General features: G+C 39.8%; 10 protein-coding genes across 20 annotated transcripts; 6 read left to right on the top strand and 4 right to left on the bottom strand.

Annotated features, from left to right (window-relative positions):
• Positions 1–392: 392 nt before the first annotated feature.
• casp2 (caspase 2, apoptosis-related cysteine peptidase) lies at positions 393–11,231 on the bottom strand. 5 transcript variants are annotated; one of them, XM_026185607.1, is made up of 13 exons: positions 11,055–11,231; positions 10,450–10,614; positions 8,533–8,703; positions 8,363–8,437; positions 7,998–8,180; positions 7,712–7,781; positions 7,186–7,277; positions 6,751–6,933; positions 6,068–6,196; positions 5,862–5,952; positions 2,609–2,809; positions 2,135–2,244; positions 393–2,030 (listed from the first exon to the last, which is right to left on the bottom strand). In XM_026185607.1, exons 2-13 carry the CDS (start codon positions 10,597–10,599, stop codon positions 1,896–1,898), a joined length of 1,590 nt encoding a protein of 529 aa, XP_026041392.1. In that variant the 5' UTR covers positions 10,600–10,614; positions 11,055–11,231; the 3' UTR covers positions 393–1,895. The 5 variants fall into 5 exon arrangements, with proteins under 5 accessions (XP_026041392.1, XP_026041393.1, XP_026041394.1 ...); XM_026185608.1 differs by having other exon boundaries at positions 2,621–2,809; XM_026185609.1 differs by lacking the exon at positions 7,998–8,180.
• Positions 11,232–12,891: 1,660 nt separating this feature from the next.
• On the top strand, positions 12,892–20,916 carry rap1gapl (RAP1 GTPase activating protein-like). The gene is made up of 19 exons (XM_026184783.1): positions 12,892–13,388; positions 13,539–13,571; positions 13,692–13,782; positions 13,956–13,991; positions 14,085–14,132; positions 14,246–14,443; positions 14,524–14,621; positions 15,081–15,159; positions 16,626–16,679; positions 16,938–17,021; positions 17,131–17,231; positions 17,316–17,445; positions 17,597–17,758; positions 18,519–18,590; positions 19,608–19,694; positions 19,809–19,964; positions 20,050–20,133; positions 20,248–20,267; positions 20,358–20,916. The coding sequence occupies exons 1-19, from the start codon at positions 13,318–13,320 to the stop codon at positions 20,446–20,448; spliced, it is 1,695 nt and encodes a 564-aa protein (XP_026040568.1). The 5' UTR covers positions 12,892–13,317; the 3' UTR covers positions 20,449–20,916.
• A 1,294-nt stretch (positions 20,917–22,210) lies between these two features.
• Positions 22,211–25,671, top strand: LOC113032574 (glutathione S-transferase kappa 1). Of its 2 annotated transcripts, none has more exons than XM_026185566.1 (8): positions 22,211–22,324; positions 22,667–22,774; positions 22,853–22,934; positions 23,044–23,172; positions 24,310–24,452; positions 24,537–24,653; positions 24,751–24,844; positions 25,201–25,671. In XM_026185566.1, the coding sequence occupies exons 2-8, from the start codon at positions 22,706–22,708 to the stop codon at positions 25,248–25,250; spliced, it is 684 nt and encodes a 227-aa protein (XP_026041351.1). In that variant the 5' UTR covers positions 22,211–22,324; positions 22,667–22,705; the 3' UTR covers positions 25,251–25,671. The 2 variants fall into 2 exon arrangements, with proteins under 2 accessions (XP_026041351.1, XP_026041350.1); XM_026185565.1 differs by having other exon boundaries at positions 22,211–22,551.
• Positions 25,672–27,741: 2,070 nt separating this feature from the next.
• On the top strand, positions 27,742–33,315 carry styk1b (serine/threonine/tyrosine kinase 1b). Its single transcript, XM_026185207.1, has 10 exons — positions 27,742–28,119; positions 28,936–28,991; positions 29,221–29,388; positions 29,953–30,288; positions 30,382–30,563; positions 30,710–30,784; positions 30,914–31,122; positions 31,312–31,352; positions 32,370–32,466; positions 32,575–33,315. Exons 2-10 carry the CDS (start codon positions 28,937–28,939, stop codon positions 32,765–32,767), a joined length of 1,356 nt encoding a protein of 451 aa, XP_026040992.1. The 5' UTR covers positions 27,742–28,119; position 28,936; the 3' UTR covers positions 32,768–33,315.
• A 47-nt stretch (positions 33,316–33,362) lies between these two features.
• phc1 (polyhomeotic homolog 1) lies at positions 33,363–40,622 on the bottom strand. The gene is made up of 14 exons (XM_026185205.1): positions 40,444–40,622; positions 39,618–39,739; positions 39,370–39,483; positions 39,206–39,271; positions 38,718–38,861; positions 38,362–38,505; positions 37,501–38,253; positions 37,269–37,401; positions 36,987–37,165; positions 36,834–36,897; positions 36,659–36,746; positions 34,805–34,976; positions 34,368–34,599; positions 33,363–34,279 (listed from the first exon to the last, which is right to left on the bottom strand). The coding sequence occupies exons 2-14, from the start codon at positions 39,732–39,734 to the stop codon at positions 34,128–34,130; spliced, it is 2,358 nt and encodes a 785-aa protein (XP_026040990.1). The 5' UTR covers positions 39,735–39,739; positions 40,444–40,622; the 3' UTR covers positions 33,363–34,127.
• A 948-nt stretch (positions 40,623–41,570) lies between these two features.
• m6pr (mannose-6-phosphate receptor (cation dependent)) lies at positions 41,571–52,161 on the bottom strand. 2 transcript variants are annotated; one of them, XM_026183845.1, is made up of 7 exons: positions 52,101–52,161; positions 45,283–45,455; positions 44,955–45,118; positions 44,671–44,780; positions 44,159–44,307; positions 43,947–44,073; positions 41,571–43,827 (listed from the first exon to the last, which is right to left on the bottom strand). In XM_026183845.1, the coding sequence occupies exons 2-7, from the start codon at positions 45,420–45,422 to the stop codon at positions 43,705–43,707; spliced, it is 813 nt and encodes a 270-aa protein (XP_026039630.1). In that variant the 5' UTR covers positions 45,423–45,455; positions 52,101–52,161; the 3' UTR covers positions 41,571–43,704. The 2 variants fall into 2 exon arrangements, with proteins under 2 accessions (XP_026039630.1, XP_026039629.1); XM_026183844.1 differs by lacking the exon at positions 52,101–52,161 and adding an exon at positions 46,879–47,248.
• Positions 52,162–52,282: 121 nt separating this feature from the next.
• Positions 52,283–70,763, top strand: arhgef5 (Rho guanine nucleotide exchange factor (GEF) 5). Of its 4 annotated transcripts, XM_026183843.1 has the most exons (16): positions 52,291–52,736; positions 53,281–53,797; positions 55,214–56,636; positions 57,418–57,463; positions 58,199–58,248; positions 58,919–59,280; positions 60,132–60,292; positions 60,624–60,776; positions 63,349–63,478; positions 63,572–63,646; positions 63,785–63,874; positions 64,035–64,177; positions 64,375–64,518; positions 64,608–64,678; positions 65,432–65,536; positions 65,634–66,327. In XM_026183843.1, the coding sequence occupies exons 2-16, from the start codon at positions 53,303–53,305 to the stop codon at positions 65,774–65,776; spliced, it is 3,591 nt and encodes a 1,196-aa protein (XP_026039628.1). In that variant the 5' UTR covers positions 52,291–52,736; positions 53,281–53,302; the 3' UTR covers positions 65,777–66,327. The 4 variants fall into 4 exon arrangements, with proteins under 4 accessions (XP_026039627.1, XP_026039625.1, XP_026039626.1 ...); XM_026183840.1 differs by having other exon boundaries at positions 52,288–52,736; positions 53,281–56,636; XM_026183841.1 differs by having other exon boundaries at positions 52,290–52,736; positions 53,281–55,979.
• Positions 70,764–72,641: 1,878 nt separating this feature from the next.
• Positions 72,642–76,886, top strand: LOC113032414 (gamma-aminobutyric acid receptor-associated protein-like 1). Its single transcript, XM_026185334.1, has 5 exons — positions 72,642–72,838; positions 73,737–73,826; positions 74,478–74,556; positions 75,384–75,502; positions 76,312–76,886. Exons 2-5 carry the CDS (start codon positions 73,737–73,739, stop codon positions 76,375–76,377), a joined length of 354 nt encoding a protein of 117 aa, XP_026041119.1. The 5' UTR covers positions 72,642–72,838; the 3' UTR covers positions 76,378–76,886.
• A 2,454-nt stretch (positions 76,887–79,340) lies between these two features.
• LOC113032464 (C-type lectin domain family 4 member A) lies at positions 79,341–84,787 on the top strand. 2 transcript variants are annotated; one of them, XM_026185400.1, is made up of 7 exons: positions 79,341–79,507; positions 79,755–79,853; positions 82,781–82,888; positions 83,172–83,300; positions 83,659–83,810; positions 83,946–84,043; positions 84,324–84,787. In XM_026185400.1, the coding sequence occupies exons 1-7, from the start codon at positions 79,417–79,419 to the stop codon at positions 84,451–84,453; spliced, it is 807 nt and encodes a 268-aa protein (XP_026041185.1). In that variant the 5' UTR covers positions 79,341–79,416; the 3' UTR covers positions 84,454–84,787. The 2 variants fall into 2 exon arrangements, with proteins under 2 accessions (XP_026041185.1, XP_026041184.1); XM_026185399.1 differs by lacking the exons at positions 79,341–79,507; positions 79,755–79,853 and adding an exon at positions 82,491–82,700.
• A 65-nt stretch (positions 84,788–84,852) lies between these two features.
• Positions 84,853–93,972, bottom strand: trpv6 (transient receptor potential cation channel, subfamily V, member 6). Its single transcript, XM_026185398.1, has 17 exons — positions 93,933–93,972; positions 93,612–93,759; positions 93,419–93,516; positions 93,209–93,331; positions 92,500–92,640; positions 92,240–92,338; positions 88,975–89,150; positions 88,734–88,880; positions 88,548–88,627; positions 88,307–88,442; positions 87,451–87,537; positions 87,280–87,356; positions 87,022–87,187; positions 86,803–86,869; positions 86,436–86,704; positions 86,235–86,341; positions 84,853–85,276 (listed from the first exon to the last, which is right to left on the bottom strand). The coding sequence occupies exons 2-17, from the start codon at positions 93,740–93,742 to the stop codon at positions 85,045–85,047; spliced, it is 2,136 nt and encodes a 711-aa protein (XP_026041183.1). The 5' UTR covers positions 93,743–93,759; positions 93,933–93,972; the 3' UTR covers positions 84,853–85,044.
• Between the last annotated feature and the right edge of the window lie 10,029 nt (positions 93,973–104,001).

The following is a 104,001-nucleotide window of genomic DNA, read 5'->3' as shown; positions in this document are numbered from 1 at the left end:
AATGATTGTGGACAGCTGGCCCGGGGGGCTCTATCTGATACACTAAGAACATTATCAGTGGGTGGCGGGCAGTGTGAGAGATGTGTACGTTGTCCCGGTCGCAGCACGACCTGAGCACAGCGGAATAGTGGGGAGCCAGTTATACTATACCTGAGAACGGAGGGGGACAGGCAGAACGCCGGGAACAACACACACAAACACAGCAACAAGGAGGATCAAATGGAGCGGAGCATGCACAGGAGCGGCAACAGTGTACATTTGAGCAGAGGGCCTTGACTTTACGGATGCAACGTGATCTAAACCTGTGCATAAAAGCTGTCGTTGCAGAAAATGCAATTACAAACACAGCTTTAAGAACAAACACAGACATTTTTTATTGTTTAAAACCCACAGCCTTTTATTATACTCAACATTTGGCAGTAATTAATATTGAAGTCTCTCCTGCCCCCTCCCCACCCTACATCACATCACCCTACAAAGCACTTCAGCAGAGTTTGGCAGCAAAACGTCTCATTCTACAGGAAAACTATCCTCTTATAACAGTCCAATCTTTTCCTCTCTTAAGTTATGTTTCTTAATTATTAAAACTAAAACCTAAGTGGAGTGAGCACGCTTCAGACCAGGGTAAACTCTGCTAAGACCGCCTCATACACAGGATCTTTAAAATCATCCCTTTACTGATAGTTAACAATCAATACTGTTTCAACCACTGTGCCCCTCACTGCAACACTGCTGTAACTAAAACATACTTTGCCTGGTCAGTTTTCTTTTCTTTCTGGGAACCATAAATTCTGGAGCAGCTTTCAGAAATACTTTGTTTGGAGGTGTGCCAGAGACTTATAATATGCTATGAAAGCAGCACCATGGTCATAAACTTATCCAACACATCATCCTCAGCTGGCACAGGCTTTTTTTAAATGGAAGACACTTTTTTATGTGTTGTGCATCGATTATAGTAAAATACAATGGCGAGACTGACTAAATATGCAGCTCCTATGCAGGAACAAACACTACAAGTAAAATGTGTAAAGGTCAGAGTTCATACTGTCTGTAAGTGACCCTACATGTAGCACCAGACTGCACTCCACCACCCTGACAGAGAAATTTACTAAATATCAGTAAATGTCAATTTAAAGTGAGAAGATAAACTTCATACTGAAGCTGCCCTGTAGGTGTTGTTCTTTTCGTAAGGCAAACTATGTGAGGAAAAAAAATCATATATTTTAATTTAATAGTTCAAAAACTCTATTGTTTAATTTTAAACATAGCTGTCTGTAACCATGGCTGCCATGACAATAAAGCTCTTCTTCAACTGAAGGAGATGTTAATATTGACGAAATCAAGATGCTGAAATGCATTTTGCTGCGCTGCCCCCTGCCTGTCACTTCGTTAATAACAAGAAATGTTCATAACATTTAACATACATTATGTACAAATATAAGAATGGGCCTTACAATCCTTATAAAAAGAATTCCATACAAAATAAAGCAACAAAAATAGATCTGTGTACAAAATACATTTTAAAAAGAGGCTTGTGAAAGCTCAAAGTAGCTGTGCAGTTTGACTGCAAAGGATTAACATCTAAACCCTCTAACTGGCATAGACACAGACACACAAATATATACATGAGCACATTGTATGCCAATAGGTTGCCCATTTCCATGTACATGTAGATTAACAGAAGCTCGCTCCTTTTTTCTTTCCAGGATTTGTGTATATGTGTGTGTGCTTGTGAATGTCTAGTGGTTTGAATGGACAAATTAAAACCACTAGACATTTGGATGTCAAGTTGTAACAGGGGGGAATGTGTGAGTGTGTGGTGTGCAATAAACAGCTGTGATGCCCTTACTCCAGGCTTCAATACAAGGAATGATCTGTGTGTGTTAATGTGCATATTAATACTGGGGCTGGTGTTTGGGGAAAAAGTAGAGGTCTTTGCACAATGAGCTGGTGAACTCTGACATTTCTTTGCAGCGGTGGTGGGCAGTACCTGGGGCGTAGCCCTCCCTCTCCTTAATACGACTGTTCACCTGGGAGAAAAAGAAAAAAAAAAGACATGTTGGTTTCAAAAATGTATTATATATCAAAATAGCAGTTTGTAATCTGCAACTGCAGTCTGAAAAAACATGTTTACCTGCACCAATATGTCCGCAAGGTGGGTGTCTCTGGCGTGGAGGCGGAGTGCTGAGTTGAGTTCCTGGATAAACCAGGATCCTCTCTTAGTGTTTCGCATGGCTGCTGTGCCTTGAGGAGGAAAAGATCAAACAGCAGAAGTGTAATACATCAAGATGAGACACAGAAAGACAGAGCGAAGGTGTTGTCTGGTAGAGCTTTACGTAATAAAGCTTTACATAATAAGAATCAATTTCAGATCCACTTTTGATTCGCTTGTGCACAAAAAAACCCTCTCAAGCAGAAATTTTAATTGCACTGCACAAAAAGCAGAAATAATGATTAGGGCCAAAGATAATTTAAAAAAGAAGAATTACAAAACCATTACTGCTGATCCCGATGGCCTCATTAGTTTTCCTCTTACACCAGTGTTTCAGTTAATGAATAAAATATCATATATAAACCCACCCCAGAATAACAAATTAGATAAACTTACAAATTCTCTGACCTTTGAGAGACGCAAAGCCACAGATCATGTCCGACCGCTGGGGAAGTTTAATCCTGGGTCTTCCTGTGTCCCCCCTCTGTCTGGAGTCTGCATCCCCCTGTCCCTCCCTGCCAGCATCCCGCTGTTCACAGCTTGGTGAGCACGTCCTCTTTGGCCCGTCTATCTGCTCCACGCCACAGTCCATCTCCTCTGGAAGACAAGTAAGTTTCAATTAGGCCCAAAAAGATCTAGCAGCAATATTATTGCAATAACTGGGTTGGATTACTGCAGTTTTTAGTCATTTGTCTCAAATATTCTTTAATAATGAATGCAACTGTCCACCAAAGGGGCAAAGCATTTTATTGACACTATAGGCCAGTGAAAACAAACCAAAGCAGAAGAGATTAAAACTGAAAGATTAAAAAATGCATGTGTGATTCAACGCTGCACTGTAACACCACCTGAGCAGACATAGATGGAGCAATGAAGCTGTGCCTGCTCAGTTAGCATGCTTCTCAAGCTGTTGCCCCAGTCTTAAAAAAGCTAAACAGCTTGAACTCAATGGGTTTCCTGCAGCTCTTTGATAAACTCAAGTATTATTCCAAATGAATTCTGGAAAAAGTCTGAAAGCGAAGCTATCACTGGCATTTAGCATGAGCCCTGGTTGAAATGTTTTTCTAAACTTCTGAACGGCAGAAAACGAAGAAATCTTGCACTGAAATTTACATAGCACTTTTCTAGTCCTCCTGACTGCCCCCAAAGCACTCTACACCACAAGCCACATTCACACAGCACTACGCCGCAGGCACTTTGAAGCCTTTAGCTATCCATCCATCCATTTCTTTAACCGTTTAAAGGACTCAGGGTCACAGGAGAGCTAAATCCTATCCCGGCTAACATTGAGTGAGGAGTGGCATACACCCTGGACAGGTCTCCAGTAGGGCTGAACGATTATGGAAAATAATCTAATTGCGATTTTTTGCCCCAATATTGCGATTGCGATGCGATATGCGATTATTTTTTAAGGTCTTTGTCTTCTGTATTATTAAACAAAGACAAGCAATACATCATATAGTATGGCCAATACTATATTACATTAATTTTAAACTGTTCTTTCCTGGAAGACAGACCTCTGTTATGATGACATGAGGTGATGCATGAATTGATGACTGACATTTTTATTTAACTTCTTCAATCACAACAGTATATTTGAACATACACAATAGTTTATTTTTAGCTTACAAACATCTGAGCATAAAGTGCTGACAAGGAACCCTGGTGTAAACATTAAAATGAAAGTCAGTACAATGTGCAGATTGCAGAAATATACATAAACAAAATCAGTGGCTTTACCACACTCAGTTTTTCGACATCTGTGAACTACTAGACAGTCATTCAATTAAAAAATAATATTAAATAAATAAAACTAATAAATAAAAAATACACACATCTTACTGATCTCTGCAGTCAGTAACATTACACATAAAGTGCAAACATAATAGCAATTGTATAAACACACACACACAAACACGCCTTTAAAGTTTAAAGGCGTGAAATTGGACGGTCTAGTTCTGATTAGCGTCACCGCTGTCTCGGTGGAGTTTAATAAACTCGGCCGTCTGCTTCTTGCTATCTAAAATATAACCAGACACTGGTGTAAATTCTCGACTGTCTCATACTTCTGTTTAATAAGTTTTCTGTTTGACGTTTAGTCAGCTGTGTGAAAACCAAGGAGGAACCCACCCGGGGGATTAATAAAGTTTTATTTTATCTAATCTAATAACTTTAATCTCAGCCAAACCGATTTACTCACGAACAAACAAAACACTGAAAAAAGCCCAACAATAACATTTTTAGGTTGTCTAAGTGACTTATATATTACGTTTAACCCGAGCAGCGAAACTCCGCGGTGATCTGAAAATGATGTGCCGGGAGTTGTGCCGCTCTCGGCCGCATCAGTAACCCTCGAGCTCCCGGCTAGCTGTCGAGCTGGTGGGTAGCAGACGCCTCTGAAAACGTCGAAGCACTTTTGCAAATATGGGATATCTTGATAAACCGAGCAGATATTTGATGTTTACACAACTACTTTCTCGCCTGAAAATATTTTAAAAGTTTATTTTGTGACCCAGAAAGATTAGTATGAGTAATTTTAAAACTTAGTAGCGGCCGCCATTGTTGGAAACTGGAGTTTGGCTGGGCCGCGCTATGAATTCTGGGATATGGTAGTAATTTGGACAGCCTTCGGCGCGTCGCTGTGACGTAATCGGTCTACAAATGCGGCCTCAGGAGGATGCAGCCCATGAATTTGGACATGTCCAGAGTATAATCGCAGCCTTTGCGGTTAGAAAATTGCACTTGATCATGTCGCGATATTATCGCAAATGCGATATATCGTTCAGCCCTAGTCTCCAGGCTATCACAGAGACATTCACACCGGCGGCCAACTGGGAATCACAAATTCCACTAACGTGCATGCCCTAGACTGGTGGAGGATCCTGGGTTACTTGGAGGGAAAACCATGCAGGCACACAGAGAACATGTATATTCCACAAAACAAGGACCCTCTTGCGGTGACCTCACAGTGTTAACCACTGTGTTGCAAACAACGCTTACTTATTTTTCTTACTTATTAAGAAAAACTGGCAGTATACCAATGTATCCATGAACACTCTAAATAAGCAATATCTGAATTTCACTGAAGCTATTTCCAGAGCTGCTAAGCACATCTAATAGCCTTTCAGCAGCACACCTGTGTTGGGCTCTGTGTGCAGCGAGGGAGTGTGGGAAGTAATTAGGTTTGCTCCTGAGGGGTCTAAGGATCTGTCATGAGCATCACTGGGTGTGCAGTCAGGCCATAACCTCCGTCACAGAGACAGAACAACTGACTTGGAGCTTGTTAAGCCACAGATTCATTTTATTTTTATTGTGCTGAATTTGTTTGAAGTTTCATCAAAATATTATAAAGAAGATGAAAACTGACACAAAACTGAGATTTTGGCACAATCCACAGCTGGAACTGTAGAGTAAATGGGCGATTCTGAAACTGCCACCCACTGTGATTCTCTCAGTGGGCATGACAATGACAGCAGACAACATCTGGCCATGTGAAGGGGAAGATTGGTACCACTATTTCATAATGCTGCACGGCTCTGAGAGATTTTACCCAGGTAGTTTCTCAGAACTGTGGACAGTGCAGTCCCCAGAACATGTTTACCGTATAATTCTTTTTTATTGCTGTGCTGCACAATCTCATTCATCTTACCTCCTCTGCAGGCCTGGATGAAAAACATCTTTGGTTTGTTTTGTAGAAGTGGACAGTGTGCATTGTCAAAGGCCTCAAACACCCAGTCCAACTGAAATTGACCAAGTTAAACACAATTAGCATTAAATGTCAGAAAAAAGCAGTTGAATCTTTGTTATTGAATGACATACCATACATCTACACAGTAAAGTGTCAGACAAACTGACCTGGAGGAGTTTGCCATCTGTACCGTACACTGCCCCTTCCACTCCGTGGGAGAGCAGACACACCACACAGCTGTCCACTGTCCGGTGCTCTGGCCGTCTGGAAAAGTTCTCAATGCAGGTCCTCATACCCTACACAAGAATACGAACAAGAACAAGCATCAGCATATGTGGTCAAAGTCAGCGTTAACACAAACGCAACAATCTTTCAGTCCAAATTTCATAGAAGCTGTATTCAAACATTTTCATTCTCACTAATGGAAACACTCAACTTAGGGTCTGACTTAAAGTGTGCAGGATGACACCCCCTCACTAGCAATGGATTCATTAGACCATGATGTGCAGTAAACAATCAGGTTCAAGGCAGGATATGTGCATCTGGACTTAAATTAATTAAACGTGAAGTGTGTTTACTTTGTGACAAACCTCCCACCTTCCTCAGACAGCAGTGAAAGTGGGCTAACCAGAACAAATCCTACATTAAAAAAACCTGTCTACACCATATCCCCAGTCTTTCTTAACTTAAACATTTCAACAAGTGACTTTCTCCAAACTGTGTCAGGTGAAGAGGTTGCTGAGGATCTAACATCTTCTTTTGTTTGGCCCAAACGTCCTTTCTTTAGGTTTATCAATAAATAAGATAAAAGTGTCACATTTCCAACATCCTGCAAAATCCATCATTTTACCTGAGCAGTGAGGTCTCTGTGCACAGCAACAATGTAATCCAGCTCTGTAAAAACCTTCCTGAGGACCTCATCATCCACCTCGCCACCTTTTCTAGGGTCAAGGTCAGGGGCAGCACAAGGGTCAAAGGTCACATTACTGATCACCAAGCCAAAACCACGAGGCGATGAACTCAACCTGTAAGACTGAATAAGAATGGAATGACCTATATAAGAAAATTCATACACAATAAGGTTTTTTGTTTTAATCTGTTTAAAACAAAAAACCTTAACAAAGTGACAAAACCCAAAGATTAAATTTGCAATTTTTATGCTTGTTATATAAACATAGCTAAATGCTGAAGACATGCATTTTTAGGCGGTCGCAGTAAATCCAAACAAAACTGAGCACCTTTGCATGGGCTCAACTGACCCGCTGATGGGAAAACAAAATCGTACCTGCTGGCAGCGGGAGAGGTAAAAGTCAGGTGTGCAGGGTAGGACCGGACTGTTGATGGGACTGTCAGCATCCAGACTAAACTCCATGGATTCTGCAGCACATACACACAAACAATCACAAACTAATACAAACTGAACTATTCTTAGTCCTCATCACTGAATGGAGTTGTCTAACAGCAGAGTATCATGTTGTCAATGAGTCATTCTTGGGGTGTGGTGCCTGCAGGTAGAGACAGTAGGTACCTGCTAGAAAAACAACATTTCTACACTTTTTTCTATGATGTGTGTTTATAACAGTTCAAATAATCAACAGAATAACAGGAGACTAAAGGCCTAAAGTGGTCAGTGGCTACAGAATGGTTTTTTTTGTGACATATATATTAAATTGTCTTAACAATGAACAACACATAAAGCCTTTTGTTGAGAAACAACTTCATGTCTCCAGGGAAACAAGACTGACAACAACATTACACACACTGAAACCCATTTTGAAATGAACGCATAGACGCTCTGCAGCACCGCTCACCATGTGTCCTTGCTCTCTTGGCTGCAATTTCCTCCTGAGTTGGAAGTGGAAGAGAAGAGTCCATAGACCTCTGAAATTTAAAATGATACACAAATTATTAAAGACAGACCGTACAAAAAAGATAATGAAGGATTTTGTTCTATACAGTGGAAGCAGCTGTTGTTTTTGTAGGAATATGACATCTGCAGTCCTAGATTAAATATTTGGGAAACTCCTGCCTGCCTTTCTACTTCAGGTGGGCCATCTGGATATATATAATGAGATGGATGCATTTTGTGATTCTCACATCTGTCTGCATATCTGCTCCTCGTTTCTTTGTCCTCAGTCTCTGTTTGTTCCTGTCCTCAGCCCTGACTGTGGGTAAGTCTCTGACTGATGACTCTGAGCCAGGCCAGCTATCTGATGCCTGGACTGGGAATGATGAGGTGCTGCTCACCTCATACATTTCCTCTCTGTCTTCTGAAGATGCCTGCCAAACGTCATGTTACTGAAGCTTACAATTCCCAAAATATTACTCTATATAATCTTAGCATTTATAATTAAAGAAAAATCTATTAAAGAGGCATGAAAGGCGTTCAATGATGCAATGATGTCTTCTACTTCAAAAATGCCAAGAGTGACATTGCCTTCGATAATCTTAGGCAAGCTCACCTCTCTCTTCTTTTTTGTTATTTCCATAACCAGCTGCCCTGCCTTCTCCTGTGGCTCCTCCTCAGGCTGAAAACTCTGTGAGCAGAAAGCAGTCTAAGAACTGCACTAAATCTGCTGTTTATACTGCTGCTGTGCGACATGTGTATGGTTGATGTCAAGTACACACTCACATCTGTGTGTGTCTCTCTGCCATCTTTCTCTGGTGATTTTATGAGCAGGTCGTAGAGGTGTTTCTGTTCAGTATCTTGAAGAGCTGAGCAGAAACTGCTGAAGGCTCTGGGTCCACGTTTTGGTAAGAGTAGAAGCAAACGCCAGCTGCGTTTCTGAGACGTTTGCTCTGCCTGGAGTAGAAGAGATCACATCGGAAACATAAAATTTACTAACAATGAATTAATTAAAAAATACATTTGGTTTTACTTTTTTTTCACCTTCTCAACATTATAACATTTGATTGTGAATTCATCCAGACACCTTAAACTTTAGATGTTTAAAGGTGGTCCTCAGACAGGACAGTCGGAAGTAAAGATTTCAACCTTGAGGGATTAAATCAAAACTTTCACAAATGCCTTTTCCACCAAATATAAGCCTGTTCTATGTTGATGCCTTTTGAGAAACAGCCGACAATTTGAAAGGTTACTATGCTGTAATTATTAGAAGTTGCAGTAAAATCATGGCAGACACAAACTATTTATTATGGCATCTCCTCTGACATTAGCCTGGCAATTTGTGGTGCTGTGCCAGTGCCAGCTTTCTGGCATTAGTTCTAGATTGGTAACCAGCATTGTGTCGGTGGAAAAGGGATATTAATGTCTCTGAAGGACGTTGCCCTGTGGTTCCCAGCTGGTTTTCTCTGGTAAACCTCTAAAATAGTAAGATCCCTAAGTCTTTGGATAGTGAGACACTAGACTCTCCAGTCTAGACTTTCAGTTTAAATGCATAAGGTTTAGCAAAAGTATTTTGTTAATAATTTAGGAAAGCAGACATTTCTTGCATTGTTACACATCTTTCACATGCTTGAAGTATTTAGAACAGGTGTGGCATGTTCCCTAATTATTTCAATTACCAAATCAAAATAATAAAAAGCATGTAGAGATTTTAAGTGCTGACTTTGCAGTTAGTCTATATATGCATCCAATGATAAATAAATATGAAGGGTTTTATTAGGCTGTAAAAACATTACATAGCTATTAAAAAAGCTTGCAGAATGACAGAATTAAAATGTGTTCAATTTTCATAATTATATTTTCCATTTCTGTGAGTCCGCTCAGGTCTGAATGAAGTAAATTTTGTCATCAGATGGGGAGCGTGAGTGGCCACGTGGACAGCCACGTGCCCGCCTGCATTTTGTGACTATGCAGAATCATCTGAGGAGAATTTACATTACAGTGAACCAACTATGTAAATACCTGAGGTGACGGACTTTAAAGAAGAATAAGAGTATACAGTTCGATTATACTTAACTAGAAAACCCAAAACTTCTCTGGGACAGATAAACCTAATTAAAGTGTACCTAAATCACAGCACAGAAGATAAAGGCCTCATTCAAAGCACAACTACTCATCACTGAATAGGCAGTGTTGATAATTTGCTGTGATAATAGATGTAGAAGGATCCATCAATCACATCATGACTGCTTTATTTCTAATCAAAAGCGTTAGCATGCTGAAAGAAAAATATTATACTATACTATAAACTATATCACTGTCGAACTTTATGGATTTGACTGTGAGAGATCTTTTTAATTGTAGAATTAATCATCTACTTTATTAACTACCTATCTAACTCATGTTTTCTCTGCCACTGGAGCCTATACTAGCTGCCAGAGTGCAGAAATGGTGGTAGTTCCTGTAAAACTGCAGGAAACATTTCTGTAGTCACCTTTTACTTAACAGCTATTTCATGGGAGGGTTAGAGGTTCTGACTCCCACATACATTTAAACCACAAGCTAAAAACTGACCATAACCTTCAGCAAAGTTGCTGACAGCCAAGTTAACTTCAATTTAAGCAAACTGAAGGTAACTCAAAGTCACATAACTGTTAAGAATCAGCTGTCTCACTGTTAATATAGTAGTTATTATCCACATACCATAATGCTCTCTGCCATGCTCTCCGTGAGGATGTCTTCTGCCTGCAGTGACTGTATGAGCAGCTCATCCACCACCAGCTGTCTGCACAGGATAGCTGAGTTTCTTCGGAGAGCCTGCCTGTCCCGCTCCATCATGCCACACTCCAACATTTTTCCCCTCAAAAACTGTATCCAGAGCAGGTAACAAGATACACGAACATTGTGAACAATACAAGCATATGGACGTTTTTGTCCAACACTGGGAACAGTCACTTTATTAGCTTGGCTCCTCAGTTACACCCTTATAACAAAATACAACACAAGCGATAACGTTACCATGAGGCACTCTTTGAGCCAGCAATAATAAACCAGTAACAACAGAAGCTGAACAATACAATGGTAAACTCAGTAAAGTATCTACCAAATAATAAGATAAAGAGGAAAAATAATGGAAGTACAATATTAGCAATGTAAGTTTACTATGCTGAGTTACAATAAAAGAGAAGTTACGCTAATCTAAATGGTGTTGGGTGATGGTGATAAACGCTAGCTAACTAGCTAGCTAACTTCGACTTTCTCTGCACTGAAGTGGGTTTAATATGACTCCCCGCATCCCCACTACTTACCTCTCTTCTGTTCCTGCAACAGACTATCAACACACCCTAAAAATGAGCAAAATGTCTCCGTAAGTCCCTTTACTAAACGCAAACTAACAACATCCCGTCTACAAGCCACAGACGAACTTCCGCGGGGTAAACAGACCATCAGACTCTTCGAGTTTGATTCTGACCAATGAGAGCGGTGTACAGTTTGAGTGGCGTTTCAGTGAACCAATCGTTTCTTCTTTTCTTCTTAATGGCATCTTAACCGTACAGTAAACTGCTGTGTGAACAACAGAAATAAGGGTATTTTGAATTTGAATCTCATTTCAGTTAATAAGTAACCAATTGATAAGAAGGCAGGCACAAAGGCCTCTCGAATAGAGAGCTATTTAAAAAGGAGGAGTGTAAAGACACTTAAAGGTCACATATTTGCAGCAGGGTTGCTGCACACTCTCTATATGCTCATTTAAAGCTGAGGAGCACGAGCCAAAGAATTTCATTATGGATAAATGTGGCTACACTGTTTATCTGTACATGACAATAAAACTTGAAACTTGGGTTTAAAATTTGAGTTTGTAAATGAGCAATGGCAGGATAAGTTGTAATGTAAGGTCCTGCCTCCAGTTACAATCTGATATTCAAAACAACCTGATGTCAGTTTTTTAGTATAAAGGGGAAAAACAAGCTCCATTGATATTTAACAAATGTTAAAATACCAAATAATAAGAACTAAGAAATAATGAATTTATCCCAGATTTGGGAAATTATTTTGTTATAACAGTTCTGTTATTACAGTTCTGTACTTTTTCAAACAAACAAACAAAAATACAAAACTTGCTTCTAGCCACAACAAGAGGAACAGGAAATTTTGAAATATGATAAGGAAATTGAGACACACGTTTGCAGTGAGGGGGAACAAAATAAGTGTGGGACACACTAATGATAAAAGGTAGAGTGGACTTTAATCATACAGGGTGACAAAATGTGGTATGAAATTATCAGTCCGTAAGAGGAGGTGATTTGCTGCCTGTCCAGGAAGTGGTCATGATTGATAACAGTTTGCTCAGTGACTTCCACCACAGCTTCAGAAGTGTCCAGTTCAGTGGAGGTGCATCTTTTTCTGTCAGTCATATCCCTTATACTTGAGTACTCTATGCTTTTCACTCAACCATGATTACTTGATAGCTAAACCTATCTGTTTAGCTGTTTAAATATATAAAATTGACATTTTAAACAGAGCATTCTTGTATACATTGCAAAGTTTGTGTGTGAAAGGAAGCCACCTGTTTTCCTTTTTAAATTATTCTTTAATGTTTGCCATTGCAGTTCCCTCAAAGAGATATTTCACTTAAATGTCATAGCTTTATTTGAGCTGGTGATTGAAATTTAGAAAGTTAGTCCATCTGCTCATGAAAAAGCAATACTCAGAATAAAGTTTACAATTTTGAATCCAAATTGTTGTACCAGAGGTTTCTTTTCTTCTTTCCCAGTTCAGTAATAATATTACAAGCTCCAACGTTGAGAACCATGAACTAAAATAATAATTAGTGCAATAAAACCATACTAAATAAATCATTTTAATGAATAAAATATGACGAATCACATAAAACTAATGGAGGAACATTTCTGGTACAATTTATTCTTACTGGGCGTATTTTACAATAAGGCATCAGAGTTACACACACATTATGACAAACACAGAGACAGACAGCAACCATTAATGCATTAGAACCAACAGGTGAGTGCTTTGCATTGCATGTATTCCTGCCTTTCTGTTTTTCTCGCTTTCTTACTTCCTTTTCCATCCCTCTCTCTCTCTGTCACTCCCTCCTTCACCCTCCCCTGCTGTCTATCTCCTCACCCTCACTGTGTGACCTGTCAATAATTGATGATTCTCACTGACTCAAAGGGTAGCAGGTCCGGGAGAAAATGTCTCACTCATTTCTTTATTTATTTACACGCCTATCTTTAAGCTCAGCCGGTCTGTGAAACTACCACAAGCGTCACTCGGGATCGATAGCGCGAAGCAGCGTGGAGCACCTGACCGTGTCCATCTTACAGTTAGCGGCGGCGGCTGCACCTGTGACCACGAGCGGGTTAATGCTGCCTGTCTGGCTGACAGCAGGACAGAGGCAGGAAAGGGAAGCTTAAATGAGTGAATGGCAGGGGGCAGAGGAGGAGGAAGAGGAGTGACAGAATGATAAAGTGAATTAATTCAACCTTAGCCAGCCCTGATTGACTCAGCACCAAACTGGCATGTACAAACATTCACAGTGACACCAAAGGCATGGAGAGAGAAAAGAGGAATGATATGTCCTACTCTAGAAAGAGAAGTTTCACTTTTGGGGCATATGGCAGGTAAGTAAAGACACTGTTAGTCTTAAATTAGGACTGGCATTGTCCTTGGAGCAGCGGCACAACCTGAACAAACGGCACTTTTTTTAGATTTAAGTCATCTTGTCTGTTTCTGCAGAAGTTTCTGAAAAGCTCTTACTTCCTTGTTTACAGTGTGGATAGATTCACATGTGGGGATGAGACGGGGTGAGGCTTTATTTTCCTCTCTACTGCAGCTTTTTCGAGTTAACATGTTAACCTTTCCTGTATAATGTAAGGAGTTACTAACTGTGCTGTCTTGCTGTGTAAACCAACCTGTTGCTGCAGACCTGAATTCGTGCAGGACAAAAGTCTGGACACCCTGGATTCTCCTACCAGTGAGCGCAAGCCTTTCCGTTCTTCCAGCAGCAACCAGAAGGTGCACTTTCTCGCTTTAATTTTAATTCACTCTAAGGGATGAATATCCATGTTCTACATTTCTAGAAGTCCGTTTAGAGAAAGACTGAAATATGAGTCATGTTCCTCTTCCTCACCCGTGCTTCTGCTTTCCTTTCTCTCAACTTGAATTTCACTTTTTTATATATATATTAGGAATCAGAGCTGTTTGAAATCATTGAGAAGCTGCAGGTGAGTTACAGTGTCCATCATTTTGTGCAGTGTGTGCATCCATCAATGCCTGAGCAGCAGATGTTTGTAATCACTAAAGCTCTTGTCCATCAGGGCAGCAGGATCGATGAGCAACGATGTGAATTCCCCCTTCCTCTCAAGGTTTCTCTACTTGATAGTAATAATAAAAAAGTGACACAGGCTCTGTACTGATGATAACAGGTGTTTCCCCAAACAAACATCAGCCCAAACATCTTCTTTTTTGTGTCTGTCAGTCTCCACTTTCTACAACTGGGAGAGAGCTGCCGCTTATCCTTCCTTCGAAACTGGGAGGCTATTGGATAGACCCCCCTCTGGACAGACTGGTAGATGTGAGTCCCACCTCTTCCCATTATGCCGTTGACCCAGAGAGCTATGACATCATGGAGAGAGACGGTGAGGCCAAAATCTATCACGAGTTCTTCCGCTCACGAGTAAGTAGACTTTAACTGTAAAATCTATAGGAATATTCTTTCTGCATTGATATTAATGTTTTAACCCTTTTGCCACGCAGTACCATCACTCTTTCACAGCAGTGGATCCAACTTTGGGCTCGCTGGTTCTCTCTGTGTGTTTGGAGGAAGAGGAGAATAGGCTCAGGGTGATTCTAAGGTGATCTTTGGCTATTTTGGCTTACTGTGAGACATTTTTTATTCTAAGCTACAATGCAGCCAAAAATGTTTAACAGAAAATTGTGCTTCTCCTTAAATGCCCCCTCAGCTCCAAAATGTCTTTCTCCTAGGGTTATTGTGTAAACTTTCAGATTCATATGCTGAAAGAGGAATGTTTATCTGACTTAAATCTGATGTGAAGGTGTCATGGGACAAGCAGAATTTCATTTTAGAAGTCAATCCTGGTTTAATATGCAACTTTTACAAGCATAACAAGGTCATTTAAAACTTCCCGTGTGCATGCTGTGCATCACAAAAGATCTTAAAGTATCTCTGAAAGGAATCTTTAAGGTTTCTTTGTTATAGTTTATATGTTTAATGTAGAGCGTGGTTGATCAATTATTACAAGAAACTGCATCACAGAAAAGGAGGCATAATGATTGTGCTTTATGTCTCACAGGATGAAGGAGTGTTCTCTGCATGGAGTCTTCTCTGTGTCTCTTTTCCCCACCCTGCCATCTGCAGTTGAATTAGCAAAGGTATCAAACTTCTTACTGTATCATACCTATATTTCTATTTGGCAAAATAGTAACCACAAATGATAAACTATTATTTCAAGTAAAAGCATTAATTGTGCACATTCTGTGTATTTAAAGTACTTAAAAGCTTACATATGTGTTTTATTATTTTTATGGATGCACTGACATCATAATAGCTAAACGATGAGCGGCTAAGGCTAACTACTTTATAGACTGTTTATTGCCTTACATTCTACACTGAAAAATAAAGTTTTTACTGGACTCTATGTTGTTCTGTGAAAAATTAAGCACACCCTTAATGCTTCCATAGGAATTAAGACAGTAAGATGCTAAAACAATCATCCGCAAGTCTGACTTCCTCCATAAAACCATAACTTCTGGCAGTTTTTAGGTGTGTGTGTTAACACAATGACACACTGTTCCAGTAATGGACATGCCAGCAAATTCACCCCAAGGTCAGATTGTGCAATGCTCGTAGAAAAAAAACCCAAGAGTTATATCTCAAACTCTGCAGCCCTCAGCTAGCACATCAACTGTTAAAGTTCATGACAGCACAATTAGATAATGACTGAACAAGTATGGTTCATTTGAAGCATTGCCAGGAGAAAGCCTCTTCTCTCTAAAATGAACATGACAGCATGACTTAGGTTTGCAAAGCTACGGCTGTGTAAATCACAAGATTTGTGGAACAATATCTTCTGGACCGATGAGACTAAAATGAAGGTATTTGATCACAGTGCACAGTCCAGTGTTTGGCAAAATCCAAACACAACATATTACCTAAAACACCTCATGCACACTGTTAAGCACAGTGGCGGTGGGGCAATAGTTTTGCTTGTTTTGCAGCTTCATGCAGTGATTAAGTTGACAATGAACCCCTCTGTATGTAAAGGAGAATCAAACAGGCGGCCATCTGTCTGGTTGGCCAGTTAAAGCTACTGCAGGGCCATGCAACAAGACAATCATTTCAAACTCAGCAGCAAACCTGCGACATAAAAAAAAGAATAAAGGTGTTTCAGTGGCCCAGTCCAAAGTCTAGATTTCAAACTATGGAATGCTGTGGTGGGAGTTAAAGAGAGCTGTGCGTAAAGGAATGTCTCCAAGCATCCAAGAACTGAAGCAATGAAGTGAGAGTCTGATAAAGTCATACAGAAACTTCAAATCTTCAAATCACATCAAGTTGCTGCTGCTAGTGTGGTTCTACGAGCTACTGAGCAGACAGCACTTTTTGCAGTACTGCAGATGGTGACTGTAGCACTTTTTAATCTTGCAGTTTTTCTAAAAGAGTAATATATATGTAAAAAAAAAATTGTTTCACTCTGAGAGGCAGCAGAAAACGGAGAAATAAACCAAAAGAAATGCTCAAGATACCCCAAAATCAAACCTCAGTACATGAATAAATGTTCTCACTTTCAAGCACCGAATACGTGACAAGCACTTATAATTATTCCTCACATTCTTTCTAGATGCTTTGTGACCGAGTGACTGCCTCAAAGTTTGACGTGGTCTGCTACCTGAAGGTAATATGCTCTGAAATGACTTGAAAAATTGACACATATTTCACATACGTCACAGGAGGAATGCCACAGGTGTCACCAAAAACAATAAGAATGGCTCAGTTAAACACAAACGGGTGTCCCAAACAGTGTGACAGTGAGCAGAAAGGTAATACAAAGAACCTGATGTGGTTTTTCTCCCTGTGCCTTTCCTACTGTGACATGTCAGCATGTTTTCTATGAAGCTCTTCGCTCTTCAACTCTCTCTTCTTCCTCTCTCAGGCTCCAGAACTTATAACCACATTTGATGAACACAGAGTTTCTCCTAATTTCAAGTTTGGTGTTTTGTGCCAAAAGGACAGGCAGGTAAGAACTGATGCTTTACTTCAAAATGCCATGCATTTTTATAAAAAATGGCTAAAATATGGCAGCATATCATAACCAATCCCTCTCAGAGAAATCCATTTCTCTGTAGCTCACTGAGGAAGACATACTGGGTAACAATGAGGAAAGTGAGGAGTTTAAAGAGTTCCTGTCTATTCTGGGAGAGACGGTTCAGCTGCAAGGATTCACGGGGTAAAGTATGCTGACAATGTGAAGAAGTGACACAAGAAATGTGGAAAATCACATGGTTTCTTCTCTCCTCGCTCTTTTTCTCAGCTTTAGAGGAGGACTGGATGTGTGTCATGGTCAGACAGGAAGTGAAGCAGTCTACACTTCCTTTCATGGGAGAGAAATCATGTTTCATGTCGCAACTAAACTGCCTTACACAGAGGGTGACCCACAGCAGGTCATTAATCACATCATCCTCAGTCTGTTTGTGCTGATGATTCACAGGAGAGTCTCTCTGAGGATATTATGTGTAGTTAAGTTTATGTGGGGAGGGACGAATCAACTTATTTTTAGACACTAACCAACATTTTTCTCATCACCCTGCACAGCTACAAAGAAAAAGGCACATCGGTAATGACATCGTAGCTTTAGTCTGCCAGGAGGGCCAAACCCCCTTTCTGTCTGATGTTATCAAGTCTCACTTCCTTCACTGTTTTATTGTCGTCCGGAGGATTCAGAGGCAAGAGGAAACAGGTGGAGCAGGATATCAAGTAAGTGGGCAAAATACATCCCCATCAATGCAAATTGAATAAATTCACCATATTTGTAAAGGAATATAGCAGCTGGGTGGCCCGGTGATGTAGTGGTTGTGTGGTAGTGCTGGTGTCTTACAGCATTAACACTGACATTTTTGCAAAGCCATTGTTGTTACTTATATGCTGCCATATAGATACAAATATCCATTCATCCATCCACCCTAACCAGAGAATTCCAGACCTCCCTCTCATCCAGAGGTACACTGAAGGGAGGTATCCAAATTAGATGCCTGGACCACCTCAGTGCGGAAGAACGGCAGCGCTGCTTTCAATCCGTCCTGAACGACTGAACGACTGGGCTATATTTGTTAGGAACTTTTGAACCTGACTGGGTCTTTCTAGGGAAATTTCTTCTTGTTGGGGAACCAGACAAAGAGCATTTTACACAACCCCGATGAAGAAAAAATCATCAGGTACCAGAATACTATGTACCTTGGGAGGAAGCTCAAAGGAGCTAGCCTGATGACCAGGCTTTATCCCACGGGGCCCACTCTGACACTCAGACACAGCCTGAACAGGCAACACGGGCTGGCTGACCACCTGCAGGAGGCACTGTAGAGTACAGGTTTAATGACTGCTGGGTGGCAGTCAGGGGCGAATGCCCTGGCAGTTTGAAAACCAGCTGATGAGACTAGCTGTTGATTCAAATATATCTGTGATAAACTGACATCATGCAACAATCTCTGCTAATCTCTGCCATTTTTGTCTTCTGCAGGTGTCTGTCACGGCAAGAGAAGATGTTCCTCCCTTTGGTCCAGTGCTTCCAGATCCCCCTGTCTTTACAGATGTAAGAAAAAACAGAGCTTCATCTGTCTCAGTATACTTTGTTTATGTGTTTATTTATTCTTTAATGCAACAGCTACAGCCAATTCATATTTTTTTAGGTATATTGTACTTTATTTGCTTTGTCAGTAATATTTATTTGATGTCCACTGCGATTTTCTCCCAGAAATGTCAGTGGACGTCAAATGTTTAATAGCTTTTGTTGCTTCATCTCTGGATGGCAGAGCTTGCTACAGAAATGAAATCTTCCTAATTTTTTTCCTACTTGCTTGGTACTGAGGGGCCCATTGCATGCTATGAAAAGATTTACATAATAATTTGAGGTCTCACAAGATATTTAGAAATAGGAGTCATGCTACGTAAGTTGAGAGTAAGTGGCCAAAAGATCTACAACAATTTCTGACGCATGAAAAAGGTAAGAAGAGTTCATCCTTGTGTCAACAATTCAGGCTGATTGAGCTGATAGGAAGGCAGCAGTAACTCAAATAACCACTAGTTCAAAACATGGAGGTCCAACCTGGCAGTGGCAAAGTGGCCCTAAAGTGTATACTTGCTGTCCAGACTAGGGCTCTAGTGGACAAACCTTCTTCAGTGGAGACATGTCAGTTCGACTCGTCACAGTGAGCACAGGTGTAAATAGTAATATGATGGCTGAAAGTGGTTTCAGAATTCTGGTATTTTGTGGTTCATTGCCACACTGTCATGGCTTATTGAGACACTAAAACAGAGCTTGTGTTACTAGTAACTCCTGCACCTTCCTTACAGGTCTAAATATGTGCTCTAAAAAGACACAGCTTAACATGTCAGTCTAACCTTTGTCTTGCCTTGCTTTGCTCCTTTGGACGTCATTGACCATTCAGACTGCTTGAATGCGAACACACCTTGATTTAATTAAAAAAAGGTTGCTTCTGCTCCACCTGCTCTCTGTGTCAGTCCTTTATTTAAGGGAGCTCAGTATTTACCAGTATAATCAGTGTGTGAAATATCTCACAAGGTTTGTCTTCCTTTGTCCTTCCTTTAGCATTCAAAGTTCAGAGAGTTTCTGCTGGCTAAACTCATTAACGCTGAGATATCCTGCTATAAGGCTGAGCAGTTCAGCAGACTGGAGGTAGATGGAGGAACACTTTTCCCTAATGCACTTCATTATTGAATATCTGTGTTTTTTATTCTTCTGACTTTGACCTCTGCCCTTTGCATTTTCCCCTCCTTCACTCATACAAAGCTCCGCACTCGTTCATCACTCCTGGAGAACTTGCAGGCTGAACTCTTCACCCGTTCCCAGTGCATGATGGGGGATCAATCACTGATTGCTGTCCCCACTTCAGAGGGCCTGCGGGGGCCATCTGAAGGAAGTGGGGGATTTATTGAAAACTTTAAGGTGAATGTTTGTATTTCTCTGAAATACTTGCATGTTTGAATTTACAATTTTAACTAAGCGTTCTTACCTCTGTCTCCTGTACCAGAGAGCCATCAGAGTGCGGAGCCATTCTTTTGAGAATCTGGGGGTCCCCAGGAAGAATGCTAGCAGCACATCGCAGAAGGCTAAGGTAAAAAAAAGAAAAAGAAAGAAAAAGCTTGCTGTGCAATGGAAACTGTTTGAATAAAGTCATAAGATTATTCATACTAAATGCACTGATGTTCTCCTCTACCTTCCTTGACAGACAGAGAAAGATGGAGATAGGTGAGACTCATAAAAATATTCTAAAAAATTAAAATGTTCAGTTGTGTATGAGCTGAGGAAGTAAAACAAATCACTTTTTGTTCTTTTTAGTGACAAATCTTCAGGACCTCTGCCTGCTCCCACTGACAGTTTGGGGGCAGCTGAACTCAAAGATCAAACAAGTCCTCAAGAGGAGATATAAAAGCAAAAATGTACTTGTAGATTTTAGACATGAATATAGACATTGCTGGCCTGTATGGTTAGACTTTAAAATCCTGGTGGATGACCTGTATGTAAATAGACTGTAAAAGTAAATAGTTCTGAATGCATAAAATATAATTATATGACTGTTATAGGAGTGATATTCTAGATTCATGAGAATCGTTAAATTTAAATGTTTTGACTTAAAACAGATGACAAGAGTTTAAATGATAAGACAATATCAGGTTTATGCCAGAGACTGAATTTGCAGGAAGGCAACACCATATAATGAATTAAATTAAAACTGAACATAAAATGTAGAAAATAAATGGTTTGTTTTAAAGACCAATAAAATGTACCGGTAATTTGAAAAATCAGTTACTATTGTCAGGTGTTGGCTGTGTGCAGGTCTGGAGGACCCACAGTGCAGACTCCGGAGACAAAACGTGAACTCAAAAACAGCTTTATTGCTCAACAGAAAAACCATACAAAACCTAAACTGGGAAAAATCCTTGGTTATTTTTGATGTCTTAAATATACAAATCAACCAACATAAAGCACAAATACAGCATCTGGATAGAACCAACCTTTTAAATATTGTAAAAAATTGATAAATTGATAAATTGACCGCTCACACCAAATCGTCACTTGAGTGTGGTGGTTGTGGATAAAAGCAACACATGCACAATAAAAACTGTTTCTAAACTGATTTTAACAAAGTGTGGCAAGAACACTGGAATAACAATGAAATGAAGCAACAAAATAAAGGGACGTGCTGTTCTGTCCTGGAGTGATGATGCAGGTAAGGAGGCAGAAGGAGGTGAACTGTTACTGCATAATATATAAGATTGTTTGATTCGAATAAGATATGCAAGAGTCCGTCAAATAAAACTGCACTAAATAGGTCATCACTTAGTGTATGCACTCAGCCAGAAAGAAGAATATGTGATGAGAAGCAAGATTGGCAGTACAGGAAGTATTCAGATCTCTTACATATGCAGAAAATACTCATTTTTATGCATAAGTTAAAAAAAAAAAGTATTTCAGCTATAGTGCACTATATGGCATAACTATTACATGCTTATGCTTTAATTCAGTGATGTCAAACTCATTTTATATTCTGGGCCACATACAGCCCACTTTGATCTTGAGTGAGCTGGACCTGTGAAATTCCCCTTGCTGTCAGTGTAAAGAAGTTTAACTATATATTCAATCCATTATAAATCAGCATATAAGTAAAAAGTGCGTTTTCAACACTAAACCTCACTTCTTCTAAATAGTAAAGAAATGCTGCTGCAGTAAATGAACTGTCATCATGACTTTTCTGGCTTAAACTGCCAGTCTGTAAAGTTCTGTAATTAGATGTTTTTTTAATTATAAAAGACAAAGTTTATTCATAGCAAAAAAAAAACAAAAAAAAAAAAACTGGACATTTTTATAGTAGATATATATTAGATAGTGGAAAACTGGCACTTTTCTGTCATTTATTAAATATCTATTACTTTATTCCTTTGTTGTCGCATGAATAGCTATGGAAGAGGTGTTTATCAGTAGGAAAAGGTGTAAAACTTGTGAAAATACAATAAAAAGTCAAAAATGTATGTCCTTCTTCAGATTTTCTAAAGCAGTACAATGGGCCGGTTTGGAGTATTTGCCAGGCCCCCGAGCCTTATGTTTCACACCCGTGCTTTGGCGCGTAAGTTTGTAATCGTCATGGTTGTCTTTAGGGTTATCAGAGAGTGAACTACTGCTCGAAGTCGGTAGGTGGCAGTAATGCACATGTAGGCTGTCTTGCCTGCTAAGCATTCAAGAAGAAGAAGCCCGTGCGGAAGGCTTTTGGCTGTTCTGTACCACCTGATTTGTAGCTTTTAGAGCAGGTAGGCGAAATTATTTCGGTCCCCCTTGTGGTCAGACACTGCTACTGAGCTTTTTCGTTATTTATCTAGCTCAGGCTAACTCCTGCTATCGTTTTTTAACTCCGTCTTTAACACCATTTAATATAGCATCGGTTGTAGCTAACTGTTAAAAACAACGAGTGGTTTCTGCTCGCGGTCTTTGCTGCGATTAGTTTTATTTCTGCTAAGCCCGAGCAGCTCTGCTTCAGGTTAGTTGAACTTTGACACAGTGAACATTGCTCAGAGGCTGCCCCCAAAAACTAAACACTCCTTGAGAATTATTCGCACGCTCCCGTTAAGGTTTTTGTTGCTCTTCATTTAAAGCTCTTGCTAACAACTCAAAGAGCGGCTGCTGACCCCAGGATGACCTCCAGAAAAGTTGTGGAGTTGTTCTACGATGTAGTTTCTCCGTATTCATGGCTTGGTTTCGAGGTTTGTGCCGTCTTGATGTGCACCACAGCATCAGATCGGTTTGTTTAGGAGATGCGCAAATATCTCATGTGTTTGCAGGTCATGTGCCGCTACAGAAACGTTTGGAACATCGACCTCAAACTGCGCCCTGCGTTTCTGGGTGGCATCATGCACGGAGCGGGTCAGTAAAGATCAGACAGGCACCTGTAAACCTGCTGCAGGACACGCTGCACGGTCAAATCCGGGTGCGCACTGACTCTGTTTGCTCTCACATTTCTCTTTCTTGACAGGCAACAAGCCTCCTGGTTTGGTTCCTAACAAGTTCGCGTACATGACAAAAGATCTCAACCGCTTGGCAGAATACTTCAGTGTCCCCTTGCAGTCGCCTGCTGACCCCTTTGAGGTCATGTTCCAGAAAGGTACAAGCAGAATCAGCTCTATAATGTCTATTGATTGGACTATTAGACCCAAGCTATTTGACCCTATTAGACCTTATTTGACCCCTAAAGACATTTTAACTGAAGCAATGACGCTTGATTTTGACAGAAGTTCCACATTTAAAGAAAAACATAAGTGTCTACTACTTTTTGTTGTTTTTTTAAGGGGGGGAAACATGCAACTAAAACAGATTATCTTCAGATATGGGAAACTGAACTCTACTATTCTTAACTCCCAAAAGTTTGGGTAAGTGATAATGTCGTAGTCATGACTTGTGACATGGTGTTAAAGCAACACAAAGCAAATTTAATTTAATACTTTAAAACACTTGGCTGTGGCAAAACAAGCTGTAAGCACAACACAATATACACTTGACACTTTATTAGGTACATCTCACCAGTACCAGATAGGACCCGCGTTTGCTTTGAGAACTGCCTTAATTCATAAGAATTCCTCAAAGATTTTGGTCCATGTTGATCACACAGCTGCTGCACATCCATGACGTGAGTCTCCAGTTACGCAACATCTTAAAGGTGCTCTATTGGATGACGTCTGATGACATTTCAAGAAACCAGACAAAACCAGCTCTGGTAACAAGAAGATATTTTCCCCCAGAGAACTACCGCTGTCATATTTTCTTTTTTTTTTTTTAGACCATTCTCTGTAAATCCCAGAAGATCAGCAGTTTGTGAAATACTCAGACCAGTCTGGGACCAAAAACCATGCCACATTTTAAGTCACTTAAATCACCTTACTTCCCTATTCAAATGCTCAGTGTGAACTTCAGCAAGTTGTCTTAATCATGTCCACGTGTCTAAATGCATTGAATTTCTGCCATGTGATTGGCTGAATCAATATTTGCAATGAATGTGTGTACCTAAGAAAGTTTACTTCCCTTTTTATAGAGAGCCAACAATTCCAAATACTGTTGTATGGTTCATAAGAAACCCTCCTTCAAAATTTTTAATGATTTTCACCAAAGATCGAATAAAGAACTGCAGATTAAGAGATTTACTGAAATATTAGGCTTGAGATGTGACATCTCATGATTTTGTCAATAGTGGTTCAGGTAACAGATGCATGTTAGTGCCCTTTTTTTTTTTTTCTTCTTCTTCTAGGCAGCTTGGCTGCAATGCGATTTGTGGCAGCAGTGCAAGAAAAAGAAAAGGATGGAGAGAAGGTGGTGAATGTGTCCCGTGAGCTGTGGAGAAGAATCTGGAGTGAAGACAAAGACATCACTGAACCTGCGTCGCTGTCTGAGGTGCAGACTCTTTAACATCCTGGCTGCATTTAAAACAAAATTAAGAAGCACAATTTAATTTTGAGACTTTTTGTGTTTTTGCAGGCAGCAGTGAAAGCTGGATTGTCTGAAAGTGAGATAAAAGAACTGTTGGCCATGTCCACCTCAACGCAGGTCAAAGAGAAGCTTAAAAGCACAACACAGGCAGCTCTTGATTATGGGGTCAGTTGTCCTTCAGCTCCTCTTGTAGATCTAGCAAAGTGAAAAACAAACAAACCATCAGCTATAACCCAAATCTCTCCTCCTAAATCCTTGTCAGGCTTTTGGTTTCCCCATGATTGTGTGTCATGTTGATGGAAAGCCAGAGATGTTCTTTGGATCTGACAGATTTGAGCTCATGGCCCACTGCATCGGTGAGAATACGATTCTACCATCTCTACAAATTTACTATCAAACTGGCTCAAGTAAATGGAATAAAATGACACCTTAACTTGTAGTCAGTGAAAGACTTTGCATACTTTTGGCTCTTTTAGTAATTCTTTATAGCTGAATATTGAATCGATATTAAGGAATCAATTGTCACTTATTTTTTGAACTTGTTGCTCTCTAACAATTAAAGTTATTCTAGTTTTGTTTTTATTGTAAATCACCTATGATTTCAAAATTACAAAAACAAACAAAAAAGTGTTTGGCACTCTGGCAGTGGCACTACTTTTCCTTCTTATTGTTGGCAGTTTCTTATTCAGTCACATTTTGTTCTCTGTTTCAGGAGAGAAATGGCTGGGACCTCAACCCAGCAAATCAGCTGCCAAGCTGTAAAATGAAACCTGTTTTCATCTAAAGACGATTTGCTCACAGTTTTGATTTGTCATTAAGTTCCATCTTTCATTTTTCTGGAATTAAAATCCCAGTTTTCCAAGTTGTGAAAGGCTCTGTCAGTGGCAGTAACAAGTTTCCAAACTGGTACTGTTGAGATATGCGTATACATATGACTTTTTTTTTAATGTTAGTCATAAAAAAACCCTAATAACAACAACAACAACGAATGTGGGTGTAGATTTGGTCACATGATGTGTGTCTACCAGGATCAACCAGTGTTCACAGACCTCAGTGCTCATATTTTGACATATCATGTAATCTACTGCTAGTATTGTGATTAATGCATCATACAATTGTGCTGCTAATTATGTGCCTAATAAAAGCCTTTGAAATACAAGAAAAGTATTTTTGGCAGCTTGTACTAAACCTTAGTATTATTCTTATTATTGTTATCATTATTATTATTATTGTTATTGTTACAGTAATATTCATGGTCCCAGCTGATACTTTTTTTTTCTCTGCCAGTGCTGACATTTGTGATTTTTTTTTTTAAAATGTCTTCTAACTGCCAGCTGGTCAGTTGGCCCATTATTTCCATTCATGACTGAAATATTGACCCGTTTTCTTCCACTTCACCAATTCAGAGTTGCAGTGGGGCCGGTACACCCTGGACCAATATATCATCCTCAGGATGATATCTAACATATATATCATCCTGAGTGTTAATATATTGTTAAGTGCTAATTTGGTTAAACCAGGAGGAGTCATAGTTTATGAGGCTGTACATCTTAGTTTAATCTCAAGTGGGCTGAAGCAGTAAAACTATGGTAATGATAACCTAAAAAACATCCCTCTAAAATGTTCATAGTTAACATATTTAAAAAAAACAATAATAATGAGTCATTATTCATTAAATGTACATTACAATTTACATTTAAGAGTGAATCATTCAAGGCACCAAAACCTTCATATGTAAAGTTTTTGTAACAGAGCAAAAGTGTTTTCTGCCTTTATGATCTCGTCTAAATATAAAAATACTTCTCATATATTTTCTTTCCTGTTTAGTAGTCCTGGCATCAAATTACAACACCATAAAAAGGCTTTTCATTTAAATTATTAACAACTAATGACTTTACAGTAATTTGAACTGGAATATCTGATGGACCGTTTCTGGCCCTTGTGCCACAGGTTTGAAACACCTTTCCTGACGGAAAGTTCAGACGTTCTTAGAAAGACGAGATGAGATTTTTGTCACCTCGCTGAGAACTACTACGTCATTATTAATTAATCCATCGATCCCTTTGTAACCCATCATTCACAGCAAGCAGGTTTTGAATTTCAACCCTTTCACAGGTAGGCAAGCAGAGGCCTTCATATCCTCCCTCAGTTGAACTGCATTCAGGTATTAATGTTGGAGAGGATGTGGCTTTTTGTTTGTTTTAGATTTGTGTGAGATTACTGACCTGTTGTGGGCGTAAATATCCTCTCTTTTCCTGGTCTGGGTAAGAACGGGATGTGGAAATGGATAAATGCATTAAATGTTTGTTATGTCACAAATGTATGATGCCACAACATAAAGTGGAAAGAAAGACGCTACAGTATACTGAAATACTGCACTTGCTGTTGTGCAAATAGCTGAAATCACTTCGACAGCACTGGCGCAGTGTCTACAGTGCCGTGCCCCTTTGATTGTATGCCTCGCCTCAAACGGCAGGGCAGCTCGGCTGTTAAACTCCTGAATAAAATCAAATGATTCATGCATAAAGTTCAGTTCAATTCATTTTTAATTATATAACACCAAATCACAACAACAGTCGCTTCAAAGTGCTTTATATCGTAAGGTAGAGACCCTATAATAACGCAGAGAAAACCCCCAACAATCAAGCGACTCCCCTACAGATGAGCACTTGGCAACAGTTGGAAGGAAAAACTCCCCTTTAACAGGAAGAAACCTCCAGCAGAAGCAGGCAGCCATCTGCTGTGATCAGTTGGGAGTTTAAGTGCTGAAGACGGGACAAAAGACACACTGAGTGGAGAGCCAGCGATTAATGTGTGGTGTGTGAGCACATAGTGTATCGTAAAGTAACACAAGTCTGTGTGTGTTCAGCATTTCTAATGTTTAGCTTGAACTACGTGTTTTCTTGACAATAACTGTAATATTGCAAACATCAAGTATTGCTGTCATATGAATAATTACTTGTAAATATACTGTAAGTAACCGTGTCTTTGTACAGTGAAGGTTACAGACTCTCCTTCTACCCCCTACATTAAAATTTTAGGTGTAAATATTTTGCACTAAACACAAAAAAAAGAATCTGTTATGTGGTTGCTGTGAATTCTTTGGACCAAGATAATCTTTTCACTAGAGATGGCAGAGCTTGTTATACCAGTTCTGAGCAAAAGACTACCAAACACGTTTAACAAAGGGCCAGCGACTGAAACAAAATTACAAGGAGCAGCAGTACCAGTTTCCTTACACAAAGACGAGGAAGGCAAGGGTCACGAGTCGCTGCTGTACTTCAGGGAAAAGCACATTACAGAATGTGGTAGAGCACATCAGCACACTCTGAGGAGGAGGGAGGTGGAAAGGAGGAAGAAGGAAGGAGTAAATAGGAGAAGGATATGGTGAAGCAGGTGAGGGTGGAGTTAAGAAAACACAGAAGGCTGAACGAAGAGTAGCAGAGAGCGCATTGATCCCCTGAGCCTGACAAATCACCTGAGAACAACAAGACAATGAAGCTCTGAACAGCCCAGCTGAGCCCGGACTCTTCAGCAGGGAAGATGTATGAAAAGTGCCTGACCGCAATAACAGGATTTCACTTTTGATTATTTCTCGTTTGGCTGTTAAGAGTAAACTGCAGGTGGTGAGGTAAGGCTTTGACCCCTATTTTTCTTCTGTCTGTTTGTAACACATGACCTGTCCTTGTGGCAGCATGTAGGAAGAGTGAGCTGATTAATGCACGCTATGTTAACTTTATGAAAGCGGCTGTAGTGTGGTTGGAGCCTTTTAGTGATTTTTATGACATAATGTATTATTTTTAGTCTGGGTGAATGAGCCGGTGCTGTTTTGCCAATCATGTTTGGCCTTTGGGCGTGTAGTGCATCACTGGAACTAATGTGATGAAAAAATGCAGGTAAACAGGTTTGGAGCTCTTGGCTGTGACGTAAAAGCGTGCTCATGAAGATGAGCTTCTATGAATTTAGACATAAATCATTAGGACTGCTTTGTTAGGCTTTCTCTGATATACATCTTTGATTAAAGTAGTCCAAAAGCCTCCGTGACAAAAATAAAGGTGCTAGACTTTAACTCTGACGGGCTGTTTATGTTTATGACTAGTTTGTAGCAGGAGGGAAATGCTCCGTATACCTCACAGATAGCAATACGACATTTGACGTTTCTGGTCTCAGTTACCTGTTTGCTCAGATGCCTCCTCGTACTGATTACCTGTAAGAGTCACATTACTATTAACAGATTCTGTTGCAGGAACAACAGGCCTGTCAGGCAATACATTCTAATTTGACTACTTCATCCATAACAAAGAAATCAATGGTTTTCCTACTGAGAAAATATCTGGACAACTTTTAAGTGTATGAAAGCACTAAAAACCTCCTCAGTATGAAGTCTGGTTGTGTGAGCTTCTTGCATCTCTTCATCGCTTTTTATTTTCTTTTAAATATGTGACAGGATGTCTTCAGTATCAGCTGCAGACTCTCAGTGCAAAACTGGAGACGCTATCTGTGGTAAGTTTTGTAGCTACTTCTGCTCACTAAACAGGTCTGACCATTTATGGGGCTTGACGAGCCTAACCCTTGTTAGAGAGACGTCTTCTGTCTTCGCCTGAAGATAGAAGATAAACTCTGCACGTCAGCTGAGCAAAAATATTAGCATAGACTGCATAACCACATCTGCCTCTTTAAGTACTTTGAATCTAAAGACGGACGTTTCCTTGTGTACATTCCCTGTTTGCAGAGATCCGAGTGTACGAACAGGAGGTGATCGTCGTGCCCGTCTTCCTGTTGGCCAGCTTTCTGATAACTCTGGTCTTCATTTTACTGCTGCGCTTCTGTCCAGAGAAGGTCGATCGTATCCGTCCAAAGTCAAAGGTCACTACCAGGAGGATACTGCATGGCATTGATGGTAAGAACACAAAAAAGAATGAAGTCGACTCTTGTTGTGATTTGGGGCTGCATAAATAAAATTGAATTGATTGAATGTTTTTTGTGATATTGGTAGTTTAAGTCAAATTTGTGGCCTGTATTTGCTTGTTCATGAAACAACATTATATAAAATTTAATCTAAATGAACAAAAATAATACAATAATAATATTTTAAGCTTTTGTGTCCTTTTAATTTTGTTCACTTCTGTGAGACGTGCAAATTTTAATTGTTTTTCTGGAACTGTTTAATTTATTTAACTCATATAAGCAAACACGAACATTTAATAAATGGTTTGTAACACACTGTAATGTTGTGTTAGGCAGATGTAACTTCAGGTGAAGGAGTTTACAAATACTGTGCATTAATAAGTACTGAAAAAATCCTTATATAAGCAACTACTACAATTTTATGTGTTCAAAACCACATGCATGTTTCTGCTTCTCAACTTTTTATAAATGTTAAATAACATGACTTGAAATAGTGTCTAGGTTATGGTCTCATTTACTCCCTGTGTTTTCATACGAGCCTCTATTCTCTCTGCAGCTCCATCAGGTATCAATGTTCTGGAGCATGAAAGCATTGCTTTGGACATGCCCAATTCCTACTCTACCTTCCAGTCCCCGCACACCTACCTCAATAAAGCATTTTCCAATTCTGTGGAGACACTCCCTCAACATCCCAGCCCACCGCCACAGGAGATTTTCAAGCCCACTTTCACTCTCCCGCCGCAGCCCAGAGAGCTGCCCCGCCAGAGGCTCCCCGAGTCCTTCAACCTGGTCACGCCTCTCTCTGGCACCTTCTCCCTGCGCACAGACTCCTCCGTGTCCATCTACAGGGCCCGTATGGAAAACAGGAATGTGGTACTGCGAGTGCTAAATGGTGAGATTTTCACCGAGGTTTGTCTGTGAGTTTTGCAGATCTCATTTGGTTTTCAGTGCAAGATTCAGCATTTTCTTTTTCTCTCGTTGGCAGACTCGGCTAATGCCACAGAAAGGCACAACTTCCTGGGCTTTGCTTCCTTCCTGGCCCAGCTCGGACCACATCCCTTCCTGCCTGAGCTCCTAGGTGTGGTGTCACTGCGAGCTCCCCTGGTTACAGTTGTGGAAGAACTGGAAAACAGAGACCTGCTCAGCTTCTTGTGGAGATGCAGAGAGGTAGGGAGATACATTTTTAATGAGCTTCAAAGATGCAGCGTGTGCTACATTGATTCTCCTTCAAGTATGATAAAATCCAAATGTAAATCTCCAAATCGAGATGTAAAAGAAGAATTATTTAGACATTTTTGTGACTGCCTTTCCAGGACAATGGGGATCCGCCATGTGAAATGACAGAGAGACGAATATTTACCATGGCAAACCAGGTGGCCAGTGCACTGGTTAGTATACAAATATACTGTATTTTCATTGGCTCTTTTTTAATGCTTGAGGGCAGTCTTTTAATATTTATAGGAACTGCACATGCTCATCTGGTTAATCTTGACTTCGCTGTCATGTTGCCCGATCAGGCGTTCCTTCACAGCAAAGATCTTCTCCATGGAAACATCCGTGCCCGTAGTGTACTGATCAGTAAGATGTTCACAGCCAAGCTTTGGGGCCTGCATGGAGTCTATACACGAAAGAACCAAGGAGCCACGCAGAGGGAGGATCCGAGCATGAAGAAATGGCAGGCACCAGAGGTGCTAGCCAAGAGGCCTGCCAGTGAGAAAAGCGACGTGTGAGTTCTTGTTAGATCTCATTTGAGCCTAATTTTATGTGTCACGTCTATAAAAGATGTCTTGGTGCTGTTTACCTTAATATCCTCTGATAGAGATGTTGCTACATGAAATGTGTAGTCTACAAGCTTGTTATTAAACTCCTGGAAGAAAGACTGTAACATCAGTTGCTTTTGTCTGTCCCTTTTTAGCTGGTCCTTTGGTATCTTATTGTATGAAATGACAACTTTGGGTAAGTTCAATTCTTACTTTTTAGAATATACTCGTAACTTTAAAAATTATTAATGAATACATCTTTCAAGAGTTGAATAATAGAACAATTTGAATTAGCTGTTAGACATGTCTCTGTACTTTTTACTCTGGGTTCCTGTGTGCAGATGGACTCAGTGTTTTAAAAACAATACATTTGTGTGACAGTAATTTTAGATTTTAAAAGGATTTTTGTGCCGGTGTTGATCCTTAATCTGTAAATTATTTAATTCGATAGAGTTACCTAAGAAAGTCATGCAAACCGTTAGAATTTACTGTATTTTAACATTGCAAAGTAACACTTGTGTACTTATTTCTATGCAGTCACATGAAACTTTGCTCAGTTCAGATTAATTTATCCACTGCTCTTCTAAAGTCTTACCACAGCATTTCAGTCAGATTGAGGTCATTTGAGCAATTCTGTTGTTTTAGCTATCAGATTGATGGCCTCATATTTGACTCTAGAATACTTTGGTATACAGAGGACTTCACAGTTAACTCAGTGTTTGATTTGACCAAACATCTCCACTTTAGTCTCTTTGCTCCAGAAGTCTTGTGGTTTCTTCAAATGCAGCTTTGCAAATCCAAGTCATGCTGCCGTGTTCTTTTCAGAGAGAAGAGGTTCTCTCCTGGCAAGCCTTCCAAACAAGTCATACTTGTGCAGTCTTTTTCTAATTGTACTGTCATTAACTCCACAAGCTTCTCTGAGCTTTGCACAGTCCGGCCTCACTGACTCCTGGCAGCTGTCTTGAATGTTTTCCATGTGAATCACGGACTTCAAATTGTTTGAAAATAGCCTTTCAATTCCTCCAAGATTGATGGACAGCACCAGTTTCTTCTTTTAGACCATTACTGGTATCTTTTCCCAGACTGCTACTTACCATCTTAATTCCTATGGAAAGAGTAAGGGTGGACTTGGTTTTTTTCACAGGATTGCATCAAAGAGTTTTCACATTTATACGCTATAATGTATCTACTAATTTCTCTTGCGTTTGTCCAGGTGAAGCTCCGTTTGCAGAGATCCCGGCTAATGAGCTTCTGCAGTTTCATCAGCGAGGAAAAAATCTTAAAAAACCATCAAACTGTTCCAACACACTGTGAGTGTCCACTGCAATACTCCAGAAACGCCAAACATGAAGCGCTACACTTCCTCTCGTTAATCACCGCAAAAGTCAGATAAATTTCTTCATCTCTTCTTCGCACAGGTACACGATCATTAAAGGTTGCTGCCAGTGGAAGGATCAAGAAAGACCCACTCTGGCAGAAGTGCGCAAGAAGCTGGCTTCAGGAGAGAAGGCGGCCTCTGACAAGGTCATCAAGGCATCTGGGACAGTTAACATTGAGCAATACCTTCAAGAAGCTGGATACGGCGAAGCCAACAGCTACACTGTTTTCTGATTGCAGTTATCCTCAGCAAAAGCACTTTTACGAAACAAAAAAATGACGTTCAGATGCAATACAATAGCTCAAAACTCTGGGTATGATCACTCTGGGAATTGAAATTGCTCCTTTTTCCTTCTTTCAACAGTTAACTTTGGGAAACATTAGGTTTTTTTCTTTTTTTCCCCCAAATTTCATTCATGTGTCTTGCCTTTCCCAATGTCTCTAATGTTCAGTTGGAGAAATAAAACCTCCGACTCGACATTTGGACCCGTAAACCTGACCGACGTACAGCTTCAACCTGAACCTGTGCTAAATACTGTCCATACATGATGGTTTGCTAATTTTGTTTGAAGATGCCAATGTATGTTCCAATATATATATTTGCCACATTTTTTCATGATTTCGTATCAGACATAAGTGTGGAAATGAAGGACCCATCAATGTAATTTTGCCATTATTTCCATTGTAAATTATGTTTACTGATCAAGTTCAGTTTATGTGAACATGAAAATCTGTTTACATGAACTCAAATGTGAATAAAATAAAGATGACCTTATTTTTCATGCGGCTTTCATTAAGTGGAGGAGATAAAAACAAAAACACACAAAGCTCCAGTAACAGGTACTTTTTATTGGTAGTACTGCATACACGCACAGAGAGCGCTTCCAGTTGTTGAAAGAGCAAACCATGAGGAAAACCTATTTTCAGGTAGTTAGGTTGATTAAAGCCACTAAAACTACAGTATCCATGAAAAAATAATTTTGTTTGTAGTATAAAATGGAAAAGATACAAAACTAAACTTTCAATAACTGTTTTAATAACCTAATTTAAAAAGCCCAGGCTTTCTGTGTCTTTTCCGTGATATGATTGGAGCCTGGATGGAACATCTATGGCAAACTATAAGCTTAACTACAAAAAGAACGGAAATATCAACGTAATGGACTGTTGCTAATCACGTCGCTAAAGTTAAAGCACCGATTGAAATACAACAAGAAGGCAAGGTTCTTTTTTTTTTTTGCACCCAAGTGGTGAACTGTCCTAGCACCGATGTCGCTATGCTGTCTGATTTGCAGTTTCTCCTTCCACGCGTAAAAACGCCTCTACTCACAGTGACAGAAAAAAAACAAAAGAAAAACACTACTGACATGTATACTGGACTTCTCACGAACCACTCACACATATGCATTCATGTCTTCTGCACATTCAGTGTCCTGAAAGTAAACTCGCCATCTTCTTGTCTCTACAAGACCGATGGAGCATCTTCATTAATCCCAAAGTTCTCAGTCTTTTTTTTTTTTTTTTTTTAAGAGTCCAAGTGTTGATTTCAGTGAGAAGTTGGCTATGAGAACACAATCCTGGAGTCCTTCTGGCAGCATTACTCACGCAGGCTGTTGATGGAGGCACAGATCTTGAGAGCGGGACCCAGCTTGATGTTCATGGTGGAGATGAGATGGTCCTCACGCAAAAGCAGCAGCGCCTGCCCGTCTATTTCCTGAGACTGAAACTGGGCAGCCAGCTCCTCACAACCTGATCGACCAAGAGACTCGGTTAATGCAGGAGACAATAAAGAGAAACAACATGTGACGAGTGAACTGTAATCAGATGGACCACCAACCTTGAAGTGAGGAGATAAACCTGTAGACTTCGTCCACGCTCCACTGGGAAGGAGTCGAAGACAGGAAGCCAGCCCCCTCTAGTGGAAGACTTCCAGGAGCTGAGCTGTCAGACTGAAGAGCGCTGTGCTCGGCTCTTGAGCAGGAGCGGGAAGAACTCGGAGACAGTGAAGGAGAATCGTCTTCTTCGCCATCGCTGGATACTTCATCTGAACGACTGGACTCTGAGTTAAACTGCACCCAAAACAGCAGACATTGAACTACAATCAGCAGCATTTTTATACTATTATTATGTTGCAGGACAAAAAAGAAAAAAGGATTTCCAAAAACAGCTGTGAATGTTAGTTTTCAAACATAATGGCCTTGATTTTTGTTTTGTTTTTAAGACTGTTAACAACAGAAAACACACGAGACATCCTTTAAAACCTACAGGTGTTACCTTGACAGGTAGATGCTTGGTTGATATTTTATTAGAGGTGATATTAGAACTGCTCCTGCGAGTGGAGCCCCTACGCCTAGCAGTGCTCTCTGTGGGTGCTGGATTTGGTGCCAGCCCTGCAGCTGTTCTCCCTCTGCTGGATTTGTAGTGCTGGCTGCAGCTTACATTATACCTGCAAATGAAAAGCAAAGTCAGCACTGAGAGAGACATTCTTGTTTGTTTGCCTCCCCTGAGTAAATTTCCAGTGTTACTATTGTCTAAAAAGGGGATCAAACTTAGTTTCACATTTAACGAAACGGGTAAAATAAAAATCACATTAAGGATCAGATGTCTTCAGCACACATATCTTGCTTAATCTTCTCAAATAAAGCCAATTAACAGCAAATCGATGAACATATTTTTTAGCCATCTTTCTGTCAAGAAAAATGTTTTCAGATAAGAGTAGGCCACCATGGCGCCAACTCACAACAGCCTGAGTATAAAAGCTACTGCCTGAATTAAAAAAGAAAAAAGCTTCCTGATGTTAAAGCAGAATATTTTTGTTCTTGCACAGCATTTTGCAAGCCCGAACATGAAACAGCTTTATCTGTGCCATAGTGGCAAATTGGAAACTGCATTCAAAGCCCATCAATTTGAGATTTAGCTGAAAAAATATTTCAAAGATGTACATCACTTTCTACTACACTAACTTTCTCAAGCTTTTGTTCTCTGGCTCTGTGGCTCTGCAGCTGTGTAGATTCAAAATTACAATGCTAATTACAGGATTTTTAAAATGGCAGAGACTGTCTCTGACAAAGGGCTACGTGAGCCCTAGATAAAGAAGTACTTCCACCTCCTTTGAATCTGTCTACTTTCATCATTTGCTTTAATCGGTCGTGCCACCCTGTTAGCTAGTGTGCTAGCTTCAAACTTCAGTGTAAGTGGGTAAATTTGCTTATTTTAGCCCTTAGACAAGACCTGCAGATGGCAGCTTCAACTAGATAGGCCAGAACATAGTAAGAAACTTGCTCTCTTTTTAAAGCATTTTTAAAGCAAATAAATGCAAAAATACCCTCCAAATAATTCAAACTCACTGTAAGCACATTGTTTCTTTGCTTTGAATTTCACTCTTCAGAGCTTGCATGTTCTAACCCAGTGCTAGACCCCCCTTTGTTTTACAAGAAACATCTTCGATACATTTTTCAAAAAATGCCCGTCTGTGCAAAATGAGTTTAAAAACATAAACAACTGTGGGATACTGTTTGTCCATGATTTGGACGGGGGGAACAAATTATGGCAGGATCAGCCTGATATTATTTGTATCCCACTGTAACTTTACTGTATGAAGAGCTAACATCTCCAAAATGTCAGGAGTAGTTAGTTATTATAAGAAGTGTTTGTGAACTTAAAATCAAGAATGTGGGATACTGTTTGTCCGTGATTTGGAGAGCCCAGCGCGTGCTCCCGACGCAGGGAAAACCAATTCTGCAGGGGAGACCTACCTTGGAACTTGTGCAGGTGAAGCCAAATTTGGCGAAGCTTCATCTCCTGCTTTGCGTTTGTGTGGGAGCCCCGTCAAAAACCTCTCCATTATGCTACCAGTGTGCAAGCAGTCTTTTTTTTCTCATATCGTGCCGCCCCCTGCAATGGCTCTGCGCCCCCCCCCCCCCCCCCCCCCGGGGGGGGCACGCCCCACACTTTGGGAACCTCTGTTCTAACCAAATACTGCAGTCAGTGGCTTAAACTGCAAAGGCTTTAGCTGTTTTCCTAATAAGATATGAATGTCCTTTGAACCTCTGAGCTTTTATGGCTAATTAAGAAGGAACAAAACAACACATAATGTGTATGTAAGCTGAAACAGAAACAAAACTGTACCTTTTGGCGCAAGTATTAGTACAGAACCTCTTTGATCCTCTGAACTGGCTGGCTGGAGCAAGGTTCCCACAGTATTCACACTTCAACACTGAGTAGGGAAAGAAAGACTTTACACTACTGACCATAAACACAGCTTAAAGCTACCATACTTAATGAATAATAAACCACCACTTACATGGAGGTCCATTTTCTGTGCAGCCAACCAGGGCAAAATCTCCGTCTTTGGGAAGCCGAGCAACCTGTCACATCAAGCTAGTAAGACACTTTTTTTTTTCTCATGGTAACCTTAACATTCATTATCTGACTGTGCATGTATTATCACACTTACAGGGAAGGGCTCAGCTCCCTCCTGAATCACAAAGCCCTCGATAACATGAGTGAGAACTTGTGGTTTGACGACAGCCTGGGGAACAGGTGCTCTGTCTTTGTCCCCGTGCCCTACTCTTGACAATGGGAGAGGCAAAGAAAGCGTGGGAGGAGATGAGAAGGCAGCTTCTGAAGGAGGAGCTAGTGAATCATGAAAAAGAAAAAATAATGAGCTTACAGTGAGAATTTTGAAGACGTTCTACAAACGTTTTATGCATGAATTGGAGAAGACAAGCTGACGTACCTGAGTCCTTTGTAGGTGCAGGAGATAAAGGAGGAGCCGAGTCTTTCATGGGTGCTGAGTCTGAAGATTCTGTCATCTCATTCAGGCCATCACAGTCATATTTCCTCTTGAGAGAGCCAAGAGGAGCTTTTGTCTAACAGCATGTGGGGGGGGGAAAAAGCCTTGTTACAATCCCTTGTACAAAGACGTCTCTCCCTACACCTAACCCAAGCAGTAAATCCTTTGATCTTACCATAGTACTGTTGCTGGAGACCGTGCCAACATTCCCACCAGATGGACTTTCCTGGGCTGTGCTATTTCGTGCCTGTGCCAGGGCCACAGCTTGCATATTTCCTGCTACGCCCTGCCTGGCTCCCACAAGCTGGACAGGGATGTGAGGAGGGTTGTGACCTGCAGCAGTGGACTGATTATTGCTAGGTGGAGCTGGGAGAATGGGCGGTGGGTGTCGAGGGGGCAGCTGCAACGGTAAACGGTGTCCCTGAACTGTCTTGGGCTGTATTGGAACAGGACCTTTGTCTACATTAGTGCTGGACTGTTGCAGGGGTTGCACCACCAGAGTTTGAGTGTTAACATTTGCCTTTGGTGCTACTGAGCCAATAGGGTAGCCCTGGGTGGAGGTAGGAACATTTGACGTGGGTACTAGGATCACCGGTGCAGCAGAGGGGGTCAGGAGGAGTTGGGAGAGAGGGAGTCCTGGAGAGGAAGTGGATGAAGAAGCTACAGAAGAAGTAGGAGTTACAGTCATGGCAGCCTGATTTCCAGTCTTTACAGTCAGTGGATTTGTGGCAGACTGTTGTGTAAAGCTGCTCTTGGCAATTTGTTGTTGCTGTTGTGGTTGCACTTGTTGCTGCTGAACTGTCTGTGGGAAACTCTGTTGCTGTTGCTGACCAAGAGGAAAGCCAGAAGCATCTTTCCTTTCTGGAAGCTCAGATTTAACAGCAACTGCTTTGGTTGTGGAAGCACAGTGTAAGGCAAGGTTCTGCACCTGAGAGATGAAGAAAGGAGCAGCGTGTGATCAAATTTAAATAGTTCTTCCTTCACAACCATTTCTTCAAGATTACATGGCTAGAGCATTTGGTAAAAGCACACAAACCTGATCATTGTCAGACTGGGTGCTAGCACCGGTAGAAGCAACTTCGTGCTGTTGCTGCTGCTGCTGGGGCTGAGTTTGAGCAACTGCTGCAACAGTAGCAGTTGCTGGGCCACCAGGCATGAAGATGAGCTGAGAACGGTTGACCTATGTGGGAAACAGCAGAGATGGTCAACCTTTATTTCTCTTAATGACTGCAAGAAAGATTTAATGATTTCCCTGCATTTTCTCTGGATTGTCAGTGTGAATTTTACACAAAGGTTTCCAACCGTTCTTACTATATCATAACAATATGTTACATAAATTAATTCAAAGTATATGCATTTAATAGATTTTGTGGATAATCAGTTTTAACCCACTCTAAGATACATCTGTCCCGGTCCTGCTGAGTTTCCACCCAGCAGCACTGACTGGTTGATAGCAGTTTTGGTTGCAGAGGTGGCTGGACCATGAGGACGAGGACTGGACATAGTCCCTCCCGCAGAGGTGGTGCTTAGATTGACCTGGAAGGCACACACATATTTATATTTTAACTCAAACTTTAAGAGAGCCAAGGCTGAGGTGTTTTGAACATGTACAGAGGATTGATAGTGGATATATTGGACAAAGAATACTGAATATAGAGCTGGTAAGTAAGACGAATAGAGGAAAATCAGAGAGAAGGTTCGTGGATGTAGTGAAGGAGGACATGCAGATTGTTGGTGTTACAAAAGAGGAAGCAAGGGATAAACTGTGATGAACATAAATGATCCGTTGTGGCAACCCCTAAAGGGTGCAGCTGAAAGAAGATTCAAATCTTTCTAATTATCTGTAAGATATAATTAAATAATAATTTACAAAAACTTACAGTGGTGGGCACTTGGGAGATGCTGTTACTTGGAGTATTGGACTGGCGACTAGCAGCAAGTGTGGCCTGTTTTAAAGAGACATGAAAAGGTTTGATTGGGACATGTCTGTTTGTTTTTATTTTAGTCTTTTTCTTGTTGTTGTGCATGTATATTCTTGTCATACCTGTTGCACAGCAGCTAAGTTGTGGAACTGAGCACTATTTGCGATCTGCTGCTGCAGCATGAGCTGCTGGAAGTACTGAGCAGCATTAGGCTGTCTTTGCAGAGCTTGCAGAGCCTAAAAAAAACACATACATACTTATTTGGCTAATACCAATTCAAAAGTTTGTTTTTCATTTTTTAATTTAAATGGTACTGTTATTGTAACATGTAAAGCATTCGTTTTGTTAACATTTGGACACAATCACTCACCTGTACAGCCTGTCTCTCATACAGAGACATGCGGGCTATCTGTGGTGCATGAGAATTGCCACTTGTCTGAGAATTTCCATTGTTGGTGCCTGTATTTTGGTCTTCACCTGCATCCATGTTTACTGCTCAAAACGAAAAGGCCAATCATCAGAAGTAGCTGTGTCAACAGTTTTAACTATAAACGATCTATATGGTGTATTTGCTATTTCTCACTGTGGGTACAGAGAAAAATAAAGAAAAAAATAATTAATAGACGACAAATGAAATGATTAGTCACTAAATATAAACAAAGGCGGATTATTAAACGTCCTTTGTTGGACTGCACCCTCAAAGTTTCCAATTGATTGTTTATGTTTTTAAAGTGCAGCAGATTATTCGCTCTTGTGGGCATATCACGAGTTTTTACTATCGTGGCAAGCAGGAGCATTGTGGTATTTTCTACAGCAGGCCTGTTGTCAAGATGATAGATGGGTAGAAAAGAAAGACCAACATGGAGGAAAAGTTGAAAATAGCAAAGGAAGCTAGCTATCCAGCGATGGCTAACTACAAAGGATTACACAGGTTTAACGATCTCTCGACACTAGTACAGTATACCATAGTTTAAAAAATGCATTCCCGTGTGCAGCAAAATTCCGAATGCATATATAGAAAAATGAAAGTAGATGAGTCGTTTGTTTGACGCAAACACCTAACTAAAAAACATAAACAGAGGCTAACTAATTAGCAATGCTATCTGTTTTCTGCAGAGAGAAAGCAAGCAGCTAGCTGACTATTACTGCTGCTACATGTCAGAGCTTAATGCCTTTCGGTGTCCGTTTGTGTCTACCTCTTCTTGGCTTTCCGTCCTTTTCACAGTTAAATTGAGTTCTCTTTCGGATATTGGTTGTAGCTGCCAACAACGACAGGGATTTCTAGGTTTTTTTGCCTCCAACAAAACCCCGCCCCTCACAAAGCAGTTCTTTTCCCCTCCTTCTTCTTCTTTTTTGGATATTCTGGAAGACTGTAAACCATTGTTAACAGACGGACGGAGCCACCTACTGTTTCAGTGTGTAAACTGCATCGAAATCTATTTGTGTACTTTGGCAAACAAACTGGGATTTATGCAATTAGTTTTTATATGTTTTTTAAAAACTTACAGCGAGCTAACCTTTGTAATGAATAGAAGTACTTTTGATAACTACAGTATTCTGCAAAAGACACTCTTCATTTCTTTATATTTTCTAGGAGTCATACACTAACCTTTTAGTGATTCAAGCATAAAAAGACGCCTAGCCTAAATCTTCACAGTGTTCCCAGAAACACTGTCAGTACAGTGAAAACATACCTCCCCATAGCCTGGACCTCAATTTTACTGAAGGAGTGCGGGATTATTTTGACAACGGAGCAAAAATTACCCAACACCTAAAGAAGAGTTTTGAATGTCTTCAAGAAGCCGGGAGGACTATTCCTGAAGGCTACTTAAAAATTACAAGAAAGCTGCTAAAAGATGTGTGCTCAAGAATAAACATTGGTCATGTCTGAGCCTCTTTCTCCATGTTAGTTAACAACAGTTTATCACTATAAGCGCTTAATTGCACCTAATTTAATACAAGGTTTATGACTATTCTAGTTTATGAATGCATTTGTTTATATAATCCATTATTTCTAATATAACCTAATTTATTCCATCAAATCCTAAAAGATGAGTGCACATAGGTTTATGGAGTTATCACAGCATAAACTAGTTTTATCATTTCTTTTTAATAGAATCAGAAAAAAAAAACAAAGATTTGTGACTTGTGTCAACTTTTAGCCAAACATAACATTAATCATATGAAACCTCAGACCAGTGAACTAAGCAAAGAAAATTCAGTGTTAACACAAAAGCGAAAAAGACCAAATATCAGTGCTCACAGTGAATACAAGTAGTAACTCAATGATAATTAATAGAAAAATAACACTCATGTCCTGTTCAAAAAAAAAAAGCCTGGTTCAGTCCTTAGCAGCACTGATGTTTAGGTTTATGTAAAAATATTATAAATCCCAAGTTTAAAAGTGTAACATTTTTACAACTAGAGTACTGAAAATGAAGTACCCTCATTGCTGCCGTATGTATCTCCTACTGCAGCCTGAACATGAGTCTATAGTAGTAAGGTGGGTACATGTAGCACTGTTTCTGCGCTTTGGGTCAATTTCACCACATCAAGAAGCAGGTCAGCGTTTAAGCACTATAATGTTCATTATTAAACTGTTTTGTGATTATTAAAATGTAAATATTCCTTTATATTTGATTATTTCATGAAAAAGCACAGAAGACAATTTCTGAATAAGTATAAATAGCAGAATTCAGATATAATTGCCTTCAAATTCTCATCACATTTAAATGACAAAAGATACATTAAGTGAATTTAATTTTGAATTTTAGTTGGATGCTTTGCTCCTCACCACAAATTTCGTTGGTATTGCGTCAGCACCACTGACCTCTGACAAAAATTAAACCGTGGAGCTCAGATTTCAGTCAAGCAGCCGACCTTCTGACTGGGATCTTAGCGCTAAGCTTCTCTGCAACATGTGAGAAAGGACGACGCCCAGCTAAAAATCAAATTCAGTTCAACTTTGGTTTGTTTGCACTGATTTCTAAATGTGTGGTAAGGCTGTAAGTACAGTCCCTGTACTTAAACATTTACATTCACATGTTACAAACCTGACTTTTTAACCTAAACAATAACTGTTTAAACTGCACACACATTTATTTGTATGCCTGTGAACATTAAGCAAGCTCAACCCAAATAAACACAGAGGGGTGTACTATGAAGCCAGATTAATGGGTTAGCGAGGTATGTTGGGCTTTCATTCACTCTCTTTTTAGCATCTTAACTACTGTCATACACGTAGCCTGGTCCTGCGCAGCCTTTCGGTTTGTAATTGAACTGAAGAGCCACATTTTCACTGATTCTCTTATTTACAGTAAGCTTTAGCTGCAATACAGATTCTCTGCTGTTGGAATGTCATTTATCCAGAATATAAAACCTGTTGAGACACTTCTAAAACAGCACTGCAGATTCTAACTGGAATATTCAATTTTTCTTTTATAAATGTCTTTATTTTTGGTCCTAATCTGCTAGAATTTCACCTACTGGAACAAAGTTTAGAACTGTTACACCAAGAATTCTGAATGAATAAAAGTAATTTATCTTACAAGTGACGACAAACTGAAGTGATGCTTTCTTTAGGCTGTGGGAGTGTGTTAAAGTTTAAGAGCTGTAATTTGTCACATTAGAAATCAACAGCAGAGGTGAAATAAATATATTATGAGGTAAACTATTTCATTTACTGATAAGTGTGCGTGTAATGATCGTGACTTCTTTTTTACTCTCGTTTCCTTTGCAGCTGCAGTGTTGCATGTTATTTATAGATCTGTATCACCTGATTAGACGGAGCTCAAATGATCGATTTTGTAAAGTCAAAGAGTTAAATGACGCATCTAAAACTGCACAGAGCATGAAGCAGAAAGCCTGAGTTAATGAAGAAAACTGATAACCACCATTGTAACCCTTATCTCTTATCGGGGCTTCTAGGCTTTTATCAAGCCAGCTAACACAACCCCACCAATTATATTGAATTTGCTTTTCAGTACACCCCTCTGCTCGTGACAAACCAACAACATCTGAGAAAAAAAATAAAGCATTCGTTTAGCAGAAAAGAACTGTACACAATGTGGCATTTAGCTGACACAAGATAGAAATATGATTCTTCAAATTCTCCCTTTTCTGCCAGATTTTCACAGAAGAGTCTTTATTGTGAAATAGCTTTCTTGAAGGAATCACTCATTTGTCTGACATCAAACAACTGTTTGAAACGTACGGTGTAAAAAGTGTGGACATGATCATCAGCCCTATGAGTAACATGCCCTCCTGTGTGACAGGGAGATGAAAGATTTTTTTGCCCTAGGCACAAGTCTGGAATAAACACAGAATTAGCAAGTACTGACGTAATTCACTCACAACCCCCCCACAAGAAAACAGACTTGTGTCTACAAGCAGCCTGATAAGCTGTAACCGATTAAACTGCATCACACGGTGAAGATTTTAGTCCCAACATACTAAGGTCACATAGGCAGCAACTGGTCATCTCTCTCCTCTGGCTCTTCCTGTAAATTGTCTGTAGCCTCTCCCCTGTAAGCTGGCGATTCCTCTCGCTTGCGCGACCGGCACACAAAGTCACATCCATCCTGTAAGCACAGCGAAGAAAAAAACAAAAACAATTGTCCTTATTTATTTATTTATTTATTTTTATTTCATCAGACTCTGACCTTTCACTGACGGTGTTCATCAATTAGATTTAGCTTACCGCTGCCAGGTTTCCAAACTCCACCCAAAAAGCATAATTGGGGAATTGCTCCACCCCTTTAGCTCCAACGATCACCCGCTGGTAGAGGAAACCTCCAACAAGGTAAACAGCCAGAAGAGAGAAACCACTGAAATGTGAGAGGTTATGATTATTGATCATCTGTAATATCACAAGCTCTCACATTCATTAAATTAACAGATGACTTTACATACATGATGAGAATAATGGAGCCAGTGCTGATAATGGAGCCAGTGCTGAGCTTGGACTCAATTACAGGACACACTGAACTGGTGTCCAACTCAAACAGATAGAAACAGTTTTCCTCCTTTTCCCTCTCCTCCAGACCCACCTCCAGCTTACTCTGGGAGAGAGAGTGAAACACAGGTGTTTACAAAGTGTCTTTGTGCAACTTTCTAAACATGCAACATGTGTATAACATGTTTTTATTTCAATAACTCTACTGTTTAATACAAATAGGCTCATTCTGTGTTCCACTGTATTAAACGTCTTCGTCACTCTACTGTAAATATCCTTGCTTGGTTTCAGGTGTCTGGAAAGCCTTGAGCTTCACGGAAACATTATTCAGAGCGTCCTCATGGATCAAATTTCATTTTCACAGACCTGATGCAACATGCCGCCACGGCTGCAGCTGACTGCTTTTTGTTTCTGTTTTTTTCCTCAAACTCAAATCTGCTCGGCTAGAAGCTTTGCACAATTCTTTTACCACTTTTACATTCCTGTCGCAAGAGATCATAATGATGGCTTTCCTTTCTTCCTTATTGCAGTGTGCATCGTATTTTTCACCATTTGTGTAGATCAGCATCACCCAGTCACCTGAAAGGACACGTTTGATAAGATTTAGATTTCTACTCCTCAGAGTTGGCCTCAGGCTATGATGCAATTATGAATTATTTATCAGTTTCCAATACAGTTAAGATTCACGCACATGCCCTTACGGTCATGTCTGAACTAATAAGAGAATGTTTTTCGGATTTTGCATAGTCTTACTTCCTCCAATGGCCTGTGTATGCGTGTATTTGCCAATCACTGTTGTCTTCTGTGCTTTCTTGTCCACTTGAATAACCCCAGCATTGGGAGCACCCCCTGCATCCCCACATAACTGGAACACATATGTGTAGCTCTCGTTCGAAGCCTTGTCCTCAGCTGTAAAGCTGTCAAAAAAGAACAAATCCCAGAGAAAATTTAAATAAACATGGCCCATATAGATTCTTCCTTTAACATAAAATTATATTATTAAACACAACAGGGATTCCAAAAACATCTCATCTCCTAACAAGCACTGAATACGCTGGTACACAAGCGACTCATTCCTTACTTCTTTCCTACGAGCGGCTCTAGTCGCTCCAGAACTTTCTGCTGTAATGGACTGTGAGATAACAGTTTGCAGTCTTTGGTGCTCTTCACACTATACACCCCACTCACAGAGAGGACCAGATGAAATGCCATGATCCACATGAGGAACGAGATTCCTCTGCAGCTACTGAACACCTGGAACAGATGTTAGATGATAAAGAAAAAACAATCAAAATGGGCAATTCTCAATTGTGATTGCTTGCTATTTGTTTCATGTTAGTAGGATTACGTTTATTGTGAGACCATACAAACTGTCTAATGCAAGACTGTTTCATACCATTTACATTACAGTAATATAAACGGTGGCATTATTGAAATACTTGCGGTCAACCATACAAAGGCAGTGGAGATGAGCATCAGGGGTAATTTGTAACTGAAGGATAGCAGCAAGATTGAACGGGAAGGCTTACATGATTATAGTGAGATGGTAAAGGAGACAGTGGGTCTAAAATAGCAGGCACACAGGAGGTAGCAGAGCTGAAGATGCTAAGATCTTCAGTCAGAGTGATCAGAAGGGACAGGATTAGAAATGAGTACATCCGAGGGACGGCGGACGTAGAGCGGTCTAGAAAGATAGTTTGAGAGACAAGGTTGTGATGTGCAGAGGAGGGATTTTAGATTCATATGGAGCTGCCAGCCAGGAGAAAAGAGGAAAATCACAGGGTAGATTCATGCATGTCGTGAAGGAGGACATGCATGTGACAGAAGATAAAGGTAGCTTAAGCTGAAAGCAGATGTGCTGTGGCGACCTCTAAAGGGAGCAACCAAATAAGAAGCAGAAACAACTGCAGTGTGGTAGCTATCCCTTTAAGAGCTGAAACAGTTATTGGGTAATGTCATAGTCATATGACAGAAAACTAGAAAAAGAAATATATTTAAAAAATTGAAAAACAAATATTTACTCATTTAATTTGAATATTCATCATGTTATATTCAGCTGAATTCTTTTGGGTTTTAAGACTGCTATCTAGAAAAAAATCTAAATATTTAGCAGCACTTTTTTTGATAATCGTCTGACACTTCAAAACACAATGAACCTCTTATGTTAGTTTAATGTGTACATTAAAATGAATCTGTGGCAGTTCTCATGCTTTTGACACCTTGTTACAGGTTGCAGGTTTTTGCATTAACACAAAGTACCTCAGTTATCAGGTACTTACATTTAATGCATTATTCCACAAACCGTTTGCGTTTTTTAACACCACAGTTCATAAAAATAGGTAAAACAAGGGAATACTCAAAGCTTCAGTGGTTAAACTTTGAATATGAAGCACCTTTCACATGCTTCCTGAACAAAGAGAGGGGAGTAAAGAGACGCCCACTTTCCTATTCATTTAAAAATTTAAAGACATAAAACATAGCACTAAACTAAAAGACAATAACGATATAGGAAATTCAGTTGTGAAAGGCGATGTTTGCAAGTCTTTCCTGAAAAGAAAGTATGCATCCAAAATGTCTGCTTCTATTTGCACGAGGCAATAAGTTTTACTGATGAGAAAACAGTCCGTTTATAATTTCTCTGACAAAGATGCTGCTTTGGCCTGGATTGCACACCTACCTTCATGATTTCCGTCACGGCGAATCAGCGGGGAAATCTTCTTTGTGAGAAATCTAACAGTTTATCATACAAGCTGACAGTTTAAACAGTTGCTCTGAGCTTCCTCACGCTAACGTCGCTTCCTGGTTGACTCAATTAGCAACTAGTCGACTCTTTAGATATGCGCATAAAACAAACTTCATCTGCGCGGAGTCTGTTTTATATTATTATTTTTAATCAACGTTTTCCGCCCTTTTAATTCTGCCCTGAAGAGATAACACGCTTTCCATTCAACTGTGCCCAAGAGGCTAACAGGCTAGAGATAGCGGTGAAGGAGTGCGGAAGTGAAACCAAACAGAGCAACACGCGCATGTGACAGTCCAAATGAAACTCAGCCAATGAAAGGCGGCTGAGGCCACGCACACCCGCGTCAGCTGACAGGGGAGCAAGCGTCACAGAAAGGTTTACTAAGTCACAGCGTCACCATTCATGGTATTTCTATGTCAGGCAAAAAAAATTAATACATACAATAATAAATAAAATAAATACGTAAGTAAATAAACAAGATAAACAAAAAAATGAATAATAAATACATAATACATATAAATACAATAAAATAAATGCATAACTAATACATAAAATAAAACTAAAATAAATAAAATAAAGTAAGCAAATGAATAAATGCGCTTGATGGTATAATGTGGAGTTTTGTGTGCGCTGCTAAACAGAATTAAACAACTATTATTCAAACAAATGTATCTAACTAAAACCTGTAAATTTAATTGATCACTGATATAAATAGCAAATATTATCTTTATAACTACATAGTGGAAATTCTTGTTTGTTCAAACAATGTCACATGTGACATTGTTTGGAGTTATTTCTATGATTTAGATCCAAAAAACATATTTTGGTAAAGAAATCATAATTAAAGAAAATTACTTAATTTTAATAATAATATGTCATAATACACAATACTGTCTTGTGCTTCATTTACCTGACAATCTAATAAGATGAATTTATGTAAATACATGTTTTTCAAATTTGCTAAATGTAGTAAAAATTACATTAAAATCAACATTGCTTTAATTTAAAATGAGCTAAAAAAATTTTTTGACTAAGTATAAAAAATAATTTCAGTTTCAGTATTTAGTCAGGTGGTGAAGGTTTTCACTGTGACTCAGACTCTACATGATTGCCAGTCAGCTGCCGACAATAAGTATTTTAATTTGTATGGTATTACTTCCCTATCATGATCATTAAAAAGACTAAAACACTGAAATGAATCAAAATTAAGAAAACATTTCCGAACAATAAAAATAATTCACCTTCTTGATTGGAAAACAAAACTACTTTCTGGGGAGTGAGCATGCATAAATGGAATTAAAACAACTTTGTCTATCTAAAAAGGGTGTTATGGGCTTGGCACATGGTATCATACCTGATGAATATTGCAATGAAGTTGGATGAAAATATCAGTTCCTCGCCTGCAAAATTTTGGTTACTATAGACATCTGCTGCTGGAAATCAGACATCCAAATATTTATAGTTCATTCTGTGTTAGTCTGAGCTACATTCCTGAGAATTCATATTCAGAGACATGAATATGTCAGATATTTACCCCAAAAGTTTTTAAGGACCTAGCTCAAGACATTTATCCCAGATGCCTTGATTCTGATGTTTTAGACATTCTTTCAGCTCTGTTTGAAAAAGAGATCAATAAAAGGATTGAACATCAAGAAAATTCATCAGAAAACTTGTATCTGGTATCTCATTGTTTTAATTACCCAGGGATTGTGACTATAGGTGCACCTCCCAAGAAAAGTAACTACATGTCAGATTAGCACAGTCTACAGATGTTGTCATTGGCCTGTTCGGCACGTTCCTCCTGTCGATTTCCCAGTAATGAACATGGCTGCATTGTAACACTGAACAAACCCAAAAACCTATGCAACAGTGTACTAGAAGTTTGAGGCCACTCTGGTAAAAAAAACAATCATAAAACCTCACACCACCTGTCAACCTCAGTGGTTGAGCGATGATGATTTGGGTTTATTTTGCAGCCATAGAACCTGAGCACCTTGCAGTCACTGAGTCGACGAGGAACTCCTTTGTATACCAAAGCATTCTTGAGCCAAGTACAAGGGCAGCTGTTCAAAAGCTTAATCTTAGCCAGAACTGCGTCATACAACAGGGCAATGATCCCAGTTCTGAAAAAGAAATGAATCAAGGTGTTGCAATGGTCCAGTCAATAGATCTGTCTGACCTTAATAGAGCTGTGCAAGAAATGCCTGCAAACCTCAATGAACCGAAGCACCATTGTAAAGTTGTGGCAAAATTTCTGTGCAACTAAATGATAGACTCATAAAGTCATACAGAAAAGAATTATTTTAAGTTATTGACACCAAAGGTGCTTCTACAAGCGACTGAATCATGGGGTGTAGTTTCTCACAAGCTGCTTTTGCATTTTGTTAAATAAGGATGGGGGAATATGTCATATGTTGCTGTTAATGTCAGGTTGTATTTAGAGAATTTGAGAACATGCTAACGAACAGGTAATTTTTAATATGTTGTGATAAGTAAAACCTTAGAGCTGAAAGAGAGTGTACTTTCACTTTCACATGTCAGAATGTTTACTTGTGGATGACTGGTAGACCAACAACACAGATTTCCATTTCAAGATGGCATAACTGAGGTTACTGAAATATAATCATTACTCAGTGTTTTGAAAGGCAGATTAACCCCCACACTACTCTAGCGTAAACTAAACAATAGCCTCTAAAATTACCATGAACTTGAAATTCATTTAGTAACAGTGGTCAAGTATGGACTTGCTCAGCTTTCGTACAATGTATATACACACACACACACACACACACACACACACACACACACACACACACACACACACACACACACACACACACACACACACACACACCTTGATCACTGTTTCACTTCCCTCAGTATTTTTAGATTGATCTCTGACTGTGTGTTTGAGAATCTATGGCCCTCAGTGTCTGTTGCATTCTGCTGGATTTCACTAAAAGGTAATAAGCTGCACTCGCTATGCTTGAGACCAGTAAGTGTGCTATAAGAGCTCTTTCATTCCTGCATGCTCTGATTAGCTCAGCTACATCAGGCTCTTTGACTTCATTTACATTGTACGTACCGTCTTTTTTATACCATTTTCAGAAATATCAGAAAGTTGACTCTGTTCATCTGGATGTAGCATTTTCAGATCAACAGAATCAACTTTCTGGGATTTCCTTGCCTGAATGATTGAGCATTTATCGAGATCCTTTTTTAAAATGTCATTTTTAGCTCATCTGGTTGAAACACTTGTTGAGATGTTCGCGAGGCGGCCCTTCACAGTTGCTACTCTTCCTGCAGTATTGGTAAGATTTTAGTTAACCTTTCACACAATATATCACCTAATGGACTTGCATCTAAATTAAGGTCAAGAGCGTATCAATTGTTTTATGAATACGTTTCCACTTTCATAAAAATCACTACTTCTCTTAGATTATTGGTCAGATTTTAGTGACATGAGATTAATGCATCTCGGATATGACTGTTTTTGAGGGTCTTTGAGTTTTCAGTGGATTTTAATCCTCATTAGCTTGTGCAATGCAGCCAATCCCCGACAAGGAATCCTATAATTTGCTTTCTGTACTTCTCACATTATAGCAACCTTTGAATAGTGATGGACCATGAGCTGGATGGACTAGTCTTTCCATTCAGGTTTTTTGCTTTAAAGAACTCTGTCTTACTATTTGGTTTGTTCATTTTCTGTTGTATCAGCCACCCTGAACTACTGATAGAAGGCAGGATGAATCCATGCCTTCATGTTGTTTACAGCATGTTGAATGTCACAGTAGAAATTGAGAGTCGTCAGACTAGGAAACATTTCTCCAAGCTTATGTTGTCCCAACGGGAATTTACCCGTTCTTAGCTGACAGGAGTGGCACTCGGTGTGGTCTTCAGCTATTTTAGTCCATCTCTTTATCATTATAAGTGGTTATTTGAGTTACTGTCGTCCCTAGCTGTCTGACCATTCTCCTCTGACACCAATATTTTCACCCAGAGAAGTGTCGCTCTGTGGATTTTTTCTCTTTCTGAGACCATTCTCTGTAAACTCTAAAGATGTTGGTGTGCGAAAATCCCAGTAGACCAGCAGCTTCTGAAATATTCAGACCAGCTTGTCTGGTCCTAACAACCATCCAACATTCAAAGTCATTTAAATCACCCATCTTCCTCATTCTGATGCTCAGTTTGAACTTCAGGTTGTCAGCATTTCTACATGCCTAAATGCAATGAAATCCTGTAGTTCACTGGTGAGACGCTGAGTAGGCATGCCTAATATAATAGGTAGTGCACAAATCTGTTTATAAGATTGGGGAAAGCTGCAATCAGCTGAGACTGAAGAAGTCACTTGGATAAGTGACAAAACGTTTCTCCCACTGAAAATGCTACGTCCAGATGAACAGAATCTACTTTTGGACATAAATCTGACAGTGATAAAATCTTCTCAAACGACAGAGTGCTGAACAAGTCATTTAAACAAGGTGTGGCCATGTATATAAAATCATCTGACAGATTTTAAAGTAAACGGATTTCCTTGTTATAAAGTAAATGGGAAAGGCAAAGTGTAAGAAACACCTTTCAGCTTTAAGTAAAATGCAGTAAAGTTGACTCATGGGGTGTAGTTACTTCTTGGAAGTTGGATCTGTTGCAGTTAGCCAGGTGTGTGTGTGTGTGTGTGTGTGTAGCAGACAGTATTTTTGTTTTTAAAAAACGTGGTGTTGTGCAAATTCGGTTAGCAAGTGCATAAAATCTGAGCGCAGCTGAAAGTGCAACAAAGTTGTGAAACAGGGCAGTGTGACAGTAATCATGTGGGTTTCTATTTAACAATGCTAATGAGAGTGAGTCACAGCATTTCAGAGCTTTCATGTCAGGCTTTCTCAGTAGTTAATAACCATAGTAAAGTTGTCATTGTTATACAAATCACTCACATATCACCCCTCCCTTAGTTTCCCCCTCTGTGATTGCTTCATCTCTCTCTCTTTTTAAATCATAAGGAACAGTTGGTGTTTCTCCCTCCCTGCTGCCTCCCTCTGTACAACCTCTCCAGGGAACGCAGGCAAGTTTTACTAGGCCTCTGTTTGCTTTGCTCCAAAGAAGTTAGTATTTTCAAACCTACTTTCTTCCTCCCCTCCCCCACTCTCCTTCAGCGCCCTTACCTGGCTGTGTGTGTCCGTGTGTGTGTGTAGCGCAGACACACCCGACTACCGCATATCAACCAATCGCTGATCCAAGAGAGGCGCTCCAAGGAGGTGTGCTTCCTGTACTTCGTGTGAGACAGGAATGGTGCAGGAGTGCGTAGAGAGTTGTGTATTGTGTGATTTGTTTTGGGTTTTTTTTTTTTTTTTTTTTCGGGGGGTCCACAGAGGCGATCTCATCGGCGGAACACGGGAGTGAAGGAGTGAAGCCGTGGACGCACTCGGTTCGAGTTTTGCTTGATTTATGAGAGGTCTCCCTGTTCAGCGACTGCGAGGACAAGACTGGGAGAAAAAGGAGGGCAAAGATAAGTGTCAATCTGTTGAGACTTGTTTGGGAATTTGAGCGAAGACGGGAGGTGGGGGAGAGGCAGCAAAGACATTTTAGGCGTAAACATTAACTTCTCACCAGAGGAAAAGCCAGAGGAGATTTAAAGCTGAATGTATGTATTCTTTAAAAAAGGAGAACTTTTTCTTGGGTCAATCTGATAATGTGAACGCAAGGAGGGAATTTTCTGTGTTGTGCAATCCCATGTTTTTGAGCTGAGCTGGGGAGGAGGAGGAGGAGGAGACCAGATCTTCACCGGATACAACATTCAGGTGAGTTGTTTATTATTATTATTATTATTATTATTATTATTTTAGATGGATTAAAAACACCACGCTGTAAATTGCTTCTGCTTTGAAGACAGATTTAGATCTGGTTAAGCTGCGAGATGTGGTTTGCATGCTACATGCCGTGCCTATGTGTCACTGGGCCTTGCTTTCTCGAAGGCTGCTTTTGGTATGCTGTTCTTTGCAGGTCTCTAATGCATTCTTAAATACTGTAAAAGGGTGTCCCTTTCTTCCACTGACTTGCTTCTTGATTTCCTGTTGTTAAAAAAAGATCTTGTCATTGATTTTTGTTTAAAGTGCAAAACTTGTTAAAAATGCAGACAGAAAACGCACAGATTATTGTCCAAGTTATAACATTTTAGAGGCTGTGGCTCTCCAGATGATTGATATGTCACTAATATTCATTCAAATTTTTATTAAGCTTTATACTTTACTTAATTTGGTCAATATCGTAGTCATTTATCTGACATATTGGTTTGAATCTTAATGCAATGCAATTTCGAGACTGACACTGACTGCTCTTTTCTAGGTTCTCCAATAACAATGGTACTATGGGGACCAAAAGGCCCAGTTGGACCCTCTTTGACACTTTAACAAAAACAAGCAGGTCTGACCACAAGCTTCAGCCAGGTGGAAAAATCCCCCTGGATTCAAGTCCCAGACCAGCAATGACTGGTTGGTTTAAGCGAGAGCTAGAACGCACGACAAAGAAAGGTGACACATTTCCCAGAATGAAAAAAGGTCTTACAAGTCCTGATAGAAGATTGTGCACTGAGATGGATGAAGAAAGAGGGGAAAGGAGGTGGAATGACAGGCCCCCCAAAAAAGCAGAGACTGATGTCTGGGGCCAAGAAAGAGAGAGGACATTCCAGGTTGAGAAGGAAAGATATGAGGGTAGACGCAGAGAAAAGGATGAGGGGAAACCCACTGGAAGAGGATACATAGAAGATGAGAAGTTACGCCAGAGGGGACGATATCAGGAGTTGTCTGATATTAGGTTTCAAGACGGCAGAAGAGAGGTGGATGAATCTTGGGATAGAAGAATGGTAAGAATGGGTTCCCCGCACAGAAGAAAGGAGAGAGAGAACTATGCAGACAGAAAGGAGAATGAGAATGCAAGAAGAAGAGAGAAAAGGAGAGACATCAGGAGTGAAGGTGATGATGATGAGAGAAGGCCGAGGAGGGAAAGAGGGAGGGACAGAGAGAGGGAGGAGCTGATACTTCAATACAGCAGAAGTGAGGGGGACTACATGGGCAAAATGGCAAATGACAGAGATCGAGAAATGCAGCGATATAGAGACAGAAACAGAGACAAAGAAAGAAGGAAAGAAACTGACAGGCAGGACAAGGAAGGTGGGAGAGACTTAAAGGAAGATAGAAGAGACAGAAGAGAGTACGAGCCTGAGAGAGACAGGAAAAAGAGGGGAAAAGAAGCTGGTACTAGAATAGTTGATGCAACAGGCAGGAGCAGTCGATCACCGAAGGAGTGGGCTCCCGGTCCGCCAGCACGAGCTCACAGCAGTGGAGAGTGGAGCAGTGATCCTGACAATGAGAAGAGACACAGAATATACAGGGACAGGTATGAAGAACGGGAATCAAGGAGAGACAGCAGTTTTGAAAAGAAAAGAGAGAGAGAAACATGGAGGGATCAAGACAGAACTGCTGATAAAAGTCAAAGGCAAATAAGAAATGAGAGACAAGAGAGCGATAAAGGAGAAAAGACTGGCAATATGCCAGAGCAGAGAAGGATGTGGTTAGAGCCACAGAGGGGCAAGAATAGCACAGACAAATTTGTAGACAGCAACAGGCACACAGAGCGGAAAGAGCTACGGGGAGAAGGAGAGATGAGTATGTACTCCCAGACGGAGAGAGGAAGAGATGGGCGACCAGTAAAAGAGGAACCAGATTGTGAAAGAAGGCAGGGGGGGAGAAGTGAGTACAGGGAAGACGCACAGAGGGAACAGGAGGGAGTCGGTGCAGATCAGGAGAGTGTGGGGGAAATCAGGAGAGGGAAGGAACATATGTCTGACAATGATGCAGGGGTTGAGGAAAGCTGGCAAAAGGATGAACAAGGAGACAACGTCGTAGACGACAGAGAGGATGAGAATGGGAGCAATAACTGGCCACCCTCTGAGAGTGAAGGAGGAAGTGAGGCAGGGTGGAAGAAAGAGAGAAATGAAATGCCATCCACAGAGGATGGCTTCGTGACCGTGTCGAGTGGAGGAGAGGACAGTGAAGAAGGGTTTAGGGACTGTCAGGAATTCCAGGAAGGTGGAACCCAGGCACCTGCTGGCTTCCAGGGGTTTGTGGGAGATCAGAAGAGGGAGGAAGGACGGACAGTGGGGGAGGTGGAAACAGCTGACGGGGAGGATCAGGGGGAGGAGAAGCAGCCAAAGTACGTCTTCTGTGTGGTTGGGCAAACTCTTCCCCGATCAAAACCCAGCAATATTTTACCATTGCAGGTTGATCAGATTGGAGGAGTGGAAAGAAGCGACACGAATTTAGAAACTCACCATGAGTTGGTTGATGACATCACTCAGCAGCCTCAGAAAGACTTGCTTCAGAGATCATGTAGAAATGATGAGCACCCAATGATAAACAACTGGGACACAGGAAGTGAGCATAAAGTTCAGAGGGAGGAGAGGCTCTCCACAGAAGAAGCAACTGAAAGCAAAATCCACTCCAGAGCGCCTTCAGCGGTTCATAATTTAAAATATAGAAAGGAAATGAGACGTAAAGTGAAACAGTCATATTCTGAAATGGGAAGAAAGGACTCAAAAACTGAGAGACTTCTCCAGGAATGGAGAGAGAAAACTAAAGAGCCAACAGACAAAAAAGAGATGCAAACTCCAATTTCTCAATCAGCGATAGATCAACTGCAGCCCATCTTGGATCAGATAAACACTACAGGAATGAGTCCAGAGGAGGTGGAAGCTATTCGGATCAGACTGAGTGGGACATGGAGCGTGTCTGAGGAGCCCAAGCGGCATTCCCAAGCCCCCCACCTTAAATGGGCTAAAAATGTGGTCCGTGAGATCCTGGGACATTCAGAGGAAGAACCAAGCACAGAGGCCCAGGAAGATCAACCAGCTGCCAACCAGACTGAGACCAGCAACGCCAAGCCACAAGAGGAAGTTGCAGAAGAAACAACGGAGGTACCTGCGATTAAGCTGAGTATGGAAGAAGATGACTTAGAGCCAGAGCTGGAAGAGCTGTTCGATGCGAGAGGTATGGGGCAGAGCCAAGCCCACATGCATGCTGACCAGTTCACGGCTATGCATGTTGTAACGCATACACACACTCATGCTGACACGGCGCTAGAATCAGAAAGGAAGGAAGATTGCAGCATGGACAAAACAACTTTAGAGCCTTCTGGTGAAGTTCAGTTAGGAAAGTCAGACATAAAGGTGACAGTCAGTGAAACTGAAGACGATGAGGTTAATTTGAAAGAAAGCGAAAAAGAAAAACTCAGAGAGAAGGAAGCAGAGATGTATTTAAGTGCGAACAACACCCTTTACAAGCCTAACAGCTGCCCTATTCTTTATCATGACTGCGAGTCTGAGCTCCTGTGCCCCTCTAGTGAGGGTGAGAGCCAGGGGGTGGACTATGGAAGGGATGAAAGTGAAGAAGAAAGACAAGGAAGGGAGCCTGAAGATAGGGTTAATGCAGTGGACGTGATAGTACCAGAACTGACTGAGGTGAATTGCGTAGAGGCAGAAGGGCAAGTAGGGAATCTGGAGAGCTCCTACAGTTCTCAGAAACTGGGTTCCAAAGTGCCGTCTCGAAGAAAGGGAGTCCATAAAACAACTCAAAGAAGAAATGTAGACGTGGAAGAAGATGAAGGTGTTGGAAGGGATCGCAGAACCAGAGTATTTTATGCAACAGGTAAAGAAAGAAGGTTGAGGATGGAAACATTGTGGCTGTCTTCTCAGTTCAGTCCTAATGTTTCCAGGAAAGCTGCATAGTTACCTCACCTCCCTCCTTTTTACTCATTTTTTTTTAAACAAAAAAAACGTCTTTCCTCTTTCAAATCAAATGGCAACGCATGAAATTTTAATCATTTAATCAATGACATTTCAAGATAGACTGACCTCAGAGGAAACTAGATTTAAACGTCTCAGGATTTACTCATGCACCAAATGCTGCTTCACGACTGTGTTGGTTTATTTATTTTTTTAAAATGAATTTTACTTAATAGTCATCTTGTCATTTCCACTTACTTGAAGCCTTTACTTTTATTTTTGCTCCTTTTTTTTTTTTTTTTTTTTTAAATAATTGTTTTAAATTTAATTTAATTTATTTTGAATCAGTCACGGGGACCTCAGATCATAGGCAGACTTCAGTGAACATTATCATTACCCCGATCTGAGCACAAAACGCTACCTTCATTGGAAACTACGTCAATGTTGAGTATACAGGTAGTGGGAGGAGATAAGAGTAGGTGGAGATGGACAAACTCCTGCCCCGGGAAAACCCAGAGCAGGAGTTAAAAAGTCACAGTTGAGCCACAAGAAAGACACAAGAAATAAGCTTTGGACACACTAATCTCTTCAGTTATTTATCAAGCTTACTAAATTAACCAGCTTATTTATTTAAATTATTGCCTATTTAAATGCAACTATGTTGCTGTACAATGTGTCAACAAATGGATACTTTTATATTGCAGATGATGAGGATGATCGGAGCAAAAGCTTGAGCGAAATGGGGCTGAGGTGAGAATAACTGTCACATATACTGTGTGTGCGTGCGTGTGTGCGTGTGTGTGTGTGTGTGTGTACAGATGCACATATATATGCTCTTTTTTTTTTTTTTTTTTTTTTTTTTTTAAACATTTGATGTACCTGATATTAAGAACAGTCTTGTCTTAACTTGTCTTAACTGTGTTGTTTGAGTTTGGGAGTGCTTAACAAATTTATTAGACAGCTTGTGTTTAAAACTAAAAAGGGTATATTGTTATTTATTAGGGCAAATAACAAATTTGAACTGGCACTCTGCAGTTCTCTGAAAATTCAGAATAGCTATCAATTAATTCATATCAATTAAGTAATCAAGCATATATAATCATTTTTCTGTTAATGAATGTAATTAAATTACTAATTTGGCATCTCAAAGAATAATAATATGCTTTACTGTGCTGTTTTTTTTTTCTGCTTTTGTGTAAAACAGTAAATTTGAACATTGGTGGAAAGCCACAATAATTCGTTTTAGTATTAAAAATATAATTTTGATTAAAAGGTTTGGATATTACAGAAGCATTAAAAAAGGATTTGGGCAAATGCTGTTAGGGCGGCTGTGGTGGTCTAATAAATTTGTTAAGTACTGTACATATTTCAGTGAAAGGTCACTCGTAATGTAAATTAATAAAAGAGAAATGCCTATAATTTACTCATTAATGCAAATAGGTCATGTCACATTTCTTATATTTAATTTCCTTCCTGTCGCTGTAGGAATCTTTTGGGCACAATCGAAAGACAGAAAAGTAATTCAAGGTTCTACAGTGAGTATCTCTGCTCTACCTGTCTTTTTTGCTTCTTTACCTTTTTAAAGTAGCCCATTATATATACTTTACATACAAGCCGAGCACATCAACTCAGTTCTTACGATGATTCATTGGAAGAAGGCAACAATATGTCGGTAACAAAGTGACAGGTTGTACTCTGCTCTAATTACAGTCGGGAAAAGTGTGATGCAACTTGAGTATTTCCCTCGAATGTGTGTGATTCATTGGCTTATAACTATAAAGGCCATAAACTTCGAGTGCTGTATACTAGTGCCTTGTCAAGTTTATAAATGATGACTTAAAAGATCTAAAATGGCAGTGGTCCTTTTGCCTAATGATATTATGAAATGGATATTGGGAGAAATGGGGCAGTAATGTGTCTTTGGCTGCACTGTATATACCGGTGTATTTGAAAGTCACAGGCGTGTTTCTGCAAGCGTTCATATTTTCTAACATGTTGAGAGGAAACACAGCTGCTTCTACAACTTTGCCTCCACACACCTACTTGTTGGAATGCAAAGACAAATGCAAACAGCTCCTTATGGGTAGTGCTGTTCCTGTCTGGCCTGTTTTCCTTTGCTCCTTTTAATTTAAAAAAAAAATGTCTACCTTATTTTTCTCTCGTGCACTCTTTATTTATTCGTCTCTCTTCCTGCCTCTCACCCAGATGCTGCACAACTCTATCAGCAATACAGTGAGGCAGCCCAGAACTCTGAGATCCTGCGTCAGGCTCGTTCTGAATTCCTCTCTGTGAGTGAGGACCAAACTTCGTCTCCTCTTCCCTCACCTCCTCCTGCCCGCAGAGCTCTTCCTCCCATTCCCCCACAACCACATCCCAAGTCCTTCTCCCACACAGGCTCTTTCCCTATCCAAAGCTTGCATCTCCCTGAATGCCCCAGGGGTGAACGTAGAGCTTCTTCCCCACGTCTGTCAATCTCACAGTCGTCCTCGCTGTGGCGAGATCTGCCGGGGGTCAGGAACAGTGCTGAGCTAGATGAGCTCACAGAGGACCAGAGGCGGCTACAAGAGGTAACTTTGACTTAATCCACATATGAAAGGGTCGGCATTTGATTGCATAAAAATCATCACAAATCATGCATTTTCCTTTAGACTTCACTGGAGCAGGAATATTATGCAAGTAACTTTCCATCAGATGATCAATAGCAGTAATATTATTAGTCATTTTTTCATAGATGGGCTGTCTTAATAGCAGCTGTTTGCATCACAGTTATCTGTGACTTTCCTTACAGACGTCCTCTTAAGCTTCTGAGCTTGATTTAATTGTAAATTTGATATTTATGTGTAAATGTTAAGGATCAGTGTAACAGTCTGTATTTGCATTTCTGGGGAAAAAACTGGCAAAACATTTTTGCGTAGTGGAAATTCAGACTCCTCCAGATACTTAAATGCCGTTTTTAACATTTCTAGACTTACTCATTGTTTCTTTTGAGTTTTTCTTAAGATTGTAGTGATTCGGCTCCTTTTGCTCAATGTTTCATACAAGTGCTCAGATTGCATTTTACGTTGTCAGCTTTTTAAAAACTGTTTATAGGAAGTCACGTGACTTACGTGAATCAGCTTTTCATTATCATTGCATCACACTTATGCCCACTCAAATTGTCTAAATTATTCCTTGTGTTATTCCACACTAACCCTCCGGGTTTTACTACGTTTTACTGGCAGATGTGCATCTCTTGCGAGAATATTCAGTTGCATAAACATGTGCATTTTTCCTTGTAAACTCCCAAAGACTTGTTGTGAAATTGTGCTCCTTGGAAATTTCCCAGCCTCTAGCAGACTGACAGCAGTGTGGTTATTAGCTGCAGTTTTTGGGCAGTTGACACATGCTTAACGTTCGCACTTTTGATTTTGGTTTCAAGGTGAGGTTTGAAGTTATTACCTCAGAAGCTTCCTACTGCCGGAGTTTGGAAATTGTCGTTGACCACTTTGTCAAGTCTAAACAGCTGGGGGCGCAGCTGACCACTCAGGACAAGAACTGGCTCTTTTCAAGGCTGGTTGATGTTCGTGCCATTAGCCACAGGTCAGAACTATAACTCTGCTATACATTTGCATTTACTTGAAATAGTTGTCTTTACATTTAGATACAGCTATGAGACTAAAGCCTGTCATTTACTGCTTTTTGTTAAATTTAAGATTAAAGCTGTCTGGATCAAATTCATTATTAAAATATGCATTTGCTCAAAAACCTCTTCTTATCAGTTACATGATTGTAGTTACTCATCATAATAAAGGTGTACTAATATATAGTAATAGTTTTGGCATGCATCGATATTCTTGTGCCCATTGTGCTTTGCAGGCACAAAGTTTGAAGTCGTTGGTTTTAAAAAAAAATGCTGCTTTGTGATTTTTAGTTTTCTGTCAAAACTGGAGGAGCGGGTGGAATCAGATGTAATGCACTTCACCGTCTGCGACATCATTTATCGGCAGTGTCCGCTCTTCAGAAAAGCCTATGTGCCCTACCTCACCAACCAGTCCTATCAGGATGCAACTTATCAGAGACTCATGTAAGCCACTGAATCATGCTGTGTTGCCTCTGTTTGGTTCTAAAATCTTGTATCTATTTATTTTATTTTATTTTTATTTATTCATTTGTGGTGTGTTGGCTCTCTCTAGTGGTATGCCTAGAGTGGTACGCCTGTCTACCCTTATTTGGATTACCGTACTGACGGTATGCCGCCGCTGCTTTCAGGAACCATTGGAATTCTTTAGATTGCGTGAACTATTCATTAGTTAAGGTAATGGAAAGGGTGGATGCTTGGTGGCAAACTCCATATCCCACAATTCATAGCACGCCTCTGCCGAGTCAAACAATGGCGGCCACTACTTTGTTTTTATATTGCTCTTATTACTGTTTCTAGGTCACCAAATAAACTTTTAAGACATTTTCAGGCGAGAATGTTGCTGTGTAAACTTCAAATATCTGCTCGTTTTATCAATACATCCCATATTAGCAACAGTGTTCAGATGTCGTTGGTGCCGCCTGACCGCTAACTCCCTAGCTAGCTAGTGCGGCTTGGCTGACAAGCGACAGCCCGGCCTGGATGCCAGCAAGGGCGGCTCACTCTCTCGTTTCACCCTTTCGTGATGAGTCTGGGTCACAGCTGGACTTATTTTTTGTTTATATGGGCCGTTGATTTATTTATTCAGTGAAATGTGGTGGATCTGCCAGATGTTAACTTCAAATATCTGCTCGTTTTATCAAGACATCCCATATTAGCAAAAGTGCTCTGACGTTCTGCAAAGAGCTAGACAGCTAGCTAGCTAGCCCGGGCTGTCTGACAACGATCCTGGCTAATTAAAGCCAGCGAGAAAACCTCACTCTCTGGATGTCGTTTTCTCTCTCTCTCACACACACACACACACACACACACAAACACCGGTCTTTCTCGTTGACTCTGTGTCATAGATGGACTTATTTTTCATTTTTATGGGCCGATGATTTATGTATTCATTTTAATAATGGTATAACAGTAGAAGGTGGTGAATTGTCCAGATGCTGGTCAATGTGAAAAAATAACTCAGTTCTTTGGTGGTGGCTAACGCGGAGCTCCAGCAGAGGCCAGCCGTTTTATGAAACAAAGGACAAGCAGAGACCCGAGGGCCACCGGTCCGAGTGTCAGGTGAACTTAACTTCAGGTGAGAAGTTTTGACCTGGAGTCTATCTGGGTCTGATATAAACCAAGTTTAGGTGTAGTTTAGTTTCGTTGTGCTGACTTTTTACAATCAGTTACAATAACTCCTACTGCGTGCTAGCTAGCATGACAGAGTTTCTATACAGCTGTGTGCGTGCTATGTTACTGATGTTGAACTTTATTTTATTCATAAGGTTAGTTAGTAGAGTTGCCAACCATCCCGTACAAACGGAATCATCCTACATTCAGAGAAAATATTACTGTTTCGTATTGAGCTGAAAAGGAACACAGTTTGGCCCATACTTCAGCTAGAATGGGGGGGAGACACAAAGCTGGATTTATTCTGTCATTACGCTGCACAGCTGCCTCTTGTGCTGTCATTCTATCCCTCTCTCGCCTGTTGTAACTTCAATCATGAAACTGATCAATGATCAGCTGATCGGCTTTTCTCTCGTGTTTGTTTATCGCCCACTTTGCGCCAGAAAGAGGAAACCAACGGATATCGTGCTAAACAACAGCAGCGCGTTTAAGCTTTATCAGCTTTTGTTAGAATTTATTTGATATTAATTTCTAGTATCAGCTGATGTTTGCTGGAGCCACAGCTGTAAAAGCTGCTGGTCATTATGTCGGTTTGGATATCCTAGTGAGAGGGGAAACATGAAGATGAAACCAGGAGATGTCCTTACTGAATCATCAGAGCTGAACAGGTGATGGAGAAACAGGTTTACCTTTTAGGTGACATGAATGAGTTGAAGGGAAGTTATGAACGGTTTCTGAGAGACAAATAACACCAGGATCCTTTTCTACAGCTGACAGCAGGTAACTGTGCAGGAGCGGATCTGGCAAAGTTTTTGCTAGGGGGGCCAGATAGGGCATTAAAAAGGAAAGGGGGGCACAAAGAAATACTTTTCTTTCTTATTCTCATTTAATATCTAGCTTTTATTAAATAATTATCTGAATCTCACAACCAAAGTTTGTATAATAATGCAAAAGATTGGCTGTAGACCATTGTCAATCAATCAGAACGCTGTGTAAAAATAACAAAAAACAGAATAGTGAATGCAAAATTGTGATGTACTTGCAGCCTCGTCCTCTTGTCTCTCTGTATGCTGCGCTGCATATAGGAGAGATCAAAATACAGTTTACTTTGATTTGCGCCTTGACTTGAATTTTAAAAATATTTGGGGAAAAAGCACTATGCTGCAAAAAATGAAAAATAAATATTTGCAAAATATCTGGATAAATATTTATTTTACGTGTTTGATGTGTGTGGCGGGGTGTGGTCTGCAGTGTCGCTGCAGGGGAGGTGGACCCACCCGAGCAGCATCTGCAATCGCGCCTCTCCGGGTTAAAGTCGGACATAAAGTCCGGCATAGGCACACTTAAAATTTCTTCTGAAATTTTCGCTGTCTAGTTATGGTTAAAATTTCTCTTTTCCTTCCAGGAATGAGAATCCAAGGTTTAAAATGATCGTGGAGAAAATAGAGAAGAATGCTGTTTGTCAGAGACTTCCTCTTCGCTCCTTCCTTGTGCTTCCCTTCCAAAGGATTACAAGACTTAAGTTGCTGGTCCAGGTGTGTATGAAAGCTCTCTGCAGCAGTTTTAGTTGACGTTTGGTCCTTTTTGCTATTTTGTCACCTGAACACATTCATGCTGTTTCTGTCCAGAATATTGTCAAGAGAACAACACGCGGCACGGCGGAGGCAACGCAGGCCATCAAAGCTCTAAAACAACTGGAGAAGGTACAGCGACACACTTTTTTTTTTTTTTAAATTCACTGAATATTTACAAATAATAGCAAAATTACAGTTACTAAAAATAAGCGGAATATCTCAAGACTACTTGTTGTGAAATCAGTGTTTTATTTGTCGCTCTTCTAGATTATTCAACAAGGTAATGACAGCATCTCTCAAATGAAAAGCATCGAGTCTCTGGTTTCTCTCAGTGCTAAGGTGGACTTTGAGTGCAAGGTGGGTAATTAACGACCTTCCAAATGTGTCCAGTATGCTTCTCAACAATCAAAACTACCAAATCTCTGGAGTTAATTTTTCCCCATTTAAATAGTTTGGCATTAACAGTTAATATCTGCTTTATCTTCCTTTTTTTCTTTGTGTATTTTTTCTATTGCAGACTCTTCCTTTGATTAGCCAGTCTCGGAGGATGGTTCGAGAAGGTCCTGTCACTCAGCTGATGGATTTCTCTCTTAAGGAGACAGAGAAAAATGCTTATTTGCACCTCTTCAATGACTACTTGCTGCTTTCACTACCAAAGGAGTAAGAACAATCACGCTGTTTTGTGAATGCACAGTAATCCATCACAAGGCATTAAGCATCTCTCTCATTATCATTTGGTTCATCCTGTTACCCTCATATCTACTGTCTTATGTCGTCACCTCTTCAGTAATCAGTATTTCCTTCCGCTGTCTCATTTCTTCTGTGATTTTTATTTTTTTTTCTCTTGCTGTTTGCAGAGGGGGAAGATTTACGGTAATTGATCACTGTCCAGTATCAGAGCTGCGTGTTGAGAACTGTCGTGTCAAACTTCACTCCCTACAGAAGAATCTGTTCCGGTTGTATATGGCACAAAAATCCCTGCTCCTCAGGACTGATGCACCGTAAGAGATTGGATAGTAGCAGTAGTGTCTGCGGTGTTTACCGCATAATAAAAATTTGTATAAGATGCATCTTATTTGTATTTTTCCAGGAGTGATAAGCTTCGTTGGATATCCGCCCTCTCCAGGCCCCATACTGAAGTAGATTTTTCTAGTGCACAAGGTAAAGTTTTCACCTTGGGTTGGATGTTGCAATTTGTTTAGTTCATGGTTAAATGTGAGTGAAACCCTTGAATTCCCTTTATAGCAGTCAATAAACCCAACAGTGTGTTAAAGATTCTTCTCCGGTTTATATCATCAATAACAATATGAATTTGTACATGACAGTAAATTAAACATCCGGCTAAAGCAAAGCATTTGATGTTTACCAAAAATAGGAACAGAAATTTTTTTTTAAATCAGATTTTTCTTTCACAGCAGTGCTGAGATTTGGAGAGTCTAGCATTCAAAACAGAGGCCTTTAGATGCAACATTGTAGACAATCTTGTATGGGCAAGTGACCTCAGTCTTAAAGGGAGAAAAGACTCTTGTCTGTTGTCTGTAATGTGACGTTCCTGCACCTAATGCATTTTTTCTGGGTGCTCTGCTTTCCTCCCATAATCCAAAAACACGATTGTTGGGTTAATTGGTGACTAACTAATGCTAATGTAACTAATGTAACTACCTATTGCCCAATGTCAGCCGATGCATAGTTGGATGGACTACTGCAAAGGAAAACATTAAATTTGGCCCAAGATTTTGATTCATACAACTGTAGCATGATGATTTGTCTAAACACACATCAGTCCATTCAGTACTGGAGACAGCATCCCACAGTCTCCTGCAAATAACCTAAATATGTAAACAGTGGGAAACTTTAAGACAATAGTGTGTTAACTTCCTTTAACTTTTATCCTTTCCATTTTTCCTCTTGCAGATTTCGAACAGATGCAATGTATCCGAGCTTTTTTTGCTCAACAGCCAGATGAGTTGTCCTTAGAAAAAGCTGATGTTATTCTGGTGCACCAGGAAAGCAGTGATAGTAAGATCATCTCATTACTTTCATTGTCATTCCCAACTAGAAATGCCTACAAGTATTTGAAGAAATCACTTATGTTGGATTCTATCCTTTTTTCCAGACTGGGTAGAAGGGACGAAGCTCTCTGATCGGCAACGTGGATGGGTGCCCAAATCCCATCTGGAAACCATAGCCAGCTCCAGAGTCAAGAGTCATAACCTGTCAGATGCTCTCAAACTGACAGCGGCCACAGCCACAGCCTGACCCGAGAGTGGACACTATAAAGGATCAAACTCAGTTATCTGATTCAGGAACTGCTGGATTAAAGATGATGGACATTCAGTGACATTTCTAGAGGACAATGCAGCAGCTCAAAATGCTATAAGATTGCATCTCAGTGTAGCAGTGGCTCTCATTTGTTTCATGTGTTGAAACAATGTATTCACTTTACTGCATGAAGCAGCAAAGTGAACTGCTGAAGACTGCCAGAAAGGGGGTGTGGGTATTATGGTTTTTATCTGCTATGCACAGTACATTACAAATATTGTGTGTACATCAGTAGATTTGTTTTAAAAAAATATTTTCTTATGGAAATGACTTTTTCCCAAGAAATATTATTCTTGGAATCTGTATTATTTTTTTTGTTGTAATATACGGTTTTTGAAAAATGGGCCCCTGCGTGCAGGAGAGAAATCATGAGATGTATCATAAGAGATCTGCCAGACAATTCCAAGACGTACAACGAGGTTCATAGGTTACATGGGACACATTTCAGTAAACGCAGACTTATGAAATAAAAACATATTTGAACATTGTGTGTGACTTGACAATGAATTGAGGCTGATTTCAAGCTGAAATTTTAAATTTTAAGCTGAACTACATCAGCAGACGGACACAATGCCAGGATTCTGATTTTTAGGTGGGCCACAGTACTTCAGGTTGGGCCTTGTAATTACATAAGTAAATGGTTTTAATACTACATTCATAAATTATTACAAGCAGGCACACCCGGGTTTACAAATTAAGGAAACAATACTCAATCTATCACTCATGTCTTTGTTGTAGACCAATAATTTTCCTGTTGACTTAAACTCTGAGATCCGTATTGCAATAATTCTGTCACATTCAAATGATTATAGCTGATAGACTGGGTGAGCTACATTGAGCAATATCACAGTGGAGAGAGAGCTCAACATACCACAGATTCATAAATGAATGTCAATAGAAACTGCACGTTCTAAATGTTGTCCTACTTTTAATAGAAAATGTAGTTGCTACATTGAGTGACTTCATCCTTACTCTAACACAAATCCAGTTAACACCTGAATTATGCTTATGTGCTTTACCAGTTACCATTCGTTGCAGCCACAAACTGAAAGAATTTTCCTACTGCAAAAAATGTGAAGGCCTGAATAAAAATGCAAGAAAAAAACATATCAGTTAGTCAGAGGTGATCTGTGATCAAAAGCACAGCTGACATTGAATAAAACACAAAGGAAGTGGTTCTCTTTTTTTCATAGTTAAAAACTTAATATTCTAACATTTTTCACCATGTTCGTGTAAAGTATAATGTAGTGTTTAGACTCAATGTAAGCCTTTGTCAGCTGATTCCAATTTATTATTCCTCTCGAACACAAAACATCAGGGGAAAAAAACAGCTTTTTTGAGGAAAGACACAAACCCAAGTGTGTTTGTGTGACACGTAGAGGTCCACAAATTTGGAGTGAGGGTTAAAGCACTACCAGCAAAGACTACGAACATGTTAATGTCTTCAAACAAACTTTAATGCAACAGTTGCTGCTTAAATATGTTTGATTTTGAAACAAGTCAACTTTGATGAAGTGGCACTGTCTCACAATTCAACTACATAGTCATAAAAATCTAAATTCAGTAAACCTTCTCATGACATATAGGTCACTATTACATTTACAACAACACTGAACAGTCAGAGTTCACATTCTCTGACTTGGTCATTTAAAGCTTGTCTCATGTCGTGTTTTGGAGGATGGTGCTGCAGTGTTCTTGTTGGTTCCCAATAATGGGAGAAAACTCAAGATAATGCTGCTGTTATTTGTGGGTTAAGACTAGTTTATGGTGCTGCACCTAAACAAAGACAATTTTGGGAATGTGGCCGACAGGGAAGCTATTGAGACACCGTTATGTCCACTAAAGATTCAGTCTTCTCTATAGAGAGGTTAAAGCCAACAGCTCAAGCATAAACAAGAGTATAGCCCAATTTCCAGTTGAACCACATATTTTTTTTAAACTGCAGACAAGTTTCAACAAAAATCTACTCTATCTAGACTTGCCTGTAAACGTTTGCCCTGCACCAGTGCAGGCATAATGGTGGAGCCTTGAATTACTTCACTTTATGTGCTTAAATTGCTGACCAGTTTTAACATGTTAACTGTTGATGATGTTTTGGAGACATAGCAAGTGGCTGCACCTCTCTTTCTCTCCACGACAGGAAATTGTAAACTAAAATTAGGACTCCAATAGGAATACTAGGAATCTGAATATTTGTCCTCCGACAACAAATATTACGCAATTGTGTGTGCTGTGCTCCCAGGAATAGACTCCTAGAGTCCCGCATTTCCATAAAAACAGCCTTTTTAAAAATATAGAAATATTTTTGTGTTATTACAAGTGACGCAGTAATAGAGGAAATTAAATCGTCTAGATGATGTTGAGTTCACCTGCAGTTTAATTATAAAACTATGAATTTGCAATGAGAAAGTACAGTGAGCAGAGACATGCAGCTGGTCTCCTCTGAGTCCTCATGTCAGCAGCATGTTGTCCATTGTCCTTGATATTGCAGACAGTTGTCTTTTTGTTACGACATGGTGTAAACTCCACAACACTTATTTGTTGGTAGATTTAAAACTTTGGTAAAGAAATTGTGCTTAGAGAAGATCGCTTATTTATTATTTGTCTCCGATCCCAGTTAAACGATGTGTCATTAATTTGTTGATTGTTTTAAGCCAACTTTTATTTTGGCATTTAAACAAACTGATCTCAGCTTATAATTTAAATCACTGTGACAAATGAAATTCATTAAGCCAACTGACCTATGGAAAAAAAAACCCAATAAATTAAATTAAAAAAAAATCTAATCTATGTCTAAACCCAACGATACAAAGCACACAGGCACACACACAAAACAACAACAACAAAAACACAGATCCTATGTCTCTTGTTTTCTCACACTGTATTTCACTTCCTCATCATCTCCTGTTTTCTCCAAAGTCCATTTTCACCTCTTCCAGTACGCTCACAGCTCAGCTTACAGAGTCCCACACCTTCAGCTTCCACTCAGGGTCTCAGGGTACAGACTACAGCATCCCTGGGTGTCTGCGACGTGAGCAAGTAGTCAGTCGGTGGGAAGATCGCGCATGCTCTCTGTGGACTATCTATGTAAGCTGGCTCTGAGATCCACTGCTTTTTCTTTTCTTTTTTATTTAAATTTTAATTTTCAAAGTTGCCAAAGGGAATACTAATTACAGTATTTAATATAAATGTAGCGATACATGTACATGTACTGTATCTGTACAGATAAAAATAAAGGGCAGGGTGCGACATTAAATTAAAGTCCACATATACAAGGAGGGCGGGAAACACAGGTAAGATATATTTTATCTCATACGTCGAATTCATTGGGGAAAATAAATGCACTATAACTTAATAATACTGTAGATGCATGTTTGCTATTAGACATTTAATATTAGCTTGAAACTCAGGGAACCTGATCAGACTTACATTCTCCTTACTGTAAATCATTACAGAAATATCTGAAATATCTCACAAACAACAGGAGGGTTAGTGTTAAAAAAACAAAATCATGCCCAAGATATGCATTCACAGGAGTATCAGGAGCACCAACGAAGCTTGCTCCCCCCTTACTAAACAAATAAATAACCAGCTAGCACTAAGTAGACATTTTTCGAGGCAGTATCTCAAAATTTCGACATATCTCTCTAGTAAATAAAGTTTTATGGCTTTTGGATAGTTAAAAAAGCAAAAAACAAAAAAGCTTCCTTATTAATGAGCGCTTTTTATCCGTGCAGTCACGTGCCAAATGGGTGTGCTACAAGTGTAGATCAGAACACATCCAATGAATTCTGGATTTTTAACCTTCAGGTAGTGTCCTTTAGTGCAGGGCTAAACTTTCCACTGCACATTTTATGGTGACGCACCCACAGAGTAAGGAAATCGGCTACTGATTAGATCTTTGTTATTTCCTGAATTACAAAGCTCAACAAAACTCGACAAATCTAACAATTGTCTGAGCTGATAAAAAATGAAGGAAAGTTGCTTATTGTGAACAGAATAATGACTGTATGTGTCAAGCTGTGATGCTCACTTATTAAAATAGGTCATAAGTGTTATACAGCTCACAGAGTGAACAGCAGGCAAACTCAATTATCAATCAAGGAATCAATGGTGTCACAGGGTTAACATCCACCTGTGATTGTTGGCACAGAGGCACAGTGGTACGCCCCTGTCATCCTGTCTCACATTATTGTCTGAAGGTGATGTTGACATGGATTTGGCACAAACTTTTCATGGAATTTGTTTTTTCCTGCAATGTCTTTAATCTCATAAATTTTATGACATAATTTGTTGCTGTTAGTGGGAAATGATGAATCTGTGTACAGAAATAACTGGAACTCAGGAAGTATGTAAACACAAAAGAGGATCCCCAGTTAAACTGGGCCCTATACTACGAAACAAGTTCAAACTATCTAAGATATCTTTCCATTCTCTGATTCACTTCACCTAAATTGGGATAAACAGCCACACATCAGCATGCTAAGTCATCCCAGGGTTTCCCCGGTCCATTCATGGACAAGGAGTGGTTTTGGCAGCATCTGGTCAATCTAAGAGGGACATGTCACGGGTCATATGACTTCACAGGAAAATGTCTTGGTGGTAGGTAGTAGGTGTCATATTTTAGGATTGTATATTAATGCTTATAGAACAATATAGAAAATTGATGTAAAATTGTTTGCTGCTAAAAGAAGAAAATTAAGAAAAAAAATTGGTAGAGGAATGTATATTTTAAAATTGTGCTGATTCTTATTTCATACACTGTTATCACGATTAACCTTTGCATATTTCATCTTTCCTGTTTTCTGTTATCTGACCTGAACATGTGCATGCTGTTTCGGACCAGAATATTGTCAAGAAAACAACACGCAGCATTGCAGAGGCAACAATTAAAACTAAAACTTCTTGAGAAGGTAAAGAAAGGGGCTCCTTCAGATTTTTCCAAAGGTGTGGCCATATGGGGGCCACTAAAAGGATTCGGGTGGCACGCTAAAAGCGGAATTACAAGTTTTATTATGCTGTTGTCAAATATAGGTTACTTGAAAAATACGACAAAAAAGAGAGAAAGAAAAGCAAATTGGGCCCCCCCCCCCCCCCCCCCCGCGGTCCCCCACTTGGAGGCACCCCTGGGTACAGCAATGCTCTCTTTTCACAAAAAATACCAAGATAAAAGTTAAATAGAAAGTAGTCTGAATATCTTCGACGTCTTGTTGATAAATCTCTTTTTCTTTCATTTTCTTCTCTTCTGAATTACTCGAGTAATGAAATCATCTGCTAAAGTATTGAGTCTCTGGTCTCGTTTAAGGGTGGACTTTGAATGCAGATTAGATGCAAGGGTGGCCCAAATCTCTGCAGAATGCCTCCCACAGAATATCAGAAGCACTGGATCTGCATCACAAGGAAATCTCTCATTACCAGTTGTTTCATCCTGTTAGACAGTTTTGTGTCGTCATCTTTTCAGTCTTATCACAGTTTTCCTTCCGTTATCTCATTTATCTTGTATTTTTGCTTTTTGCAGACAGTGGAGATTTACAGCAACTGGTTACTTGTCTGGTATGAGAGCTGCCTACAGATGATGATGTTCCAGTTGAATGACACAAAACTCCTTGCTTTTATGGGCTGATTCACCATAAGAGACTTAGACAAGAGCAGTTGTGTCTGTCACCTTATTATAAAAGCTTGCATAAAATGCAGCTTTCTTTTATTTTCCCAGGAGTGATAAGCTTCTTAAAATATATATGTCGCCCAAGGTAAAGTTTTCATGCTGGGTTAATGTTGAATTGTGTTTACTTTATGGTTAAACGTGAGTACAGCCATTCATTCCCTTCACAGCAGTCAATAAACATTTAAAACTTCTTTAGTTTGCATTATCAGTAACAATGTATAACTTATGATAGCAATTTACACAACTAGCTAAAGCCAGACATTGAGTTGCGTGAGTTTTAACAAAACAAAAATGTTAACGTTTCAACTTTAATACACTTAAAAAGGCAGAATGTGCCACACGGAAAACATAAATAGAGAAGGCGAGCAGCAGAAAATGTTAACCTCACCTCCCTAGTTATAATTATGAGAATAATTGCATGGTTTATAAACATGCCTAAACTAAACTTCTGTGGATTCGTATTGGGAAATGCAACTGTCTAGAGCTATTATAAAAAAATCCACAATCCAGCAAACAAAGTTTCCATACCTGATACACTGCATTAAGTAATCGATCTTGCAATCTTAATCTTTATGTGGTGTATTTTTTGTGCATTGTATGTTTTTGAAATTGGGCCCTGCATGCAGGAGAGTGGACTCATATAATGCAAAATCTACAGGACATATCCAAGATGTACATACAGCAGCATAAAACATAACAAAACAATGTACAACACGTATTTGAACATTGTACAACACGCTTGGAGTTCTTTCAATCAATGTTGTTTTTTGTAAACAAAAACTTCACCACCGGCGGTAATTTTGCACGTACACAGTAAGAGTTCACTTGCATTAAACTGCTGGCATGCGTCTGCAGGAGCTGTTTCTAGAACAAAATGAACAGTTCAGATAAAGAAAAAAAAATCACGCTGTGCACGTAGCCAGACTGTGTGCGATCATGGGTGTGGGGCATGGCTCAAGTGCAATCTCACATACAGCCACATATTGGTTATGTCTGCCGTCACTCAAGGAATATGAGGCGGTGACAACTGGTCACGGATCGAGAAATCCACCCAATAGATTCCGTGCTTTCCGCTGTCAATCTACTTGCTCGTCCCCGATTGGCTAAGTTTACAGTGGGCGGGGTTTAAAGTGTTTGTTGTTGTTTTCGTTGAACAGAATAAGTAGAGCGGTCGACATCTTTGACAGCGATAGCCGTCTCGTGCGTGATCGTGCGTTTTTTATTAGCATTTAAAAAGAATTCTGGTTATTTTTGGGGGGGAAATTTGAAAGCCCAGAGCATCACTGGAGTATATCTTTTTTTCTGACCTGTTTTGACTAAAACTTGTTTTAAAGGTATGTGAGCAGTCAGTCTTGATACGTTAGCTGCCGTTACTAGCATTACATAGCATCGTATCGGATTTCTCTCACTGTAATTACGATCGGCCTTTACATGCTAGACTTGGAGGCACTTGGACTTGAATGATTTTAAAGGTTTGGTTGTTTTATGGTTGCTTAACATACGGGAAGCGAGCTTAGTCCGGTGCTGTTGTGAGAAATGACGTGGCCTAACTTCATAATGACCCCAACCTACGTGAACCCACAAACGGGTGTAACCATGATCACAACGGTACATCTGTACAATCTGCACAATCTCTACACTGATAAAAATCAGTCAAGGAAATGTCATACATTATTTTTGTCCATCAGGAGCAACCTGACTGAACCTAAAATGCGTTTTAAGTCTAATTGTCATGGTCGTGCCCTGTTTTAGTAGAGTTAATGAACATGTAAACATTGTTTTGTTTCCTAAAAATAAATCTAATCAAAATAAAATAAAAAATTAGCCCATCATAACTTTGCAGAGCTGACTGTGAGGTCTGCAAAGTTTGACAAAAATAAAAATACATTTCCCGTTCCAAAAACGGCAATGGGTATTGTGCTGTTGACAGATAGATTTAAGGTACAATTTTGTGTTGTTTTTATTTTAATGGAAAACTCTAACCCTGCTTACAAAAATATGCAATGTACACAATGTCCATAATGTCCACAATTCCTAATACGACCTTTGCAAAACTCTTGACCTAAAGATGGATTGATATTAAACAATGATGCACTCTTCCAGCTGTCATAATCACTTGTTAACTGAATGCACTGGGCACTGAAGTCAGTCCACCAGTGTGCTTTCTCCTTTGTCTACTGCATAAATATAGCTATTGTGAGAAACTTCATGTTTCCCTGTGTATGGTTTCAGATGGGCAGTCAGTACCAGCGCTCAGTACCACTAGAAGTGAGGAGAGCAGAGGGAGAGAGAGTTCGGGCCAAGCATCCCGACAAGATACCGGTGAGTACAACAACAGTGACTTTTTCCCAGTAGACTTGATTAATTTTTATAAATTTATACACGGACAACAAAGTGCCTTAACAAGTTTAGCAATTTACTCTTGAAAATTATGCACAGCTAATTTAAGGTGGACTTTCTATGGTCATTTTAAGCATTTTTTTTTTAAATTCTTGGGCTCTATTAGAGTATCTTCGGTTAAAAAAAGATCTTTCTTTGTCTTCTACTGGACCTCAGTTCATCATCTCTCTAAAGCAACTGTTGTAGCCACTCTCCCTTTAAGACAACTTTCATCTGATTGGCTGGCACTTTAAAGTGGCACTTTTGCCTCTCAGGGATTATTTGGACATCTGCTGACCTCAATATTTGGAACTTTGGCCATGTTTAATGTGAGCACCCACCATTGTAACAGTATATATGTGACAGAAAGCAAATAAAAGTGTAATAGATCTACTTCATAGGTTTGTAATAAAAAAAAATGACAACAACATTATTATTCTTTAAGACTCATTTTAATTGGTGGTATGTAGACTGCTGTTTTATATATATATATATAAATGATAAATGATTTTTTTCTTGTTTATATTCAGGTACTTGTTCTCTGTGCCTTTGTTTGTTAATGATTGCTTTTTGTTTCGGGGTGTGTTTTTGCAGATCATTGTTGAGAGGTCCCCGAGGTCACGAGCTCCTGAACTGGACAAGAAGAAATACTTAGTACCCTCCGATTTAACAGGTGAAACGACATTACAGATATTTTGAAACCAAAGGAAAAATTAAAAAGTGAATGATTGAAGAGTATTTGTAAGCAGGACGTGTTATATTTTAACAGGGCCTGACAAACTATGCAATGTCAAAGCTGTTTTCAAATTACTTTAAGCCAGTGTCAACTTTGCTCTTCTGGTTTTGGTGATCAGCCAACACAGGACTAAACAGCAAATATCTGCTCTATCCACACAAGCCAACCGTATCTCCTATGATGTACTTTCCAAAGCTTTTGGACCAGACAGGATGTCCCTAATAAGTTAAAAGCTTTTGCGGGCATCTTTTTAAACATATTTAGAGATTTTCAAGTGTCAGTGGAGGAGCAGCACAGCAGGAGGCCATTCACTTTGATTAAAACAAAACTAACCACCTCCCATTACCAGTTTTAATGCATTTTTATGTAAATCAAAAGTGAATAAAAAGTACTATTTACATATATATGTAACTGTACATACTCATAATTTCAAACGAAATTCTGCTATTACTGCAACCCTCCCGCAGTACCTTCCCTGTCAACCAGGGGGCACCAGCCACACTTTGGGAATCATAGGTCTGTTTGATAATAACTCGATAAAATTACAGAGAGCTCTCCAGTTCTCCTTTATTGGTCTCTTCAATCTATTGGTAGTTCTCTTAACTTTACAGAAGTTTTGTTTTACGGTAACTGGTTGAGTCACAGACTGATCTGTGACTTGTCATGATCAGTTTTTTCCTCCTTTCTCATCTTACATGAAGTGAAACTCCTGTGTCTGCTATACACTGACCATCCACTCCTTTATCTCCTTCCCCTTTTTTTAGTCGGCCAGTTGTGCTTCCTAATCCGTCAGCGTGTGTCTTTGAGACCAGAGGAGGCGCTCTTCTTCTTTGTCAACAACTCTCTTCCCCCATCCAGCTCCCCTCTTTCTGCAGTATATGAGGTAAACATTTCAGTGCACGCACGCACAGACTCACAACAACAGTTATCCACATTTAGAGATTGCTTTCCTTTTCCAAAACAAAAAATGCAAAAAACACTACACTGTGGAATAGTCTTGAGTAGCCCCTCATTTCTTTATATTTTTCTAGGAAAATGGAAAATAGGTGCAGAAATGTATTGAAACAGGCACAAACCGGGAATGTTTTTAATAGATCCAACTAAAGAAATTAAAATTGGTTCTCTGCTAATTTGTCTGGTATGTATAGACACAACACTGGTTCATCCCTTGAGTTCGGTGCCTTTTTAATGCTTGAATAATTTGAAGGTCCATGTTAAGTGGCTTAAAAAGTAGGAAAAAGCTTTAAAAAGTTGCTGCTCTGGGCATAACATACTGAATTTGTCTTCACATTCTGAAACTCTTTTGGCAGATCTGCTTAGGCAGCAGTGTTACTTCGCTTTTTCTAATCCTATTAATACGCGCCTAACAGAAAGTAAACAGAAGTAAGGATGAGCTAAGTGATATTTTATCATCCGAAAAGTGATGCCAAAATCAGAATATATAGAAAAGAGAAGTGAACATCTTGATACAGTTGAGGGTTTGATTAGCTCTAAAGGTAACGTGTAAATGAAGACACATTTTTTTCCCATTCTTTTTACACTTCGTCAGAGAAGGAAGTTAGATAAATTGCTGACTTGTTTTATTTCACATCCAAAATAAACTTCTGTTTTTCATTGTTGTTGTGTGGCTCCAAGTTCACAAACTTTTCATGCTCATTTGTGGATTATTCCCTGCTATTTTAATGTGTTCAGGAGCACCATGAAGAGGACCTGTTTCTCTACATGACCTACAGTAATGAGAGCGTGTACGGTGCATGAGGACGAACGAAAGACTCAAGCAAGCAAGAGAGCAAATGAGAAGAGTGATATGGGCTGAAGAAAGAATTGGGGCTGTTTCGAAATGCTTCACATCCACCTTTTATTCTCTATAATAGTAGCTTTGATAAGTAACTACCGTGCATGGTGGAAGGAAAGCTTTGTATAAAACAATGTGGTGCTGGCATGGTTTTAACTTTCAACAGTATTTTAAGGGGAGAAGGATGGGTAAGTCATGTTGATTTCCTTACTCAGTAAACAAAAACACAGGAAGGTTTGAAAGCACGAATTCTTTGTAAGAAGTGGAACTTATTGCAATTATGTTGAGAGAGCTCTTTTTTTCCTCACTTACCTGTATTTAATGCAAATAGTACTTTTGTTTTTGTAAATTATCATAAACTTTTGTGGAAAAAAAAAAGAAGCCATCCATTGTGTGCGTTCTTTTCTTATTTGTTTGCCACTGAACGGCTAACGTGAAGTACCCCTGAGCAAGGTACCGTCCCTACACATTGCTCCCCAGGCGCCTGATTGGTGGCTGCCCACTGCTTCACTAAGTGAATGGGTTAAATGCAGAGAGAGTAATCCCCACGGGGATCAATAAAGTGAATATTATTAGTATTTATAATAATAATAATATGTGTGTGTGTGTGTGTGTGTGTATATATATATATATATATGTATATAACAGCAGTCTACATACCACCAGACGCTAATGTTAGATCAGCGCTTGTCTACCTGCATCCTGCATGAGTCAATCTCCGAACAGCAACGGGCGTGTCCAGAGGAGTACACATTGTTGCGGGGACATCAACAAAGCATGCTTAAGAACTGTGCTGCCTAAATTTGTTCAACATGTGAAATGCCCTACGAGAGGGAACAAAACTTTGGACCATGTTTACTCAATTATTAACCAAGCCTACAGATCTGTTCCCCTCCCCCACCTGAGCATGTCTGACCACCTCTCTCTGCTCATTGTCCTGGCATACACACCACTCAGGAAAAGGACAAAGGGCACCAACCAAACTATCAACACCTTTTTTAGGAAGCTCTGGCTCAGCTGCAGGACTGTTTTGCCTTCACAGAGTGGAGTGTCTTCGAACATGTCGACCTAGAGACTCGCACTGCTGCAGTGCTAGGTTACATCAAGCACTGCATGGACACTGTCACCATGTAAAAGCGGGTACGGGTAGACCACAGCCATAAACCCTGGATGACAAGTAAGGTTCAGGCATTATTAAAGGCACGCAACTCTGCATACCAATCTGGGGACCAGGATATGTAGAGCAGAGAAAGAGCAGACCTTAAAAAAAGCATCAGAGCAGCAAAACTTGACTATTTAAATAAACTATCGGATCGCTTCTCAGATAACAACTCTAAGAAGGTATGGGAGTGCCTGAAACACACCACAAACTACAAAGGCAATAGGGCAAATACAGATAAAATAGACATCTCATTAGCAGAGGAACTTAACCACTTCTTAGCCTGCTTTGAGAGAACTGTAAACACCCCTACCATTCACACCACCCTGCCCATAGCCGCCTTTGAGCACAGCCCACACACATTTACTCCCCAAGAACACCAGGTTTACAATGTGTTCAAAGCAGTTAATCAGAGAAAAGCCGCTGGCCCTGACGGAATACCTGGGAGTGTCTTCAAAGTCTGAGCTGACCAGCTGGCTCCTGTGTTCACCAGACTATTCAGCCTCTCCCTGTTACATGCCACTGTCCCTCACTGCCTGAAATCAGCGACAATAGTACCAGTCCCCAAGTCCACCATCATCAGTGGCCTCAATGACTACAGACCCATCACACTGACACCAGTGGTTGCAAAGTGTTTTGAGAAGCTGGTCCTAAAGCACATAAAGGACTGCCGCCCACTCAGCTTTGGCCCTCGCAGGTCCACAGAGGATGCTGTTTCCACTGCCCTAAACTCTGCTTAGAATCTTGGGACTTCAGTAAGGAAGTCTCTTCATTGATTTCAGCTCGGTTTTCAATACCATCATCCCAGACATCCTTATAGCCAAGCTGGTAAACTTAGACTCCTCCCCCCGCTACATGTGCATGGATCAAAAACTTTATCACAATCTGTCATTAGATCGTCCTCCCTGTCACTCAGCACTGGCTCACCATAGGGATGTGTGCTGAGTCCTCTCCCATACACCATCTACACCAGTGACTGCACCCCCCGCAACCCCGCAACATCATCATCAAATTTGCAGATGACACCACCCTGATGAGAATCATCACCAACGTTGACAACACAGACAGAGGTCCAGGGTCTGACAGAATGGTGTGACCACAATAACCTTACCCTAAACACAGGGAAACCACCTGTCCCCTCTCCATAAAAGGTGACTACATGGAGAGGTTGTCCTCCTTCAAGTTCCTCGGTACCCACATTTCTGAGGACCTGTCCTGGACTACAAATACATCAGCCTGAATGAAGAAAGCTCAGCAGCTCCTCCATTTATTGAGGGTTCTGAGATGCAACAGGCTGCAGACTGACCTCCTAGTGTCCTTCTATCGTGCCACAATCGAGAGTGTGCTGGTGCACGCCATCCCTGTGTGGTACGTTGGTTGCACAACAGCCAATAAGGAGAGAGGGTCATCCAGACCCTCTCTCCTTATTGGTCATCAAAACTGCAGAGAAGGTGTCCACTCTCCATTCTGGACTCCATTACCAGCTCTAGATGTCTCTCCATTTAATGTAAAATATCTTTTTTGTGCAATATTTTGGCAGATGTGCAGTTTCCATCCACCCTTTTTTATTATTTGTTATATTCTAGTGTACATAGTGTTCCTATATATTTTTTTCTTCTTCTATATTGTCTTTTACTTTTAAACCTTGTGGTCTTGTTACGTAATTCCATTGTGCAAGCAACTGTACAATGACAATAAAAGGTCTAAGTCCAAGTTCAAGTCTAAGTCACTTAGTGTCTGTGCAACTGCATGACAAGTTACATAAGCTCATTGTCAGTTGACTAGGCAGGTCTGAAAAGCTCCAGCAAAATCGAAACTGTGAGAAAACAAGAAGAGGGGAGCCATGGAGATGCAAGAGATCCCCAAAGAGACGGAAAAAGCCAAAGAAGGGGATGAAGGACCGAGCGAACCGATGCTGGAGGTGAAAAAAGAAGGTAAAAAAAAGAAGCTGTTTACATTGTACCAAAGTCTAAATTAAAATTATGTATACAAGTCATGCAAATGTTATGTAAAGTAAGTAAACTGTGCAAAAGATTCAAAACTTGTTTAATAAAAAGAAAATCCTTAAAGTTTTGAGATTTTTAAAAAAGTTTACTTTAGAAAATCCAGATTATTTGAAAGCCGACCACAGTTGGTTCATTTCTCTTGCTAAAATGTGTCCATCTGTATTTTTATCTTTAGAGGAAGCAGAACAAGACCACTACGCCAAACTGCAAATTTCATCTGAGGATGTCTATTCAGAAGCTTTCTCTGCGGCTGGTTCACGAAAACAAATACTGGGTACAGTTTTACACAAAATATTTGTGTCTTCAGCTGGTTGGTTGCCCAGTTTCGGCTCGTTCTTTCTTTTTTCAGTACGTGCTTTAGGTAAAACACAGGATTTAGTATCATTATTATACAGAATAATAATAAATGTGTTTTTTGTCTTTATAATCTACCATCTGGGAGATAAATTAAAGCAGTAAATATTTTGGTTTCTCACAAAAACGATTCAGCCAAAGAGAAAAGAAAAAAAAAAGCAGAAGTGGGTTTTTTTTGGTAATCTTCAAACCGCATCACCAGTTACAGTAAAATGTGTATAATAGTAACCATTGCAGTGAAATTGCGCATGTTTAAATCTTTGTAGAATTTACTGTAGAGTCTGTATAATACTATTTTTTAATGTTTTTGTAGGATTATCAAATAAATATAGTACTGAATATTTGATATATGGTATTAAATGTTTCAGTTTGTAGTATTTAGGGCTGTGACCGTCTTTTTATTTTTAGTGATTTATTGTTGATGTTTTCTTGTTTTACACTAAAACTTACAATGTAGAGGCAGATTTCTTGTCTTTATTAAGACAATGATCTTTGACGTGATACATTATTTGTTGCTTTTCAAAACAAATGAATTTATTGACCATTTTGTCCTAAGTAAATTGTTTCGGCATAAAAAGCTCCCTCAGTTTTTCCCATGCATTTATAATGCTAATGATATGCATCAAGAAAATGTGTTTTTACTAATGTCTGGAGATATTGCAATATATATAAAAAATAATTTGTGTTAAAAAGTAGAAAAATGAAAATCACTGCGGAGTAACAATGTAAGTTTACCTGAAATATAAGGTACTCTGAAATATTGCTGTCTTATAATTAGAGGCAGTATTAATACAGCTGCCACTGCTAATAAAACTGTTACTTAACATAATCAATAATCTTACCATTAAAGAGTAATATACAGGAAAATAGAACTAGATATATTGGTGGCGTTTCATGATTTCGCAACTTATGGTGTTATTGTCATGCGCTTTCGGTTTAATTCGTCTAAATCACATGGAAATTGTGCAATTTTTAGTATCTAAAAATGCTTTTAAGCAGGCTCAGCAGAACATGGGATTCAGGATTTTCTGTTTTAATGGAGAGAAGAGAAGAAGGGTGAAAAAAATGTTTTTCATTTAGTGTGTACTTTGGGATACTTTAGAGAAAAACTTATTGTGCCCTCTTCTTGTTTAGTTTTTTAATTGTATAATCATTTATGTTATCATATAATCAATTAATTACAAAAATATTTTCTTTATTAATCATTTGTTTAGCATTAATTTTCATGTCTCTTATAGAGTAAAATGTGATATAGAATATTTTACTAATAATTACCTTCTATCTACACGTTAGTATCAAAGGTACTGGCTGTATCGTCAAGGGTCTGAACCTCCCTTACTACATTATAAATATATATTATATTACTATATTATATTAAATAAAATAAAATAATAGTTTCTCTTTACTCTTCTCTTTGTAGGTATATACTGGAAACTGTCCAGAGTACCTATAGTAATTAAATTTCACGTATGTCAACTGTAAATGCTAAGTATCACTAAAAGTAAGTATGTTTAGTTAATCAAATTACATCCTAAGTCCAGAAGAATTACTTACGTAATTGTGTAAAATTACTCTGTAAGATCTGGGCTTTGTTATGAAATGCTACTGCTATAATTTATGTTGGTTAATTAAGCTTAGTTCATGAGTTTTTCCTTCATCTGTTACATCATTTTAATCCAATTTGCGTGCAACCATTATGATAAGACCACATGTAGTTTGAGGTTGCTGTGCTGTTAATGTAACCCAGTGCGAATAAAAATTCGCCCACAGCCTGAAGGCAAAACGGTCTGACAGGAAGTCTGTCTGTTGTGTGTCTTTACAAAGAACAATTTTAACTAAACTTCCCTCTAACCACATTACTCACAACCTGTTGTAGTTTGGCCTTTGTGTTGAACTTCCATCGTTCTTTATTGTTGTAGTGAGTCAGTTTAGTCGTTAAGACAACAACAACAGCTGCATAAATAAATAAATAAGTACATAAGACGGCATGACAACATGGCACAGCAATGTGTCTAACTTTTTTATGATCACTAACCCGCAAAAAGGCAACAAAGCCAATTAAAGCTATCACAGCACGAGTCATGTTCTTTTTTGCAATTTGGTGAAATCAAATAATGGTTTTGTTTACAAGAATATGTTGTTAATTAGATTAATGGAAGATATTTTTATTACATTGCTGAGGTACAAACAAACAAGTCTTGCTCTCTTGTGCTTCATTAAGTCGTCACCCACGTCCTCTTTCTTTGCAAAACCTTGTACTATAACATGATATTTACAGACTAATGTTTTAAATCTGCATCAGTGACGTGTGCATCCTCCGTATCTCCAAAGCATTAGACATAAATACTGATCTGAAATTAGTTATCTGCTGTTTTGAAGGAGAAAGTCTGCTGTGTCTGTGTTTTTCTCAGAACTTTGTCACACACACAGACTAATGTTTAAAATGAGAGAGACAGGAAGAGAGTTTAAAGTTTGGGTCATTCAAGGACAAGCCAGGCACTGTGCTCCATGAATAACTTAGGAATCTATGAAGGTCAAGTTGCTATGGTGATGAGACAAAGGGGGCGTCCTATAACTGCACTGTTGCAGCCAGTCTTGAGTCAGCAGAGAAGACGGAGCACAACAGAGCAAACAAGCTTTCTCTCAAATACCAGGACGTTTTTCTCCATGTATATTAAATTCTGCCGCAGTTACGGTGAGGATAAGAAAGATGAGGCTGATGAAAACTTGCAACCCAAATTATCGGTTGAACTGGAGGGGAAGAAAGGTAGGAAGCTGCAGCTTTTGCAGGCTTCATGGCGGTCTTTGTTGTGCTCATTAACATTTATCTGATGTCGTCTTCCTCAGGCAAAGAACCGACTGGAGGAAATGTGCGTCTGTACCGTGGAGTGTGCTTATTCCTCACCTTAATGTGCATCGTCCTTCTGGTGGTTGTCATTATCCTCAGCCTGAAACGTGAGTAGCTGCAGCCATGGATCTGAATTCATGTCAGCGCTGTGATAACAAACCCTTCCTGGCACCACCATGTTTATAACACCAAAGCAGATTACGTAAGACTGAAGGTCCTGGCAGAGCAGGATCAAAATGGTGCACAGTTGTTTTCAGCTATGGATTTTTAAAATTCTATTTCTCATAACAGTGCATAACAAAGGAGTAAAACTATTGCTTATTGCTTTGCTGCAGCCTCAGGGCATTATTCCTTCTCTCAAATCTCCTCCCATTGTGCTCTGATTTCTAGTGCAAACTGGACCCACAGTCTGCCCGGTGGTAGAGGAAAGTGCAACAGCTAAAGAAGCAGTACCTGCGTTTGCTCCAGGATGCTCCTTCGAGAACTGCCAGGCCCAGTTCCCAGCTATTCACATTAAACGTGAGCAGGCACAAAAAGTGGGGGGGATTCTTTCTCAATCACCTTGTTTTTAGCTATAGTTCTGCTTTCATAATGATTCAAATTAGTTTTTAAACAAGTCTCGACTCAAGTTCGTGTTCTTCTTTGGCTTCTTTTTTTGTTTATAGAACAGGAAAAATTGAGACTCTTTTAGATTTCTGTGCAACTGAAAAAATACATGCATAAAGATGAAAATATGATGAAAATTAAATCACAAGCAAAACCCTTGAATATGCAAAGGAAAAAAAGAGTGTGGGAAGCTTCAGGTCTGATTAACAGCTTTTTACTTTTTCATTAACCTGTTTTTTAAATAAGCTTTTCCTGTTCTCTCTGCTTCCAGATCATGGCTGCCGGATGTGTGGTGATGGGTGGATGACCTTTGGCCGATCGTGCTTTTTCCTGTCGACTTTTAGACTGAAGTGGCACCAGAGCGAGCAGAACTGCACCTCCAGAGGGGGATCTCTGGCTGTTATTACAAGCAAAGAAGTTCAGGTGAATCTGATAACTTTTATGCCGCTCTCTTCCTTCCTTGAGTTATTAACTATATGCTTATATATTACAAGCAAGCAGTTTATGAAGTGGTAATAATTGCTAATAGTTACGCATCAATGGTGTTTTTTCTTTTAGGACTTTCTGACACAGAAAGGGAATCTCCAATACTGGATCGGCACCATTAAAAAAGGCACTGAATGGACCTGGGTTGACAGCACAAAGCTGCAAGAGAGGTCTTTATTCTATAAATGATTCTATAAATAGTTATTAAAACAGACAATTGACTAGTTTAGACATAGTTGTTTGTGGTTTAGATCAGGGTTGCCACTATTGCACTGTGCATATTGGTGTTTGTACATGTGTTAATAAGCTTATAAAATAAAACATATATTGCACAGCTGGCAAATTGAATTACAAGTGTACCTAATAAAGTGGACACTTTGTTCAAACAAAGAAAAAATCCAGATATAGATTGCAGAATAATAGTTAATGACTCTTTCTTTTGTTTTGCAGCTATTGGGCAGAAGATCCAAGAACTGGGAATTGTGGGATCCTAGACAGCACAGGCCCATCTGCCAGAAACTGGATTAGAGCTCCCTGCAACGTCGCCACTTACTTCATCTGTCAGCTGCAGCTCTTGTAAAAGAACCGCGAGCAAATCTGTTCCGCCAGCAAGCATCAAATTCAACAATAACATGCCAAGACATCTCTTTCCAGTATCCAGCAAAGAAATATAAACAAGCTTTTTAGATAACAGTTGCTAAGTCTGACACTTAGCAGTTTATTTACAGTAGATTTTCTTGCAGCTTAGTGTGGAATAATTTCTGCTCTAATATTTGATTGTAAAGCTTTGTAAGTGCCTTGCTCCTTTGTTTTGTATGATTTTATTATCTGCTGTCTGCTTTACAAATGAAGTGACAGTGAAACTGTTTTAAGAAAGTTTTATTCTCATATAAAATTACTCATTACCTACATGATAAGATGAATCTCTATGTTGTTTTTTTTAGCATATATTCCTGCTAGACATCTTTCATATTTCTATAAAAATCACAGTCTGTTCTATGGCATAATACTGCGGAAATAATTGCACTGTTTACTATGTTGAAAAATCAAGATAGTGTGGTTCTTTCACCCCAAGGTCACTGAAATTCAGCAATTCTTTACATCTACTTAATATGTATATGACTCAAAGTTGATGATAGGAAGGAACTTCTGGGTTAGATGGCATCTCTCTCTAAACATATTTAATGCTCTGTTCCTCCTCTGGCTCATCCTGTTCCATCTCCAAACCTAAAGCGCTGTGTCGAACCAGCTCCCACCATCCTCCTTTGTTTTTAAGTCTCAGCTTCAAGGTTCCCTTGAAGTCAGAATTTTCATCTCCCTCCGTTTCCTTTTCATCCTCTTTGGAGAAGACGTTTACGTAACGCCGCATCTTTTGCATCATGGAGTCATTTCTTTCCTCAACCCTGCAAAGAAGACGAATAAAGAAAAAGTCACGCATGTTTCAAAATTAATTATGTTACACTCTTCTTTTTAGTTTCCGGTTTTTTTGGGGGCCCCACCTACAAAACAAAAAGCTTATTCACTTACAGAAGGAAAACAGTTTTGCCCACTGACACTAAATGAAAGCCTTTGATGGACTTCACCCATGAGTAATGCTGTGCCTGCAGTGAGAAGCACCATTCTTATCGTATTACTAATACTATATTTTTCCCCCTACTTATACATATATAACCTACTATTACACTTAAAAGGGTGTATTATGCACATTTTCCCTGTCTACACTAGCTTTCCATAACTTGCAGTTCAAAATGATCCTTATTAGTCTTATACTGGCTTGGAGCAACTCATATTTGTCCAATTCACTTTAAACTACCTGTCTTCTGATTGGTTGGCCCTCACAAACAGGAGCTTGTGCTCAAACAAGGGCTTGCATTCAAAGTTGTATGTCAAGAGTAGAAAGAACTTATAAAACTGAGTTACAGCACTTCGAATTTCAAGCTTTTGGCTTTTGTTTCATGTTTTCTTTCATATGAGCATTCACCAGTTGAGATAAAATAAGAAAAAACACAACCAAAGGAATATTTGATGTGTTGAGAAATAGACTGAATTGATTTGTACTGAAAGGCAGCTTTTGTTAGCCAGGCTGAATGTTTTTCCTCTTTAACCTTGATGAGACGGACGCAAAAATGAAAAGAATCGACTAAGAAAAACATGCAGTGTAGCCTTAGGAGGTGTGAAAGTAATATAAAAACGACAATAAAAAAAAAAGAATTGAGCATTTTATAGCGTGACATGAGCTGTGGCTGTCGTTTCTGTACAAACTTCCTGTTTGACTTTATTTTTAAAGATAACATCCCTTTCTGCTGTGTTAGGTGATTTCTGTGGGTTTTCGTCTGTTCCTGACACAAGGTTGCATCTTACCTGAGATACCAGCACTCTTTCAGGCCATAGTTCAGCCCACAGACCCCAAGTCGAGGCCAGAGACAGCGAGGAAGCCTCCTCTCCAGCATGAGCGTCGTGGCCACCACCTGAATAACAACATTACAGCTGTAAACATGACACAGCAATGCTTAACGCACGCTGAAGAGGTGATTACACATGTGTGTGTAATAACCCTGTTACCTGAGTCCTCCAGAGCTCATCTCTCTCCTGGCCCACCCTCCATTGTGTGTCACTCATCATGGCGGTGAGCAGATTTAGCAGAAGGATGTGGGAAACCAGAGAGGAGGTGCAGTGCAACACATGGACAATCGCAGGTATAGGGATGGTGTGGTCCACAGGCAGATCGATGAGGCCAACGCTGAGCTCAAATTGGGAGAAGAGGCTGATGGGATATGAGCGATACGCAGGAAGGGAATCTACCTCCTGAGTCATGTAGACTATCCAGAGGGCTGAGAAGAAAAAAATGTTTGTAAGAGAGCAGGAAGGTCTCCTTTAAAGAATGTTTTGTAAAATTTGTGTTTATTTTTATTGCTAACAATATACTCACAGGTGGAAAAGGCAAAGAGCACAATGGAAATCAGCCACATAAACTTTGTCAGGTCTCCAAATATAATCTAGGGGGAAACGAGACACAAGCGAGCTCAGTCTGAAAATGTAAAACCTCAAAAACCAAAACAACAAATGAAAACATGTGTGAGCAGGTGTGTGAGCAGAGCAAGCTCATGTTTTTGTTACTCATGGAGCTCGTGTAGAAACCCATCCGCACCTTCTGTATCGTGATGACGTAAGGGCCAAGCATTTCGAAGCCACGGGCGAAGAACATGACATTACACCAGCCGAGGACCAAACACACTGCCATCACCTCGGCCTCCCTCTGCACCTCACAGGCTCTGAACACGCACAGCAGCACCACCAAGCAGGCATAGCTGATACTGGTCAAAAACAAGAGCGGCAGCAAGGTTAGGCAGTGTTCCCAAACATTATGCTTTGCTTGGGTTCTCAGAGGGTGTGTGTGCTTGCTTACAGGATAACATGGAAAGGGCCTCCCAGTGCCGTCTGGCCAAAGTAGCGCTTTGCTCCAACTCTCAGAATATCTGGGATCTGTTAGGAGCACAGGGGATGCATGAGGTCAGAACAGTTCACAGTAATGTACTGTTGAATATTTTTAAACAAAAAGCATATTTTAAATGTCCACCTCCAGCACAAGGATGACAAAAGCTCCAATGACGCTGATAATCTCTCCTGCGAGCCGCACATTATCCCCATGTGTTGTATAACTCTCCTGAGGTGGACAAAGAGGAAATGATGCTGTTATAAATATTAAAATCTCATTATTGTCTGACAGTGTAACTTATGTAGGTGTAAAGTTTGGCATTTACACATGCATTTAGTGGATCTTATGTATTTTAATTTTTACGTAAGTTATGGCTGAAGTAATTTGGGGCAAAAAAACCTCTGGTGGTGCTGTAGTTCAGGAAGTACTAACTGCCAAAGTAGAAGTGACACGCTATGAAAGTGTTGCCTTCCTAAAATGTGTAGCAGGCCCCAGTGCAGGTGGGGACTGGGAAAATAGGGGGTAATAATGGATTCAATTAGAGGAATCTGAATTTTTAGTGGGGACTGACCTAAACATCTACACCCAAAACGTCAACTCCATAAAACTCATGTAATAGAAGTACAAACTGAAAAAATTAAACAAAGATAAGAGGGTAGAAAACTAAATCAAAGTACTCATTATGCAGATTCGGTCGACTATTTGGATCATAATAATTAGTACTAACACGTGAGAGCTGGTTTAATGTTACTTCTAGGCAGTCAGTTTTATAAATGTTCATATTTTATTTCCAAAAGGTTAATCTGAAATATGACTCTTTAAAATAAATGTGCTGTAATAAAAATCTAATTATATTTTTGGGATAGTTCAAAAACAGTCAGCACATTGAACATAAAAATTTCACTTTAGGTGTCTCATTCAAACAGTATAGTGAGTAAAATGTTGAGATCTGTTTAAGGTTTTCTAATGTCTATGATAATTCATAGTTCTGGCCCACCTTGAGCGTCTTCTGAACCCAGACAGTTTTGTCTGCATCTGACGTTGTGTAGTTCTCTGGAGCGTTCTTTAGGGGGCGAAACATACAGCACATTGTGAAAGTCCCGATGTACAAGAGATACAGAAACAGCAGAAACCTAACAACAAAAAGGGAGGAAGAAACCCAGTGTGTTAAACAGCAATAGACATGTGTACAATTCAAGTATTTTAGTTCAGATTTAACAAAACTAACAAAATCTTACCTGAAGTAATGTTTCCCATACAGGTTCCACTTCAGACTAACCAGCTGCCTCACAGGAGTGACCTCCAGGATCTTCCTTGCCTGGAGAGCAAAAATAGAAGAGATATAAAAAATCTTAGAGTCAGAACTAACTTCCTGATAACAATTAGCATTTTCTCCTGAATGCTACCTACATATTCTTCTGTACCTCTTTCTGCTGGCTGGCCACAATGACCTCCAGCACTGACATGCTATCGGCCCACGAGTCGATCTCGGACAGGTCATACAGGTGAGAGGTCAAAGGGCCCAGACTCCACTGGACTACACGCCTTTTGTTAACTAGGTGCTGGAATATCTTTAAGAGACAGGGGGTTAGGATGAGATTAGGAACAATCTGTTCCACCTTTCATGTTTGGGTCACCATGTGAATCTTCCATGGTACTACTCACCACTGTGTTTCCCTCTTTTGCAGCCAGCTTAAAAGGTGTAAGGCCTCGGGAGTTGGGAACCATATCAAGGGGCACTTGCTGGTCCAGCTCTGCATCGCGTGCCATAATCAAGTCAATGACCTGGCAGGCAATGTTCTTGTTGGGCTGCAAGACCAAAATGTGAAGCACTGTGTTGCCTGTATGGAGAGTGTGTACGCAGGAGGCACAAGAAGACAGGAGAAAGCTATTAATTGTTAATAAGACGCTCATATTCAGATATGCACAGCTGGGTTAACCTCCTGAAGGTCCCCATAAACCAGAAATCAGTCATTACTCTGAAACATTTAGCTATGTGAGCAAAAACTGGCAACAATTAGTTTAGCATTTAAAAATGTTTTTTTAATTTTTAACCTATACTCTCGAGGTACTTCAATGATCTTCTTTTAATTACTGACTCTGGGTGCCCCGCGGCCTTAGTTTTGTTGGACCTGTCCTCTGCTTTTGAGCTGTTGGACCATAACATTCTCTTAATAAGGCTTGAACATCTGGTTGCATTACAGGTATGGTCCTTGGTTGGTTTAATTCCTACTTATCGGAGAGGTCCTTCTCTGTCACCATGGGTACCTACTCCTCTTCCATTGCCCCTGTTACCTGTGGTGTCCCTCAAGGGTCTGTGCTGGGTCCTATGCTGTTTTCTCTATATATGTCACCCCTTGGTCATATTATTGAAAAGTACAAACTCTCTTATCATTGCTACACGGATGACATTCAAATTTATTTTGAAATGACTGAGGGTGATACTTCATCAATGCTTCGCTTCTTCGATTGTATAAGTGAAGTTACCCACATAGCAAGCAGTTCTGGCCCGGATCTGGTATCAAGCCGGCACTGCTGGCTGACTTCTGGCATGTAAAAACATATGTCATCCAGATATGGGCCAGGCCTGGCATAGATGGCACTGTCTATGCGATGGCATGCCATATCTGGCTCAATTGTGGTTTGGTTTATGTGGCCCGGGCCCATAGAAAACAGGTCTGGCCCAGATCTGGCATCAAGGTGGCACATCTGACTGACCGGTGTCATGGCAGGGTGTATGTCAACCAGATGTGGGCCAGGTCTGGCAATGGTGGCACTATTTATGTTCCTATTTTCCTATTTTAGTTAGAAGACCCAAATGCCATGTTGCAATACGATACTGCTATGGTAGCCAAGATTTCAAATGCAGGTTTGACAGGTTTGTGAGTGTACACTTTATCCAAAACCAAGTGACGGTTTACTCATCTTCACCAGTGGGTGGCTGTAGCTCAGGCGGTAGAGCAGTTTACCTACTGATCGGAAGGTTAGTGGTTCCAGCCCTGGCTTATCTAGTCTGCATGTTAAGAATGTGAATGTGTATGAATGCAGTTAGGTAGCACTCAGTTAAGAGAAAGTATGTGTGATTGGGTGAATGTGGCATGTTGTATAGAGCACTTTGAGTAATCCGGGAGACTAGAAAAGCGCCATATAAGAATCAGTCCATTCACTGTCTGAACAGAGTTTTCTCATGTTATGGTAAATGGCCTGCATTTGTATAGCGCTTTTCTAGTCCATAGGACCCCAAAGCGCTTTACACTACATTCAGTCATCCACCCATTCACACACACATTCACACACTGGCGATAGCAAGCTACATTGTAGCCACAGCTGCCCTGGGGCACACTGACAGAGGCGAGGCTGCCGGACACAGACCAGTGTGTCTGCAACTGGCCTTGTGCTGGCCCATGTGTGGGCCACATCTGGCAAACCTGATCTGGGCCACCAAAGGGCCGTCGTTCTTTGCGGTATGTGGGCCATGTGTAAGCACATTGTGTGGGCCAGATCCGGGTCATACCAATTTTGCTATGTGGGTAAAGACTGGCTGCTGAGCAATTCCCTTAATGACAAGAAAACAGAAATTGTAATCTTTGACAGTCACACCCCTAGAGCCCATCTAACTGGTGTCCTCGGGCCCTTCGCTGATTATCTTTCCGATTCTGCAAGTAATTTGGGTGTTTACCAGGACGGCTCCTTTAAACTTGACAAGCATGTGTCCTCTGTTATTAAATCTTGTTTCTATCAACTTCGTTTAATTTCTAAGGCCAAGCCATATTTACCATGTGAGGATCTAGAAAAGCTTATCCATGCCTTTGTCACATCCAGGTTAGACTCCCTATACACTGGGATTCATTCTGCCCTTCTTCATAGATTGCAAGTCGTCCATAACGCCGCGGCTCGCCTTCTAACTGGTACTCGTAGGCTTGAGTCTATCACCCCAATTCTCACTGGCCTCCACTGGCTTCCAATTAAACATCACATTGATTTCAAAGTCCTACTGCTTACTTGTAAAATCATAAATAATATTGCACCTAGCTACCTTATTGATCTCCTTAGCGTGAATACTCCCAGTAGAACACTGAGATCGTCTTACTTTTGGTGCAACCTAGGTCACGGCTGCAAACCAGAGGTGACCGCACCTAACCTCTGGAATAACCTCCCTCATACTATTCACGCGTCTCACTCGATCCAGACCTTCAAGTCTCGATTGAAAACAAACCTTTTTAGCTTAGCCTTCCCGGCCTCCTAGAGCATGCCTTTTAATTGTACTTTCTTGCCCTCCCCTTTCCTCTCTTTTACTCTTTTACTTACATTGTTTTATTGTTTTTATCGTTAAGTCTTGCTTCCTTATCTGCGTACTTGTGTACTTGTATGCTTGTTTAAACAATGCCGCCCACCTGCTAGCTTATCCGCCTTTGTACTTTACTACTGTTTTATTGGATTATGTGAAGCACTTTGGCAACCTCTGGTTTTAAATGTGCTATACAAATAACGTTTTATTGTATTGTATTGTATTGTATAATGCCTCAGTAGTGTCTTTGATATGAACAGTTTCCTCAATATAATTTAGCTTTGACAAAAAAGAAGCCTGAAACTTTTACCTTTTCAGGCTGATGTCAATTTTTCTTTTTGCATTTTCAGCTGTTGGTTAGATAAGAAAATTGCTAGTTTGAGCCTGACAGTAATTCTTGAGGTTCTTTGAGTTTAAATTACAAGACCAGTGCCAGAAAGCTGCAATTAGTGGCAAACCCATCAGGGTTGATTTTGTCCTTTAGTGGTGAGAATTTTAGACAATGCTGTGATAAATCAAATTAAAAATAAGACCCTAATAACACATGGGATGCAGAATATTTTGTGGCTTAAGCAGTCACACAGTCAAATTTCCTAGCAGTGTAAAATAATACTTGATCTTCTCTCACTCAAGGGCTCATACCTTTGTAATCCTGGATCCTGGTGCTGGCGCCTGCATCGATTACCATGGAGATGATATCCATATTCCCAGCACAAGCAGCAAAAGACAGGATGTGCTCGCCTGATGAAAAGCCACGCGTTTTGTTATTTTGCACAAAATCTCTCTCTGCCTTGTTTTTATCACATATGTTGGGACCAGTTTGGGGTTTTATTGTCCTGCCACTGGCCTTGTAATTAATGGTTGAAACATTTCTTTACGTAAGTTCACTCATGCTGGCTTACCACAGTACATAAGTCCTCCTATCCTCTTCCTGAAATACAGACCAGTGACTCTAGGTGTGGACACGTCACCACCGCGACTAATCAGATGACGAACCAGGTCGATGTTCTGATTCACCACAGCAATGTGGAGAGGAGTAATCCCTGAGGCGGAGCACAGAGAGAAAGTGTACATCAGTTCACTGCCAACACACTGGTTTTCGTTTCACCAGCTTTGGTAAAACCTACACTTAATGCTTTTGCTTTATCCACCACTGTAACCCTGACAGGGTTTGCTCTCCAAAAGCAGCAGATGAGGCCTCATAATTGGAATTTGTTGCCCTTTATTGATTTATTGTTAGATGAATAAAATAATGAAGTAAAAAAAAACAAAACCTCAGCGATATGATTTGACTAATTAAAATATTTTTTAAAATATTAGGGAGCTTAGAAAGAAAGTGACTAAGACTTCTTTAAGTTTCTTTAAGTTTCTTCAGTTCGCTTACTTTCTAAGGTCCTTAGATTTTTTAAAAACCTGCTTAAATTGTTGTGTTAGGCTTTTACATGCCCTTGTATCCACTGTATCAAAAATCTCACAGATTTTGCTAATAAGCTGAATTATTTGAATTGCAGACCAAAAAGCTGCCAACTTGACATCTATATAGTTACACACAGCACTCAGTCTGCATGATGTGCATTGGTGTTTTGCAGTTATGAATTTCTGCATGTCAACCTTGGAAAAGTTCAGAGGTCATGGGCTCGTTAATGAGGTCAGGAGCTCCATCCATCAGAGCCACAGCAGCATCCAGGTTATCGTTCATAACAGCAACGTGAAGGGCCGTCTCTCCCAGGGAGCCTGAACAAGAAGATACACCTTCTAAAATCACGGAAAACACACCAAAAAGGCAGCAATGTAAGGTTTAAACTCCTTGTTCAGTCGTACCTCTCTCAAAGATATTCGTGGATGCACAACCTAGCAGTTTCTTGATGCAACCAGCACTGTTGTTTTTAGCCGCATAGAAGAGAGGAATGTCATTCACACTGAGGGACAGAAGGACAGAAACAAGAAATCAGATTTATGGTAAAACTTTAAACAAAACTGAATGTACTGGAAAGTGGCGTCAGCAGGAGTTTACCCTTTTGTGTAGAGCAGAAATGTCTCATCCAGCATTTCATTCCATCCTTTTTTGTTCTGAAGGCGAAACTTCAGCTGGCTCCACCAATGGTTGAGCTCGCTCGGAGCAGATCTGGCTAAAGACGGTGACATTGGCACCTGAGGTTTGACTAGAATTGTGAAACGAAAAGTTAGGAATGTTTTTTAAGAAACTCAAGAAAGACAAAAGTAGAGTGGGTGAAAAATAAATGCTATGGAGTCTAAATCCACAGGTGGAAAAAAAAATTGTTCATTTTGGTAGTTTTTTCTATTAATAAATTAAAGTAAATCTTTTCAGTCTTACCTCACCCTTAAGCAATGAAACTGCTGCTCCTCAATCTCTGGTGACACTGAGAGAAACACTCAAAAGTGGACACACCACCTTTAAAAATGTCCCCGAGGAGAGATGAAATCCCTGTGGCATCACCAATATATATATATATGTCCCAGCCAAGAGGGAGGAGATATGAGAGCAAATGGGTGGAGAAGGAGGATGCGTGGAAAGCTGACAGGTAAGAATAAGACAGTGACGCAGTAATGAGCAAGGAGACTTTCACTGGTCAGAAGTGCCACAGAGAAAGCTGTGCTTCAACTCCCTGTTGACAAGGAATTCCTTTGTCATGCTGATCTAAAATTATTGGCTTGATCTCCTTAAAAGCAAAGTGACAATGGTCCAGTCCCCAGTTCGCGGATATCTATGCAATCACCAGGCCTCTCAGCATTCCTCTGACTACCACCGAAACCTGCATGGCCACTATGAAAATTCAGCAAGATCATGACAGTCAACACACCACTTGTAGTGAACTGTTAAGAAAACCTGTTTGGAAATTGCAAGCATGCTGTTCTATACCTCGCTTTATGGCATTGCGTTTTAGTTTGGATCTTTTTTTTTAATGAATGAGCAAAATCCTCAGAGTGAAACTGGAATTATTTGGAAAATATGGAGATTATAAAGGATTTTCCACCATGCTGCTTCTTGGACACACAAACACTAAACATCTAGCTTCATTCACAGTGATATAACATGTTGAGCACCATTCATGTGTCAACAGGAATGATCCCAGATGCAGTAATTACTGCACTACAAAGACTATAATGATCATCTAGAGGCTGGCAGCAGCATCATGTTCAATGAGAGAATGTCACTTTTCTCTGAATGTGGAAAACAAAGCTAATGGCGCGTGTTGTTTTGTGAAACTGCAATTAGTTTCAGAGTTGACACATTCAGCTGATAAAAAGCCACAAATTTCATTTACAGAGATCTGATTTATTTACAAACTATTGAATCAGCGAACATTTAAATTTCTGGTCACCTCGGCTGTAGTGGACACATATTTTTCTGCACCATTTTTAGGTCATGACTAAAAAGCTGGTTAACCACTGGATAAACAGGGTTTAGGAAGACTATAGGAGGCCCTGATAATGGCTGCCGATGTGGCCATCATTTAGTATTGTGGAGATAATAGCTGTTTACCAGACAGAGAGCACCATCTTTAAGCAGTGTCATAAAGACCAGTAGTTTCAAAACTGCTAAGGTCTTTATAAGAAAACAATAACACTGTAAAAAAAAACATGATTTTGTGGCTTTGGTGTTCACTGTTTCTGGACATGTGTAACAACACTGAGTTAATTTGAGGTGAGACACCACAGAAAACAATTATTACAGAAATCTTATGACAGCTGACTCCTGAGTCCAGAGTGACTTAATAGTACTTGATGACCGTTATTTAAGAGCCAAACCAAAACGAAAGTTAAACTAGCCGTAAAATCCCACAAACTGTTTAGTGATAGAAATGCAATTAAAATGAAAGAAATCTTCAGGAAATATCTTTTGTAGTTTTTGTGAACTTGGTCAAATCTGTCAGGACAACAAGGATCAAGAGGAAGAAATTAACTGAGACTGATTCCTTATAGCTGTGAGTCTATAAATGTGTAAGGATTACATAATCCTGAATATCTTTAAAAAAAAAAAAGAAATATCCTAGAATGATAAAAAGAAAAATAGACCAGCGCAAAACCTTTTTTGACCCTTCCAACATATTTAACTTTGCATACCCCAAAACATTTTTATTTTTAAAAAGCATTAATCAAAGCATTAAAATAGAAAATGATACAACATAAAGAACAACATGATTAACAAAGTGAATTGTAGAGGAAGCACTTGTGAGATATTACAACAAATGTACACCTCTGCGGCCTGCAGGATAAACACACTCCGTCTCTTAGGGTCACAGGTGAGTTAGAGGCTAGTGGCAGGGTACACCCTAGACAGGTCAGCCAACAATCTCACTGATAACCTGACATGCATGTCTTTGGACACAGGGACACCCACAGAGTCACAGACAGGACGTCTCTAGAGTGACTCTACAAAAGTCCCCTGACTGGCCAGAGATTTGAACCTACAACTTTCCACACATGGGCCATTAATCAAAGTAATTTGAAAAACTCTTTGAAAAACTATAAGAATGAAATAAAATAAAAAAAAACTTCCCCCCACATGCTTCTTAATATCCAAACTTTAATTATTCCTAATAGACAGCATTAAATGATATTGCAAGTAAGATGTATTATAATATGTATTTTAAATCATGATTAAATTGGATTATGTAAAACCATCACCCTCTGCCATCTGGAAAATTCCAGGTCACATGAGTCATTCTCATATTACTCTTTAGTTCATCATCAGATTTTTCAGTGTTAAAAAATATTTTGAATCTTTCTTTGACCCCGTAATGCCAAATGTGTCATATTTTATACACACGTTTTGAGACGTCAATGCGATTTTTTTTACCCCTTAAAAACCAGATGTGTAAAGTTAACACATAAAGTGTGAGCAAAAAATATTAAAACTCATATATGTGAATTAATATTTAATTTCTTGTTTAAACAAAATTGTCACAAGCTTCAATAAACACATAAAAAGGCAGTTATTTCATGGTTCAGGCTTCAGATGGTTACGATAATAATTCAGTAGGACGAAGTAAATGTTCACTCACGACTTTGCAGAAAATATTTTAATTTCATTTGCAAGGTTATACTGCAAATGAAATCAAATATACAAAACATAATTTTTAACAACTGTTCAGCCTACATGAGTGCAATGTCGTTGTAAATGAAAAAAAAAAGGTCTGTTACAAAAATAATGCTATTTTCAAAATTTGTGAATTACTGTTTCCTTAAAGTTTTTAGAGAGGGTAATTAAAATTAACGTTTTAGATTAAAGCGGGTTGTCTGTCTTTATGTGATCAGAATTGAAATTAAAGCATATTTTTATTTAAATCTTAAACCAATTGCACCTTTTTAATATTCTTCATCTTCATCAACAGTCTGACATGCACAGTGTTTATTTGAGCCTTTGTGTTTAACTTAATATCAGTGGAAGATAGTTTATATGAGTTAAATTTAACATAGCACCAAGTAAATAAGTAAAATGTATTTATGTAGAACCATTGTAGACAAGGATCACAAAGTTATTCACAACAATAATCAAATAAAAATATAGACATTAAAACACAACAATAATATTCATAATTTAAAAGCAAGCCTATACAAGTAAGTCTTGAGCTACTTTTTAACCGTTTCATTGCAGCCCACAGAAACGAAATCTGAACTGTAGTGGTGGTGCATACCATAGTTAAGAAGCCACAACCTCAAACAGACAGTCTCTTTTAATGTTCAGTCCAAAAAGATGAACCACCAACAGGTTTTGGTCCAAAGATCTCAATGACCTGCATGTTTTATATGACTGCAGTTCACTAAGTAAGTAGGCATTCAACCATGCATAGCTCTGGAAATAATCACAAAGATACATAATGCAAAGACAGCAAAATAGGTGTCAAGTGAGATCACTAGCGAGCCTAATAAGTAGCTGCACTTTGCAGTGAGTGATTTGTAAGTGATCCAAAAAGGACTTCCTGAGGCCAACGTACAGTGAATTACAACTTTGAGGAAACAAAAGCATGAATTATCATTTCTAATTCTGACTTGGACACCGTTCGACTGAGGCGGGCAGCATTTCACAGATAAAATGCAGGATCAAACAAGGCTATTGATATGTGTATTAAAACTAAGAGCCTGATCAAATCTGACACCTACATTTTTGACATTTGATTGAAACAATGATGAAGACCCAAGACTAATAATCAGAGTGCAAACAAAGCTGTCAGTAGCACAAACAAAAACTTTTCTCTGTGTTAACTGAAAATAATTAGCAGCCATCCAGTTCTGTATGGCATCAATACAGTCTTAAAGGATGGATAATTTTACAACATTCTTTGGAGTAAAAGAAATGTACAGTTGGATATCATCTGCATAACAATGATATGAGACACATTCAAAGGTGTTGAAGTGATAGCAAATACATATTGATGCATTCTCAATCACCCAGGAAAGTAAATCTCCAAAAAGTTGATTCTGTTCATCTGGACGTAGCATTTTGTGGGAGAAACGTTTCGTCACTCATCCAAGTGACTTCTTCAGTCTCAGCTGACTGCAGGTTACAACCGCTGCCCAAGCGAAAGCCTGTAGTGATCCCATGTGATCCATGTGATCCCTTTTTTTCTAAACACCGGGTCTCTGTGGCTTTTAAACCCCAAAACACGCTGCGCCAAAAATTGGTCCACCCCAAGGATCGGGTCCCCCGACACAAACAGAGCAACATAGTGTACGCTGTTAAGTGCCAGAAGGATTGCCAGGATTTATACATCGGGGAAACCAAACAACCTCTGGCAAAGCGGATGGCACAACACAGAGGAGCTACCTCGTCAGGCCAGGACTCTGCAGTCTATTTACACCAACAGGCCAGTGGACACTCTTTCAATGATGAGGATGTACACATCCTGGACAGGGAGGAACGCTGGTTTGAGTGCGGAGTCAAGGAGACCATTTACTTGAAAAGGGAAAGACCATCTCTGAGTCGAGGAGGGGGCCTAAGGGTACATCTGTCACCATCTTACAATGCTGTGATTGCAGCCATTCCCCAACTCTCTGTGAATGGTACTCATGGCCATTGATCAGTGGGTTTTGATCAGTGGTCATGAGAATTTGCATAATTAAGATTAAGGAACTGACCTCCCAGCCCATTGTTCCTCAGTGGGCTGGTTTCAGTCATTATCCAAATGTACTGTTTATAAGATTTGGGGAAACCTGCTGTCAGCTGAGACTGAAGAAGTCACTTGGATGAGTGATGAAACGTTTCTCCCACAAAACGCTACGTCCAGATGAACAGAATCAACTTTTTGGAGATAGCAAATACAGCGCAAACAGAACAGGTCCCAAAACAGAACCTTGGGACACACCATAGCACAAAGTTGCAAATGAGGACGCCAAGCTGTCAGCAGCAACTGAGTAAGTTCTGTCTGGAAATAAGAATTAAAAACATTTTAAGTCTGATCCAGAGATGCCCAGCCATGTTGCTAACCTGTCAATCAAAATACCATGATGAATTGTGTCAAATGTAGCTGAACAACGTTTTCATCTGCATCTGTCTTCACTAAAATGCCACGAGAAACTCTAAGAACAGCAGTTTCATTAGGGTGATAGATCCTAAAGTCAATAGTTCAAATTATTTGCAATTGAAAAGGGAAAAAAAAATCTGAATTCATTGGAAGGTCTGTAAATGGTTTTGTTGTGTATCTTTCGCTGATGTTGCTTTTGTGCTTTAATTTAAGAACAGTTTCAGTAAAGACTTAATTTTGTACCATTGTAAAATTTTTAACGTAAAATCCTAGTCTGCAAAAATAACAGCTGTTAATAGTTACCACATAGATGTGTAATTTTACTCTGCAATGTAAAAGAATAGAAAATGCATGAAGTTGAAAAGATCTTAAAGCTGTCTGTGGATGATAATTCCTAAAGTAAAGTTTTGTTGGTGTAAATATTGTTATAATTATCCCGCAGTTTGACATTGGGATGCAATGCTCTGCAGTATGAAAAATATATATACAGTAAAATACAGCAAGGCGCCAGCCAGATTACTCTGGCAGCCATGACATGGAGGTTTGTGTAGTCTTTATATCAGTCCAGATCTGCTCTGATATCAGCACCACTGGGACATGTGGGAGACCTGTTTCTGTTCTTGGATTACTGCTGATCCCAGCAGATCTCTAACTCTGATTTCACACAAACCTGCTGATGTGTGGAACGTGAAGTGCGAGGAGTTCGAGAAGTTCACTTTTGGACACTGTGAAGGTGATATTAGCGGAACAAGGTGAGCCTTGTTCAAACCAGGGGAAATGTTTACATATTTTTTCAAGCGAAATGTGACCATAAATATGTAAATCTGTGACCATGTTAGTCATTCTGTTGCTTTGTCCATGACCGTGACATGCCACTTGTGTTTATCTTTTGTTACACAATCTTCCGACACTATTGTTTGACCATGACAGATAGATAACTTGTTTCTATAAACTATTCTTGGTCAAAAACCATGCAGACTGCTGTCATGCTGTATGTACTGTTTGGCTCCTTTGAGAAGGTAAATAAAGCTACCACAACCATAATGTATAATACAGTATTAGTTTTATATTTGAAAAAGTAAAGTTTGAAAATAAATGTCATAATGTAACATATCTAAGAAAAACTTAAAGGTGCCAATCCATGAACTCATGAGTAATTTGCACCTTTCTTTCATTATCCTTCCCCGTGGCTGCAACCTGATTTTCTTCCTCTATCTCACATCTTTTGCACCAAACATGATGTTAAACAAGAAAAATCTATCATATATTCTTTCTTCTTGGTTATATGGGCAATTTGTGTTGCTCATTCTTTATTACTGCCATCATGTCAAATTCACATCAGTCAAAATTAAACAAGAATTACTATTGTTAAGCAAAACAGTCCCAGAGCACGATGCTTCACTGTTTCTTCTCCAAACATGGCTCTTGTCATTGCGGCCAGCTCAATCTTTGTCTTGTCTGACCATAAAACCTTTGTCCAGCTGCAAGTTTCAGTCAATTTTTAAGGTGCTGATTTTAGAAACAGGTTTCTTTCTTAGTCGGCACCCTCTGAGTTCACGGCATCGCTGTCCACTGTGACACCGGTGTTCCAGCTATCCCTGGTTCATGGCATGCTTGAGGCTCGGTGGCTCGTGGGTTAATCCTGAGCATACCAACTAATTTCCTTTCATCTGAGGGTGACACTTTATGTCTCCTTCCAGACCTTGGCAAATTGTTGACACAGCTGAATAATTTGTACTAACGTATAGGTTGTTTTTGACGATCTTGTAATCTGCGGTTGTTTAGAAATAACTCTAAACTTTCACAGCTCTCCTTAGATCTTCACAGAGTTCCTCGGATCTTCCAATGAGTATTAGATTTAAGTAAATGTATGTATATATTTGAACCTATATGTATCCTTTTGACCCAGGGTTTATTAAAGATCACGATGACTAAATTACATGACATTAAATGGTAAATGGCCTGTATTTGTATAGCGCTTTTCTAGTCCCTAAGGACCCCAAAGCGCTTTACACAACCTGTCATCCACCCATTCACACACACATTCACACACATTAATGCCCATGATGAGCATATGTAAACTTACGACTTGCCAAAGTGTATATTAACAATGGTTTAGTCTCAGGATTCAAAACATATGCTTTGTGGTGTTTGCATGTGTGGGTGGTGTCATGCTTGCGTCTTCTGAACTGAAGCATTCATTTGCCTCCTGAAAATGACTATATTCATTATTTTCTTTTTGCAAGTCATATTTAATATCACAACTGTTTCCAGATAATTATTATTTTTATATAAGAGCAGAACGGATGAGAAAGAAAATGCAGGAGACTCCTTCTTTAAATAAAATCATATTTATTTTACAAATTTGCACAATTACGGAACAGTGGTGAACATTCATACAAGTAAACACCTATAAATGTGTGTAGCCTGACACACTTGTCTCACACGCGCGCGCACACACACATGCACACACAGACACACTCACTCACACACATCATGTACAGCATGTACGCAATAACAGAGTTTCATATACAGCACACAGACATACGGGCAGCTACCTACAAAGCATTTTGCTTCCTTCCTTCAAGTGTAAATCAGATCAGATTTTGTCCATCTTGCTCATTTCACACATTCACAATGCTCCAATGACTCAGTGTCGTTACTCTAGCAATCAAACAAAAGAGGTGAAGTGTGAAATGCAGACATACTGTAAAGGTGGGTGCTGTTAGCTTCTGTGTCCAGCGCAGGCAGAAGCTCGTGTTTGCAGCTGAGGTGAAGTTTGTTAAGTGTTTTAGAGTAAGTGAGCTCTGCTGTCACTGAGAGGCTCTACAGTGAGTTGCACAAACAGGGCAGCTCTCAGACCTTGGATATGTCTTCTAAAGGCGGATTAAAAAAAACAAAACAAAACATGGCTTACATTTATTAAAAGCCTTTTCGTGCTTAGGTTTGATTTTCCCAATATTATGGCAGTGATTGCTATATAACTTTAAGGATCTGCAGTACCGACTTTGGACTGGTGGTTCATAGTATTTGCTGTAACACTGAACAACCTATACATTTTTCTGACAGCTAACGGTAACACCTCATTAGGTGATTCATTAGCTGCTAGGTAACACTGTTTGTTTAGCATTTGGCATTTAAAGTGGAGAGGAAGTGATACAACTTTACAAATAACTCAAAAAAAAAAATAGAAAAAGGCTTTGATTGTCTTCACGCAATTCTTTGTGAGGAGAGATCTCCCTAGATACTTTAACAAAAAATACTTTTGTGGTTTTATTGAGCACAGAGGAAACAGAAGCATTTCAGGCAAGGTGAGTAGAGGAGGAGGAAGGGAGAGATTGGACTGCAGAGGGGGGAGGAGAGGAGAAGGCAGACAACAATAAAGTGAAATCTAGTGGAAAAACATAGAGGAATCTTTAAAGTCCTCCTTGTCAGCAACTTTCTAGCCTCACTTTGAGTTGGGCCGCAGCTCCTGTAGTGTATCTCTCTTCTGTTAGTCGTCTTGAATGACTGGCTGAGAAAGTCTTTTCTCACTGCTTCTGGTTGCAGTGTCAGGTATATCAGAATAGACAGAGTGGCACTGTTAGCTGATTATCTCGCTCTCTTTTTTGTTACGGTTAAAATGTGCACCATCCAAATAAAATGTTGCCGAAACTGGACGCAACAAGCAAAGGAATGTGAAGCCCATAAATCCACAGCACAGGGTGTATTGCTGGTAGGTTTCAGACCTCCACCTGCCCCTGTGTCAGGTGAGCCCTGAGCTGCTGGGCTGCACTGACGATCTTCCTCTGGTGTCCCAGCAGGTTCACGCCGAGATCCTGGACGTCTCTGAAAGAGAGTTCAGACAACAATATTCAAATCTTGACAAAATCAATGTGTAAGAGCAACATAAAATTACCAAGGTAATTTTCTAACAGTTTGGATTATCCCAGAAAGTTGAGTCAGTTCACCTGGACGTTGCATTTTCTCCCACTGAAAATACAACTTTCTGGAATTTCCTTACCAGGATGATTCAGCATCAGTTTTCCCATCCTACTGTTGCCAAAGTCCATCCATCCATCCATCCATCCATCCTTTTTGCTTAGGCTGCTGCCCCTGCGACCCGGCCTCGGATAAAGCGGATGAAGATGGATGGATGGATGGATGGATGGATGGAAGAAAAACTTTTGAGATCAACAAAAAACCTGTGCGAAGCACACAGGTGTAATCTACAAAGTTTTATGATGATGGTTGAAATCGGAGCTCAAGCATGGGTTCTTCATGCATTCGTTCCTCTTGGACCTTCTTGGACCCTCGTGCTAACTACTGGCCCACCATTCTGTCCCTATTCTATTCTAAGATTGTTTAAAGAATTAAATCTGCAGGTTGCAGAAGTTTCTCCTTTCCTTATCTTATGGTGACTTGTTTTGGTTATCAGATACCTACAAAAACTGCAAAATCCTCTCGGCTATTTGTCCCTCATCAGTTGCACCATCAGAGCACCTTTATCTTATGGTGTCTGTTTCATAACACTAATGGAGTGCTCAGTGAGTTGCAATGAGACACCTACAGGTCCTGACCAAGCACCAGTATGCAGGGCTGCTCTGAAATGTTTTTGTGCACTGAAATGCACAAAAAAAAAATCGGCCTTGTCACTTTTGTTGCAGTCGGTCTATCGCGTCTCTCTCTCTCTCTCCCTTCTTCTATTTTCTTATTATTCTAATTTCATTTCCCTCTGTCTGTCTCTCACTCTGTTTTTGGGACTGGTGTCCCTCCGCCTGCACAGCTTCTCCACAGCTAGTGCTACAGCTGCCTCCTGTGTCTATGAAGGCTCATTACTGCTTGTTGCTGGTACATTACTACTGTTGACGGCGCAGCAGCAATTGCCCTGACAGCTAACATGTTGCTCAATTTGACATTTCCTGTATCTATTTCTAG

Source organism: Astatotilapia calliptera, chromosome 11 (assembly GCF_900246225.1).
Source record: "Astatotilapia calliptera chromosome 11, fAstCal1.2, whole genome shotgun sequence".
Lineage (NCBI taxonomy): Eukaryota > Metazoa > Chordata > Actinopteri > Cichliformes > Cichlidae > Astatotilapia > Astatotilapia calliptera.
Note: the sequence above shows the minus strand (reverse complement) of the source record. Positions and strands in the feature narration are given on the sequence as shown.

Coding starts and splice junctions, on each gene's coding strand:
- rap1gapl (XM_026184783.1), top strand. CDS start 13,318: ATGGAGAGAGAAAAGAGGAATGATATGTCCTACTCTAGAAAGAGAAGT. Junction 17,232..17,315: donor CAGCTGCAAGGATTCACGGG/GTAAAGTATGCT, acceptor TCTTTTTCTCAG/CTTTAGAGGAGGACTGGATG. Junction 20,134..20,247: donor GCACATCGCAGAAGGCTAAG/GTAAAAAAAAGA, acceptor CTTCCTTGACAG/ACAGAGAAAGATGGAGATAG.
- LOC113032464 (XM_026185400.1), top strand. CDS start 79,417: ATGGAGATGCAAGAGATCCCCAAAGAGACGGAAAAAGCCAAAGAAGGG. Junction 82,889..83,171: donor CATTATCCTCAGCCTGAAAC/GTGAGTAGCTGC, acceptor TCTGATTTCTAG/TGCAAACTGGACCCACAGTC. Junction 83,811..83,945: donor TTACAAGCAAAGAAGTTCAG/GTGAATCTGATA, acceptor TTTTTCTTTTAG/GACTTTCTGACACAGAAAGG.
- arhgef5 (XM_026183840.1), top strand. CDS start 53,303: ATGGGGACCAAAAGGCCCAGTTGGACCCTCTTTGACACTTTAACAAAA. Junction 60,293..60,623: donor GTTCGTGCCATTAGCCACAG/GTCAGAACTATA, acceptor TGTGATTTTTAG/TTTTCTGTCAAAACTGGAGG. Junction 63,479..63,571: donor GACTTAAGTTGCTGGTCCAG/GTGTGTATGAAA, acceptor GTTTCTGTCCAG/AATATTGTCAAGAGAACAAC.
- LOC113032414 (XM_026185334.1), top strand. CDS start 73,737: ATGGGCAGTCAGTACCAGCGCTCAGTACCACTAGAAGTGAGGAGAGCA. Junction 74,557..75,383: donor AGTACCCTCCGATTTAACAG/GTGAAACGACAT, acceptor CCCTTTTTTTAG/TCGGCCAGTTGTGCTTCCTA. Junction 75,503..76,311: donor CTCTTTCTGCAGTATATGAG/GTAAACATTTCA, acceptor TAATGTGTTCAG/GAGCACCATGAAGAGGACCT.
- LOC113032574 (XM_026185566.1), top strand. CDS start 22,706: ATGACCTCCAGAAAAGTTGTGGAGTTGTTCTACGATGTAGTTTCTCCG. Junction 22,775..22,852: donor ATTCATGGCTTGGTTTCGAG/GTTTGTGCCGTC, acceptor ATGTGTTTGCAG/GTCATGTGCCGCTACAGAAA. Junction 24,453..24,536: donor AACCTGCGTCGCTGTCTGAG/GTGCAGACTCTT, acceptor GTGTTTTTGCAG/GCAGCAGTGAAAGCTGGATT.
- styk1b (XM_026185207.1), top strand. CDS start 28,937: ATGTCTTCAGTATCAGCTGCAGACTCTCAGTGCAAAACTGGAGACGCT. Junction 30,289..30,381: donor GGTACTGCGAGTGCTAAATG/GTGAGATTTTCA, acceptor TCTCGTTGGCAG/ACTCGGCTAATGCCACAGAA. Junction 32,467..32,574: donor TCAAACTGTTCCAACACACT/GTGAGTGTCCAC, acceptor TTCTTCGCACAG/GTACACGATCATTAAAGGTT.
- casp2 (XM_026185607.1), bottom strand. CDS start 10,599: ATGTTGGAGTGTGGCATGATGGAGCGGGACAGGCAGGCTCTCCGAAGA. Junction 8,181..8,362: donor TAACAAAAAAGAAGAGAGAG/GTGAGCTTGCCT, acceptor GACGTTTGGCAG/GCATCTTCAGAAGACAGAGA. Junction 2,245..2,608: donor TCTCAAAGGTCAGAGAATTT/GTAAGTTTATCT, acceptor TTCCTCCTCAAG/GCACAGCAGCCATGCGAAAC.
- m6pr (XM_026183844.1), bottom strand. Junction 44,781..44,954: donor TACACAGGCCATTGGAGGAA/GTAAGACTATGC, acceptor GTGTCCTTTCAG/GTGACTGGGTGATGCTGATC. Junction 43,828..43,946: donor AGTTTGGAAACCTGGCAGCG/GTAAGCTAAATC, acceptor CTGTGCTTACAG/GATGGATGTGACTTTGTGTG.
- trpv6 (XM_026185398.1), bottom strand. CDS start 93,742: ATGTCACCGTCTTTAGCCAGATCTGCTCCGAGCGAGCTCAACCATTGG. Junction 86,870..87,021: donor ACGTCATCACGATACAGAAG/GTGCGGATGGGT, acceptor GTTTCCCCCTAG/ATTATATTTGGAGACCTGAC. Junction 85,277..86,234: donor AAAGAGTGCTGGTATCTCAG/GTAAGATGCAAC, acceptor TCTTCTTTGCAG/GGTTGAGGAAAGAAATGACT.
- phc1 (XM_026185205.1), bottom strand. CDS start 39,734: ATGGATGCAGGTGAAGACCAAAATACAGGCACCAACAATGGAAATTCT. Junction 39,484..39,617: donor ATGAGAGACAGGCTGTACAG/GTGAGTGATTGT, acceptor TGTTTTTTTTAG/GCTCTGCAAGCTCTGCAAAG. Junction 34,977..36,658: donor ACTAATACTTGCGCCAAAAG/GTACAGTTTTGT, acceptor TTTCATTTGCAG/GTATAATGTAAGCTGCAGCC.